This window comes from Hyla sarda, chromosome 7 (genome assembly GCF_029499605.1).
Source record: "Hyla sarda isolate aHylSar1 chromosome 7, aHylSar1.hap1, whole genome shotgun sequence".
NCBI classification, from domain to species: domain Eukaryota; kingdom Metazoa; phylum Chordata; class Amphibia; order Anura; family Hylidae; genus Hyla; species Hyla sarda.
This window is the reverse complement of record NC_079195.1, coordinates 142,279,734-142,401,629: the sequence shown is the minus strand read 5'-3', so window position 1 is coordinate 142,401,629 and position 121,896 is coordinate 142,279,734. Positions and strand designations below refer to the sequence as shown.

Below are 121,896 nucleotides of genomic sequence, written 5' to 3'. Positions count from 1 at the left end.
TCACTCCCGCAGGTCTGATTGACAGGCAGGGAGCGAGCGCAGCCTGACTGAATTCAGACCAATGCCCGGCCAGCATCGGTCCGAATTCAAGCGTGACGTCATGCCAGGCTGCAGCCGGCCAACTAGGAGGGAGACCCCTAGTGGCCAGTTTTTAAATGTAAATTAAACCATTCTAATTTAACCCCTTAGTTTACACCTACAGTATTCCGCGCTGATTTGATGCGTAGGATTTCATGCTGTGTTCAGTTTACATTGAAATCTGCAACAGAAGATCCTGCGAATCAAATCTGCACAAAATACTGTACATGTGAATAGACCATTAAGGACACAGACCATTTTGGCCTTAAGGACACAGCCAATTTTATTTTAGCATTTTCATTTTTTCCTCCTCACCTTCTAAAAATTATAACTTTTAGATTTCCATCCACAGACTAGTATGAGGGCTTGTTTTTTGCGTGACCAGTTGTCCATTGTAATGACATCACTCATTTTACCATAAAATGTATGGCGAAATAAAAAAAAAATATACTATTTGTGTGGGGAAATTGAAAAGAAAACCCAAATTTTGCAAGATTTCGTTTTCACGCTGTACAATTTAGGGTAAAAATGACATGTTTACTTTATTCTGTGGGTCAATACGATTGAAATAATACCCATGATAATATACTTTTCTATTATTGCACCGCTTTAAAAAAAATCTTACACTTTTTAACCAAATTATTGTGTTTAAAATCCCTCTATTTTGGCGACCTATAACTTTTTCATTTTTCCATATAAGCGGCAGTATGAGGGCTAATTGTTTGCCCTGTGATCTGTACTTTTTTATTGATACCACATTTGCATTTATGAAACAATTTATTAAAATTTTTTGGGGGAATATTTGACAAAAGCTGCAATTTTTTATTTTTTATTTTTTTACCTTTACGCCATTCACCGTACAGGATCACTAACATTATATTTTGATAGTTCGGACATTTACGCACGCAGCGATGCCAAATATGCATTTTGATTTTTACACTTTCTGGGGGTGAAATGAATTTTTATTGGGGGGGGGGGGGGGGGTTGAAGGATTTTTCACATTTTAAAATGTTTACTTATTTACACTTTAATAGTACCCAAAGGATATTATTTATAGCAATCATTTGATTGCTAATACTGTTCAGTGCTATGCATAGGGCATAGCACTGATCAGTATTATTGGTGATCTTCTGCTCGATCTCAGACCAGAGCAGAAAACCCTTGTAGACGGACGGAGGCAGGGCTTGGGGGACCCTGCGGGCGATCCTATCATTCATTTTACCGACCGTACTGCCGCATATGCCTTGATCTGTATTGATCATGGCATCTGAGGGGCTAATGGCGCACATCAGCGTGATCACTGTGTCGTTAAGATAGTGTAAAATTTTTCATCAATACTTGCATCATTTCTTGGTGAAAAATTCCAACATTTCATGAAAATTTTCTACATTTTGCATTTTTCTTACTTTGAAACTCTGTTTGTAAGGAAAATGGACATGGGAAATTAATTATATATTGATTCACATATACAATATGTCTACTTTATGTTGGCATCATAAAGTTGACATGTTTTAACTTTTTAAAGGCAGAGGGCTTCAAAGTATAGCAGCAATTTTAAAATTTTTCACAAAAAATTAAAATCTGAATTTTTCAGGGACCTGTTCAGTTTGAAGTGCCTTTCTGTAAGAAATCTCCTATAAATGAATCTATTATAGAATACTGCAAAGTATTCAAAATAACCCTTTAGGTGTTTCACAGGAATGGCAGCAAAGTGTAGGAAAAACTTTAGGGCTTTTTGAGAGAATATTTTGCTGTAATGGTTTTTTTAGGGGGCATTTCACATTGAGGAAACCCCCATGGTGCCAGAACAGCAAAAAATAAAATAAAAATAAAATAATTTAAAAAAAACCACACATTTCACAATATTTGGGAAACTACACCCCTCAAGGAATGTTACAAGGGGTATAGTGAGCCTTATAACCTCACAGGTGTTTGAGGACTTTTCATAAAATTTGGACATGAAAATAAAAAAAAATTGATTTTTAATACTAAAATGCTGGTATTTCCCGAAATTTTTCATTTTCACAAGGGTTAATGAGAAAATGCCCCTCAAAATAAAAAATAAAAATTTCTTCTGAGTATCAAAATACCCCATAAGTGGATGTAAAGTGCTCTACAGGCGCATTACAATGCTCAGAAGAGAAGGAACAAAATTTGGCTTTTGGAGAGTTAATTTTTCTATCCTTTTTTGGGGGGAATGTCGCATTTAGGAATCTCCCATGGTGCCAGAACAGCAAAAAAAAAAAAGGGGTATAGTGAGCCTTAACACCTCACAGGTGTTTGACGACTTTTCGCTAAAGTTGGAAGTAAAAATGAAAAATTGATTTTTAACAGTAAAATACTGGTGTTACCCCAAATTTTTCATTTTCACAAGGGGTAATCTGAGAAAAATCCCCCCAAATTTGTAAACCAATTTCTCCCGAATAAGGAAATAACCCATATGTGGACGTAAAGTGCTCTGCGGGCACACTACATGTCTCAGAATAGAAGGAGCGCCATCTCTCTTTTGGAGAGAAAATTTGGCTGGTATTGAAGTCGGGGGCCATGTGCATTTACAAAGTGCCCATGGTTCCAGGACAGTGTTTTGGAAACTACACCCCTCAAGGAATGTAACAAGGGGTACAGTGAGTATTTACACTTCACAGTTTTTTTTTTTGTTTTTTTTTTTTGAACAGTGGGCTGTAAAAATGAAAAAAATATATATATATATTTTTTCACTAAAATGCTGGTGTTTCCCAAAATTGTGCTATTTCATATGGGCTAATAGGAGAAAGTCCCAAATATTTTTAGATTAATTTCTACACACAGTGCAATACACACTGCATTTTTTCTGGGACCGTCCCTACTTTCCGCTCCCTTCCCCCCCCCCCTAATCGCCAAAGATCAGTGCCTTTATGAGCACCTCCTGGAACTGGAGAAATCTCCCTGTGTTGCCAGTGCTCTGGTATAGTACAAATGCGTTGTACATGGCAACCTGGACCATGTAGACCGCAAATTTTATGTACCATGCCAGGGTTTTGCGCATGGCGTTATAGGGCTTAAGGACTTGAGATCAACTACCCCCCCCCCCCCCGTATACTAATAGTCCACAATATAATCAGGCGGGAGGACCATTGCTGTGGCACTTTCACAGGGACGTGGGTGATGCCATTACCATGAATTGTGGTCAGCATAAGGACATCCCTCTTGTCCTTATACTTGACCAGCAACAGGTTTTCACTGGTAAGGGCACAGGACGCACCCCTGGGGATTGGCACCTGAAGGGGTAGATCGGGAGGCCTCTCTGATTTTTCCGCACTGTCCCACATCGAGAATATGGATGCGACAGCAAGGGATTTGAAAAGAGGGATACTGGTATAAAAGTTATCCACATAAAGGTGGATAATCCAGTAGTGGGTGCAAAAGATTCCACACGAGCTCCCTGCTGATTCCCCCAATGGGGGGACATTCTGGATGTTCAGTACGGGAATCTCGTCCCTTGTACACTCTAAACTTGTAAGTGTACCCAGTTTATAGAGTTTCACACCCTACATTTGTATTATGCTTTGTGGTAATATATTGGCGGAAAAGGAGTCTCCCTTTAAATTAATGAGACTCATCAATAAACACCTCCCTATGGCGGATGTAGGCCTCCAAAAATTTGGCCCTAAAATGATCTTTGACGGCCTGATTTTGTACAGCCGGTCATAGGCAGGATCACCTTGGGGGGGCTGGGTCACTTGTGGACTTGCCTGGTGAGCCAGCATACTAGTACGGGCGGCAGGGTCACTTGTACTAGTATGGGGTCACTTGCATGAGTGTGGGGGTTTCTGGCCTCGCATTGCTACGTCTAAACAGTCTTGGGGGTTTATCATCACTACTTAATGATTAGGAGAGTGAGGAAGATAACAGGAAAAAAGTGATTTTTGTCTTACCGTAAAATCTTTTTCTCAGAGGATCCATTGGGGGACACAGACCTTGGGTATATGCTGCTGTTGCTAGGAGACTTGACACTAAGGAAATAAAAAAAAAAGTCGGCTCCTCCCAGCAGGATATACCCGCCTACAGAGCCTGAGGTAATCAGTTTAGTCCCCAAGCAGTAGGAGAGGACCGAGAGGTAGAAAACCAAGACCAGTCCATGGTAACCAGAACATAAAATTAACTGAACACACCCTCGGACAGGTAACCAAAACCGGAACACCAAAGAAAGGGCGGGAGCTGTGTCCCCCAATGGATCCTCCGAGAAAAAGATTTTACCGTAAGACAAAAATCCCTTTTTCGCTATCGGCTCCATTGGGGGACACAGACCTTGGGACGTACCAAAACCGTCCCTAGGGTGGGCACAGAAAACAATCAAGGGGCAGGCTGGGTCACCGCCGCCTGCAACACCTTGAGGCCCAGACTAGCATCAGGGGATGCAAAGGTATGAACCTGATAGAATTTAGTAAAAGTGTGTAAGGACGACCAGGTAGCCACCTTACAGACTTGAGAGGCTGAAGCTCTGTTATGGAGAGTCCAGGAAGCTCCGACAGAACGTGTGGAGTAAGCTGAAACCCTGAAAGGAGGGGTCTTCCTCCTGCAACGGTAAGCCTCTGAAATGGCAGACTTGATCCACCACGAAATGGTTGCCTTGGAAGCAGGTAGACCCTTACGGTGACCATCCGTAAGAACAAAAAAGGAATTACATTGACGAAGAGGAGACGTAACAGAGAGGTAGGTACTCACCACCCGTACCACATCAAGTTTATGAAGCAAACGCTCCCCAGGATGAGATGGAGCGGGACAAAAGGACGGGAGGACGATATCCTCATTAAGGTGGAAGGCAGAAACCACCTTAGGTAAAAAAAAGAAGGTACCGCACGAAAAAAAACTTTGTCCTGATGGACAATTAGAAAGGGAGAGCGGCAAGAAAGAGCCGCCAACTCCGAAACCCGTCTGATGGAGGTAATTGCCATAAGGAACACCACCTTCCAGGAAAGGAGACGAAGGGAAACCTCCCTTAGGGGTTGAAAGGGCACGCCCTGTAGTGCGCCAAGGACCAAATTAAGATCCCAAGGAGGAGTAGGAGACCTGTAAGGAGGAGCCGCGTGGGCCACTCCTTGAAGGAAGGTCCGAACATGAGAATCAGATGCCAGAGGGCGTTGGAAAAGGCAGACACTTTAAAGAGCTGAGAGCTAATTGCGGTTCCAGCCCTGACTGCAAAAAATAAAGGAGTCGAGGAAGGGAGAACACCACTGGAGAAAGAGATTGAGATTTACACCAATGAAAATAAGACCACCAGGTACGGTGGTAAATCCTCGCAGAAGAGGGCTTGCATGCCTTGAGCATGGTGCAAATCACCTGTGTTGCGAAGCCACGGGCCCTTAGTACCGCGGTCTCAACCACCAAGCCGTCAAATGCAGCGACGGTAAATTGGGGTGGCACAGGGGACCCTGAGAGATAAGGTCTGTATGAAGCGGAAGGTCGTCCAGGAGCCGGACAACGTCGGCGTACCACGCCCTCCGAGGCCGATCTGGAGCCACGAGAATGGCGGGAATGCCCTCCGCTTTGAGCTTCCTCAGGACCCTGGGAAGGAGAGGTAGAGGAGGGAACAGATAAGGTAGGGAGAACCCCGACCAAGGAATCACCAGTATATCCGCTGCCAGAGCACGGGGGTCCCGTGACTTCGACACAAAGAGGGGAACCTTCTGGTTGTGGCGGGATGCAAAGAGGTCCACATCTGGAGTTCCCCAGAGGCCGCAGATCTCTGCAAATACCTCCGGATGAAGGGACCATTCGCCGGGGTCGGGAGAGGACCGGCTTAGGAAGTCCGCTTCCCAATTGTTTATGCCCAGGATGTGAATTGCCAAGATGGCCGGAACCCTGAGTTCCACCCAGCGAAGGATCTTGGAAACTTTGGCCAACTGCGGGTGCCGCCCTGGTGATTGATGTATGCCACCGCAGTGGAGTCGTCCGACTGGACACTAACTGGGCAGCCCTGGAGAAGGATCTCCCAATGTAAAAGGCAAAAGGTAGATTGCCCTCAGCTCCAAGATGTTGATCGGAAAGAGACCAAAAGCCCTGGACTGTCCGGTCTCGGAAGACACCCCCCCCCAACCCGAAAGGCTGGCATCTGACGTGACAACCAGCCAATGGAGGGGCAGGAAGGAACGCCCCTGAAGAAGGGGGGAGCGGAGCCACCACAGAAGGGAGCTGCGAGATGTCCGAGGAAGTACAATCTTGTGATCGAGGGACAATGGAGACCTATCCCACCGGGATAGAACTGCGAGTTGAAGGGGTCGAAAATGAACCTGAGCGAAGGGAACGGCCTCCATGGCCCCCACCATCCGACCCAGGACTTTCATGCAAAACCGAATGGACACTGGGGAGGGGTTCCTGAGTATACAAACCCCCGACAGAAGGGTCAACCGCTTGTCTGGCGGGAGGTGAACCCGGGCGGACCGGGTGTCGAACCGAAGTCCTAGAAAAACCAGGGACTGAGTGGGGGATAGGTTAGACTTGTCCCGATTGACCAACCAACTGAAGCGAGACAGGGCCTGAAGAGTGAGGGTGAGACTCTAGATTCTGGTCCCTGGACGGAGCCTTGATCCGAAGGTCGTCCAAGTAAGGGATCACTGAGACACCCCCCCCCCCTCGTCCGTAGAAGACCGATCACCGGCGCAAGGACCTTGGTGAATACCCTCGGAGCTGTGGCCAGTCCGAAGGGGAGAGCCACAAACTGGAAATGTCCCTCCGGAACAGCAAAGCGGAGGAACAGCTGGTGTCCCGGAAACATCGGAACATGGAGGCCTACCTCCCTGATGTCCACTGAGGAAAGAAACTCCCTCTGATCCATGGTTGCCACAACCGAACGGAGAGACTCCATGTGGAAGTGGCGCAGGAGGAGATGTCGATTGAGGAGCTTTAGATCTAAGATGGGGTGTACTGAACCCCCTTTTTGGGAGCTACAAAGAGGTTGGAATAAAAACCTCGAAAGTGTTCCCTGGGAGGAACCGGAACAATGACCCCCTGAATGAGGAGGGACTGAAGCGCACCCCGAAAGGCCTTTGCCAAAGAGGGAGATTGCGGAGCTCGGGAAAGGAAAAAACGATCCTTTGGAAGAGAGGCAGACTCGATCCGGTAACCTTTGGATACCACATCTCTGACCCAGGAGTCCTGCACATGTGTAGTCCAGACGTCCCGGAAGAGCAACAGACGACCTCGTACCTGAGAAAAATCCACGGGTGGGGGTGTCCCTTCAGGCAGAGGTGGGTTTGCGGGTACCCACCTTGGGTGCAAAGCGGCCCGAACAGTTATCCGATTTCCAGGATGAGTTTGGAAGAAGGGAGCTTTTTTGTCCCGAGAAGGTGCCTGCCTGGTCCCCTTCGTGACCCCGAAGGTCCAAAAGGACCGAAAGGAGGTAGATTTACGGCAGGAGGTAGTACCACTGGCCTTATTTTGAGGTAATAAGGAACTCTTCCCTCCCGTGGCTTCTGAGTTGATCTCATCTAGGCGCTTACCAAAAAGCCGAGAGCCAGTAAAAGGAAGCTCAGTGAGAGACTTTTTAGAGGCTGCGTCCGCATCCCAGGCTTTGAGCCACGTGGATCTACGGAGAGCCACAAGGTTACCCGTGGCAAAAGCAGCACAGCGGGCCGACTGCATGGAAGCAGAAGAAAATCTCCCGCTTTAGAAAGCAGGAAAATTAAGTCGGCCAGTTCTTCAGAGGAAGCCCCAGAAGAAATGCTCTGACTGTAAGGGCCCTGGAAACCCAGGCGGAGGCAAAGGCAGGGAGAAGAGATGAACCCGCAGCCTCAAAGGCAAATTTAGCCAAGGTCTCCACCCTTTTGTCCGCTGGATCTTTAAAAGATGCAGCATCGGACAAAAGGTAGGGTTGTAGTCTTAGATAGATGGGAGACTGGTGGGTCCACCGTAGGAGGTGAAGTCCACCGGGCAATGAGGTCCTTAGCAAAGGGATAACGCGCTTGAACCTTCTTTGTTTCTTGAAACCTCTTGTCAGGGTGCCTCCAGGCAGACTCCAGCAAGGATTCAAATTCAGCATAGGAGCTGAACATCTTGGGTGCAGGACGGGCACGATGAAAGGAAACTTTTGGGTCAGCGTCCGAAGTTCCTGGGTCCTCTAGGTGAAAGGTGTCTCATGGCCGAAACCAATGAGTCCACCGTATCGGCCATGTCTGCGTGGTCTTCTGAGTCAGAGACAGAAGCAGCCTTATCAACTAGTTCTCCCGGGGAGTGGGAACGGGTTGAGGCAGCCTTAGAAGAGGGAGACACTGACCTGGCGTGCCGTTCTGGGGACTCAGAACAGCGACTCGGGGAGTGTCTTCTAGAAGAGAGACGCTTGCTGGAAGACGTAGCAGAGGGACGATGCCCATGAGGGGAGCGCCTACGTCTGTACAAAGACTCTGGAGAGGAGTCAGAGGAATGACCCCTATTACGCTTGTGAGAGCGTTTAACATAGGGTGAGGGAGAGCGAGGAACGGTGTAAGGAGGACCTCTCCAAGGCAGTCACCACAGAACGGGAGACCTGCGCCTAGTCAGAAATAGACAGAGAGGGAAGACACCCATATTAGAGGGGCAGCAGAGCCCACTGGGGGAGCATCCTGAATAGGAATACCAGGGGGTGCAGCATTGCAGCCTTTACAAGTATAGTAGGTGACCAGGGCCCCAGGTACCTGCTTAGAGGGAGGAACAGTTCTGGTCTCGCACATGGAAAAAATAGGGTAATCTCACCAGCGTCCGTGTCCCCCACCAGGCAGCTGCTGTGAGGAGAAGAACGAGAAAAGAGAGAGAGAGAGAGAGAAAGGCAGGGGCAGCCGGACCAATCAGAAGAGAGGGGCCGGATTAGACTGGGGTGCCTCCGATAGGCTCATAGTCCCCTGCACAGCTCCCATTGGATGATGAGATTCGCGCTCTACCTAGGGTGCGAATCCCGCCGGGGAAAGAAGATGCCGGCTAATAATGGCGCCCGCTCCAATCCCCGAAGCATATGTGAGTGCAGGAGAATGGGAGCGGGTGAAGTGCCGGCGCAGCGAGCCGCTGCGAAAACAAAAGTAAACTGCTGCCCCGGCCGCGTCACACACAAAGCGGCCGGATCACAGAAGAAAAAACCCAGAGAGAGAAGGCAGCCGTGGCTGCTGAAAAAAGAAAGACTGACCAAGTGAATAAAAAAAAAGAACAGTCCTACACCACTGACTCTAGCCCCCTGAGTTCCCCCAATAGCGTTAGGGAGCCCTTGCCCAATAGGGACCCCAACTAGAAATAATAAAAAGGAGTTGGACCAAAACAGGGGGTTTCCAGAGGTTGCAAGCCCGACACCTGAAAGAAAAAAGAAAAAAAGGGGGGGGGGGGGGGGAGGGTGATACTCACCTCAATCTGAAGAACTCACCTAATGAAGTCTTCAGACAGCTTTTGTCACCTGCATCATGCCGGGCTTGAAAAGAGAGACGAGCAGGGAAAAGGTGGGGACCCGGACCCATAAGGTACAACCCCAGGTGCTGGCCGTTGGCGAGAGGGGGTTGACAGTACATCTACGATGTTTGTGCCCCCTCAATCGCAAATGGGGAAACAGTGAACACTATGTTCCTGAGACCTCCTCCTGAAAAAAGGAAAATAAAAGGGAATAAGAAAAACTAAACATTCCTATTCTGGAAAAATAAAAAATGTTAGACCAAGTCTGGGGAGAACCCCAAACTAGTGTCCATCTCCTGCGACACTAAGCTAAAACTTATTACCTCAGGCTCTGTAGGCGGGTATACCCTGCAGGGAGGAGCAGACTTTTATTTTATTTTTTTTATTTCCTTAGTGTCAAGTCTCCTAGCAACATCAGCATATACCCAAGGTCTGTGTCCCCCAATGGAGCAGATAGAGAAATGGGGTCTTCCTCGCCTTCACTGACGCTTTCGGAGGCAATTAAGGCATATGCCTCCTCTGCCGAAAATACCTTGCGGGCCATTTCCTAACTTTTTTTGTGTTTAACTTTATTCAAATGTGTGTATGTGCGGGGTGCTTTTTACTGTATACCTAACCTAACCCTCTTTTTAACAAAGAAAAACATAATAATTAAGGGTGTACTTCCAGCACAGAAAAACCCTGCGCCAAAGAGCGGACACTTTATCAGTCGTGTGTGCCACTGATTAAAGGGGTACTTCGGTGAAAACCTTTTTTCTTTTAAATCAACTGGCTCCGGAAAGTTAAACATATTTGTAAATTACTTCTATAAAAAAATCTTAATCCTTCCTGTACTTATTAGCTGCTGAATACTAGAGAGGAAATTCTTTTCTTTTTGGAATGCTCTCTGATGACATCACAAGCACAGTTCTCTCTGCTGATATTATTATAATAATAATAATAATAATAATGCTTTATTTATTGTTGTCCTTAGTGGGATATGAACCCAAGTCTGAAAGGCAGCAGTGCTAACCACTGAGCCACCATGCTGCCCTTAGCATACATCTGCTATGCATGGTTGCTAAAATGGACAGAGATGTCAGCAGAGAGCACTGTGATCGTGAGGTCAGTAGTGTTCCAAAAAGAAAGGAATTTCCTCTGTAGCATTCAGCAGCTAAGTAGTACTGGAAGGATTAAGATTTTTTAATAGAAGTAATTTACAAATATGTTTAACTTACTGCCAACAGTTGATTTAAAAGAAAAAAGGTTTTCACCGGAGTACCCCTTTAACTCCTTGGGGAAGGAGGGCATATGCATACGCCCTCGCGTCCCGTCACTTAAGGACAGAGGGCGTATCCATACGCCCTCCGTATTTCCGATCACTGCCGCTCGCCGGGCGTTGATTGGACCGGGATGACTGCTGATATCTATCAGCAGGCATCCCGTGGCAATGCCTAGGGGGGTCCTGAGACCCCCCCCCCATGTCGGCGATCGCAGGTCAATTCAGACCTGCGATTTGCCGCGATCCGGCCAAATCGGGTCACTGGTGACCCGATCTCCCGGAAAATAAGCGTGATCGGAGCTGTCAGAGAGCTCCGACCAGCCTAAAGGATAGGAGCGAGGTGACAGTTTTGCCACCCCCTCCTATCCCCTGCCATTGGTCGGTCAGGCTGACCACCAATGGCAGGAGGGGGGCGGGGGGTTAGAGTTAATTTACCGACTTCGATCGGTGGGCAGAGCAGGGGGGGGACATGGCCCGGCTTGGCCGGACCTGCGGCGGCAGAGGCGGCGGCATCCCGGAGCAGCGGCGTCATCATCTGAGCGGCGGCCGGAAAGTGTGTCGGAGAAGGCTGCAGTGAAGATAGCGATAAGTGATCTTCACTGTGGCCTTCGAAAAGCTGCAAAACTACAACTTCCAGCATGCCCACACAGCCAAAGGCTGTCTGGACATGCTGGGAGTTGTAGTTTTGAAACATCTGGAGGGTCACAGTTTGGAGACCACTATATGGTGGTCTCCAAACTGTAGCCCTCCAGATGTTGCAAAACTACAACTTTCAGCATGCACTGACTGACTGGGCATGCTGAGAGTTGTAGTTTTGCAACATCTGAAGTGGCACAGTTTGGAGACCACTATATGGTGGTCTCCAAACTGTAGCCCTCCAGATGTTGCAAAACTACAACTCCCAGCATGGCCAGACAGTCAGGGATGCTGGGCATGTAGTTCTGCAATATCTGGCCCTTCAGATGTTGCAGAACTACAACTCCCAGCATGCCTGGACAGTCTAGGCATGCTTGGAGTTGTAGTTTTGCAACATCTGGAGGGCTACAGTTTGGAGGCCACTAATTAGCGGTCTCCAAACTGTTCTTCCCCAGTTGTTGCATAACTACAACTCCTAGCATGCCCAGACTGTTCAGGCATGCTGGGAATTGTAGTTCTGCAACATCTGAAGGGCCAGATATTGCAGAACTACACGCCCAGCATCCCTGACTGTCTGGCCGTGCTGGGAATTGTAGTTTTGCAACAGCTGTAGGCACACTGGTTGGGAAACGCTGAGCTAGAGTCTGTTTCCTAACTCAGTGATTCCAACCTGTGTGCCTCCAGCTGTTGCAAAACTACAACTCCCAAAGTGATCTGACAGACCATACATGCTGGGAGTTGTAGTCTTGCAACAGCTGGAGGCACATGGGTTGGAATCACTGAGCTAGAGTCTGTTTTCTAACTCAGTGGTTCCTCACCAGTGTGCCTACAGCTGTTGTAAAACTACAGCCACCAGCATTTACAGTCTGTCAGTGCATTCTGGGAGTTGTAATTTTGCCACAGCAGAAGGTTTGGGGCGCCTCATACGGCAGTGTTTCCTAAACGGCGCCTCCAGCTGTTGCAAAACCACAACTCCCAGTGTTGCAGGACAGCCATAGACTGTCCTGGGAGGCTTGCAACAGCTGGTGGCACCCTGTTTGGGAAACACTGCTGTAGGGTTTTGGAGGAGACAAGCCCCACCCATATGGGGCCACATATGGGGTAGCTCCGTACTCGGGAGAAATTGCGTTACAAATTTTGGGGGGGATTTTTCTCCCATTACCCTTTGTAGAAATGGTAAATTTTGGAAAAAAAACTGCACTTTAGTGAAAAATTTCTCTTTTCATTTACACATCCGAATTTAACGAAAAGTCGTCAAACACCTGTGGGGTGTTAAGGCTCACCTGACCCCTTGTTAAGTGCCTTGAGGGGTGTAGTTTCTAAAATAGTATGCCATGGCGTTTTTTTTTTTGTTTTTTTTGCTGTTCTGGCACCATAGGGGCTTCCTAAATGTGACATTCCCCCAAAAACCATTTCAGCAAAATTCACTCTCCAAAATCCCATTGTCGCTCCTTGCCTTCTGAGCCCTCTACTGCGCCCGCCGAACAATTGACATACACATGAGGTATTTTCTTACTCGAGAGAAATTGGGTTACAAATTTTGGGGGGCTTTTTCTCCTATTACCCCTTGCAAAGTTTCAAAAACTGGGTCTACAAGAGCATGCGAGTGTAAAAAAATTAAGATTTTGAATTTTCTCCTTCACTTTGCTGCTATTCCTGTGAAACACCTAAAGGGTTAACAAACTTTGAATGTCATTTTGAATACTTCGAGGGGTGCAGTTTTTATAATGGGGTAATTTATGGGGTATTTCTAATATGAAGGCCCTTCAAATCCACTTCAGAACTGAACTGGTCCCTGAAAAATTCAGATTTTGGAAATTTTGTGAAAAATTGGAAAATTGCTTCTGAACTTTGAAGCTCTCTGGTGTCTTCCAAAAGTAAAAACATGTCAACTTTATGATGCAAACATAAAGTAGACATATTGTATTTGTGAATCACTATATCATTTATTTGGAATGTCTGTTTTCCTTACAAGCAGAGACCTACAAAGTTAGAAAAATGCAACATTTTCTATTTTTTCATCAAATTTAGGAATTTTTCACCAAGAAATGATGCAAGTATTAGGGATCGACCGATATCGTTTTTTTAGGGCCGATACCGATAATCGGTGGAGGTTAGGGCCGATAGCCGATAACTTATACCGATATTCCGGTATAAGTTATCGGTTATTTATCCCCCCTCGACACCGCTGCAGAGCATTGATTTAAAGCGGGCGCTTTAAATCAATGCACTGCAGTGGCTTTTGCGGGGCCATAGGCCGCCGCCGCCACCACCCGCTTCTCTCCTCTACCTGTCAGGGTGGTCCGGCCCATCCATCCATCGTTCCTGTAGTGTCCGGGGGCGTTCCGGGTGGAGGGTTAACCGGTCCGGGCTGTTCTTCTCCGGCGGTCATCTTCTCCACTCCGGGCGGGCTCCGGCCTAGTACGCTGCATAGACGCCCGTGCGCAGCGATGCACCTGACGTCACGGCGTAGCGGCGTCTATGCAGCGTACTAGGCCGGAGCCTGCCCGGAGTGGAGAAGAAGACCGTGGGAGAAGAAGGACAGCCCGGACCGGTTCACTCTTCAACCGGAATGCCCCCCGGACACTACAGGAACGATGGATGGCCCGGACCACCCCCATTACGGGCAAGTTAAAAAAAAAATTTATTGACTCGGAGGGTGGGGGAGGGGCCCGACCGGTATAGCGGTATGGGCAAAAATCCATACCGGTATACCGCCCAGCACTACAGTAGGGGGTGCGACGCGGTGCGGTGGGTCGGGGGGGGGCGGTCACGGTGCGGTGGGCGGTCGGGGGGGCGGGGCATTATCGGCAAGGTAATTGCCGATACCGATAATCCCCAAAATCGTGATTATGGGCCGATAATATCGGCCATACCGATAATCGGTCGATCCCTAGCAAGTATCAACAAAAATTTACCACTAACAAAGTAGAATATGTCACGAAAAAACATTCTCGGAATCAGAATGAAAATTAAAAGCAATACCAGAGTTATTAATGCTTAAAGTGACAGTGGCCAGAATTGCAAAAAATGCTCCCGTCCTTAGGGTTATAATGGGCTCCGTCCACAAGGAGTTAAGACTCGGTGGCGGCAGGGGGAAAGACACAAAAAGGGGAGGAAAAAAAAAAAGCACCTGCCTGATTACTGTCAGGGCTGGCGCACACAGGGGTACGGTCTGTTCTGCTGCTGGTGGCATGGACTGCAAATGCCCAAAAAAGGTGTTTTAAAGTGGAAAAAAAACAAAACATGCTTACCCCTGAAAAAGCACAGCACCCCAAAAAAACGCTGATCAGCAGTGGGGTGGGCGAATTGCCAAGAGTGGCGAACGCTCTTTATAGGGAAGAGGGTCCGGACACGGCACCCTCAGACCCCAGACAGTGAGAACACTGAACTTTTTTTTTTTTTGTCTTTGTTTTATTGAAATAACTGTCCCTGCCTACATTATTACTATCCCTGACAGGAAGACTGGTGGGAGGATAGCACAAGGGGCAAGGATGGCACAGGAGAGGGGGATCATCGCTGCCACCTCCCATCTACATTTGTATTATGCCACCCGTCACCCTCCACTTCCAGGTCATCGGAGACCCGGAATCATTGCGATTCGCCAGCCAATTGCAGCGATTGACAATGTTGATCCAAACAGGTTAATGGATTACTCCGCTCCCCAGCGTCCGGAACATTGAGTTCCTGAACGCTGTGTGCGGGCTTCCGTGTTCACGTTTGCCCCCTCGTGACATCACACCCCGTCAGGTGACATCACGTCCCGCCCCCTCAACTTTCATTGAGGGGGCAGGCTGTGACATCACAAGGGGGCGGGCATGAACACAGAAGCCCGCACACAGCATTAAGGAATGCAATGTTCCGGATGCTGGGGAGTGAAGTAACCCTTTAAGGAGTAGGAATAAAAAATTGTCAGAAACAGACCCATTCAGCCTTGGTATGGTTTTTTGCAAAAGGTTAAATAAAACAAGACAGAAAAACTCCCCATTCCCTGTCAGTTGGGTCAAACCCATTATTCAAACCAATACTGGTATATTATTTTTATAAGGCTTGTAGCTGGAGTAAAAGACGATATATAAATTAAAGCAGAGAACTACTTATATAGTATCATTTAATCCAAAAGGCCCAATATTTTCTCGCACTGTCAGGGGAATCTAGCCAAGGGCCCCAAACATTCTTAAATTTGGCCAGAGTCTTCCTCTTCAGATAGACATACTTTTCCAGATAAAGGTGTAGATTAAGGAACGTGCCTATGATTAGCAACAAAAGTTATAGTATTGCTAGTCTAACTCTATTACAAATATAGCAGAGGTGTATGTCAGCAGGCATATAAGAGAAGTACTATCTACTTGGGTTGCATATACACAATCAGATCAAGCACCATGGGGGAGATTTACCAAAACCTGTGCAGAGGAAAACTTGCCCAGTTGCCCATAGCAACCAATCAGCTTGCTTCTTTCATTTTCATGAAGGCCTGTGAAAAATGAAAGAAGTGATCTGATTGGTTGCTGTGGGCAACTGGACAGCTTTTCCTCTGCACAGGTTTTGATAAATCTCCCCCCCCCCATGTCCTAATATCTCCCCCCAGACACTCCCTGTTCAGCATATCAGTCTGGTCCATGGGAATTGGCATCAGGGACAATCAAATATGACATCAATTTTTTAAATAGTACAATAAACCCTATGAATGAGAAATCTCACTGTGTCTAGCTAACCTGAACATTTGGTATATTATCTAAAATCTTGCCTAAGAGACTAGATGACCCCTCTAGAAGCAGTAATAGAAAATTAAGTTTGCATCATTCCGTTTTCGGTAAACAGTCGAATGATGTGCTTTACCAAAAAGCTCTATCTTGGTCTCATCTGTCCAGACGTTTTCCCAGAAGGATTTTGGCTTACTCAAGTTCATTTTGGCAAAATGTAATCTTACTTTTTTATGTCTCTGTGTCAGCAGTGGGGTCCTCCTGGGTCTCCTGTCATAGCGTTTTATTTCATTTAAATGTTAACAGTTTGCGCTGATACTGATGCCCCCATAGCCTGCAGAACAGTTTGAACATCTTTGGAACTTGTTTGTTGCTGCTTGTCCACCCATCCAGACTATCCTGCGTTAACACCTTTCATCAATGTTTCTCTTCCGTCCACGCCCAGGGAGATTACCTACAGTGCCATGGGTTGCAAACTTCTCGATAATGCTGTGCACTGTGGACAAAGGCAAATGTAGATATCTGGAGATTGTCTTGTAACCTTGAGATTGTTGATATTTTTCCACAATTTCGATTCTCAAGTCCTCAGACAGTTCTCTTCTTTTTCTGTTGTCCTTGCTTAGTGTGGCATACACAGACACACAATGCAAAGACTACGTGAACTGCTCTCCTTTTTATCTGCTTTTAGGTGTTATTTTTATATTGCCCACACCTGTTACTTGCCCCAGGTGAGTTTAAAGGAGCATCACATGCTTGAAACATTCTTATTTTTCCACAACTTTGAAAGGGTGCCAATAATTTTGTCCAGACCACTTTTGGAGTTTGGTGTCACATGTCCAATTTGCTTTTTTTCCTCCCTTTTTTGGTTTAGTTCCAATACACACAAAGGGAATAAACATGTATATAGCAAAACATGTGTTACTGCAATCCTTTTCTGTGAGAAATACTTCATTTTCTAGAAACATTTCAGGGGTGCCAACATTTACGGCCATGACCGTAGTGCATTCAACTATATTAGGGTAAACACAATGTAGCCATGTATAATAGTTCTCTCGCACCTTCCACCATAATTTACTGCCAGCAGTGTGGGAAAGTTAGGGGAATACTGTTTAAAGGTAGGGTCACACGTATCACATCCGCAGCATATTTCACGTTGCGCTACATGTGACCCTACCCTAAACAGGCCAGCTCCAAGGCAGCCAACAGTCAGTTTCCTTCTTTAGATATTTTAAAAGTGTAGCTGAAGAGGATCCTCTACCATAACAAACATCTCTACCCCTTAAAAGGATTTTCCAACTCACAAAGTAATCCCTTGCAACTCTAAGAGAATGAATGGAGAGCTGGCACGTTGGTGTCTTCTAGGGATAGTTCAGTTAATAATTTTTATCTATTAGTTTCCTCCTTCATAGTTTTTTATTTTTTTAATAAACATCCATTAAAAATGTATAGTCCTTCCACCACTATTTCTATGGTGAAATGTCATCAAAACCCTTTTCTGCCTCCCTGTCCTGGCATCTCCATCTCTGCTACTGTCCCTCCTCCTACAGTCCCCACCTTCCGAGATGGAGATCACATGACTCAACTGCTGAGTTACTAATGATGAATTAACCCCTTCCCTAATAAAAGTAAGAATCCCCTTTTCCTATTTCCCCCCCAAAAAACTGTAAAAAATAAAAAGATACGTGGTATCGCCGCGTGCGAAAATGTCCAAACTATAAAAATAGTTAATTAAACCCCACAGTCAATGGCATTCACAAAAAAAAAATTACAAAGTCCAAAATAGCGTATTTTTGGTCACTTTTTATAGCACAAAAAATGAATAAAAAGCGATCAAGAAGTCCAATCAAAACAAAAATGGTACCTATAAGAACTTCAGATCACGGCACAAAAAATTAGCCCCGATACTGGCCCCGGTACACGGAAAAATAATAAAGTTATAGTGGTCAGAAGATGACAATTTTAAACATGTAAATTTTCCAGCATGTAGTTATGATTTTTTGCAGAAGTGCGACAAAATCAAACCTATATATAAGTAGGATATCATTTTAACTGTATGGCCCTACAGAAGATATGGTGTCATTTTTACCGAAAAATGCACTGCGTAGAAATGGAAGCCCCCAAAAGTTAAAATTCTTTTTCAATTTTGTCCCACAATGAATTTTTTTTCCGTTTCGCAGTGGCTTTTTTGGTAAAATTACTAATGTCACTGCAAAGTAGAATTGGTGGTGCAAAAAATAAGCCATAATATGGAATTTTAGGTGCAAAATTTAAAGCGTTCTGATTATTAGAAGGTGATGAGGAAAAAATGAAAATGCAAAAACCCTGCATCCTTAAGGGATTAAACAGTTTACATTAAACACAGACACGGGACCCCTCTGGAAAGATTTTGACTGCCTAACCACCAGAGAATAGAAATTCTGGATTAAAGATGGTTTTAAGATTTTTAAATAGAAGTAATTTACAAATCTGTTTAATGTTCTAACACTAGTTGATTTAAAAATGGTTTTTCACCAGAGTACCCCTTTAAACTAAAAAGAGAAGGTAGTAGCCAGCTTCTTTTTGAGAAGGGACTGGAACCAGAATTTATACTAGAAACAAATATATTGGTGACCCACCCTGTATTAGATTGTTGTGTGGAATGCATTGCATTATGGTTAATAAAAGAAGTGTTTTACAACTGTGTCAGAATTTTAGATTTTTAGGTCTTTTTAGAGCTCAAATTGTAACTTTTCTTTTTGTTAATAAAACACACACACACACACACACACACACACACACTCTACAATTAAACCATTGAATTCAAACACAAGCAGTCTATATTGCTATAACTCTTTAATGGAATATTAAACGGTAAAGTAAAATTTTACATTGAAGACTTTTATTTGGGCTAAGATGGATTAATAAGTCATTTAAAGTAAAACGTTAACTTTGAAGAAATCAAATCATGGCACCTTAACATTCCACATAATAAGTCGGCAAAAGAACACTTCAACTGATGAATTTCAAGCACCAGATAAGTATGGACCCACCTAATGAGAAGTCCTAGGGGGAGATTTATCAAAACCTGTCCAGAGGAAAAGTTGCTGAGTTGCCCATAGCAACCAATCAGATCACTTCTTTCATTTTTGAAAAGGCCTCTGAAGAATGAAAGAAGCGATCTGATTGGTTGCTATGAGCAAATCAGCAACTTTTTCTCTGGACAGGTCTTGATAAATCTCCCCCCTAGTTGCCAAATATATATATATATATATTTTAAAGCCTGGCAGTTATGCACTTAATATTCTCTTATTGATGGAAACAGAACAATGATACAGGCTTCAACTCGAGAAAAAAGGGTTAAACTGGAAAAGTGAAGAAATGCCTCCAAAACTAGTAAAACGTAATTATTAAAAATATATAGGTTACTTACTCTGTTAATGGACAGATATTTAGAAGCAGGGATGACACAAATTATTATATATGTATATAATATCTAAGAGGTAAGGACAAACATAAAAGAAATTGCCTTCTCCCACCATTCTGTGCAAAATGCTAAAATGAGAATGACTAGAGCATCTTTCCTGCTCGTGTCATTAAATGTAAAACAAATGTGGCTAGAAGTTACACAACTTCCAAACCAAATGTAAAATAAAAGTGGAGCATACTGCTACAACAATTTCACCCACAACTGCACAATTCAATAAAAATACTTGTTTTCTTCCTTCCTATTCATTACATCCCTCAGAGTTCCCTAAAGGAACTACCACGATCCGGTTGCAGTGATGTTTGTAACTGCATCACGTCAGTTCCCAATACTGCAATTCCATTTTCCCATTCCTTACTATTGGAAACGGACATGATGCAGTTACAAACTGCAATGCACCTGCAACACAACTTGATGCTGCGTTTTTTTTTTTTTTTATCTTAGATATGCTCTGCACTGAAATGGGTTTGCACACCTGCCCCACACAAGGAGATGATGTTGCTTGTTCAGCATGGTGGCTTTGCTAGTGTTACAGCCAGAGAAACCAAAATCTAAGAGAGATTGACAAACCTACATTTTGCCCATTTAAGGCCATAAAAAACAAAAAGTGCCCTGTGACATTAGTATGTATTGTATCTCAGTAGACCATGTCCTGAAAAGAGCTGTGGCTTGAAACATTACTGTCATTGGAAACAACTTTTCACATGTCGATCACACATGTTAAAAGTTGCTGATCGCACCAGGTCTTAATGCTTAGACCTGCCACGATAGCAAGTCATTGGCCTGGGAAGTGGGCGGCATTGCACTCTATTCCGGAACAGCTATGAGAGCCACCCATTTTTCTGCATAGACTTCTATGCAGAGAAAATGTATGGATCTCTCAGTTGGCCAAGAAGTGGAGCCCAATGCTGCCTCCTTCATTGGCTAATAAAGGGTCGCATGGGGTCTCAGGAGGAGCGATTAACAACTTTCAACATGTCTGACTGGGATGACAAAAGTAGTTTCTAATAATAGTAACTCTTTAAAGAGTGTGTGCGGTGTAGACAAAGGGTGTGTCTTAAATGCCGAAATAATGGAGGTAATTAAGCAAATTTAGAGGTGGCATAAAAGACAGAAGTGTTCAGTGTGTCTAGCAAGATGCACCCAACTGAGCCGCTGTGATACATTTGGTTCATAAGCATTAAGAAGCATTAATAAATCTGCTTATGTTCCACCATCAGGGTTAACAGTTGACATACTATGGATGCAGAAAATTGCACCACCAGTTAGGCAGACAACGTTCTCTGAAAACACATGATTTGTATCCAGGTTGGTACGCATATCTCCTGTAGTGGATTTAATGTACAAGGTGTACAAATCATCTAAAAAGTCACAGTTCAGTACATAATAACGATCGGCAGGAAAACACTTTTGATGACAAAAGAAAAGAGAACAATTGAAAATCACATAGATTTCTGTGTGCGCATTATTAGCGTGACGTGGCGCTGGAATCATGAGGACTTCACATCTACAAAAAGAGAAGAAATCACAGTCAAGTTATAACAGCAACATTCAACGTTCCCTATCTAGGTCTTCCATGCTTATAGGAGCCAGCTATAAAACCTAATTTAAAAAAAACAAAAACATGAGAATAAAAAAAATATATGAATAAAATTAATTGCCACACATATTCACATCATTAGTGATGAACTGCAATAGAATATACAACCCACGGACAGGTGATGTTTATTAAACTAAAAGCAAAAATGTTTTACTTGCCACAGAAATACCCTTTAAAATAAATATTTAAAAGCTATAAAGCCAACATAGGTGACCCATAAAGGAACAGTATGCCTAAGAGTACTATACACAGAATGGTGAACCTATGCGTTGACTGTATTGGCTCGTTTTGTATATTCAGGACTTGAGATCTCTACTGGATGTAAAGTTTCAGGCTGAGGATTCATATTTCTTGATATCTTGTAAGCAATTTATAATACTACAACGGGCCTCTCCTCAGCCTGAAAAAGCTGCTAACTAGATAGAAGGCTGGTAATAAGAGATGGACTGATTTGGAAGAAATCTAATTAGTCAAAGTTTTCAAAATAACTGGATTAGTCCAAATCCAAATTTTTTAGGGCTTCACTTCAGCAGATCATATAGAGGCAGTATATATTCTGTGCAGTGAGGAATAAGCTGTATGCCTAGCTGCTCAGCCCCCATTATTGTAATTGTGCGTATACTTACCAGGCTCCCCGCTGCAGCAACAGGTGCATCAAAAAAGTAACCGACCCCCCCATGGCCATGTCAGCATCCATTGATGCAACAGGCAGAACAAAGGAGGCCTAGGACCCCAGAAAGGGATCCTGCATCTATCAGACATTTATGGCAAGTTCTGTAAACATGCCATAGATTTCCAGATGGGAAACTCTGGGGAACTGAACTTATCAGAAACTTATCCCCTATAGACAGGATAGGTGTCTGATCATGGGGGTCCTACCGCTGGGGCCTCCAGTGATCTCCTGTAAGGGGCCTGTCCTACTTACCCGTCCTCGGCACGCTCTGGCCCCCACCTTCCTGGACGTCGGCAAGTGATAGCCTGCTAGCAATCACTGGCCTTAGCAATTTCCTGCTTCAGCCAATGATTAGCTGAGTAAAGAGTCCTTTGCCCACTTTCAGGAAGAAGACAGCTGAAGCGCACAGAGGATGGGTAAGTAGGATGAGCCCCAGCAGTCGGACCCTCCGCAATCAGACACTTCTTTCCTTTCCAGGTGATAGGGGATAAGGGTCTGATAAATTCAGTTCCCAGGAGAACCCCTTTATTTATACTTAAAAGGGATACATAGACCGTACAAAATTTTCTAATTGCACATTTCTAACAAACATCTAACCAAATCAATATACAGCTGAAGGTGTTCAAAAGGAACGGGCAAAGGAATCCTCCTGGTGGCACTCACTAGGCAGTTTTCTTAAGGTAGAAGCAGAAGGAAGGTATATCTCCGATGCTAAATAACCGATGCGGACATGCAAAGTATTAAAAACGAAGTGCGGTTTAATAAATTGAATGAAAGTAACAAACTACACGTTATTTATTAAACCGCACTTCGTTTTTATTACTTTGCTTGTCCGCATCGGTTATTTAGCATCGGAGATATACCTTCCTTCTGCTTCTACTTTAAGAACACTGAATAGTGAGCGCCACCATGAGGATTCCTTTCCCCGTTCCTTCAGAACACCTTCAGCTTCACATCACCGGTCAGAGATCATCTCCGACACAGGATTCTCCTCGGGCAGCTCCTGGCTCCTTACCCTGGATTTGGGTGATATGCACTACTAGATGTTGTACTCTGCATACAACATCCTCAGGTTAGCATAACCTTATTATTTCACTTGCACTGGTTTACACCGGAGTAACGGCACAAGTTACGCTCCCTATCTGTCTCTCCCTCTTCCCTTGTTAATCAGTATACAGAAAGACAAGGTTACCTGTATAGGTGTACGATGCAGCCATTGTTCTTTGTCAGCTGCAAGTTTCATACAGGCAAACAGGTCACTAACACTGGGAAGGCCATAAAATTCCTGAAAAAGATTAAATTATTTTATAACTATCAAAAGCAATACTGAAAAAAAACCTGTTAGAACTAATATTTTTAACAAGAAACAATTATAAATAGCCTCCGGTTATAATTTAGGCTGGGGCTACAAAGAAACCTTTGAGCTTACCAATTTACTTTCACCCTTTGACACCATATACATTGCTCTCATTGCTTAGTCACCAATCCAGAACTAAAAAATTCTTACTTCACAACTACATTTACAATTCCACTGTCTGCATAGTTTATAGTGTTACAGTAGATCTGTTGAGCGGTTAAGAAACAGCAGTCACATCTAACAGCAATCACCTGAAATATGAATGACTATAACAGACTAACTTATGTAAATGATGGCTACTGCATATATAAACAGTAAAAAGAACATACTATAGATTTAACATGCATTGCTTTCACAGACAGAGTGTCTTTCACTCCTCTAATCTGCAGAGCATGTTATCACGTTACTTACATGTGCTTTTTTACGCAGAAGCCACTTATCCTCCAGTGCAGGTTGCTCTGGTTTTGCTGTGTTATCTGTGTTCTTGGAGGACACCACCCAGCTGCTGGCATTTAGAGGCAAATGGAATGGAGATAGTGTTTCTACCAGGGGAGTCTGATATTTACTGTCAGTTGTTTCAGGTTCAAGCTTTCTCTCTGCTGTGCTGGTCTTGACAACCCAGCAGTTTAATGGAGTGTCAAGCAAAGCTTTAAAAAGCCTAAGGGTGGGTTCACATTCTTCTGTCTTGTTGGTGCAGTTATTGTCTTCAGAGTCTGCTTTGCAGGGACGTAGCCACATGTTAACTGAAGGCTTTGACTTTTCACATTCTTTGTCTTTAGACTTGCGCTCGTGACATAGAGGGACCCCATTCTTATCTTTTCCTTCTCTCTTTAAGAGCCACTTCCTAAGAGCCTCTTTTTCACAGCTTTCATCACAGACACATTCGGAAAAGGTAGAGCAGGGCTCATTTGCTTTACAGACCTCTTCCATCTTGAAATGAGGCTGAGACTGTTGTAGGAGCCACATTTCATTGGTAGAACCTGATGCCTTCTTTCCTCCAAGCTGTTCATGGAGGCACTTGAGGTTCCCTAGATTTTCTATTTCCAGAGAAGCTGTTTTTCCACCACAGCGATTACCACAGGGTTCCAGTTTATGGAGCCAATCACCAATACTGTAGTCCTCCACAAATGGTTGGAAGACAAACCTCCACTTGTCCACAACATCAGTCTCCAACTGTTCAGCTTGAGCAGGGGAGACTAACCAATCGGACAGATCCATCTCTTCATCATTCGGAAGATCCAAATCATCACAATCTAACTTTTCAAAGGAGAAAGAGGAGCTTGAAATTGAGCTTTCCCGAGTGCGGACTTCAGTCTTCTCAGGGGGATTGTCCTTGCTCTGTGACTGTAGCAGCCAATTGTGCAATTCTCCCAACTTCCCCCATACTTGCTCCATGTTAAATGTGGGAAGATTTGGGACATCTGAACTCTTTAAAATATAAATATATATGTATATTAAACACTAGTAAAAGAATGAGAATATTTTATCATCTTTGCTCCAATCTTGAAATGTCATCATCATGTATACAATAAACAGTTGAAAGGGCTTGTACAAGACTAGAGAAACAAGGCTGCTTTGTTTTAGAATCATTACCACTCTTGTCCATGGGTACTGCACACTTGCCCCATGTAAGAAAAAAAAATAGATAAACATAAAAAGATTACGAGGCAATATTACCAATAACTTAGGGAAAAGAGTGGCACTGCTTCTAAGGGGGGGGGGAACTTTATGTAATCTCATACAAACCCTTTAATAATAAAATCATACATCACAAGTTAAATATTCACAATTTGACTATATCTTACCATAATGGTCTCAGTGAGTTGTGTCTTTAACAGCCAGTCTTGAGGAGAAGTGCTAGGAATTTGCAGAGCAGGACACTGAGCAAGGTTATTTCCTTTGCCTTCTAGAAGCCAGTCTGACAGATGGGTGTTCCACAATGTAGAAAGAGGTTTCTGCTAAAATAAAATAGACAAAAAGTTTAATGTAGCACCTGAGCATCACCTCTCAGAGGTCATCACATGTTGAAGGCAGCATCAACATGGGATGTTTTGTATGTCGTGGCCATCGCATAAACGGCTATCCGGCAGCGCAGACTGTGAGGTCCGGTGAAGATCACTTACCTGTCCATGGCGCTCCGGACCGTCCTCTTCAGGATCCCCTGCATCGCTGTCGCTCTCCGTCGTCGTCATCACGTCGCAGCGCATGCCGTCCCATCTTCCAATAGGAGCGGCGTGCGTAATGACGTGATAACGGCGACGATCACGGGCAGCGGAGATGTTCCGGAGCGGCGGGGACAACCTGGGGAGGTGGCGACAACGATGGAGGGCGACATCCAGGGCAGTGATGACAGTCCGGAGCAGCGGGGACAGGAGAGTATAACTGCCTATACTTTACATTGCACGGATCCCTCAACTGTATGTATTTATTTTTTTTCTTTGCAATATATACACAAGAGTATCCAGAATCTCTCCTCTAGTTAATGAATATGCTAAGAACAGACAGATATTATTCTTACAACTTCAGAAGAAAAGAACTGAATGTACCTGTTCAGTTCCAGAAACGTAGCAATTGTCGAGAAGCCAAGGATTCTGGGAGACAAAACTGCATGGGGCAGTGCTTACATTTTCTGGCATTTCGTCACAGTTCTAGAAAATAAATGTATATACATTTTTTTTCAGTTTTTTCCAGTATTTCCTTAGTGATCTGTATTAAATAAACTTTCAACATAATCCAGTTCTAATCCACCCTATTTGCAGAGATGACAAATTATGCACTATCCACCTACCATTACTTTAATTGATCCAAATGTAGTAATAGCTTTTCTAAGAGAAGCAACATCTGCTTCAAACTGCATGGAACAAGATTCCTCTGGTTTCAAGCCAAGGCTGCCCAGTCTTAAAAAAAAAAAAAAAAAAAAAAAGGAAATTATAGTGAAAAACTAAAAAAATATTATATACGATATGAAGGCTCTCATATATACATTGCCTCATTGGTTGGAATAACTTCACTCAATCTTATAAACATTACCAAGTCACTAGGGGTAAAATTCAGTAAAGGTAAACAAACAAATGACAATCGTGTGTTACAGACACTTACCTCTCCAAGCAAACAGTAATTTGATTGGCAAGATCATTACTGTGAGGGGTTTCCAGTTGGTGAATCAGGCAATTGAACTGTCCCAACAACTACAAAAATAAGAAAAATATAGCAATAAAACAAACCAAAAAACTCCACGTACAAACAAGAATTAATAGTACTGTCTTTGTAAGGTAAGGGAAGAATTTCAAGACAAACACTGCAAGGCTAAAAAACCCATCCATCTGCAGCTTATTGGATTAGTATGCAGGTTGGTTGGATACACTATGGTATAGTACAGTGCCATGACAATACATAGCAGCCAAAGATTTTTTGCAGGAGATGCTATAAAGCAAAAGGAGGCTCTGGCCCCTTATTCCAGGTCCAAAAACAATTTAATCATCAAGCTTTAGATGATACAATTGTAGTGGACTCATATGTACTAATATAAACTGTAGAGGATTGATATGTACTAATATATACATACAGTCATGGCAGTAAATGTTGGCACTCGACATTTTTCTAGAAAATTAAGTATTTCTCACAGAAAAGGATTGCAGTAACACATGTTTTGCTATACACATGGTTATTTCCTTTGTGTGTATTGGAACTAAACCAAAAAAGGGAGGAAAAGAAGCAAAATTGTACAATTTCACACCAAACTCCAAAATTGGGCTGGACAAAATTATTGGCACCCTTTCAAAATTGTGGAAAAATAAGATTGTTTCAAGCATGTGATGCTCCTTTAAACTCCCCTGGGGCAAGAAAGGGCGCTTACACACTATAAAAATGCACCTGTTATGAATGTCTGTTATGAAAAGAGGGGAAATCGGCAATTATATGGCCGGTAAAAAATCACTAACGGCCATCAGAAAATCACATTATAGTCTATGGGATTTTTCAAATAGCCATTTTAACCCGCTATCGTCCGTTATTAATAACGACCATTATTTTGTGACGGGCGAATGAACGGGAGAAATAGTGCATGCACTAATTCTCCCATTACTATCGCCCGTCACAAAATAACGGGCATTATTAATAACGGGCGATAGCGGGTTAAAACGGCTGCATTTTTATAGTGTGAAAGCACACTAACAGGTGTGGGCAATATATAAAAATCACACCTAAAAGCAGATAAAAATGAGAGAAGTTCACTTAGTCTTTGCATTGTGTGTTTGTGTGTGCCACACTAAGCATGGACAACAGAAAGAGAATGGAATGAGGCCTACAAAGAAAAGAACACAGTACCTAAAACCTTAAAACTACATCCCTTCCCCTTATCCCCTTCACTTCAATTGCCTGGTTGGACTTGATGGACGTATGTCTTTTTTCAACCATACTAACTATGTAACTACCTACAATGACATATGGTGGAGGTTCAATGATGTTTTGGGGTTGTTTTGCTGCCTCTGGCACTGGGGGCCTTGAATGTGTGCAAGGCATCATGAAATCTGAGGATTACCAATGGATTTTGGGTCAAACTGTACAGCCCAGTGTCAGAAAGATGTGTTTGCGTCTGAGATCTTGGGGTTTCCAGCAGAACAATGACTCCAAACATATGTCAAAAAGCCTCCAGAAATGGATGGTAACAAAGCGATGGAGAGGTCTGAAAGGGCCAGCAATGAGTCCAGATCTAAATCCCATTGAACACCTGTGGAGAGATCTTAAATTTGCTGTTGGGAAAAGGAGTCTTCCAATAAGAGAGATTTGGAGCAGTTTGCAAAGGAAGAGTGGTCCCACATTCCGGCTGAGAGGTGTAAGAAGCTTATTGATGGTTATAGGAAGCAACCGATTTCAGTTCTTCTTCCAAAGGGTGTGCAACCAAATATTAAGTTAAGGGTGCCAATCATTTTGTCCAGCCCATTTTTTGGAGCTTGGTGTGACATTATGTCCAATTTGCTTTTTTTCCCTTTTCTGTGAGAAATACTTCATTTTCTTGAAAATTTTCAAGGGTGCCAACAATTACGGCCATGACTGTAATTAATATATATATATATATATATATATATATATATATATATATATATATATATATATATATATATATATGTATTCAGGGGTGTGGAAATAAAAAAACAACTACTTGTCCAAGGGACTAAAGCGGAGAACAATCTACTTGTCCCTCAAGAAAATCCACTTGTCCTGGTAGATAAAATAATTTCAACCAAAATAGTACGATCCACCCCACTAGACCACCAGGGGTGGTTATAAGATCCCTTTAGACATTGCTGTCAACTTTGACAGCGGTGATCTAATGGTTTAATAGCGGCCATGGTGATCGCAGCATGCCAGGATATTAGTGGCGGGAGAGCTGTAGATGGCTCCTTTTACGTCCGAGGCAAGCCCCCCCATCTGACCCCTATAACTCCAATTTTTCCATATAGAGGGATGTATGAGGGCAATCTTGTGAGCGGTGATCTGTAGTTTTTATCAGAACCATTTATGTTCAGAGGTAATTTTTTGATCACCTTATAAAAAAAAATTCTCATATGAAGTGACCAAAAACGAGCAATTTTGGACAATTTTTTTACATTTACACCGTTCACCATACGGTTTAATTAACATCATATTTTAATAGCCTGGATATTTCCACATGCAGCGATACCACTTATGTTTATTTTTATTTAAAGAAAATTGGAAACTTTTATTCATATATACGCACTTTTAAAAATATTTTAATCACTATTGTTTTAGTCTTCATTGGGACTTCATGGGAGTCTTTAGATTGGAAAACACTGAACAACGCTGTGTTACTGGGGGTGTTCTGCTTCTCCAGTTCATGTGGTGCATTTTACTTACTCTAATTTATGTGTCAGAAAATGCTAAATTTTGTTGCATTTAGTTACTAGATAACTACAACACCCAGCATGCCCTGATACAGTTTATGGTTCTCTGGGTGTTGCCGCATGTTGCACTGTATAGTAGTACAGTTAAGGTTATTGTCTAACATGCTGGGAGTTGTAGTTTTGGTTCGTGTCAGCTGCAGAGCCATAGGTTGTGTCAAGGAATACTGGGAATTACAGTTAGTAACTACAACACCCAGCATGCCCTGATGCAGCCTATGGCTCTGCAGCTGACCCGAACCAAAACTACAACTCCCAGCATGTTACACTTTATAGTTCTACAGTTTAGGTTATGGTGTAACATGCTGGAAGTTGTAGTTTTGGTTCGGGCGTGTTTGCGTGCATCCGTGGGGCTCTTGGTTGGCGGGCATGAAGGGGCGAGATTCTGGGGGTGCAATTTAGTGCGGGTGGCCAGAAGCTACTGAACATAAATTAAAAAAATTAGATAGCACAACTGCTGGCGTCAGTACATAACATACATACACTGGCCTCTGCCCCCATATCATACATTACATACACATATCATACATCCACCCGCCGCTGCCCCCCCCCCACATCATACATTACATACACACATCACACATACATCATACACACATTACACCATACATATGCCCACATCATACATCCACCCGCTGCTGCCCCCCCACATTATACATTACATACACTTCTGAGCAGTGGCCCCCGGCTACTGAAATCAGTTGGGGGCCGCCACCCCCTCCATATACCCTGAGTGCCGGTGTGAGGTGCAGACTTGCATCCCATGCAAGTCTGCATCTGCTCCTGCGCCTCACGCTGGCATTAACTAAAAATAAGAGGGAAGTCTGTCTGTCCCTGCTTGCCCGATACAGGGCTAACTAAATGTATGAAAAAGTGTGTCACATGCTCCTCCATGGAACGATATGATGCGATCGGGAGAACTGGACAGCGGAGCCGGGCCGCACAGCAGCAGGTATCGGACATGGTATCGGGGACATTAAATGAGACCCCGATACCATGCAGATGCCAAGTATCGGCCCCGATACCGATACTAGCATCAGTACATCCCTAATTAAAAAGTCTATTTTCCTAAATTGCATTGCTTATCCTCGTTGAAGCGGAACTGCTCGCTCCTCCTCTACCTGTTTGCTCCCTCCCTCCATCAAGCATGAAAGATAGCGTCCTGTATTGGAATGTGGCAAAGATAAAAAATACGTAGAAGGAGTTTTAACCAAGAAGCTGCTTTTCACACCCAATTCACCTCACTTCCTGCACACAGCATTGTATAACCGTATTCTATTCCTCTGTAATAAAAGAAAGCATCATCTCAGCTAACAGGTGTCTAGGTGGTCTTTCCTAGTGTGTACACCGCTTCTGATAAAACTAATCAGAAAGGGGGCAGATCTTCACTGGGTACAACCAGGATCTATTTCACAAGCAGCACCAAGCAGTAACTCTTCAAAGACACTCTTACCCAGTAAAGCTGCTGAGTTTGTTGTTGCAGGGATTCCTCTTTCAGCTGCTGTATTAGATCTGCCTGCTCCAAAAGCCAGATCTCACGGCTGCGCAGACATTCAAGGTGGCGACTAATGCATGACTGGATCTGGGCCTTCACCTGCCGACATCAAAAGGAAGTTTCCAAAATTGTTGTTTTTTAATCCATAAAAAATTCAGGAAAGCACAAGAGGATAAACAATACATCTTGGATACTAGGATACATCCAGGCTTGTAATTATGCAGCATATATGCTTTATTGTAACAGCTGAACACTTGCAGAGCTGGGCCTAGTATTAGATAGTATTTTGCATGCTCTGCATTAAGAAAGGAACATTAAACTATACAAACAGCTTATGCTTTTAAATACCAGACACTCAAAACATGTTACTTTGTGTATTTATCAGATTCTACAATTAAATATTGATGTTTGTGATATTGTTGAATCACGAGAACGGGATGAAATCACAAGCTTGTGGTATTAAAAGATCCTGGTAGGTGGCAAAGAAATCCAAGTAAACACACAGACAAGTTCAGACAAAATATATTTTCACAGTATACTCTTAGGCTGCAGTCACACGGCCGTCTAGACCCGTCCAGTTCTTCTCCCGTCAAAAACAAAAACAGACTTTAAATTTTTTTTTTTTTAAAAGACAATAACGGATGTTACCCATCTGTATCCATTATTGTTCATCTAATAAACCAAAAAAAAAAATTTCATTTTTTTGTTCTTAGCATGCTCAGAAGTAAAAACGGATAAAAAAAAAAACTGATTGAAAAAACGGATGCAAACAGATTGCATTAAAGGCTCATCTGTTTCCCATAGACTTCAATGTTAAATTTACTGTATATGTTTTTTTCTTCCATTTTTTTTTGGATGAGAGAAAAAATACTGCGTGCACCGTCTTTTCTCCCGTAAAAAATAAAAAAATAAAAAACACGGAAATGAGCACAGAGGGGTGCAAACTGATGTGAAAGGATTGTAAAAAAAATCCCATTGACATCAATGGGATTATTTTACAACCGTTTGTAATCTGTTTACAAGCAGCAACAACGGAACCTAAACGGGGGAAATAAATTAAAAAAAACAAGGACAGACGGCTGTGTGAACCTACCCTTACCCAAGATACCATCATATAAAGCCCCCAGGCCTTTAATTTAATCTATTATTTAAACATTTACAACCAATGCTAAATATGACCTGTATAGTATTCAATCAAAAACCAGCAGGACACCAGAACCAGGCAATACAACTACCCAAAATGTACATAATAGACAAATAGACAGCAAATAAAAGTCTTCAGTGCTTGCCTGCTATTGCTGAGAATAAAACAATTGAGAATTTTAGTTTATGAATATATTTTCCTGCAGAAACAATGCAACAAGAGTTGCACCTACAGGAAGAAAGAGCCTAAAGAGAGTTCCCGGCCAGTCAGGTGATGCCTCATGGCGAATCAAGAGGAACTTGTTGTCTGTTTAGTGGGGGCGACTGTATCCATGAACTTTGTGTTATTAGGGCATTTACATCTGGTGTTAAGACTGCAGACATATATCCCTATTACATAAAGGTGTTGCACTACAGCAGATGTAGGTGCTGACCTGGAGATATACCCTGAAGGACGCATCTGTCCAAATACTTTTACACAAACTCAGACTCCTTAATTTAAATAAAAAAAATGTTTCATGCATATACTGTATGATATTTCTAGAGATTGTTCCAGCATTTTCACACCATAACAAGAATGAGACAAAACAGCTCAAAAACAAAGCCGTGTACAAATGCGCACGCACAATCATAGAAACGACATGTAGCAGCCGCCATTGCTTGTATTATCCCACAAGTAAGTGAAGTACTCACCTCTCTGCCATTGTCTTTCACTTGTTGCTCTGCCTTTAACAGTGCCTGAATAGCAGTTTCCAGTTCCTTTTTGGCTTGGAGGCATTTAGATAGTGGATCTTGGCCACAGGAACGAAGGTCTTGGTCCACATCCATTTCCTTCGGCATTTCTGGAAGGACAAACAACGTTATATGTTTAATAGATTCCTACAAAGCTGCTCTAAGATGCTAATAAATAAACAGACATATGCACTTGGGAAATGCTGTCACAATATAAAATATTTCAGTGCAAGACACAGATGATACTGTATGCACTTAATACAATAATATACAGTGACCCCCCGACCTACGATGGCCCCGACATACATAGTTACATAGTTAATACGGTTGAAAAAAAGACATACGTCCATCAAGTTCAACCAGGGATTGAAATACCATAATTTCAACATGCAATGGCCTCTCAGAGGCCATCGCATGTTGAAGGCAGCATCAACATACGATGCTTTTGTATGTCAGGGCCATCGCATAAACTGCTATCCGGCAGCGCTGACTTCTTCAGCTGCCACCGGATAGCCGTTTATGATGCCCTGTGTGCTGCGGTGATGGTCACTTACCTGTCCTCCGGGACGTCCTCTTTTCAGGATCCTCTGCATCGTCGGCACTCTCCATCAATGTCATCATGTTGCTGCGCATGCCGTCCCGTCATCCAATAGGAGCGGCGTGCGTAGCGACGTGATGGCGGCGACGGAGAGCGCGGATGCCAGGGAAGCAGAGGCCTTGCCGGAGTGTCGGGGACACGGCGGCAGCAATGGACAGCGACATCCCGGGCAGCAGTGACAGGTGAGTACAACTTCCTCTAACAGTGCTCTACAACCTGCGGACCTCCAGATGTTGCAAAACTACAACACCCAGCATGCCCGGACAGCCAACGGCTGTCCGGGCATGCTGGGTGTTGTAGTTTTGCAACATCTGGAGGTCCGCAGGTTGTAGAGCACTGTCCTATGCTTTACATTGCACGGATCCCTCAACATACGATGGTTTCAACTAACGATGGTCCATTTGGAACGGATTACCATCGTATGTTGAGGGACCACTGTAGTTGTTAAACACTTTTATCCAGCAGGTCCTTTGTGCTGTTTCTGGGAAAGCTGGGTGACAGCTAATATGATCCCCTTATCTAGGCTTGAGAAACAAATCTCCTTAGTAATGTAATGCTAAAGAGGGATCAGGACATCCAACAGCTGGATCCTTGACAAAAGCAAAAAGCACAGAACATCACGTCAAGCTCCTAGAACTGGTATTACTAGGAAGTTCAAGCTTCTAGTTGAGCCGGCAGGGGTGAGGACAAGGAACACATTCCAGGCTGTTTTTAGGACGGCCAAGAGAAACGGAAACTTCTACAGCAGGGAAAGCACATTCATTTTCTGAACAACCCCCACAAGCAGACCTAGAAGGTCCCCTTCATCACATGCTGTAAAACAGAGATATATACCTGAAAAACGGGCCAAATATTAAGGGTTTGGAAAACTAAGAAAACTTCTAACATGTCATAGCGACACATCTGATGTTTAGATCGGTCAATCCTGATCTGATGACACAACAGAAGTTGTTTTTAGGACTAAAGGGTTAATGTTCTTCCATGGTGAGAGCATCATAAAATGTGCGTAGACTTATAGACCAATGATGCTTCACCAGGAATTTTGGGAAGAAAGGATACACAAAGCAGCTCCCATTCTACCGTTTCAAAGCAGTTTTCCCTTAAAGGGTAGCTCCCACCATCATGTTTTTTTTTCTGTCCCTGCCTATTGCCCTTCTATCCCTAACACCCCTCCCTGCCTTTATTATTTTATTTATTTATTTTTTACTATTTTTAAAATGGCATTTAGTCTGCCTGGCACTACCAGGCAGACTTCCCCAGCAGGCACCACGTCACTGATGCCTGCTGGGGCCGACACTTCCGCCCTTAGTTCTCCTAACAGGGTGCCTCCAGCTGTTTCACCACTACAACTCCCAGCATGCTCTGACATCAATTGGCTGTCAGGGCATGCTGGGAGTTGTAGTGGTAAAACAACTGGAGGCAAACAGGACAGGAGCTTCATGGGGGAAGGAGTGAGCCAGGAGCCGATGCGGGAGGGACGGGTGCGGGGGAGCCTCTTCCTGCCGCTCGGTGAGTAACACCCAAACATCCCTCCGTGCCCCCCGTACCTTGCAGCAGTGCCCCCCACCCCCCCCCCCGTACCTTGCAGCAGCACAGCCCCATCCCCCCCCCCTGCACCTTGCAGCAGCGTCCCCCGTACCTTGCAGGAGCAGCCAACCCCCGCGCCTTGCAGCAGGACCGTCGGCGAGTGCGGGAAGCCGATGCGCAGCCCTGGCTGTTACTGCGCCTGCGCAAAATTTCGACTGATGCCCTGCCGGAATCAGTCAGAATTTTGCAGTGACATCACTCCGCACTGCATTCGGCCACTAGGAGGGCGCCCCTAGTGGCCGAATTTCAAATTGCTTTTAAAATGTTTTAAAAGCATTTTTTTTAATAAAAGTATATTAGAGATATGTTGTAGTACTTTACTACAACATATGAAAACATTTTTCTCATGACAGTGCCCGTTTAAAGGGGTTATCCAGGATTTTTAAAAAAGGAGCCAATTTCTTCCAAAACCAGCACTGCACTTCATTTGTATCAGATATTGCAGCTTAGTTGCAGTTGTAATACCACACACAATCGACATAGGAGGACAGGTGTGGTGCTGTTTTTAGGAAAAATAATAGCTCTTTTATTCATAATCCCTTTTAGGAGCATGTACATGTGGGTGTATGAGAACATTCCTGGGGGGGGGTGTCTTTGAAGCAGGATTCTGATGTGATCCTACTTTGTACCAGGCAGAGCCCGGACGGTATCAGTATCCAGGGGACGCAGCCATTAGCCTGAAGTGGTGATTGCTGCTGTGAGCCTATAAACCCTTTAGATCCTGCAATCAAAGTTGATCATGGGGCCTTAATGCAGTAGAATAACGGACCACCCCAGTGTGATTGCAGGGTCTGGATCTACTGACATGACGGCCGGATCTACCTACCTGCCTCCATGCCACTCGATCTTCATTTTGCATCTCCTGACTGCTTTTGCAGCCTGGATATAAAGAGCCTCAATGACACTGACAAGTGTTCGCAATCTAACAAGTCCAGAATTTCTGGTTTTTGGTCACTTCATACACCAGAAAAAAAAGTTGATTGAAAAGAGTCTGATCATAACACAAATGGTACCAATAAAAACTATAGATCGCAGCGCAAAAAATAGGAGCCTTGATACAGTTACAGGGGTCAAAAGAGCATAAACAAACTCCTTTCCTTACAAAGTTATCATTCAAGTAAAAATAATACAAACCCTATATAATACTGTTGTAATCACATTGGCCTAGAGAATAAAGAATGTATTATAGCAGTAAAGTGCACTGTCTAAAATATAAATAAAAAAAAATTCTTTAAAATACACATTCTACAATATCACAAAAAAAAATTCTGAAATCCATGTATTTTTTCTTCTTACTCAGTGAGATCAAACCAAAAAGGGTTAATACCTTGTTTATCTTTGCAAACACAAAGCCATATAAATGATAAGATCTTATACTGTATACACTATATCATTACAGCCTGGACACAAGTCACACTAGAAGAGATGGTGAATGTCATGTCAGCCACCTCCAGGCAGCACTATAAGGGCCCAAGTTCATGACCTGTCAATAATGTGTCTGAGCTCCCAGCTGTTATGACACTACAACTCCCAGCATTGCAGCAGACCAGTGGATTACTCCACACTGTATGATGTACGCATAGAAGCTTGTAGATCTTTCTATGTAACAATGAGCCATTCTGCAAACCCTTACTAAATACAATGCACACAAAACGCATCTCCCCTGTCCACACGCAGCCCCGGCGGTGTATGCGGTACCTGACTCACTGCACAGCCTCATCTCCCGGTCACCGGCCCCGCAGGAAGAAGCTCGCTCCGGCCTACAGCGGTTTAAAGCGCCCCGGTGACGTCACACGTGGGCGGGGCGTGCGAGCCATCAGGCCGCCACTAGGAGAAGTCAGTCGCTCACGTACACAGCTGATGGGGAGCACAGAGGGGGGACAGTGACGGGCGGCAACAAGTCCCCTTACCGGGGCCCACACTGCACCAGTCATATCAATTACCGTACACAACTAGTCTACAGCAGGACTCACTTCTACCGTTCACACTTTACAAATATTTAAGCAAAACAGCAGATAGTAATGTTTGTGACCATTTTAGGTAGTCGTTAAAGACGTAAGGTTTGAACGTAGCCTTACGCACTGTAAGAAATACGGCTGCGCTTTACCATCCATATGGCGCCCACAACACCCAACCCCAGGTTGTAGCTCTAGTGATCCCATAGGATCCCATGGTTCTCCAGATGATGGGCAGAGGAGACAGCTGGGGGGCAGTTGTTTGACTGGATTTCTCAGGATGAAATACTGAACATTTTCTACTGAAAGCAATTGCAAAACCTATTGGATCTACCTGCTTTACAACATATCTGACAGTGCCCATTTAAGCGTGGTCTCCCTCTAGGCACTTCTGTATAAAACATGGCTGGACCATACAAAGCACTTGCCGCCTTTGTGTCACAAGCAGAGCCCTCACTCCTCCTATATGAATAATACTGGAATCATTTATTCCTTTTTGATCACTTTTTAACCCCTTGGGGGACTCAGGGCTTTTCCGTTTTTTTTTTCTGCACTTTCATGTTTTTTCCTCCTCACCTTTTAAAAATCATAACCCTTTTTATTTTGCACCTACAGACACATATGATGGCTTTTTTTGTGCGCCACCAATTCTACTTTGTAATGACATCAGTCATTTTACACAAAAATCAAAGCGAAACAAAAGAAAAAAAAAAAACACTCCATTTTGTAATTTTGGGGGCTTCAGTTTCTACGCAGTAAATTTATCGGTTAAAATGACACCTTATCATTATTCTGTAGGTCCATACGATTAAAATGATACCCTACTTATATAGGTTTGATTTTATCTTACTTCTGGAAAAAATCATAACTACATGCACAAACCTCAATAACGTTTTTTATTTTTCCGCATACAAGGATGTTTGAGGGCTCATTTTTTGCGCCGTGATCTTTTTATCAGTCCCATTTTGTTTTGATCTGACTTTTTAAATGCTATTTATGGTATAAAAAGTGACTAAAATACGCTATTTTGGACTTTGAAGTTTTTTTTTACGTGTATGCCATTGATCGTGCGGATTAATAATAGATTTCTTATAGTTAAGACATTTACTCACCTGGCGATACCACATATGTTTATATTTATTAACATAGTTTTTTTTTTATGGGAAAAGGTGATTTAAACTTTTATTAGGGAAGGGGTTAAATATTAACTTTATTTTTTATTTTTATACTCTTTTTCCCCATAGGGGACTATAACCTGCAGTACATTGATTGTCAGCACTGATCAATGCTATGCCATAGCATTGCATTGATCAGTGTCATCGGCAGCCAATTGCTCAAGCCTGAATCTCAGGTTTGGAGCAATCAATCACCAATTGGACGCCGGAAGCCTTTAGGATCTATTTACATGTACAATATCCTGCTCATATTTGATGAGCAGGATTTGCATCTGCACATTTGAAGCTGGGTTCAGCTATTTAGTGCATACAAACTGCAGCTTCAAATCCTGCGCATCAAATATGCGCAGGATACTCTACATGTAAATACAGTGACCCCCCGACCTATGATGGCCCCGACATATGATCAAATCAACATACGATGGCCTCTCAGAGGCCATCGCATGTCGATGTCAGCATCGACATACGATGCTTTTTTATGTCGGGGCCATCGCATTAAGTGCTATCCGGCAGCGCCAAAAGCTTAAGCTGCTGCCAGATAGCAGCTTAATGTTCCCCGTGTGGTGCGTTAAGTATTACTTACCCCTCCACGATGCTCCAGGGTGCCCTCCGGGTCCAGCGCTGGTCTTCCGGTGTCTTCTCGGCCCTCTCAGATGATGTCAATACGCTGCTGCGCACGTCATCCAATAGGAATGGCGTACGCAGCGGCGTAATGACATCGCTACGCAGGCCCAGTAAGGCCTTGCAGAAGACAGCAGAGGACCGGAGAAGACAGCAGAGGACCGGAGAAGATCAGGAGGGCCCAGCGGAGGCCCGGGGTCACCATCGGGAGCGGCGGGGACACCATCGCGAGCGGCGGGGACAGGTGAGTACAGCTTCCTATACTTTACATTGCACAAATCCCTCAACATACGATGGATTCGACAAAGGATGGCTCGTTTGGAACGAATTGCCATCGTATGTTGAGGGACCACTGTACATTCTTTAAACTATATTAACCTTCTGTTAGAAGGAAAGAAACAATAGGGAAATCCCATTTCCCTATAAAAGGAGCACTGTGATGCCATACAACTTATCCAAAGCATAGGGGATAAATGTATGATCACAGGGGTCCCCCCCCCTGTGATCTCCTGCACAGCACTCCGGTTATCCCCAGGAACAGAGAACGTCGGTACGAACCACTGGCCGACACCCCCCCCCCCCCCCTCTATGTATGTCTATGGGAGAGCCGGAGATACAGCATTCGGGTATCTCTGGTTTTCACATAGAGATGGAGAGAGGCAGGGTGCCGTGCAGGGTCCCAATGGTGGGATCACCCCCGATCAGACACTTACCCCCTATCCTTTGGGAAGGGGATAAGTTGTATTCCTTTGAAATAAAAAGTCTGAACAAGCCCGTTAGTTAATGCTTTGGAAACTTTATGCCCAGAGTGCCTTTTATACAGGGGTGGGGAACATTTTTCCTGCCAAGGGCCATTAAGATATTTATTAAAACATTCCAGGCCATAAAAATTATCAGCTTAAAAACTGAGCTGCTATATTTAGTCAAAACAAATAAATGAATTAACTCACTCCTAGGGTGATTGCTAGAACGGCTTCTCTTCGGTGAGGCATGCAGTCACATGACCACTTGTGCCTCTGATGTATAGATATGTTGTCAGAAGCTCAAAATGGGCTGTCCACATATCCATGGTCGCATTGGCAAGGACCCCATTTAATCCAATGACCCGATTGTAGTCACTTTGTGAGAAAGTTGGGGTCATTTCTGAAGTGTATCCGACTATTGATTTGGACTGAAAAGCGAGTCAGAGCACGATTGGTTCTAGCCAAAAGTCGGATTCGCTTAGAAAATGACCCGAACTAAGTCACTATGGGAGAGATTTATTAAAACATGGCCAGAGGAAAAAGATGCCCAGTTGCCCATAGCAATCTGATTGGTTGCTATGGGCAACTTTTCCTTTTGCACAGGTTTTGATAAATCTCGCCCTATGTGACTATATTCATGTTATTGGATTGAATGGGGCAGTGCCGATCAGTGCATCAGATCTTAATGCAACCTTAGCAGGTATTCATTATGTTGCTACTGACAACAGCTTTTCCAGGGTTGTGTTAGTTTGGAGGTAGCTTGCCCCTGTAGGAAGTCCCCCCCCCCCCTTCCAATATGTGGCTTGCCGGCTCAAGGTAGACCTCCAAAGATAACTTGCTCCCTGTATGTAGGACCTCTCTGTAGGCTGCTTACCTTCAGGTGGATCCTACATACACTGCTCAAAATAAAGGGAACACTTACACAACACAATGTAACTCCAAGTCAATCACACTTCTGTGAAATCACACTGTTGAATTGTTGTGCAAATGGAACAGACAACAGATGGAAATTATAGGCAATTAGCAAGACACCCCCTATAAAGGAGTAGTTCTGCAGGTAGTGACCACAGACCACATCTTAGTTCCTATGCTTCCTGGCTGATGTTTTGGTCACTTTTGAATGCTGGCGGTGCTTTCCCTCTAGTGGTAGCATGAGACAGAGTCTACAACCCACACAAGTGGCTCAGGTAGTGCAGCTCATCCAGGATGGCACATCAATGCGAGCTGTGGCAAGAGAGTTTGCCGTGTCTGTCAGTGTAGTGTCCAGAGCATGGAGGCACTACCAGGAGACAGGCCAGTACATCAGAAGATGGAGAGGAGGACGTAGGAAGTCAACAATCCGGCAGCAGGACCGCAACCTCTGCCTTTGTGCAAGGAGGAGCACTGCCAGAGCCCTGCAAAATGACCTCCAGCAGATCACAAATGTGCATGTGTCCACTCAAACGGTCAGAAACAGACTCAATGAGGGTGATATGAGGGGGCACGATGTCCACAGGTGGGGGTTGTGCTAACAGCCCAACACCGTGCAGGACGTTTAGCATTTGCCAGTGAACATCAGGATTGGCAAATTCGCCACTGGCGCCCTGTTCTCTTCAGAAATTAAAGCAGGTTCACACTGAGCCCATGCCACAGAGTCTGGAGATGCCGTGGAGAACGTTCTGCTGCCTTCAACATCCTCCAGCATGACCGGTTTGGAGGTGGGTCAGTAATGGTGCGGGATGGCATTTCTTTGTGGGGCTGCACACCCCTCCATGTGCTTGCCAGAGGTAGCCTGACTGCCCTTAGATACAGAGATGAGATACTCAGACCCCCTGTGAGCCCATATGCTGGTGTGGTTGGCCCTGGGTTCATCCTAATGCAAGACAATGGCCTAATGCAAGACAATGCTAGACCTCATGTGGCTGGAGTGTGTCAGCAGTTCCTACATGATGAAGGCATTGATGCTATAGACTGGCCTGCCAGTTCCCTAGACCTGAATCCGAGACATAATGTCTCGCCACATCCACCAAGGCCACGTTTCACCACAGACTGTCCAGGAGTTGGCGGATGTTTTAGTCCAGGTCTGGGAGAACATCCCTCAGGAGACCATCCACCACCTCATCAGGAGCATGCCCAGGCATTGTAGGGAGGTCATACGTGCACGTGGAGGCCACACACACTACTGAGCCTCATTTTGACTTGTTTTAAGGACATTACATCAAACTTGGATCAACCTGTAGTGTGGTTTTCCACTTTGATTTTGAGTGTGACTCCATATCCAGACCTCCATGGGTTGATACATTTCCATTGATAATTTTTGTGTGATTTTGTTGTCAGCACATTCAACTATGTAAAGATGAAAGTATTTCATACAATTAGTTATTTCATTCAGATCTAGGATGTGTTCTCTTAGTGTTCCCTTTATTTTTTTTAAACAGTGTATATGGGGCAAACAAAGGGGTCCTACATATGTCACTCATTGAGTGTAAGAGATGCACATGGCCACAAGGAACATCACTAGAGGCCAGATACCCCTAGACATTTCACATGCTAGGACACCTGTGGTGGTGCTAAGCCCTTTAGCATCTTTCCTGCTAAAATGGGGGGTCCAGAATGGATGAGGTTGCTGGCCTTATAAAGCCCACAGGCTGGAGGTTCCCCACCCCTGCTGTAAGAGCATATGGATGTCCCCCTCTGAAGGGAAGGATACATGTATTTCCATACAGCTATGAGAACCAGTAATCCGTTTGAAACACGTAAGGGTGTTCTTTCATCTTATTTTTAATTTACAAATGTGTTCAGCCAGATCATGGGGACCCAAGTGGCTGCAGTGGATGCAGAAATGATTAAAAGCAGGAGTATAGTATTTTTTGTTGTTGTATGTCATGTTTTAAATCCATTCTGCATGCAGTGCTGCGCTTGAGTCTTCCCGGCAGCTATGACATATCCAAATACACTGCAGCCACTGTCCTCAGGTGGTCTCGTACTAACTACTGTCGGGGCCAGCACTTGATCGGGGTAGTCAGGGTAGGCTTGTCATGAAGAACAATAAATAATGCAGCAGGGAGGACTGCAAAATTGGTTTCAGCAAGACAGATTATTATAGTGACTAGAGATGAGCGAACTTACAGTAAATTCCATTCGTCACGAACCTCTCGGCTCGGCAGATTACTTTTCCTGCATAAATTAGTTCAGCTTTCAGCTGAACTAATGCGGCATAGTGCGTTACTGATGGTAGCCTTTGTTACTTTGATCCCAGCTCTCTGCATGTCATTCACTAGGTCCCCCTGTGTGGTTCTGGGATTTTTGCTCACAGTTCTTTTTGGCACCATGGGGTGATCATTTTGAGAACTTGCGTGGAGCCACAGATCGAGGGAGATTATCAGTGGTCTTGTATGTCTTCCATTTTCTAATAATTGCTCCCATTGTTTATTTCTTCACACCAAGCTGCTTGCCCATTGCAGATTTAGTCTTCCAAGCCTGGTGCAGGTCTACAATTTTGTTTCTGGTGTCCTTCGACAGCTCTTTGGTCTTGGCCATAGTGGAGTTTGGAGTGTGACTGTTTGAGGTTGTGGACAGGTGTCTTTTATACTGATAAGTTCAAACAGGTGCCATTAATACAGGTAACGAGTGGCAGACAGAGGTAACTCTGAAAGTTACAGGTCTGTGAGAGCCAGAAATCTTGCTAGTTTTAAGGTGACCAAATACTTATTTTACCGAGGAATTTACCAATTAATTCATTAGAAATCCTACAATGTGATTTCCTGTATTCTTTCCCCCCCCCCCCCCCCCCATTCTGTCTTTCATAGTTGAGGTATACCTATGATGAAAATTAAAGGCCTCATCTTTAAAATGGGTGAACTTGATTAATTGGTGGCTGACTTAATACTTTTTCTTCCCCACTGTACACAGTTAGTGTGTCGTGTGTAGTCCATTTCTTTACAGTTCCATACCTACTACTTGTTCCATGTGCAGGGCCTTGTGAGTACAAAGATCATATGCAAACAAAACAAGAAGTATCCATTTTTGTGCATCAGCACTATTCTGGCACTTTCTTTTGGTTTACACAGTTCATGTGTGCTAAGCATGCAACTAAACCCATGTCAGCATATATTTATATAGGTAAGTGCTCCTGAAAGAGTAACTGAAACTTCATGGCTCAGAAGCACACTGTGCCAAGATAATAGTTTCTTAAAGGGATACTGTCAGCGAGTTCACTCACACTAAACCCAATATACTGGGTGATAGTGTGGGTGAACTGGAGTCCATTAAAGGGTTCACTTTTTTGTGTACCCTGGCCGATTAGTTCTCCCCCGCAAAAATTGTATTTTCGGTCTTCTCAGTGGCGCTTTGAAGGCGGGTCCCCCGTTTGCATATTAATTTTCTTGAACCTCATGTCCTAGTGACGTGGAGTCACATGCCCCCTGAGCACAGCGCTCTGTCTGCAGAGCGCATGGGTCGGAAGTTTTTAGGCAGCTCTCCTGTCCTGATAAAATGAGAACTGTCCGTCTGGAGTGCGCTCTGCTCAGTGCAACTCCGCATGCGCTGGGCGCATTTGCAGTTACAGTGCGCAGAGAGATCTCCGGTCACACAGCTCAAACCTCATCAGGACGTGAGAGTTGCGTAAAAACTTCAGGCGCATGCACTCTGCAGACAGAGAGGTGCGCTCAGGGGTCACGTGACTCCACTTCACTATTACGTGGGGTTGAAGAAAATTAATATGCAAACAGGGGCGGGCTTAGGCCCCTTCCACCGGGACCTAAAACGTGACGGACGGCAGGGTACCCGCCTTCAAATCGCCACTGAGAAGATAGAAAAAACAACTTTAGCAGGGGAGAACTCAGCAGCCAGGGCACACAAAAAAGTGAACCCTTTTTGGACTCCAGTTCACCCACACTATCACCAAGTATATTGGGTTTAGTGTGGGTGAACTGGCTGACAGTTTTCCTTTTAGACCTGCTAAGTGCTTTTTTCCAATATTGCTTTTGTAAACCTTTACCAATGTTATCTTTAAACTCCATAGATGGGAACTGCCCAAAAAATCTAATTTCTATAACTATTTTTTAGGAAAACACTGCTGACAAAACACTTAAGGGTAATGCTAGTTGCTACAAGGCAAATTTGGCCATGACACAGGTCACGCATTCAAAGATCATTGGGGGAGATTTATCAAAACCTGTGCAAAGGTTGTCCAGTTGCCCATAGCAACCAATCAGCTTGCTGCTTTCATTTTTAACAAGGCATCTGCAAAATGAAAGAAGTGATCTGATTGGTTGCTATGGGCAACTTTTCCTTTGCACAAGTTTTGATAAATCTCCCCCATTGTGTCCAGCTGCCTGAATTGTGCGGCTTCACATCCAGGATGAATGGTTGTGTCCCAGCACAACCACAATCCCTTTCATCAGCTCCAATGCAGTACAATTCAGAAAGCACAAGACAACGATCTTTGGCTGTATGACCAGTGTCATTGCTAGAGTCACCATGTAGACTTAGTCTTATTCCCATCCCATAGAGTGATATCATATTGCTAGAATGCCACTAATGGCTGAACGTGGGAGTCAGGTTGCTAAAGTGACCCTTTAAATGTGTGATTCTGGACTTGGTAATGGTGCAGATCTAAAACAGTGAAATATGTTTACATGAAAATATCCTAAATTGTAGACAATGGCATCTACATTTAAAAAATGTGCAATAAAAACTAACTTTAAAATTATTTCACTTTTGTTTTTTCTAAAAATTATTTACTTTCTAAGTTGTGTTCGCACACTGGTGCAGTCCTTGAGTCACTTAGAAGTCCAGACATATGGAGCTTCTTCAAAACTAAATACAACGAACAAAGAAATTATGAAATACAACCATAGAGTTCAAAAGGCAGAAGAACAATTGTTTCCAGGCAGACTACTACAGTCTCACTGCAAAAACATAAAGGATTGAAGATGTGCTCACAATATACACAGATTGTCCTTCATGGTATACGGCTGTAATTACGACTCACAACAAGCCCAGGAAGGTCAGCAGATAAACCAGCCTCTACAGCCTCCTGTCAAAAACAAAGTCAGCAACTTCAGAAAAACAAAAGCCTCAGATTACTGAAAATATTTAGAAACTGAAACATTACCAACCACTGTGCAAAACAAGGCCCGTATTTACTACAAATTTCCAGCCTTTACCACAGAGGAAAACCCTTTGCGAAAACGGTTCCCTCTTGGGGAACCCCTACAACTACCCCATACCTACTGTAAGGCTCATTTCAAGACAGATCTAAACCTTTGACTAAGTACCTTACAATCCTGCTTGGAAAATACATAGTACTATCTACTAGACTACTTCCACAAAAGGTGAGTATAGTGCAATAAGCCCCGATCCTCCACATATCTGTACATCAATCAGGAACAATCGCAGTCTCCATCATCCCAGCGCTTACTGTTGTGTGCAGCACAATGCTCATGTTCCTGACAACAATCACAATAAGGAAATTAATGGAGTTATGCGTTGTCATTGAAAGTATTGATTAGGAATGCCCTGATACCATTTTATTTTTTTAAGATCAAGTACTAGTACGGATACCTATTTATTTAATTATTTATTTTTTTAAACCTGTTCAGGACCCATGACGTATGCATACGTCTTCACACCCTGGGTCTTAAGGACCCATGACGTATGCATACGTCATGGCGTTTTCCGGTCTCTGCCGCACGCTGGGCAGAGATCGGAACTGGATGCCTGCTGAAATCCTTCAGCAGGCATCCAGGGCAAACGCCGAGGGGGGCCATGTCGGCCCCTCATGTCGGCGATCGCCGCAAATCGCAAGGGAAATCGCCCTTGCGATCTGCGGCGATACCGGGCTGATCGGGTCTCTGGGACCCGACCGCCCGGTAATTTCGCATGATCCCGGCTGTCGCAGACAGCCAGGACCATGCTGGAGTATCGGAGCGAGGTGGCAAGCCGGCCACCTCCTCCGATCCCCTGCGATCTGTCGGTTAGTTAACCGATCAATCGCAGGAGGGGGGGCGGTTACTTCCTCCCGTCCTGCCCGGCCCCTGAAAGTCCGGAGAGGACGGGAGGAAGACCGGAGGACGCGGCGGGGGACGGGGGAGTGCTGGGGACCGGCCCCGGTACTTACCTCGTCCCTTAAGACCCGGATCCAGACGATGAAGACGGCGGCGGCGGCGACAGGTGAGTAGATCTTCAGCCGCGGTCGGGCCCTTTACAGCAATGCACGTCGCCGTAAAGCGACATGCATTGCTGTAATAGGACCCTGTAAACTACAACACAGCCCTTGGCGTCTGGGCATGCTGGGAGTTGCAGTTTTGCAACATCTGGAGGTACACAGTTTGGAGACCACTGTGCCCTTCCAGATGTTGCAAAACTACACATCCTCAGCATGCCCTTACTGTCCAGGCATGCTGGGAGTTGTAGTTCTGTAACATCTGGCCCTTCAGATGTTGCAGAACTACAACTCCCAGCATGCCTGGACAGTTTTGGCATACTGGGAGTTGTAGTTTTGCAACATCTGGAAGGGCACAGATTGGGAACCACTGTATTAGTGGTCTGCAAACTGTAGTCCTCCAGATGTTGCAAAACTACAACTCCAAGCATGCTGGGAGTTGTAGTTCGGCAACATCTGGCTCTAAAGATGTTGCCGAACTACTACTCCCAGCATGCCTGAGAATGTTTGGGAGTTGTGGTTTTGCAACAGCTGGAGGCACACTGGTTGGGAAACATTGTTTCCTAACTCAGTGTTTCCCAACCCGTGTGCCTCCAGCTGTTGCAAAACCACAACTCCCAAACATTCTCAGGCATGCTGGGAGTTGTAGTTTTGCAACAGCTGGAGGTCCCCCCCTGTGAATGTACAGGGTACATTCACATGGGCAGGGGGCTTACAGTGAGTATCGGGCTGCAAGTTTGCGATGCAGCAAATTTTGCGCGGCAGCTCAAACTCGCTGTAATCCCCCCGCCCGTGTGACTGTACCCTAAAAACACTACACTACACTAACACAAAATAAAATAAAAAGTAAAAAACACTACATATACACATACCCCTACACAGCCCCCCTCCCTCCCCAATAAAAATGAAAAACGTCTGGTACGCCACTCTTTCCAAAATGGAGCCTCCAGCTGTTGCAAAACAACAACTCCCAGTATTGCCAGACAGCCGTTGACTGTCCAGGCATGCTGGGAGTTTTACAACAGCTGGAGGCACCCTGTTTGGGAATCACTGGCGTAGAATACCCCTATGTCCACCCCTATGCAAATCCCTAATTCAGGCCTCAAATGCACATGGCGCTCTCTCACTTTGGAGCCCTGTCGTATTTCAGGGCAACAGTTTAGGGCCACATATGGGGTATCGCCGTACTCAGGAGAAATTGCCTTACAAATCTTGGGGGTCTTTTTCTCCTTTCACCCCTTATGAAAAGGTGAAGTTGGGGTCTACACCAGCATGTTAGTGTAAAAAAAAATAAACTTTTTACACTGACATGCTGGTGTTGCCCTATACTTTTCATTTTGACAAGAGGTAAAGGGGAAAAAAGCCCCACAAAATTTGTAATGCAATTTCTCCCGACTACGGAGATACCCCATATGTGGGCACAAAGTGCTCTGGGGGCGCACAACAAGGCCCAGAAGGGAGAATGCACCATGTACATTTGAGGTGATTTGCACAGGGGTGGCTGATTGTTACAGCGGTTTTGACAAACGCAAAAAAAACAAAACCCCACATGTGACCCCATTTCGGAAACTAGACCCCTCACGGAATGTAATGAGGGGTGCAGTGAGAATTTACACCCCACTGGTGTCTGACAGATCTTTGGAACAGTGGGCTGTGCAAATTAAAAATGTTGTACAGCCCACTGTTCCAAAGATTTGACAGACACCAGTGGGGGGTAAATGCTCATTTTATGCCTTGTTACGTTCCTCAAGGGGTCTAGTTTCCAAAATGGTATGCCATGTGGGGGTTATTTTGCTGTCCTGGCACCATATGGGCTGCCTAAATGCGACATGCCCCCCGAGCAAAATTTGCTCTCAAAAAGCCAAATATGACTCCTCTTCTGAGCATTGTAGTTCGCCCGTAGTGCACTTCAGGTCAACTTATGGGGTACCTCCATACTCAGAAGAGATGTGGTTACAAATTTTGGGGGGTATTTTCTGCTATTAACCCTTGTAAAAATGTGAAATTTGGGGGGAAACACACATTTTAGTGATTTTTTTTTTACGTATGCAAAAGTCGTGAAACCCCTGTGGGGTATTAAGGCTCACTTTATTTCTTGTTACGTTCCACAAGGGGTCTAGTTTCCAAAATGGTATGCCATGTGTTTTTTTTTGCTGTCCTGCCACCATAGGGGCTTCCTAAATGCGACATGCCCCCGAGCAAAATTTGCTCTCAAAAAGCCAAATATGACTCCTTCTCTTCTGAGCATTGTAGTTCACTCATAGTACACCTCAGGTCAACTTATGGGATACCTCCATACTCAGAAGAGATGGGGTTACAATGTTTGTGGGGTATTTTCTGCTATTAACCCTTGCAAAAATGTGAAATTTGGGGGGAAACACACATTTTAGTGAAATTTTATTTTTATTTTTTTACATATGCAAAAGTCGTGAAACCCCTGTGGGGTATTAAGGCTCACTTTATTCCTTGTTACGTACCTCAAGGGGTCTAGTTTCCAAAATGGTATGCCATGTGGGGGATTTTTGCTGTTCTGGCACCCATAGGGGCTTCCTAAATGCAACATGCCTCCCAAAAACCATTTAAAAAAAACGTACTCTCCAAAATCCCCTTGTCGCTCCTTCGCTTCTGAGCCCTCTACTGCGTCCGCCGAACACTTTACATAGACATATGAGGTATGTGCTTACTCGAGAGAAATTGGGCTACAAAAATAAGTATACACTTTCTCCTTTTACCCCTTGTAAAAATTCAAAAATTGGGTCTACAAGAACATGCGAGTGTAAAAAATGGAGATTGTGAATTTTCTCCTTCACTTTGCTGTTATTCCTGTGAAACACCTAAAGGGTTAAAACGCAGACTGAATGTCATTTTGAATACTCTGGGGGGTGCAGTTTTTATAATGGGGTAATTTGTGGGGTATTTCTAATATGAAGACCCTTCAAATCCACTTCAAACCTGAACTGGTCCATGAAAAATTGTGAGTTTGGAAATTTTGTGAAAAATTGGAAAATTGCTGCTGAACTTTGAAGCCCTCTGGTGACTTCCAAAAGTAAAAACACATAAATTTTATGATGCAAACATAAAATAGACATATTGTATATGTGAATAAAAAAAAAAATTTTTGGGAATATCCATTTTCCTTACAAGCAGAGAGCTTCAAAGTTAAAAAAATGCAAAATTTTCAAATTTTTCATAAAATGTTGGGATTTTTCACCAAGAAAGGATGCAAGTTACCACAAAATTTTACCACTATGTTAAAGTAGAATATGTCACGAAAAAACAATCTCGGAATCAGAATGATAACTAAAAGCATTCCAGAGTTATTAATGTTTAAAGTGACAGTGGTCAGAATTGCAAAAAATGGCCGGGTCCTGAGGTGTAAAATGGCTGGGTCCTTAAGGGGTTAAAGTACTCGCCAATACTTTCCATTCTTTTTCCTAAGTTTTTTCTTTTTTACATGGGAAATTTTTTTTTTTTTTTTTTTTTTTTTTTAGAGGAAGGGCAAGATATCACTTCATGTTATTTTTTTTAACCCCTTAAGGACTGAGCCATTTTTCACCTTAAAGACTGAGCCCTTTTTTGCACATCTGACCACAGTTACTAAGCATTAATAACTCTGGGATGCTTTTACTGTTTATTCTGATTCCGAGATTGTTTTTTCGTGACATATTCTACTTTATATTAGTGGTAAATTTTCGTTGATACTTGCATAATTTCTTGGTAAAACACTCTAAAATTTTATGAAAAATCTAAAATTTTCGTAACTTTGAAGCTCTCTGCTTATAAGGAAAATGGACATCCTAAATAAATGATATATTGATTCACATATACAATATGTCTACTTTATGTTGGCATCATAAAGTTGATGTAACACCTGCGCTCCAGCCAGACACGCCGGCCGTGAGCGCTCTCTGCTTATGTCCCCGCTTCCTGCGTGGCTGGGATTCGCATCGCGGGAAGCGCCCACATGCGAATCACAGCCCGTCACTCACGTCCCTCATCTTCCGCCTCTCCGTGTACTCGCAAGGGTAAATAGAAGAAAATGCCCTCCTAAAATGTTTAACCCCATTTCTTCTGAGTATGGAAATACCTCATATGTGGATGTAAAGTGTTCTGCGGGCGAACTACAATGCTCAGAATAGAAGGAGCGCCATTGGGCTTTTGGAGAGAGAATTTGTTAGGAATGGAAGTCGGGGCCATGTGCGTTTACAAGCCCCCATGGTGCCAGAACAGTTGACACACACACACGTGCTACACACACACGTGACACCATTTTGGAAACTACACCACGAACAACAACAAAAAAAGACACCAGTAAGGTGTAAATGCTCAATGCACCCCTTGTTACATTCCTTGAGGGGTGTAGGTTCCAAAATGGGGTCACGTGTGTGTGTGTGGGGGGGGGGCACTGCTCTTGCACCACGGGGGTTTTGTAAACGAACATGGCCTTCAATTCCAGACACATTCTCTCTCCAAAAGCCCAATGGCGCTCCTCTTCTGAGCCCTGTAGTGCGCCCGCAGAGCACTCTACATCCACACATGGGGTATTTATATATTCAGAAGAAATGGGGTTACAAATTTCAGGGGGCTTTTTCCTATAACCCCTTATGAAAATGAAATATTTGGGATAACACCAGCATTTTAGTGAAAAATACAAATGTTTCATTTTTACTTCCAACTTTAACGAAAATTCTACAAACACCTGTGGGGTGTTAAGGCGTACTATACCCCTTAGTTACATTCTGTGAGGGGTGTAGTTTCCAAAAGGGGGTTACATGTGGGTTTTTTTTTTTTTTTTTTGCATCTGTCAGAACCGTTGTAACGATCAGCCACCCCTGTGGCTGATCACATCAAATGTGCATGGCACTCTCACTCATGAGCCTTGTTGTGCACCAGCAGAGCATTTTACAACCACATATGGGGTATTTCTGTACTCAGGAGAAATTGTGTTATAAATTTTGGGGGTCTTTTATCCTTTTACCTCTTGTGAAAATGAAAAGTATGGAGCAGCACCAGTATGTTAGTGAAAAAAATGTTATAACAACATGCTGGAGTAGACCCCAACTTTACCTTTTCATATAGGGTGAAAGGAGAAAAAGCCCCCCAAAATTTGTTGGGCAATTTCTCCATATGTGGCCCTAAACTGTTGCCTTGAAATGCGACGGGGCTCAGAAGTGAGAGAGCCCGATGCACATTTGAGGCCGAATTTAGGGATTTGCATAGGGGTGGACCCGGATGCAAGAATTACCCTACGATAGTTTTTCCCAAACAGGGTGCCTCCAGCTGTTGCAAAACTCCCAGCATGCCTGGACAGTAAATGGCTGTCTGGCAATACTGGGAGTTGTTTTGCAACAGCTGGAGGCTCAGTTTTTGGGTGAGGGGGGGGGTATATGTAGTGCTGGGCGTTATACCGGTTCATACTGAACACCAAAATTTTTGTCCTGCACGATATGAATTTTTCCCATAACGCAATACCGGTTGGGCCCCTCATCCTCGGGAAAGAATGAATTATCAACCCAGCGCTGCACTGTCCCCACATCGGGGAACTAATCATATGTGACCCGCGTGCGCTGTTCTGCTCACCCCCCCCCCCCCCCAAATTAATTATCAGCCCAGCGCTGCGCTTTCCCCATCGGGGAACAAATCACATGTCACCCGCAAGCGCTGCCCTCCTCGTCCTCCTGTTTGTTGCGGGCCGCTGGTACTGGAACACTGTACTGAACGCTGTATCTCTATGCCCGGGCTGCAAAAGATAAACAAAATAAACTTTAACTCACCTTCCCCCGTTGGTCTGGTACTGGCCTCACCTGCTTCCTGGGGACGGGAACGTCGGAGAGCCGTCAGCCTATCACCAGCTGCAGCAATGTTCTGCCTCGGCCGGTGATAGGTTGAGCGCACTGTCATGTAAGAAGCCGGTTTCTTACATTACAGTGTGCTCATCCTATCACAAGCCGAGGCAGGCTGATATTTAGGGGGGGAGAGAAGCAGAACAGCACTCACGGGTCACATGATTTGGGGGGGGGGGGGAAGAGAAATACCGTTACATACCGTGGAACCGCCATAAGTTACAAAAATACCGTGATACACATTTTTGGTCATACCGCCCAGCTCTAGGTATATGCATATGAAGTGTTTTACATTTTATTTTTTGTAGTGTAGTGTTTTAAGGGTACATTCACACGGCGGGGGTTTACAGCGAGTTTCCGGCTGGGAGTTTGAGCTGCAGCAGAAAATTTGCTGCATCTCAAACTGTAAACTCACTGTAAACCCGCCTGTGTGAATGTATCCTGTACATTCACATGGGGGATTAATCTCCAGCGGTTTTAGTTATGCAACAGCTGGAGGCCCACTGGTTGAAAAACAGTTTGTTAGTTACTTAACTCAGTGTTTCCCAACCAGTGTGCCTCCAGCTATCGCAAAACTACAACTCCCAGCGTGTACGTCTATCAGTGCATGCTGGGAGTTGTAGTTTGCAACAGCTGGAGGCACACCGGTTGCGAAACACTGAGTTAGGTAACAAACTGTGTTAAACTACAACTCTCAGCATGCACTTACAGCTGAAGGACATGCTGGGACTTGTAATTATGCAACAGCTGGAGGCACACTACTGCAACTACCAGCATGCCCTTTGGTAGTTTGTGCATGCTGGGGGTTGTAGTTATGCAATTGCTGGAGGCACACTTTAATTTAAAAAAATATGTGCCCCAGCTGTTGCATAACTACAACTCCCAGCATGCATAAACTACCAAAGGGCATGCTGGGAGTTGTAGTTGTGCCTTCTGCTGTTGCATAACAACAACTCCCAGCATGCCCTTTTGTGCAAGGAGGCCAGCCTTACCTCCTGCTGCTGCACACGCCGGATTCTATCTGCCGCCGCTGTCTCCACTGCGGGGCCCCGATCCTGCCACCAATGCAGGATCGGGGGGCCCCCACCTCATGTACATACTTATCATACTTCAGGACGATTGTGAGGTGCCACCTCACTCCTGCTGCTTAAGGGTCATAGGTGCCGTGTCGGATGGCACCTATCACCCTTTTTTCCAGGTCACCGGGGACCCTATTGACCCGGAATCGCCGCAAATAACCAATCTAAATTGATCGGTCACCGACATGAGGGAATGATTTCAGCAGGCATCCCGGTCCGGTCCCTTCCCGGCGTGGACCGAATTCCCCCGCCCTGGGCCAACTAATCATTTATGAATATAATTGTAAGCTGCATCCCTAATTTTTCCAAGTATGACAATGCAGCAGGAAACCAAATACGATACCTTCAAAAGGATGAAGAAAATGTGGTGAAGACCTAGCCTAATGAATGAGAGGGCCTTTTGACTACCCCATGGCAGCAGATAGGGGAAGAGAGCATTGGGCATGCTAATAATGGCTTATTCCACATTTATGTTGGAGTCAGAAGAAATTGCTGCAAGCTGAATTGGCTGACACCTCTAGTGTGTTTGGGTGGCTATGGTTTTCTTGAATATTAAAGGGGTACTCCGGTGAAAACCTTTTTTCTTTTAAATCAACTGGTGGCAGAAAGTTAAACATATTTGTAAATTACTTCTATTAAAAAATCTTAATCCTCCTTCCTGTACTTATTAGCTGCTGAATACTACAGAGGAAATTCTTTTCTTTTTGGAATGCTCACTGATGACATCACGACCACAGTTCTCTCTGCTGACGTTATTATAATAATAATGCTTTATTTATTGTTGTCCTTAGTGGGATTTGAACCCAAGTCCCCAGCACTGCAAGGCAGCAGTGCTAACCACTAAGCCACCATGCTGCCCTTAGCATACATCTGCTATGCATAGTTGCTAAAATGGACAGAAATGTCAGCAGAGAGCACTGTGTTCGTGATGTCATCAGTGTTCCAAAAAGAAAGGAATTTCCTCTGCAGCGTTCAGCAGCTAAGAAGTACAGGAAGGATTAAGATTTTTTAATAGAAGTAATTTACAAATATGTTTAACTTTCTGCCACCAGTTGATTTAAAAGAAAAAAGGTTTTCACTGGAGTACCCCTTTAAATGAAAAGTGATATAAGGTATAAACTGCAAGTTCAATCACCTAGCTATAAAACTTATGTAAACAAAAAGTAACCCAAATACACCTTTTAGGGGCACCAGCTATTTGTCTTCTTGAATTTGCCTAGTCTGGTTTATGAGTATGTATAAAACTATGTTTCCCTGACAAAGCATGCCACCAGCACGTACTACAAGGCCATATAAGCCATTTTATACCCAAAGCAAAAACTGAAAAGGGCTTTTTTCTTTATAAAAGTATAGGTAAATCTGAGTTTACTACAGGAATGTACGTTCTATGCATATTTTTATTTGGAGCGGCCCATGTTGTACTATGCAACAGAGGTCATAACACATTAGATTGCTGTTGAGTGAAACTGTTCCTCTGCCAGCTCGCTCCCGACATAGAACATCTATGATCATCTTTCCTCTCTGTAAAACATTCACCTATAATTCACAATAGTGAAAACATGGCATCTGACAGTAAGGCCAAAATGTACTGTATTTATATAAAGAACAACCAATGCTGATCTTCCATTTAACCATGTTAAAGCACAACTCTGATCACACTCCAACAGCAGAAAATCTGAATAAATCTCCCGGCAGCTTTGTAACCCAAGACTAAACCGATTAGAACACAGATTTGTCAGTAGTACAATAGACTTGCATGGAACTTCAGACAAATCCACATACTGATCACTGTAGTCTCTGCCTATGACAGAGTATATTTGGAGAGAAAAACGATGACTCTTAGATCTCCACCTTAAATGGGCACTGTCAGAAAAACTTTATATATGTTGCACATCTTGGCAAAACATTAACCTTTCTAATATATTTCATAAGAGAATGTTATTTCCTTTTTATTTTATTTTTTTATAGAAATCATGGCTTATAAAATCACAGCTTTCTCCAAGCTGAAGCACAGGCATGAACAAAGTCCAGTAAGTGAGGGTGGGCTAGTGCGCCTCTGTGCTCTCTCCTGTCTGACAGCACTCCTCTGTGCTCTCTCCTGTCTGACAGCACTCCTCTGTGCTCTCTCCTGTCTGACAGCACTCCTCTGTGCTCTCTCCTGTCTGACAGCACTCCTCTGTGCTCTCTCCTGTCTGACAGCACTCCTCTGTGCCCTCTCCTGTCTGACAGCACTCCTCTGTGCCCTCTCCTGTCTGACAGCACTCCTCTGTGCCCTCTCCTGTCTGACAGCACTCCTCTGTGCCCTCTCCTGTCTGACAGCACTCCTCTGTGCCCTCTCCTGTCTGACAGCACTCCTCTGTGCCCTCTCCTGTCTGACAGCACTCCTCAGTGCTCTCTCCTGTCTGATAGGAGAGAGCACTGAGGAGTCCTATCAGACAGGAGCGTTTTTCAGATATTTTGGGCTCAGAGGCCGTTTTTCAAAAACGTCCTCAAAATCCTAGTTTGGTGTTTTCTTGGTGTTTTCCTCCCATAGAAGTCTATGGGAGTGAAAAAACACCAAGAAAAATACCATGTGGGTTTTAAATTTGGCTTTTTTTGGGGGCGGTTTTTATTCTTTTTTTTGGACTTTAGTGATCCAAAAAAGAGATACCTTTTTTAATCCCTTATGGACATAGCGTTTTTCCACTTTCGTTTTTTCCTCCTTACATTTTAAAAATCATAACCCTTTCAATTTTGCACCTAAAAATCCATATTATGACTTATTTTTTTGCGCCACCAATTCTACTTTGTTGACATCAGTCATTTTACCCAAAAAACTATGGCAAAACGGAAAAATCATTGTGTGACTTTTGGAGCTTCTGTTTCTACACAGTACATTTTTCGGTAAAAATAACACCTCTTTATTCTGTAGGTCCATACAATTTAAATGATACCCTACTAATTTAGGTTTGATTTTGCATTACTTCTATAAAAAAAAAAATAATAATTTAAAAAAAATTACTACATGCAGGAAAAGTTATGTGTTTAAAATTGTCCTCTTCTGACCCCTATAACTTTTTTATTTTTCCACGTATGGGGGGGGGGCTCATTTTTTGCGCCGTGATCTGAAGTTTTTATCAGTATCATCTTTGTTTTGATCAGACTTTGGAATTTTATTGTGTGTACACCATTGACCGTGCGATTTAACTAACAATATATTTTTATAGTTCTGACATTTACGCATACAGCGATACCACATGTTTATTTTTAATTTACACAATTTAATTTTTATGGGAAAAGGGGGGTGATTCAAACTTTTATTAAGGAAGGGGTTAAATCATCATTATTACCTTTTTTTTTTTTGCAATGTTATAGCCCCCATAGGGGACTATACCATACAGTACAATGAATCAATACACTGAACAATGCATTTGAATTGCAATGCATTGATCAGTGTTATCGGCAGTTGATTGCTCCAAGCCTGGATTTCAGGCTTGGAGCAATCAATCATCGATCGGACGCACAGGAGGAAGGTAAGGCACCCTCCTGCTGCATCCTAGCTGATCGGGACATCGCGATCACTGTATAGAGCTGCTCCACAGCTCTGCTATATTATGGACGATTGCATTGGGTGTCAGGAGTGACACCCGGGACGATATGTCTATTCGTACAGGTACTACTACTCCCATCATGGAACAGTCCGTTCCATGCTGTGAGTAGTAGAACTACCTAAAAATTAAAAAAAAAATAGAGAGAAAAAAAAAAAGTGAAACACACACACTTTATTAAAAATGTAATTAAAATTTCTACCTTGCCTCTCCTACTCCACCCCTGCCCCCTGTGTGGCAACCTGTCCAGTCCACCCGGCCTGGATCTCAGAAGTCCCCTCCTTGTGACTCCAGGGCCCCCCCATTTGAGTCGTCCAAGACTACTCCCATCTATACTGATGGCTCGGGACTTTCTCCTGTTAACTGATCCAGTCCCGCACAGATTTTCTGCTGATGTTTTGATATTTACTCCCCTCTTTTTTGCATAGTTTTATACCAAGTATTCTGTATTTGCATTATTGGTCACCTGTGGTTTGATTTACATCCAGATTGTGTGATTATTGCTGTGGCTTCGGGGTGGGGTGCTTAGCCTTTGTTGTAGTTGTTCCTTGCTGGTGTTCTTCCATTTCCCCTCTCGAGGCTATAGCAATGGATCGTCCATGCCTTGGTTATTGATCCACCTTGGTGGTCTTGGCCTATGCATTGGATTTATTGTCAATGGTTTGTTTTAAATCACTGTTTTGTTTTCATAGTCTGTTGTGTTGTCCTGTTTGTGTGTGGGCCTTCTTGTTGTCCACTGTTCCCTTTCCCGTTTTCCCTCTTCCACAGGTTGCTTTTCCTCGTGCTCTCTTTGAGACCTCCCCAAGGTCTTTCGTGGGTATGACTCTTTATTGGCTTTCTTCCTCCTCTTGCTATCCACCATGGTTAAGTGTTTCTCCTTTAACGTTAAAGGGGTAGTCCAGTGGTGAAAAACTTATCCCCTATCCTAAGGATAGGGGATAAGTTTGAGATCGCGGGGGTCCGACCGCTGGGGCCCCCTGCGATCTCTCTGTACGGGGCCCCGGCTCTCCGCCGAGATAGCGGGTGTCGACCCCCGCACGAGGCGGCGGCCGACACGCCCCCTCAATACATCTCAATGGCAGAGCCGGAGATTGCCGAAGGCAGCACTTCGGCTCTGCCATAGAGTTGTATTGAGGGGGCGTGTCGACCGCCGCCTCGTGCGGAGGTCGACACGCCCCCTTCCCGCGGGCTGTCGGGGCCCCGTACAGGAGATCGCAGGGGGCCCCAGCGGTCGGACCCCCCGCGATCTGCAACTTATCCCCTATCCTTAGGATAGGGGATAAGTTGCTCACCACTGAGTCACCACTGGACTACTCCTTTAAGGGCCTTAACTCCCCTTCTAAGAGGCGGTTATTGCAAACCGAACTAATAGACTTAAGAGCTGATAGTGTCTTCCTTCAGGAGACAAACTTTGACCATTCTGCTTCTTTCCAATTTCTTCAACACTCCTACCCTCAAGCTTTTTCTGCAGTCTCTGATAGGAAGACTGCTGGGACAGCCATCTTGGTCTCTCACCCTTTATAGGTCTCCTCTTGCTCTCTCGACCCTCAGGGGCACTACGTTATAGTTGAGGGGGTCCTGGGTGGGTCCTTCTGCTCTGTAATATTTATGCCCCTAATACATCTCAAATCCCATTTCCCCGTAGGGTTCTCTCTAGGCTCCATAAATATCCCTCTTCTGGGAGACTTCAACCTTATTTTTTCTACAACTATGGATCGCCACTCTCTCTCTGGCTCCCCACCTTCTCCTGCCCAGTTGCGCTTGGCTTCCATTTTTCAGTGGACTATCTGGGCCTCTTTGTTTTATGAGTTATGGCGGGTAAACCATCCGACGGACCGTTCTTTTATAGTTTCTATTCACACCTGCATAGGTTGCACACCCGCATAGACTATTTTTTCGGTAACCTTCCCATGGTGCGCATGCTCTCTACTGCTTCCCTTGACCCCATTTCCTGGTCCGACCATTGCCCAGTCAGTCTCTCCTTTTCGCACTCTCCATCACTCAGGCATTGCCACTGGCGTCTAAATTACCCTCTCCTTAAAGCGCTACCTTCCTGATTCAGGCGTGTATCACCGATTACTTTCCTACCAATGAGTGCTCGGTATCTTCGCTGGCGGCCCTTTGGGAGGCCCATAAGTCGGTAGTGCTTGGTCACGGCATTGCCTTAGGGGCCCGACTCAAACGTGATGCCCTGGCTCGCTCCTGGGACCTTCGCGCCCTGATCAACGGCCTGAAGGCTCACTTACTCTCCTCTCCTTCTGTTTCTAACCTGAGGAGATTCGTGACTGCTCGCGCTCAACTGGGTGATCTGGCTCTTCATAGGGTGGAGCGGCAGCTGTTATACGCCAAGCAGCGTTTTTATGAGAAAGGTAATAAAGCCCACACTATGTTGGCCAGGCGCCTACGTGATCATGCTGTTGCCCAATCGCCTTCCGCCCTGAAGGACTCCTCAGGTGTTTGACGCTATCACCCTGCTGACATCTCACGACTCTTTGTCTATTACTACTCTAACCTTTATTCTCTCCCTTCCCAACTTCCATCTGACCCGTGGGAGCGTGCTGCCGCTCTTGATTCTTATCTGTCCCGATGCGGCCTGCCCACTCTGTCGGGGGCAGATCGTGAGGTACTAAATGCGCCTATTACTGGGGAGGAATTCCTTGAGGTCCTAAAGTCCCTCCCGGTGGGTCGCTCCCCGGGACCTGATGGCTTCTCTTACCTATACTACAAGATCTACTCTTCCTTACTTGTGAAAAATCTTGTCCCTCTTTTCATTCTTTTATGGGGGGGTGAGGAGATCCCGCAGTCTTTTCTACACTCGATTACCCAGATACCCAAACCTGGCAAGGATCCCTATGATTGCTCCAGTGACAGGCCTACTGCCCTCCTCAACTCTGACTTGAAGCTTTTTTCTAAAGTCTTAGCATTAAGGCTTAGCTCCTTTCTTCCCTCCCTTATCCATAAGGATCAGGTCAGGTTCATCCCCTGTTGTCAGGGGGGAGATAACACGAGGAGGGACTGCACAATGGTCTCTACTCCTCTCCTACTGCCTCTCTTAACCACCAAGGATGTATATTTACGTCCTTGGCCAGCTCCCGCGATATAACGAGAGGTGACCCCGTGTCATATCGGGTCGGTCCATCTTTGTATTGTTGGGACTTTTTGTTCGCTTTTTATATGATATAAAAAGTGACCATAAATACGCTATTTTGGAATTTGGAATTTTTTTGCGCGTACGCCATTGACCGTGCGGTTTAATTAACTATATATTTTTTAAGTTTGGACATGGGGTGATTCTAACTTTTATTAGGGAAGGGGTTAAATGACCTTTGTTTTTTTTTTTTTTTTTTTTTGCAGTGTTATAGCTCCCATAGGGGGCTATAGCACTGCACACACCGATTTTTTACCCTGATCCCATAGCTTTGCATGGATCAGCGAGATAGGGGCTTGATAAACATATAAAAATATATCATTAATTAAACCACACGGTCGATGGCGTATGCACAAAAAAAATTCCTAAGTCCAAAATAATGTATTTTTGGTCACTTTTTACATCATGAAAAAATTTATAAAAAGCGATCAAAAAGTCCAATACAAAAATGGTACCGCTAAAAACTTCAGATCACGGCACAGAAAATGAGCCCTCATACCGCCCCTATACGCGGTAAAATAAAAAACTTATAGGGGCCAGAAGATGACAATTTTAAACGTATACATGACCACAATGCTCTCTGCTGACCTCTGCTGTCCATTTTAGGAACTGTCCAGAGCAGAAGAAAATCCCCATAGCAAACATATGCTGCTCTGGACAGTTCCTAAAATGGACAGCAGAGGTCAGCAGAGAGCACTGTGGTCATGTCATCAGAGGAAATGCATTTCTTTTTCTGATTTCTCTTTAGTATACAGCCCCTAAAAAAGTACTGGAAGGATTAAGATTTTTTAATAGAAGGGATTTACAAATCTGTTTACCTTTCTGGCACCAGTTGATTTAAAAAAAAAAAAGTTTGCCATGGGAGTACCCCTTTAAGGGGTTAAACTCCCTCATGCTCCTTCTCCTACTTTTCCTCTCTTCAATGGAACCAGACAGGACTGTCTGCTGTCCCCCCCTGGTGTTTGCCTTGTGCATTGAACCTCTTGCGGCCATGATTAGGAGGGACCCAGACATCGCTGGCATCCCCATTCACGATAGACAGTTCAAAATCTGCCTTTTTGCTGATTATGTTCTCCTCACTCTCTCCCGTCCTTTACTTTCTCTTCCTAATCTTTATAGGGCCCTCAAGGACTACGGTGTTGTCTCTGGCTATAATGTCAACCTCTCTAAATCGGAGGCTCTTCCCCTAAACATCCCCTCTTCTGTCTCTACTCTGCTACGCTCTAACTACTCTTTCAAATGGTCCACTTCTGCTATCAAGTACTTGGGGGACCACATCACCTCCAAGTACACCACTCTTTACTAACTACCTCCCCCTTTTCTGGGAACTGAGGGCGCTGCACGAGAAATGAAGTCGCAGTATATTTCATTTTTCGGACTAATCGTGACTGTTAAAATTACGCTCCTACCCAAGTTATTGTATTTTTTCGAAACGCTGCCGACCCGAGTGCCCTTGTCTGCCCTTCGCTCCTTTCAAATCAGCCATCCTTCGCTTCATCTTGGATGGGAAGAGGCATCGCCTGCCGATGTCAGTCATGATGGCTAGTCGGGCCATGGGGGGGGGGGGGCCTGTCTGTACCCGATGTAGCTAAGTACTATTGGGCTGCTCACCTACGTCATCTTGCGGCTTAGTCCTCCTACCATGCCTATAGCCGCTGGATAGAGCAAGAGAAACTTTGGTTTGCTCCCATTCACCCGAACTCTCTCCTCTGGTCCCCTCTGATGTCCTCTGTCTCTCCCCCTCCCCTCCTGGGTCGTATGTCCTTCTTTAGATACGTTTGGGGTTACTGCTCTAGAAAATGTAGATTATATTCCCCCTTCTCCCCCTTACAATCTTTCCTTTACTGTCCTGCTTTTCCTGCGGGTATGTCCACCCTCATGGTGTGGGAATGGGGTTCTCGAGGCCTCTTTTGCTGGGCTGATGTAGTGGACCGCTTGTCTCACTCCCTTTTACCCTTTGAACGGCTGGTGTCCCCTCGTCTGAGCGCTTCCACTATCTGCAACTTCGGCATTTCTTGTCCTCTACAACTGGTCCTACTGTGGTCTCTCGACCTACTGGATTTGAAAGGTTATGCCGTGGTGAGCCTCAGGCGCGGGGTCTTCTCTCCGACATATACTTGCTATTCTTTCAGCCCCCTGATGGATATCCTCCATCTCACTGCTACATGGGCCGTTGGGATGCTGCCCTCAATACTTCTATCACCTTGCCTCAATGGCGTATTATTTGGGAGAGGGCATCCATCTGCACAGCTTATAAGGAAACCCAGTATAAGATGATCATGGGCTGGTATCATACCCCTGAGCTTTTAAATAGACTGAACCCTCCTATCCTATGCTGGCATTGTGGGGTGGGTTTGGGTACAGTATTCCACATTTTCTGGTCCTGTCCTCTTATAAGTGACTATTGGAAGCTGGTGCAGAGATTGGTCTTTGACTCCCTGGGTGTATTGGTCCCTCTGGAACCCTGTATTTATCTCCTCCATCTCTCCTATCCCGCCCTACCTAAAAAAAACGTTTAAACTTAAACTTTTCATGCGGCTTGCCCACCAAATCCCTTATAGCTAAATGTTGGAAACGAACTTTCCCTCCCTCTGAGTCAGACCTACTGGCCCGTGTCCGAGAGATTCGCTCCTTGGAACATCTCACAGCCATGTTGAATAACTCTGTCCCTTCCTATCTCTCGGTTTGGGAACCTTGGGATTGCTTCTATGAATGGCAGCCGCCTTGATCTGTTGAGCTCTATTTCCTTTTCCCCTTCTTTTCCTCTCCCTCCTGGCTCCATGTTTTAGGTTTTGTTTTGTGTTTGACTGCGTGGTCCCTTAGTGTTTTTTCTTTCTCTCTCTCCCCCCCTATTTATGTGTGTGTCGCCCTTTGGGCCTTATGGATTACTGGGTCCACATACAGAGATGTGCCTTAGCTTACTGCAAGCCTTTGTATACATTTTTGCATTCTTGTGGGCGTGGCCTGTATTGCTGTTATTTGCTTGTTGTTTCTCTTTGGATTTATATATTCGAAAATTTCAATGAAAATTACAGTTGAAAAAATTATTTAAAATTTCGTTATAAAAAAAATGTATATTTAGTTTAATACATTTTTTTCCATCCCTACTGCATCTTTTTTTTTTGGTACCCAACAAATAAAAAAAGGCCAGAAAAGGCAAATTCCATACAAACGTAAAAATGCCAGAAAAACCGCCAACACAGTGGCAGTTTTTCTGGCGTTTTTAAACCTAAAAAAATGCAAGGCAAAAACAGTGGAATCCTAGGCTAAAAAGGAAATAAAATTTTCTTATCAAGTATATTAGAAAATTAATGTTTTACCAAATGTACAACATTTTTAAATCTGACAGACAGTGCCCATTTAAAGGTCTATTCACACATACAGTACCCTGCGCATATTTAATGCAGAGGATTTGAAGCTGTATATCTGAAGTTGTGTCAGTCATTTAGTTTACATTGAACTCTGCAGCATCAAACCCTGAGCAGGATACTGTACATGTGATTACACCCTAAGAAGTGTCACACGTAACGGATCCGAAGCGTATTTAACACTGCTGATCCACTGGTGACGGGACCCTATAGTGTGCCTCCAGTTGTACCCCCTAACATATGAGACTGAGGGGAAGATTTGTCAAAAACTGTCAAGAAGAAAAATAGCTGAGTTGCCCATAGCAACCAATCAGATCGCTTCTTTCATTTTCCCAGGCTTTGTTAAAAATGAAAGAAGCCATCTGATTGGTTGCTATGGGCAACTTTTCCTCTGGACATGTTTTGATAAATCTCCCCCTGAGACTACCACAGCAGAATGATTGACAAGTGAGGAGCCTGCACAGGGCCCTGCTTGTCCACCCTCACTTCCTGTATTTGGTCTCATCACAGACACACACAGGAAATAGCTGCAGAGGCAGCATTTTTCTCACCCAAAAATACATTTTTTTTAACCAATATATATTACAAATATACATAAAATGGTATTATCTACATTATATAAAATGGGAATAACCTTTGGCTTTTCATTACAGATCCCACACAGGTAACTTCTTTTCAGCATGGATTGTCCTCTACAATGGTGCCAAACATCCACGCACATGTTCTTCAATGTGTATGGCTTGCAGAAACCCTATTACCATGCATCGGCGGCAGATTGTTATTATATGAGACTTGGATTTCAGCACTGAATCTGCCCTGAAATCAGTGTTTAATCTGACGTGTGAATGGAGCCTTAACAATTTAGTTCTCAATGTAGTCATTGATTTTTAGGCAGCACAGACCCCTGTCAAACAAGTGTGCCCCCCCCCCCCCAGCACCTTACAAGTACCTATGTGCATTCACGCCAAGTTTTTGAAATACAGTTCCCGTATCAGGTTTTTGATGAAAAAACTGATTCCTCAAAACCTGACTAAGGGTGCGTTCACACGGCCGTTTGCCCCCGTTTTTTTTTTTATCCCCATTTAATTTCCATTTTTGCAGATTGTAAACGGATTAAAAACTGTTTAAAAAAAATCCCATTCATGTCAATGGGATTTCTTTACACTCCGTTTACATCCGTGTGCACCCGTTTGCACTCATTTCTGTTTTTTTCATGGAAGAAAAAACGGCAAATGCAGTATTTTTTCTTCCGTAAAAAAAAAGAAAACACTGATATCATAATTTTAACATTGAAGTCTATGGCAAACGGATGAACCTTTAATGTCATCCGTTTGCCCCCGGGTTTAATATATCTCTAATTACATCTGAGCATGTTCAGAAGAGGTGACATCAGCAGACTCCTACAGTGTTGTGGGACTAGTAATACTCCTATCATGGAAACAAGTCTGTTCCATGATGTGAGTAGTAATTCCCCGGCTGCAGGAGTCTGCTGGTGTCTGGGGAGGCTACATTAGTGTTTGTACTACTATCCCCATCATGGATCAGACTCTGTTCCATGATGGGGGTTGTAGTACAGGGGCTGGGGGATTAATCGCACTGGGTCTCACTTCTGAGACCCGATCCGATCAGAAGTTTTTAAGCAGGGGAGCAGGCGGCATGGTCCGCAACCCTGCGATGTACACAATGTATTTTACTTTCATTTTTAAATTCCCCGCAGGGAGCTCTGAATGGCCCGTACTGAGGTCTCCCTGCGGGATTTTTAAACTGGACAATGTATATTAAAAGCGCTGTGGGGGGGGGGGCAAGATATATAGCGCAATATATCTAGCCCCCGAGCGCATTTATAAAGATATATCCCCCGCCAGCGCAAAAATATATACAGCTGCAGTGTGTGTATATATATATATATATATATATATATATATATATATATATATATATATGTGTGTGTGTGACTCCCCGCCAGCGCATTTATAATGTAACCCCCGCCTGCGCCTTTATAATTATATACCCCCCGCCAGCGTAATTATCATTATACACCTCCCGCCAGCGCATTTATGTGACCCCCTGCTGGCGCATATGTCATTAATGCAGTAGTACTAGTCCTGGCTGCGGGAGTCTGTAGGTGGCTGATTTTTTTCATTAAAAAAAAAAAAAAAAAAAAGAATTAAAAACGGTTACAAACGGTTCAAAACTGATACCCAGTTGATCAGCCGTTCCTATCCGTTTTTTTAAATCCGTTTTTTTTTTACGGAACGGGGCAAACGGCCGTGTGAACGCACCTTAAACTGTATCAAAACGTGCGTACAAAATTCAAACTGCACACAGTTAAAAACCATATAAGGTTTGAAAAATGATGTCCGGTTGCATCCGTTTTGTAAGAAAAAAAAAATGTACACTTTTTAACTTTTCACTCCATTTTGAATAAAGTTTCACTTGTTTGATTGAAATTCCAAGAAAAAAACCTGTGCAAAATCAAAAACTGGATGGTGAAAACCGTTTGGAACCGTATGCACATACAGTTCTGAACAGTTTCCATTGACTCCTGGACCAAAAAACGTGGTAGATGGTTTTGGGTTACGGGAAAAAAAAACTGACAAAACCGTACAGGATGCAAAACGGACACAACCGGATGCATCTTTTGGGGTACGGTTTTCAATGGAGAGTCAACGCATACGGTTTTCAATACGGTTCCATACGGTTTTCACATTGAAAACGTATACGGGAACTGCATTGCAAAAACATGGTGTGAATGCAGCCTAACACAACCCACACACTTATTTTGTCCATGTCTATACTAGTTCACTTATCCCATTATAAAAGGTATATAAAAATACACCAAGACTTTCAGGACTACAACAAAAAAGGAGAAAAAGAATAAATAGCTGACATATGAATATTATGTTGCGGTATTGTGTTGTGAAACCTAGGTTTGTTCCTTGCACTATACACCAGTGTTTTTCAACCAGGGTACCAAAACTACAATTCCCAGCATGCCCGGACAGCCTTCGGCTGTCCGGGCATGCTGTGAGTTGTAGTTTTTCTACTGCTGGAGGCACCCTAAACGTTATACAAAAAAAAAATGTAACATGGAATATATATATACCTTCAGTCGTTACACACAAACCCCTTGTAGGGTCCGTCCACCCCCCCTATCAGCTAAAGCTGCCACGCATGCGCAGACCAGAACTTCCGCAGAAGAGCAGACGATGACCCAAATAACGCGAGCACTAGGTCACGGTTCACGGTTATAGATAACAGAACTCTGTTAACGTATCACTCACCGCTCGGTTTCAGCCACCGACCTCCTAAATTCATAACAATCCGCCCTAGGACCCGAGACCCGGTATCTCAAGGCCCGCGTACAGTGCGGATGCACGACGGGTGGAGAAAAGAAAGAGAGGGCGGAAACCTCGCGAGAAGAGAGCAAGTCCTTGGACGTTTGTCAGTGATTCCGTGCTGCCTCCTAGTGGCCGGAAAAAGTTTTACAACAGGCCAAAAATTTTCACTAATGGAAACCAGCAAATGTTATTAATGCGTCTCTTCGTCATGTGGTTTGTTACTATGGATGAAAGATTTCCATTAAATGCCGCATGTAAAGAGTCGACGTTGTATGACTGTCATGTTTTAGGAAAATCTTCCTGATAATATAAAAGCTGCGGGGAAGGTCATACAGCCGTGAGAGAGACAGCCATGCACCCACAAAAGAAAGTAGATATTTCCTTTTTACCATTTCTGCCATTTCTTCTTAGTAACTGCTTTGCCAGTTATAGAGAAAATAAGGAATCATACAATAAGTAAAAACAAAAATAATACAACATTAACAAAAAAAGAGAATGATAAAAAACACTTTCAATTTGCCACCTTCAGACCCATTTGAGGGCTTGTTTTTTGCGTCACCAATTTTACTTTGTAATGAAATCAATCATTTCATCACAAAATCTACAGCCAAACCAGAAAAAAATATTTGTTGGGCAAAATAAAAATAACAAAACGCCATTTTGTAACTTTTGGGGGCTTCCGATTCTACAAAGTACAATTTTTGGTATAAACGATACCTTTTGTTTATTCTGTAGGTCCATATGGTTACAAGGATACCTAATTTAGATAGGTTTTATTTTATTTTAATACCTAAAAAAAAAGATATAACTATATGCACCAAAATTTGTATGCTAAAAATTGTCATATTCTGACCCCTATAACTATTTTATTTTTTTGTATGGGGGCTCATATCGGTACCATGATTGTTTTGATGGGACTTTTTGATCGCTTTTATACATTATTTTAACCCCTTAAGGACGCAGGACGTAAATGTACGTCCTGGTGAGGTGGTACTTAACGCACCAGGACGTACATATACGTCCTAAGCATAACCGCGGGCATCGGAGCGATGCCCGTGTCATGCGCGGCTGATCCCGGCTGCTGATCGCAGCCAGGGACCCGCCGGCAATGGCCGACGCCCGCGATCTCGCGGGCGTCCGCCATTAACCCCTCAGGTGCCGGGATCAATACAGATCCCGGCATCTGCGGCAGTTCGCGATTAAAATGAACGATCGGATCGCCCGCAGCGCTGCTGCGGGGATCCGATCATTCATAACGCCGGACGGAGGTCCCCTCACCTTCCTCCGTGCGGCTCCCGGCGTCTCCTGCTCTGGTCTGTGATCGAGCAGACCAGAGCAGAAGATGACCGATAATACTGATCTGTTCTATGTCCTATACATAGAACAGATCAGTATTAGCAATCATGGTATTGCTATGAATAGTCCCCTATGGGGACTATTCAAGTGTAAAAAAAAATGTAAAAAAATGTAAAAGTTAAAGTTAAAAAAAAGTGAAAAATCCCCTCCCCCAATAAAAAAGTAAAACGTCCGTTTTTTCCTATTTTACCCCCAAAAAGCGTAAAAAACATTTTTTATAGACATATTTGGTATCGCCGCGTGCGTAAATGTCCGAACTATTAAAATAAAATGTTAATGATCCCGTACGGTGAACGGCGTGAACGAAAAAAAAATTTAAAAGTCCAAAATTTCTACTTTTTTAATACATTTTATTAAAAAAAAATTATAAAAAATGTATTAAAAGTTTTTTATATGCAAATGTGGTATCAAAAAAAAGTACAGATCATGGCGCAAAAAATGAGCCCCCATACCGCCGCTTATACGGAAAAATAAAAAAGTTATAGGTCATCAAAATAAAGGGATTATAAACGTACTGTTACGCCGAGCGCTCCGGGTCCCCGCTCCTCCCCGGAGCGCTCGCTTCACTCTCCCCGCGGCAGCGCTCCGGTCACGTCCTCTGACCCGGGGCGCTGCGATTCCGCTGCCAGCCGGGATGCGATTCGCGATGCGGGTAGCGCCCGCTCGCGATGCGCACCCCGGCTCCCCTACCTGACTCGCTCTCCGTCTGTTCTGTCCCGGCGCGCGCGGCCCCGCTCCCTAGGGCGCGCGCGCGCCGGGTCTCTGCGATTTAAAGGGCCACTGCGCCGCTGATTGGCGCAGTGGTTCCAATTAGTGTGTTCACCTGTGCACTTCCCTATATCACCTCACTTCCCCTGCACTCCCTTGCCGGATCTTGTTGCCTTAGTGCCAGTGAAAGCGTTCCTTGTGTGTTCCTTGCCTGTGTTTCCAGACCTTCTGCCGTTGCCCTTGACTACGATCCTTGCTGCCTGCCCCGACCTTCTGCTACGTCCGACCTTGCTTCTGTCTACTCCCTTGTACCGCGCCTATCTTCAGCAGCCAGAGAGGTGAGCCGTTGCTAGTGGATACGACCTGGTCACTACCGCCGCAGCAAGACCATCCCGCTTTGCGGCGGGCTCTGGTGAAAACCAGTAGTGGCTTAGAACCGGTCCACTAGCACGGTCCACGCCAATCCCTCTCTGGCACAGAGGATCCACTACCTGCCAGCCGGCATCGTGACAGTAGATCCGGCCATGGATCCCGCTGAAGTTCCTCTGCCAGTTGTCGCTGACCTCACCACGGTGGTCGCCCAGCAGTCACAACAGATAGCGCAACAAGGCCAACAGCTGTCTCAACTGACCGTTATGCTACAACAGTTACTACCACAGCTTCAGCAGTCATCTCCTCCGCCAGCTCCTGCACCTCCTCCGCAGCGAGTGGCCGCTCCTGGGATACGCTTATCCTTGCCGGATAAATTTGATGGGGACTCTAAGTTTTGCCGTGGCTTTCTTTCCCAATGTTCCCTGCATCTGGAGATGATGTCGGACCTGTTTCCCACTGAAAGGTCTAAGGTGGCTTTCGTAGTCAGCCTTCTGTCCGGAAAAGCCCTGTCATGGGCCACACCGCTCTGGGACCGCAATGACCCCGTCACTGCCTCTGTACACTCCTTCTTCTCGGAAATCCGAAGTGTCTTTGAGGAACCTGCCCGAGCCTCTTCTGCTGAGACTGCCCTGTTGAACCTGGTCCAGGGTAATTCTTCCGTTGGCGAGTATGCCGTACAATTCCGTACTCTTGCTTCAGAATTGTCCTGGAATAATGAGGCCCTCTGCGCGACCTTCAAAAAAGGCCTATCCAGCAACATTAAAGATGTTCTGGCCGCACGAGAAATTCCTGCTAATCTACATGAACTTATTCACCTAGCCACTCGCATTGACATGCGTTTTTCCGAAAGGCGTCAGGAACTCCGCCAAGATATGGACTCTGTTCGCACGAGGCGTTTCTTCTCCTCGGCTCCTCTCTCCTCTGGTCCCCTGCAATCTGTTCCTGTGCCTCCCGCCGTGGAGGCTATGCAGGTCGACCGGTCTCGCCTGACACCTCAAGAGAGGACACGACGCCGTATGGAGAACCTCTGCCTGTACTGTGCCAGTACCGAACACTTCCTGAGAGATTGTCCTATCCGTCCTCCCCGCCTGGAAAGACGTACGCTGACTCCGCACAAAGGTGAGACAGTCCTTGATGTCTACTCTGCTTCTCCACGTCTTACTGTGCCTGTGCGGATGTCTGCCTCTGCCTTCTCCTTCTCTACAGTGGCCTTCTTGGACTCTGGATCTGCAGGAAATTTTATTTTGGCCTCTCTCGTCAACAAATTCAACATCCCGGTGACCAGTCTCGCCAGACCCCTCTACATCAATTGTGTAAATAATGAATGATTGGACTGTACCATACGTTTCCGCACGGAGCCCCTTCTTATGAGCATCGGATCTCATCATGAGAGGATTGAACTTTTGGTCCTCCCCAATTGCACCTCGGAAATTCTCCTTGGACTTCCCTGGCTTCAACTTCATTCCCCTACCCTGGATTGGTCCACTGGGGAGATCAAGTGTTGGGGGTCCTCTTGTTCCAAGAACTGTCTAAAACCGGTTCCCAGTAACCCTTGCCGTAACTCTGTGGTTCCTCCAGTAACCGGTCTTCCTAAGGCCTATATGGACTTCGCGGATGTTTTCTGCAAAAAACAAGCTGAGACTCTACCTCCTCACAGGCCTTATGATTGCCCTATCGACCTCCTCCCGGGTACTACTCCACCCCGGGGCAGAATTTATCCTCTCTCTGCCCCAGAGACTCTTGCCATGTCCGAATACGTCCAGGAGAATCTAAAAAAGGGCTTTATCCGTAAATCCTCCTCTCCTGCCGGAGCCGGATTTTTCTTTGTGTCCAAAAAAGATGGCTCCCTACGTCCGTGCATTGACTACCGCGGTCTTAATAAAATCACGGTTAAGAACCGCTACCCCTTACCCCTCATCTCTGAACTCTTTGATCGCCTCCAAGGTGCCCACATCTTCACTAAATTGGACTTAAGAGGCGCCTATAACCTCATCCGCATCAGAGAGGGGGACGAGTGGAAAACGGCATTTAACACCAGAGATGGACACTTTGAGTATCTGGTCATGCCCTTTGGACTGTGCAACGCCCCTGCCGTCTTCCAAGACTTTGTCAATGAAATTTTTCGTGATCTGTTATACTCCTGTGTTGTTGTATATCTGGACGATATCCTAATTTTTTCTGCCAATCTAGAAGAACACCGCCAGCATGTCCGTATGGTTCTTCAGAGACTTCGTGACAACCAACTCTATGCCAAAATTGAGAAATGTCTGTTTGAATGCCAATCTCTTCCTTTTCTAGGATATTTGGTCTCTGGCCAGGGACTACAGATGGATCCAGACAAACTCTCTGCCGTCTTAGATTGGCCACGCCCCTCCAGACTCCGTGCTATCCAACGCTTTTTGGGGTTCGCCAATTATTACAGGCAATTTATTCCACATTTTTCTACCATTGTGGCTCCTATCGTGGCTTTAACCAAAAAAAATGCTGATCCCAAGTCCTGGCCTCCTCAAGCAGAAGACGCCTTTAAACGACTCAAGTCTGCCTTTTCTTCGGCTCCCGTCCTCTCCAGACCTGACCCTTCCAAACCCTTCCTATTGGAGGTTGATGCCTCCTCAGTGGGAGCTGGAGCTGTTCTTCTACAAAAAAATTCTTCCGGGCATGCTGTCACTTGTGGTTTTTTCTCTAGGACCTTCTCTCCAGCGGAGAGGAACTACTCCATCGGGGATCGAGAGCTTCTAGCCATTAAATTAGCACTTGAGGAATGGAGGCATCTGCTGGAGGGATCAAGTTCTCCTGTTATTATCTACACCGACCACAAGAACCTCTCCTACCTCCAGTCTGCCCAACGGCTGAATCCTCGCCAGGCCCGGTGGTCTCTGTTCTTTGCCCGATTTAATTTTGAGATTCACTTTCGTCCTGCCGATAAGAACTTTAGGGCCGATGCTCTCTCTCGTTCCTCGGATGCCTCAGAAGTTGAACTCTCTCCGCAACACATCATTCCACCTGACTGCCTGATCTCCACTTCTCCTGCCTCCATCAGGCAGACTCCTCCAGGAAAGACCTTTGTTTCTCCTCGCCAACGCCTCGGAATCCTCAAATGGGGTCACTCCTCCCATCTCGCAGGTCATGCGGGTATCAAGAAATCTGTGCAACTCATCTCCCGCTTCTATTGGTGGCCGACTCTGGAGACGGATGTTGTGGACTTTGTGCGAGCCTGCACTATCTGTGCCCGGGATAAGACTCCTCGCCAGAAGCCCGCTGGTTTTCTTCATCCTCTGCCTGTCCCCGAACAGCCTTGGTCTCTGATTGGTATGGATTTTATTACTGATTTACCCCCTTCCCGTGGCAACACTGTTATTTGGGTGGTCGTTGATCGATTCTCCAAAATGGCACATTTCATCCCTCTTCCTGGTCTTCCTTCTGCGCCTCAGTTGGCTAAACAATTTTTTGTACACATTTTTCGTCTTCACGGGTTGCCTACGCAGATTGTCTCGGATAGAGGCGTCCAATTCGTGTCTAAATTCTGGAGGGCTCTCTGTAAACAACTCAAGATTAAATTAAATTTTTCTTCTGCATATCATCCCCAGTCCAATGGACAAGTAGAAAGGATTAACCAGATCTTGGGTGATTATTTGCGACATTTTGTTTCCTCCCGCCAGGATGACTGGGCAGATCTCCTCCCATGGGCCGAATTCTCGTATAACTTCAGGGTCTCTGAGTCTTCCTCCAAATCCCCATTTTTCGTGGTGTACGGCCGTCACCCTCTTCCCCCCCTCCCTACTCCCTTGCCCTCTGGTCTGCCCGCTGTGGATGAAATTTCTCGTGACCTTTCCATCATATGGAGAGAGACCCAAAATTCTCTCTTACAGGCTTCATCACGCATGAAGAAGTTCGCGGATAAGAAAAGAAGAGCTCCCCCTGTTTTTTCCCCTGGAGACAAGGTATGGCTCTCCGCTAAATATGTCCGCTTCCGTGTCCCTAGCTACAAGTTGGGACCACGCTATCTTGGTCCTTTCAAAATTTTGTGTCAAATTAATCCTGTCTCTTATAAACTTCTTCTTCCTCCCTCTCTTCGTATCCCTAATGCCTTTCACGTCTCTCTTCTCAAACCACTCATCCTCAACCGTTTTTCTCCCAAATCTGTTCCTCCCACTCCTGTTTCCGGCTCCTCGGACATCTTCTCGGTCAAAGAAATTTTAGCTGCCAAAAAGGTCAGAGGGAAAAATTTTTTTTTAGTGGACTGGGAGGGTTGTGGTCCTGAAGAGAGATCCTGGGAACCTGAGGACAACATCCTAGACAAAAGTCTGCTCCTCAGGTTCTCAGGCTCTAAGAAGAGGGGGAGACCCAAGGGGGGGGGTACTGTTACGCCGAGCGCTCCGGGTCCCCGCTCCTCCCCGGAGCGCTCGCTTCACTCTCCCCGCGGCAGCGCTCCGGTCACGTCCTCTGACCCGGGGCGCTGCGATTCCGCTGCCAGCCGGGATGCGATTCGCGATGCGGGTAGCGCCCGCTCGCGATGCGCACCCCGGCTCCCCTACCTGACTCGCTCTCCGTCTGTTCTGTCCCGGCGCGCGCGGCCCCGCTCCCTAGGGCGCGCGCGCGCCGGGTCTCTGCGATTTAAAGGGCCACTGCGCCGCTGATTGGCGCAGTGGTTCCAATTAGTGTGTTCACCTGTGCACTTCCCTATATCACCTCACTTCCCCTGCACTCCCTTGCCGGATCTTGTTGCCTTAGTGCCAGTGAAAGCGTTCCTTGTGTGTTCCTTGCCTGTGTTTCCAGACCTTCTGCCGTTGCCCCTGACTACGATCCTTGCTGCCTGCCCCGACCTTCTGCTACGTCCGACCTTGCTTCTGTCTACTCCCTTGTACCGCGCCTATCTTCAGCAGCCAGAGAGGTGAGCCGTTGCTAGTGGATACGACCTGGTCACTACCGCCGCAGCAAGACCATCCCGCTTTGCGGCGGGCTCTGGTGAAAACCAGTAGTGGCTTAGAACCGGTCCACTAGCACGGTCCACGCCAATCCCTCTCTGGCACAGAGGATCCACTACCTGCCAGCCGGCATCGTGACACGTACTAATTTGGTTAAAAAGTTTGTGATTTTTTTTAAGCGCAACAATAATATAAAAGTATATAATAATGGGTATCATTTTAATCGTATTGACCCTCAGAATAAAGAACACACGTCATTTTTACCATAAATTGTACGGCGTGAAAACGAAACCTTCCAAAATTAGCAAAATTGCGTTTTTTGTTTTAATTTCCCCACAAAAATAGTGTTTTTTGGTTGCGCCATACATTTTATGATATAATGAGTGATGTCATTACAAAGGACAACTGGTCGCGCAAAAAACAAGCCCTCATACTAGTCTGTGGATGAAAATATAAAAGAGTTATGATTTTTAGAAGGCGAGGAGGAAAAAATGAAAACGTAAAAATTAAATTGTCTGAGTCCTTAAGGCCAAAATGGGCTGAGTCCTTAAGGGGTTAAAGTGTACAAAGTGACCAAAATATGCCATTTTTGATTTTTGTTACATAAATGCTATTGACCGTGTGGTTTAATTAACATTATATTTTTTTTATAGTTTGGGCATGTGCACATGTGGCGATACCACATGTTTATTTTGTTTACATATTTTTTATATGGAATTTGGGAAAAGTGGGGTGATTCAAACTTTTAATATGGAAGGGGTTAATGTGTGTCTTTTTTTATTTTATTTTTAATTTATTTTTTATTTTTACACTTTATTAGTCCCTTAGGGGACTTTCAGGAAGAACCACTAGATTCCTTATACAGATCAATAGAGTTCCATAGAACCACATTGATCTGTGTGCTCTGCGCTCTGGTTTAGCCAGGCTCTATCAATAACAGCCGCAGCAGCCATAGGAGGAGAGGTAAGCCCCCTGTTCATCGCCCCCCTGCGATCGCACTGCTGGGGGGGCATCCACCCCACTGGACCACTAGGGACTGGTTAAAGGTCCCTTTAGAAGCTGCTGTCAGCTTTGACAGCGAAGATCTAAAGGGTTAATAGCTGGCTGTTGGCAGCATGTCGGCAATCGCGATGTCCCGATTAGCTAGGACGTAAGCGGATACCCCCTTACCTAGCTCCGTCGCGTCTGATCTGGGTTTGATTGCTCCAAGCCTGAGCTACAGGCTTGAGCAATCGAGCCCCTATCTCACTGATCCATGCAAAGCTATGGCTTTGCAGGGATCAGAGTAAAAGATTAGTGTGTGCAGTGTTATAGGTCCCTATGGGAGCTATAGCACTGCAAAAAAAAAGTGAAAAAAAAAGTTAACAAAGGTCATTTAACCCCTCCCCTAATAAAAGTTTGAATCACCCCCCTTTTCCCATAAAAAAAACCTGTAAATAAAAATAAACATATGTGGTATCGCCGCGTGCGTAAATGTCCGAACTATAAAAATATATTGTTAATTAAACTGCACGGTCAATGGCGTACGCGCAAAAAAATTCCAAAGTCCAACATAGCGTATTTTTGGTCACTTTTTATATCATAAAAAAATGAATAAAAAGCGATCAAAAAGTCCGATCAATACCAAAATGGAACCGATAAAAACTTCAGAACACGGCGCAAAAAATGAGTCCTCATACTGGTCCGTACGCGGAAAAATAAAAAAGTTATAGGGGTCAGAGGATGACAATTTTAAGCGTATACATTTTCCTGCATGTAGTTATGATTTTTTTCAGAAGTACGACAAAATCAAACCTATATAAGTAGGGTATCATTTACCGAAAAATGCACTGCGTTGAAACGGAAGCCCCCAAAAGTTACAAAATGGCATTTTTTCTTCAATTTTGCCGCACAATGAATTTTTTTTCCGTGGATTTTTTGGTAAAATGACTAATGTCACTGCAAAGTAGAATTGGCGGCGCAAAAAATAAGCCATCACATGGAATTTTATGTGCAAAATTGAAAGCGCTATGATTTTTAGAAGGTGATGAGGAAAAGATTTAAATGGAAAAACGCTGAGTCCTTAAGGGGTTAAATGTTGTACATCTTGGCAAAACAAAAGTTTTTCTAATATACTTCTTTAAGAAAATTTCACATTTTATTAACCCCTTAAGGACACATGACGTTCTCATACGTCTCCATTTCCGAGTCCTTAAGGACACATGACGTATGAGAACGTCATGTGTTTTACCGGCCCCCTGCAACCATCTGGAGCGGAGCCGGTGCCCGATGCCTGCTGAAATCGTTCAGCAGGCATCGGGGCATATCGCCCAGGGGGGTCATGATGACCCCCCATGTCGGCGATGGCCGCAGATCGCTGGACAATTCAGTCCAGCGATCTGCGGCTGATTCCGGGTCAATCGGGTCTCCAGTGACCCGGAACTATTGGCTGATCGGGGCCGTCTCTGACAGCCATAGCCAGCAGGGGTGAGGTGGCACTGGTGCCACCTCACGATCGCCCTGATTCGTCGGCCGGATTACCGGCCGACCAATCAGGGCGCCTGGTGCGGGTGTCACTCCCGCAACCCGCTCCGCCCCTCTTCCGGAGGACGTGAGCGGGTGCAGGACGTGCACCCCGGGTGCTGGGGACCCCGATCCCCGGCATCCCTGTTGGGATCGGGGCCCCAGGAGCAGCGGCGGCGGTGACGAGGGACTGACCTGATGCGGCTGGATCGTTGGAGGTGAGTGACAGCCTCCTGCTGTTGCTTAGCAACAGCTCCCAGCATGCAAAAAGGGCATGCTGGAAGCTGTAGTTATGCAACAGCAGGAGGCAGACCACCACAACTCCCAGCATGCCCTTATGGGCATGCTGGGACTTATGGGCATGCTGTATAACTACAACTCCCAGCTTGCACAATCAGCTAAAGTGCATGCTGGGAGTTGTAGTGGTGCATCTGGTGGTTGCATAACTACAACTCCCAGCATGCCCGTTGGCTGTCGGTGACTGCTGAGAGTTGTAGTTTTGCAACAGCTGAAGGCACACTGAGTTAAGTAGCAAACCAGTGTGTCTAACTACAATCCCCAGCATCCCCAACCAAAGTAGTATGCCTCCAGCTGTTGCATAACTACAAGACCCAGCATGCCCTTCCGCTGTCCGTACATGCTGGGGGTTGTAGCTTTTGCAACAGCTGAAGGCACACTGGTTGCAAAACACTGAGTTTGTTACCAAACTCGGCGTTTCACAACCAGTGTGCCTCCAGCTGTTGCAAAACTACAACTCCCAGCATGCATTGATAGACCGTACATGCTGGGAGTTGTAGTTTTGCAACAGCTGGATGTCCCCCCCCCCCAACGTGAATGTACAGGGTACACTCACATGGGCGGAGGATTACAGTAAGTATCCGGCTGCAAGTTTGAGGTGCGGCAAAATTTCTGCCGCAGCTTAAACTGCCAGCGAGAAACTACTGTGAACCCCCGCCCGTGCGACTGTACCCTAAAAACACTACACTACACTAACACACAATAAAATAAAAAAACACTACGTATACACATACCCCTATAAAAAAACCCTCCCCTCCCCAATAAAAATGAAAAACGTCTGGTACGCCACTGTTTCCAAAACGGAGCCTCCAGCTGTTGCAAAACAACTACTCCCAGTATTGCCAGATAGCCGTTGACTGTCTAGGCATGCTGGGTGTTTTACAACAGCTGGAGGCACCCTGTTTGGGAATCACTGGCGTAGAATACCCCTATGTCCACCCCTATGCAAGTCCCTAATTTAGGCCTCAAATGCGCATGGCGCTCTCTCACTTTGGAGCCCTGTCGTATTTCAAGGCAACAGTTTAGGGCCACATATGGGGTATCGCCGTACTCGGGAGAAGTTGCCTAACAAATTTTGGGGGGTATTTTCTGCTACTACCCTTTTTAAAAATGTAAAATTTTTGGGAAAACAAGCATTTTAGGTACGGTAAAAAAAATATATTTTTTTTTACATATGCAAAAGTGCGGCATGCCCCCAGAGCAAAATTTGCTCCCTCTCTTCTGAGACCTGTAGTGTGCCAGCAGAGCACTTTTCACCCCCATATGGGGTGTTTTCTGAATCGGGAGAAATTGGGCTTCAAATTTTGGGGGGTATTTTCTGCTATTACCCTTTTAAAAATTGTAAAAATTTTGGGAAACCAAGAATTTTAGGTAAAAAAAATATATATTTTTTTACATATGCAAAAGTCGTGAAACACCTGTAAGGTATTAAGGTTCACATTACCCCTTGTTACGTTCCCCGAGGGGTCTAGTTTCCAAAATGGTATGCCATGTGTTTTTTTTTTTGCTGTTCTGGCACCATAGGGGCTTCCTAAATGCGGCATGCCCCCAGAGCAAAGTTTGCTTTCAAAAAGCCAAATGTGACTCCTTCTCTTCTGAGACCTGTTGTGCGCCAGCAGAGCACTTTTCACCCCCATATAGGGTGTTTTCTTAATCGGGAGAAATTGGGCTTCAAATTTTGGGGGGTATTTTCTGCTATTACCCTTTTTAAAAATGTAAACATTTTGGGAAAACAAGCATTTTAGGTAAAAAAAATTTTTTTTTTTACATATGCAAAAGTCGTGAATCACCTGTGGGGTATTAAGGTTCACGTTACCCCTTGTTACGTTCCCCGAGGGGTCTAGTTTCCAAAATGGTATGCCATGTGGTTTTTTTTTGCTGTTCTGGCACCATAGGGGCTTCCTAAAGGTGACAGGCCCCCCAAAAACCATTTGTCGCTCCTTCCCTTCTGAGCCCTCTACTGCGCCCGCTGAACAATTAACATAGACATATGAGGTATATGCTTACTCGAGAGAAATTGGGTTTCAAATACAAGTAAAAATTTTCTCCTTTTTACCCCTTGCAAAAATTCTAAAATTGGGTCTACAAGAACATGGGGCATGGAACATCTTAGCTATGAGGAGCGATTAAAGGAGTTACAATTGTTTAGTCTTGAGAAGAGACGTTTAAGGGGGGATATGATAAACGTATATAAGTATATTAATGGCCCATACAAAAAATATGGAGAAAAACTGTTCCAGGTTAAACCCCCCCAAAGGACGAGGGGGCACTCCCTCTGTCTGGAGAAGAAAAAGTTTAGTCTCAAGGGGCGACACGCCTTCTTTACCGTGAGAACTGTGAATTTATGGAATGGTCTACCTCAGGAACTGGTCACAGCAGGAACAATTAACAGCTTTAAAACAGGATTAGATACATTCCTGGAACAAAATAACATTAATGCTTATGAAGAAATATAAAATCCCATCCCTTCCCCAATATCGCGCCACACCCCTACCCCTTAATTCCCTGGTTGAACTTGATGGACATATGTCTTTTTTCGACCGTACTAACTATGTAACATGCGAGTGTAAAAAATGAAGGTTTTGAATTTTCTCCTTCACTTTGCTCCTATTCCTAAAAAACACCTAAAGGGTTACTACACTTACTGAATGTCATTTTGAATACTTTGGGGGTGTAGTTTTTATAATGGGGTCTTTTATGGGGTATTTCTAATATGAAGACCCTTCAAATCCACTTCAAAACTGAACTGGTCCCTGAAAAATAGTGAGTTTTAAGTGACAGTGGTCAGAATTGCAAAAAACGCTCCGGTCCTTAAGGTGTAAAATGGCCTGGTCCTTAAGGGGTTAAAGAAAATTGCCTTTGAAAATCCCACCACTAGGGGTCCCCATACCTCCTGGGACACTGAGTTATCCAAACACTGTTCCTCCAACTATTCCAGAACTACAAGTCCCAGCATTACAGGACTGTCTAAGAATGATACACATGAATGACATAGAAACATATATAAAATGTATATGTAAATAAAAAAAAACACTGTAGTGCAGAGGAACTTCTGGGAACATATCTCAGGACCAACTGGACATATTTAAAGAGGTACTACGGTGGATTTTTTTTATTTTTTTTTAAATCAACTGGAACCAGAAAGTTAAACAGATTTGTAAATTAATTCTATTAACCCCTTAAGGACCCGGGGTTTTTCTGTTTTTGCATTTTCGTTTTTTCCTCCTTACCTTTAAAAAATCATAACTCTTTCAATTTTTCACATAAAAATCCATATGATGACTTATTTTTTGCGCCACCAATTCTACTTTGTAATGACATCAGTCATTTTACCCAAAAACCTATGGTGAAATGGAAAAAATAATCATTGCAAGACTTCTCTTTATTCTGTAGGTCCATACGATTAAAATGATACCCTACTTATATAGGTTTGATTTTGTCGTACTTCTGGCAAAAATCAAAACTACATGCAGGAAAATTAATACGTTTAAAATTGTCATATTCTGACCCCTATAACTTTTTTATTTTTCTGCGTATGGGGCGGTATGAGGGCAAATTTTTTGCACCGTGATCTGAAGTTTTTAGCGGTACCATTTTTGCATTGATAGGACTTATTGATCACTTTTTATTCATTTTTTCATGATATAAAAAGTGACCAAAAATACGCTATTTTGGACTTTTGAATTTTTTTGCAGCTATGCCATTGACCGTGTGGTTTAATTAATTATATATTTTTATAATTCAGACATTTCTGCACGCGACAATACCACATATGTTTTTTTTTTTTTACACTGTTTTTTTTATGGGAAAAGGGGGGTGATTCAAACTTTTAATAGGGGAGGGGTTAAATGATCTTTATTCACTTTTTTTTTTGCAGTGTTATAGCTCCCATAGGGACCTATAACACTGCACACACTGATCTTTCACATTGATCACTGGTTTCTCATAAGAAACCAGTGATCGATGATTCTGCCGCTTGACTGCTCATGCCTGGATCTCAGGCACTGAGCAGTCATTCGGCGATCGGACAGCAAGGAGGCAGGTAAAGGACCCTCCTGCTGTGTCACAGCTGTTCGGGATGCCGCGATTTTGCCGCGGACATCCCGAACAGCACCCTAAGCTAACCGGCATGGTTTCACTTTAATTTTAGACGCGGCGTTCAACTTTGAACGCCGCGTCTAAAGGGTTAATAGCGCGCGGCACCGCGATCAATGCCGCTCGCTATTAGCCACGGGTCCCGCCCGTTGTTAGAGGCTGGGCCCGACCCGCTATGACACGAGGCCACGCCGTGGCCCCTCGTTATAGATCAGGAGCGGACTCAGGACGTACAGGTACGCCCTGGGTCCTTAACAGGTTGAAAAACTTCATTCCTTCCAGTACTTATTAGCGGCTGAATACTACAGAGGAAATTCTTTTCTTTTTGGAACATAGAGCTCTCTGCTGAATCACGAGCACAGTGCTCTCTGTTGACATCTCTGTCCATTTTAAGAACTGTCCAGAGCAGGAGAAAATCCCCATAGCAAACATATGCTGCTCGGGACAGTTCCTTAAATGGACAGAGATGTCAGCAGAGAGCACTGTGCTCGTGATGTCAGCAGCGAGCACTGTGTTAAAATAATTTCCTCTGTAGTATTCAGTAGCTAATAAGTACTGGAAGGATTAAGGTTTTTTAATAGAACTAATTTACAAATCTGTTTACCTTTCTGGCACCAGTTGATTTAAAAAAAAAAGTTTTCCACCGGCGTACCCCTTTAAGTAAGTGACCTCTCTTTGGACTCCTGTCACCCACAATATAACCCAGTGTATTAGGTTTAGTGTGGCTAAACAGGATGACAGTTTTCCCTTCTGTATAAAAGTAGTATGCCTTCTTCTGACCCCCTATCATTTTTTTAACCCCTTAATGACGCAGGACGTATATTTACGTCCTGCGCTGGCTCCCGCGATATGAAGCGGGATCGCGCCGCGATCCCGCATCATATCGCGTCGGTCCCGGCGCTCATCAACGGCCGGGACCCGTGGCTAATACCACACATCGCCGATCAGGGCGATGTGCGGTATTAACCTTTTAGAAGCGGCGGTCAAAGCTGACCGCGCTTCTAAAGCGAAAGTTAAAGTGACCCGGCTGCTCAGTCGGGCTGTTCGGGACCGCCGCGGTGAAATCGCGGCATCCCGAACAGCTGGCAGGACACCGGGAGGGCCCTTACCTGCCTCCTCGGTGTCCGATCGGCGAATGACTGCTCCGTGCCTGAGATCCAGGCAGGAGCAGTCAAGCGCCGATATCACTGATCACAGGCGTCTTAATACACGCCTGTGATCTGTGTAAAAGATCAGTGTGTGCAGTGTTATAGATCCCTATGGGACCTATAACACTGCAAATTTTTTTTTTTTAAAGTGTTAATAAAGGTCATTTAACCCCTTCCCTAATAAAAGTTTGAATCACCCCCCTTTTCCCATAAAAAAAAATAAAACAGTGTAAAAAAAAATAAAAATAAACATATGTGGTATCACTGCGTGCGTAAATGTCCGAACTATAAAAATATATAATTAATTAAACCGTACGGTCAATGGCATACGCGCAAAAAAATTCCAAAGTCAAAAAAGCGCATTTTTGGTCACTTTTTATACCATTAAAAAATTTATAAAAAGTGATCAAAAAGTCCAATCAAAACAAAAAAAAATCATACCGATAAAAACTTCAGATCACGGTGCAAATAATGAGTCCTCATACCGCCCTGTATGTGGAAAAATAAAAAAGTTATAGGGGTCAGAAGATGACATTTTTAAACGTATAAATTTTCCTGCATATAGTTATGATTTTTTCCAGAAGTGCGACAAAATCAAACCTATATTCGTAGGGTATAATTTTAACCGTATGGACCTACAGAATAATGATAAGGTGTAATTTTTACCGAAATATGCACTGCGTAGAAAAGGAAGCCCCCAAAAGTTACAAAATGGCATTTTTTCTTCGATTTTGTCGCTCAATTATTTTTTTTTCCATTTCGCCGTGCATTTTTGGGTAAAATGACTAATGTCACTGCAAAGTAGAATTGGCGATGCAAAAAATCTGTACCATTTGTGTTTTGATGGGACTTTTTGATTTCTTTGTATTATTTTTTTTTATGGTTTATGAAGTGGCCTAAAATACGCAATTCTGGACTGGTATTTTTTATGCAAACACCATTGACTGTGCAGTCAAAGTCAACATTATAATTTAAAAGTTCGGACATTTGCGCAAGCGGCAATACCACATATGTTTATTTTTTTACATTATTTTATTTACAATATGGGGGGGTGATTCAAATGTTTAGTAGAAAAGGGGTTAAATGGGTACTCCGGTGGAAACTTTTTTTTTTTAAAATCAACATGTGCCAGAAAGTTAAACAGATTTGTAAATTACTTCTATTAAAAAATCTTAATCCTTCCAGTACTTATTAGTGGCTGTATATTACAGAGGAAATGCTTTTCTTTTTGGATCTCTCTTCTGTCACAACCACAGTGCTCTCTGCTGACCTCTGCTGTCCATTTTAGGAACTGTCCAGAGCAGGAGAAAATCCCCATAGCAAACATATGCTGCTCTGGACAGTTCCTAAAATGGACGGCAGAGGTCAGTAAAGGGCACTGTGGTCATGACAGAAGGGAATTCCAAAAAGAAAAGCATTTCCTCTGTAGTATACAGCCCTTAAAATGTACTGGAAGGATTAAGGTTTTTTAACCCCTTCCCGACCTATGACATACCTGTACGTCATGGGTGGCAAGGTGTTCCCGACCCATGACATACAGGTACGTCATGGACATTACTGCCGCTACTCGCGGCATCCCACAGCGCCCGGAAAGATGGTGGCTATCACTGATAGCCAGCCATCTTACCGTGTGACCACGGGGGGTTTCGTCCCCCACTCCCCCCAGCGATCGCTGCTATCAGCTGGTCAAATCTGACTAGCTGATAGCAGCGTTTCGCTATGAAAATACTTAGCAGCGCGGTGTGTGAGTCCGGATCACGGGGATCGGGACACACACCGCTCTGCTAAGTGTCCCTGACCCGTCCCCCGGCGTCACTTACCCGTCGGAGCGGTGTCCCGAGCGGTCCCGGCGTCCTCCGTGCGGTCCTGGCTGCGCTGCGTCCCGGAGGTGAGTTTCCGGCAGCAGTGCGGCATCTTCATTGGCAGCAGTGAGATCGCCGTAAAGCGATCTCACTGCTGCCTCTGAGAGTTTCAAAACTGCAACTCCCAGCATGCCCAGACAGCCTTTGGCTTTCTGGGCATGCTGGGAGTTGTAGTTTTGCAACATCTGGAGGTCCACAGTTTGGAGACCACTGTATAATGGTCTCCAATCTGTGCTCTTCCAGATGTAGCAAAACTACAAATCTCAGCATGCTCAGTCTGTCCAGGCATGCTGGGAGTTGTAGTTCTCTAACATCTGGAAGAGCACAGATTGGAGACCATTATACAGTGGTCTCCAAACTGTGGACCTCCAGATGTTGCAAAACTACAACTCCCAGCATGCCCAGACTGCCCAAGCATGCTGGAAGTTGTAGTTCGGCAACATCTGATCCTTCAGATATTGCCGAACTACAACTTCCAGCATGCCTTGGCAGTCTGGGCATGCTGGGAGTTGTAGTTTTGCAACAACTGGAGGCACACTAGTTGGGAAACATTGTCCGTTTCCTACCTCAGTGCCTCCAGCTGTTGCAATTGTTGCAAAACTATAACTCCCAGCATGCACTGACAGACCATGCATGCTGGGAGTTGTAGTTTTGCAACAGCTGGAGGCACACTGGTTTGGAAACACTAAGTTTGGTTGCTAAACACTTGAAAGTTTATTACTTAACTTAGTTTTTCCAAACCAGTGTTCCTCCAGCTGTTGCAAAACTACAACTCCCAGCATGCACGGACAGCCAAAGGGCATGCTCGGAGTTTGCAACAGCTGGATGTTTGCCCCCTCCCCCCAATGTGAATGTACAGGGTACACTCACATGGGCGGAGGTTTACAGTGAGTGCTGCAAGTTTGAGATGGCGCAAATTTTGCGCTGCAGCTCAAACTTCCAGCGGCAAACTTGCTGTGAACCTCTGCCCATGTGACTGTACCCTAAAAACACTTCACTACACTAACACTAACCTAAAATAAAAAGTAAAAAACACTACATATACACATACCCCTACACAGCCCCCCTCCCCCCAAAAAATGAAAAACGTCTGGTACGCTACTGTTTCCAAAACTGAGCCTCCAGCTGTTGCAAAATAATAACTCCCAGTATTGCCGGACAGCCATTGACTGTCCAGGCATGCTGGGAGTTTTGCAACAGCTGGAGGCACCCTGTTTGGGAATCAATGGCGTAGAATACCCCTATGTCCACCCCTATGCAAATCCCTAATTCAGGCCTCAAATGCGCATGGCGCTCTCTCACTTTGGAGCCCTGTCGTATTTCAGGGAAACAGTTTTGGGACACATATGGGGTATCGCCGTACTCGGGAGAAATTGCCTTACAAATTTTGGGGGGCTTTTTCTTCTTTAACCCCTTATGAAAAGGTGAAGTTGGGGTCTACACCAGCATGTTAGTGTAAAAAAATAAATTTTTTACACTGACATGCTGGTGTTGCCCTATACTTTTCATTTTCACAAGAGGTAAAAGGGAAAAAAGACCCTCTAAATTTGTAATGCAATTTCTCTGGAGTACGGAGATACCCCATATGTGGGCGCAAAGTGCTCTGGGGGCGCACAACAAGGCCCAGAAGGGAGAGTGCACCATGTACATTTGAGGCGATTTGCACAGGGGTGGCTGATTGTTACAGCAGTTCTGACAAACGCAAAACAATAAATATCCACATGTGACCCCATTTTGGAAACTACACCCCTCACGGAATGTAATAAGGGGTGCAGTGAGCATTTACACCCCACTGGTGTATGACAGATTTTTGGAACAGTGGTCTGTGAAAATGAAAAATAAAATTTTTGATTTGCACAGTCCACTGTTTCAAATATCTGTCAAACGCCAGTGGGGTGTAAATGCTCACTGCACCCCTTATTAAATTCCATGAGGGGTATAGTTTCCAAAATGGGGTCACATGTGGGGGGGGGGGGTCCACTGTTCTGGCACCATAGGGGCTTCCTAAATGGGACATGCCCCCCAAAAACCCTTTCAGAAAAACTCACTCTCCAAAATCTCATTGTCGCTCCTTCCCTTCTGAGCCCTCTACTGCGCCCGCCGAACACTTTACATACGCATATGAGGTATTTCCTTACTCAAGAGAAATTGGGTTACCAATTTTAGGGTGATTTCTCTCCTTTTACCCCTTGTAAAAATTCAAAAATTGGGTCTACAAGAAAATGCGAGTGTAAAAAATGAAGATTTAGAATTTTCTCCTTCACTTTGCTGCTATTCCTGTGAAACACCTAAAGGGTTAAAACACTTACTGAATGTCATTATGAATACTTTGGGGGTGCAGTTTTTATAATGGGGTCATTTATGGGGTATTTCTAATATGAAGATCCTTAAAATCCACTTCCAACCTGAACTGGGCCCTGAAAAATTACGATTTTGAAAATCTTGAGAAAAATTGGAAAATTGCTGCGGAACTTTGAAGCCCTCTGGTGTCTTCCAAAAGTAAAAACTTGTCAATTTTTTAATGCAAACACAAAGTAGACATATTGTATATGTGAATCAATATGTAATTTATTTGGAATATCCATTTTCCTTTCAAGCAGAGACTTTCAAAGTTAGAAAAATGCTAAATTTTCAAAATTTTCATGAAATTTTTAGATTTTTTTCCAAGAAAGGATACAAATATCAGTGAAATTTTACCGATAACATAAAGTAGAATATGTCACGAAAAAACAATCTCGGAATCAGAATGATAAGTAAAAGCATTCCAAAGTTATTAATGTTTAAAGTGACAGTGGTCAGATTTTCAAAAAATGCCCAGGTCATGAAGGTGAAAATGGGCTGGGTCATGAAGGGGTTAATAGAAGTAATTTACAAATCTAAAAAAAAAAAAAATGTAGCCAGCACCTAAACCCAATACACGGATGCACGCTGCTGTGGCAAGTACAAAACATTTAAAAAAAGAAAATGGCAGCAGCACACTTTTTGATCAACAAAATGGAGGCTCTTAGTGCACTTTTTGATCAAAACGTGTCCCCCCCATCCACCACGTGGAGGTGGCCTCATATCGGATGGGACCCTAAAATTCACTCACCTCAGGATGGGTGACATGCTGGATCCACTAACAACCCAAAACCACCTCCTGTGAAAATAAGGGAGGGGATGCACGGCTACAGAGGAAGCCACTCCCCCCAAATTGCACAGCAAAAACAAAAAACAAAACAAAAATGTAGACAGCACCTAAACCCAATACACGGGTGCACGCTGCTGTGGCCAGTACAAAACATGTAAAAAAAAAGAAAATTGCAGCAGCACACTTGGTCAACAAAATGGAGGCTCTTAGCGCACTTTTTGATCAAAACGTGCATCTCCTACCCTATTTCACAGGAGGTGGTTTTGGGTTGTTAGTGGATCCAGCATATCACCCAGCCTGATGTGAGTGAATGTTAGGGTCTAATCCAATATGAGGCCATCTCCGCGTGGTGGATGGGGGGACACGTTTTGATCAAAAAGTGCGCGAAGAGCCTCAATTTTGTTGACCAAGTGTGCTGCTGCCATTTTCTTTTTTTTTTGCATAATTTACAAATCTTTTTAACTTTCTGGCACCAGCTGATTTTAAAAAAAAAGTTTTCCACCGGAGAACCCCTTTAATTCACATTTATTAACTTTTTACACATTTTTCTCACAATTTTTCTGTCCCCATAGGGGACTGTTAGATGCAAATGAAAACACTGAACAAATCTATTCGACAAAACAGCGTTGATCAGTGTTATCGGCGAAGTGTTATTAAGTCAATGGGTAGGAAAATACACAGCAGCAAATACACATCAAAATACGGCATGTGTGACCCTACCCTTAACTCCTTAAGGATGTAGGGCGTACCTGTACGCCCCACGCCCGGTCCGTACACTGCATCACAGTGGGTCGGTCCCAGCTGCTAATGATAGCCGGGACCCTGGGCTAATATCGCGTGGCACCTATCGTTGTGCCTTGCGCTATTAACCCTTTCGACGCGTCGATTAAAGTTGACCGCCTCGTCTAAAAGTGAAAGTAAATGCTTCCCGGCAGCTCAGTCGGGCTGATCGGGACATTGCGATAAAATCGCAATGTCCCGATCAGCTAGGACGCGAGCGGAGACCCCCTTACCTTGCTCCGTTGCGTCCGATCGGCATTTGATTGCTCCAAGCCTGAGCTACAGGCTTGAGCAATCGAGCCCCTATCTTGCTGATCCATGCAAAGCTATGGCTTTGCAGGGATCAGAGTAAAAGATCAGTGTGTGTGCAGTGCTATAGCTCCCTATGGGAGCTATAACACTGCAAAAAAAAACTGACAATTATTTTTTAACAAAGGTCATTTAACTCCTTCCCTAATAAAAGTTTGAATCACCCCCCTTTTCCCATAAAAAAAAAAAACTGTGAAAAGTAAAATAAACATATGTGGTATCGCCGCGTGCGGAAATGTCCGAACTATAAAAATATATCGTCAATTAAACCACACGGTCAATGGCGTACGCGCAAAAAAATTCCAAAGTCCAAAATAGCGTATTTTTGGTCAATTTTATATAATGAAAAAATGAATAAAAAGCGATCAAAAAGTCTGATCAATACAAAAATGGTACCGATAAAAACTGCAGAATGCGGTGCAAAAAATGAGTCCTCATACTGGCCCCTACGCGGAAAAATGAGGTCATGATGTCACGGCGCCTGCCGCCCGTTCCAAGCGTTCGGAAAAATAAAATGTTCCGAACAATGGGACAGCAGAGTACCCCTTTAACCCCTTAACAACGCAGGATGTATATTTACATCATATCGGGTCGGTCCCCGTTGTTATCAATGGTCGGGACATGCGGCTAATACCGGACATCACCAATCGTGGTGATGACCGGTATTAACCCTTCAGACGCGGTGATCAAGTTGATCACTGAGTCTAAAGTCAAACTAAAAGCATTCCCGGCAGCTCAGTAGGGCTGATCGGGACCACCGTGGTGAAACCACGGTGTTCCGATCGGCTGTACAGACACGGGGACACCTGCCTCCTTGTTGTCTGATTGCCGAATGACTGCTCCGTGCCTGACATCCCCTAGAGGGGGCTATGACACTGCAAAAAAAGAAGAAAAAAAAACCTTATAAAGATTATTTAACCCCTTCCCTAATAAAAGTTTGAATCACCCCCCTTTTCCCAATAAAGAAAGAAACTGTGTAAATAAAAATAAAGATAAACTTATGTGGTATCGCTGCGTGCGTAAATGTCCAAACTATAAAAATATATAGTTTATTAAACTGCACGACCAATGGCGTACATGTAATAAAATTCCAAAGTCCAAAATTGCGTATTTTTATGTCACTTTTTATACCATAAAAAATGTATAAAAAGGGATCAAAAGTCCAATCAAAGAAAAAATGGTATCAAAAAAAACTTCAGATCACAGCGCAAAAAATGAGCCCTCATACATCCCCGTACATGGAAAATAGAAAAGTTATAGGGGTCAAAAAAAGGAAATTTCTTAATATATAAATTTTTGTGCATGTAGTTATGATTTTTTCCAGAAGTACAACAAAATCAAACTTATATAAGTAGGGTATCATTTTAATCGTATGGACCTACAGAATAAAGATAAGGTGTCATTTTTACTGAAAAATGCACTGCATAGAAACAGACGCCCCCAAAATGTACAAAATTGCTTTTTTTTTTTCAATGTTGTCACACAATGATTTAGATTTTTGGGTAAAATGACTGATGTCATTACAAAGTAGAATTGGTGGCGCAAAAACAAAAGCCATTATAGTCTGTAGGTGCAAAATTGAAAGGGTTTTGATTTTTTAAATGTGAGGGGGAAAAAAAATGAAAATCCAAAAACTGAAAAACCTTGAGTCCTTAAGGGGTTAAGGCTTTCGTCCGCACCCTAGTCTTCCTATTGGAGTGGTCCTCACATGACTGCTGCAGCCAATCAACAACCTTGGCAGTCACGGGCCTTACTCCGGGCATCATGGCTCCCATCAGTGATATTCCGGAGTATGGCCTGTGACCACAAAAGCCACTGATTTTTTTTTTTTTAAATACTAAAACATGGATAACCCCATTTAAAGTCTATGGTCATATTTTCCAATGATAGAAGTAAATTTTGCTGTGTGCATAGGCTTTATAATATTGATTTTTACACCTATTTTATAGCTGTTTTTGTTTTGATTTATCAGGGTGTGAACCCAGCCTTGAATGGGTAATCTGCCCCTAGGATAGGGGATAAGATGTCTGATCGCAGGGGTCCCGCCGCTGGGGACTCCCGTGATCTCGGCTGCGGTACGTCAGACATCTGGTGCATGGAGTGAACTTCGCTCCGTGACGAATGACTGGCGATGAGGGGACGGAGGCTCTCGACATCACGGTCACGCCCTGCTCATGATGTCACGGCCACACCCCCTCAATGCAAGCCTCCGGCGCTTTGGCACTACACCCGAGGCTCTAAACGAACGCTGGGTGCAGCAGGGAGATTGCGGGGGTCCCCAACGGCGGGACCTCCGCAATCAGAGTACCCCTTTAAAGAGTATCCCCACTGTATTATTTACTTTTATGGACAAATACTATAATGCAGCACTGTGCACTGAAACATCTACATAGCACCAGTCTCTAGCATGAGACCCATGCTGTATAATCACATTACACTGGGTCTAATACTGAAGGTATGTTTTATGGAGCTGAAGCCATAAGCTGGGAGGATGCATGCTCAGGAAAGGTGCTGCACTATAGTCATTTTCATATAAGTAAATAAAACAGTGAAGGTACACTATATGTTTAATAAGGTAAACCAAAAACCTTAAGTTCTATATGAGGAATTTTTTTTTTATTTGTCACATGATTTGCAGCCAATATTGCTTTTTTTTTTTTTTTTACAAAAATAAAATACAAAAGGGAACAGGAGTGCTTCCATGTGTAGGATCTCCAGGTGAATGGATAAAAAGGACGGTGAGTATTATGCTCACCTTGTATAGTTGTGCAATGAACGAGGCACAATGCTCAGAGGGTTTAACAAAGATCAGCTGCTGGCTTATCATGCCCGACTGGTGTGCATTGGATACTGAAGAGAGCACAATAGAATGGTTTGGAAGTACTCCCGCGCTGCCAAATCTCCCAGGAACAACGTAGGAACCACAATGGATAACTTGTAGAATTTTATTAAATACATACAATGCGTTTCAGGGCCGGGATGGCCCTTTCATCAGGCTTGCAGGTAAAGCTAAAAAGCCGGTTTATATTGGGGAGAGGCACAGATTGTAAAACACATGATTGGCAACGGAAATGACAACAGTGTGGAATGATTCCTAACCTGTTATTCCACACTGTCGTCATTTCCGTTGCCAGTCATGTGTTTTACAATCTGTGCCTCTCCCCTATATAAACCGGCTTTTTAGCTTTACCTGCATGTCTGATGAAAGGGCCATCCCGGCCCGGAAACGCGTTGTATGTATTTAATACAATTCTACAAGTTATTTATTGTGGTTCCTACCTTGTTCCTGGGAGATTTGGCAGCGCGGGAGTACTTCCAAACCATTCTATTGTTAAATCTCCCCTTTGAATCTACTACCCTTTTGTATACAGTTGAAGCTGTGTGGGATCCCAACATAACCTGATCAGATGCCAAAAAGACACCTTGCATATACACTTATGCACCACAGACTTGTAAGGAAATGAGTCATCAATTTAGCAAACCGTTATTGTGGGTATTTCAGCTTATATTTCATTTAGCTTCCTGCAACAGTATTTGCTTTCTAAATTGAATTGCACCATAATCTGTATTCCATATAGAGTAACGTATATATCTTTACTTCTTCTTTACATGCTTCTCTCTCACTTCTTGTAGACATATTTTTCTCAAAAAGAGGAAGGTGAATATTTGACTGTGCTGACCATGACTATATCAACAATCCATAAGTATACACAAACATGCTACAGTAAGAATTTAATAGTGTTAGCTGGGGATGGATGGACACAGTTCTGGACAGGATATTTTGGACATACAAATCCCCCACTGCAAACATGTATAACACTGGCTGTCTGTGAACACCTTTTACCCTGCAAAAACGTTTGCCCACTTTTTCTATTGCTTTTCAGCATGGCCATTAAGCCACCTCTAGGAACGATAAAAACTCTGAAATCAGAGGCATACAAATGGGTAATGGGAAGTCATAATAGCAGTCCTTGCTGACATTTTACTCTTTCTAGCTGGCCCTACTACTAACCTTCCAAACATTTTAAAATTGGTTCCCAATCAGGCTTCAAAAAGTGAAATACTGGATATGACTCCAGGGCAGAGGCGGCTCTCTAATTAGGCGATTTAGGCGGCAGCCTAAGGCCTCGGGCTAAAAGGGGCCTCGCGGCCACCTAAATCGTGTAATTCAGGGGTCTCAAACTTCCTTCCCGCACCAAGTATGTGTAATTTGTATTGCCCAACGCCCGGGACATGCAGTTCCGGGTGCCGGGCAGGTAACTTCTTCAGGCATTTAGCCCTGCTTTGGGCAAGTAGCGCTAAATGCCAGAAGGCTTGACTTACCCCGCCCTCTTCCTCCCGGTCTCCGGTTGACCGGCCGGCCCGAGTCTGATGAGGGACGTCACACATGTGACGTCCCTCCGCAGACCCGCACAGGAGGATGTCAGTGACGTCACTCATCATAGGAGAAGCGCAGCGCAGGACAGGTAAGTGTGTCTATGTGTGTGTGCATGTGTGGGTGTCTGTCTGTGTGTGTGTCTGTGTGTATGAGAGTCGGGGGGGGGGGGGGGGGGACAACAATGCTACCTAATGGGGGGAACTTGCTTCTACCTAATGTGGGGAACCTGCCACCACCTAATGTGGGGAACCTGCCTCTACCTAATGTGGGGAACCTGCTTCTACCTAATGTGGGGAACCTGCCACTACCTAATGTGGGGAACCTGCTTCTACCTAATGTGGGGAACCTGCTTCTACCTAATGTAGGGAACCTGCTTCTACCTAATGTGGGGAACCTGCTTCTACGTAATGTGGGGAACCTGCTACTACCTAATGTGGGGAACCTGCTTCTACCTAATGTGGGGAACCTGCTTCTACCTAATGTGGGGAACCTGCTACTACCTAATTTGGGGAACTTGCTTCTACGTAATGTGGGGAACCTGCCACTACCTAATGTGGGGAACCTGCCTCTACCTAATGTGGGAAACTTGCTACTACCTAGTGTGGGGAACCTGCTACTACCTAATGTGGAGAACCTGCTACTACCCAATGTGGGGAACCTGCTTCTACCTAATGTGTGGAACCTGCTACTACCTAATGTGGGGAACCTACTACTATCTAATGTGGGGAACCTGCTACTACCTAATATGGGGAACCTGCTTCTACCTAATGTGGGGAACATGCTACTACCTATTGGGGAGAACCTGCTACTACCGAATGTGGGGAACCTGCTACTACCTAATAAGGGGAACCTACTACTACCTATCTAATGTGGGTAAACTGCTACTACCTACCTAATGTGGGGAACCTGCTGCCTATCTAATGTGGGTAACCTGCTGCCTGCCTAATGTGGGGAACCCCCAGAAGTAGCACCCCCATTATCCATCAGCTCATGCTATTACCACATGGGGGTAGGGGGAATGGGGGGTTGCTGGTGGATGATGAGGGGCGCATGATGGCATTATATGTAAGGGACGCATGCGGCCAAGCATCACCGAGCTGCTACCTCCAGTGGCCCCCAGATAATTTGAGTTTGAGACCCCTGCTGTAATTAGAGAGCTGCAGGCTGCTGTAATAAAAAATATGTCAGCAGCCTTTCCCGGTCAAATTTTTTTATTATTTAGCCCAGGGGCGACTGACCGGCCAGTCGGCCATCGTCCGAAAGCCCGGCCGGGAAAAGGGCCCGCTGTCCGCCGCCTGTCACATTAAATAAAAAAAATATTATTTTTTAAATTCCCGCGACACCCGAGCTCGGAGAACGGTGCTGCTGGCTTGCATCTCCCACACAGCCATGGCAGCCCTGTAAGAGAACTGCAGTGGCTGCCTGGGAGAGGTGCATTAAACTCCAGCGTGGCGCTGCTGCGTGGGGGTGACGTGACCTCACGTCTAAGCGCAGCAGCGCCACGTCGGAGTTCACTGTGCCACCGATCAATGCATCCGCCGCCCTGCTCTCTCTCTCTCTCTCTCTCTCGTACAGGCCCTGCTTGTCCTCAGGTACAGAACCCAGCTTGTCATCAGTGTACAGGGCCCTGCTTGTCGACAGTGTACAGGGCCCTGCTTGTCCTCAGCGTACAGGGCCCTGCTTGTCCTCGGTGTACAGGGCCCTGCATGTCCTCAGTGTACAGGGTCCTGCTTGCCGTCAGTGTACAGGGCCCTGCTTGTCGTCAGGTACAGAACCCTGCTTGTCCTCAGTGTACAGGGCCCTGTTTATCCTCAGTGTACAGAGCACTGCTTGTCCTCAGTGTACAGAGCACTGCTTGTCTTCAGTGTACAGAGTCCTGCTTGTCCTCAGTGTACAGGGCCCTGCTTGTCCTCAGTGTACAGAGCACTGCTTGTCCTCAGTGTACAGGGCACTGCTTGTCTTCAGTGTACAGAGCCCTGCTTGTCCTCAGTGTACAGAGCCCTGCTTGTCCTCGGTGTACAGAGCCCTGCTTGTCCTCAGTTTACAGGGCCCTGCTTGTCCTCGGTGTACAGGGTCCTGCTTGCCATCAGTGTACAGGGCCCTGCTTGTCGTCAGGTACAGAACCCTGCTTGTCCTCAGTGTACAGGGCCCTGTTTATCCTCAGTGTACAGAGCACTGCTTGTCCTCAGTGTACAGAGCACTGCTTGTCTTCAGTGTACAGAGTCCTGCTTATCCTCAGTGTACAGGGCCCTGCTTGTCCTCAGTGTACAGAGCACTGCTTGTCCTCAGTGTACAGGGCACTGCTTGTCTTCAGTGTACAGAGCCCTGCTTGTCCTCAGTGTACAGAGCCCTGCTTGTCCTCGGTGTACAGAGCCCTGCTTGTCCTCAGTTTACAGGGCCCTGCTTGTCCTCGGTGTACAGAGCCCTCCCTAAGAAGTGCCCTGATATCTCTGCTTGCCTTCTCAGTCGACAGCTGCATGGACCCAAAACAGGGTAGCCTGTCCAGGTGGGTGGCTTATGGATTGTATAGTTAGTTGTATGTATCTTCTCCCACATGGAGAAGGAGAAAAGTCGGCACTGCCGCACTCACGATTCTGCCGGAGTATACTGGATCACTGCACCTACACGTCCAAATGCCACAAGTCCGGTGCTCAGTCCGCCATAAGCGTAGAAAACTTGAAAGAAGAGATCGCAGACGGCACTCACGGAAACAGCAAGAAGTTTTATTCGGGATCGCTGGTCCACGCAACAACAACGACAGGTAAGTCGACCGGTTTCGCGCTACACAGAGCGCTTACACGTGACCTCTGACATCAATTAACCCTTCCCCCTTAAATACATACACCAGATAATACAAAAATAGAAAACTAGACATTACAGGGTTAAAAGCACAAGTATGGTGTGTGGTATGGAGAGACTAGCATTAGTATTTACTAATAAGCTGCAACAGCGCCTAGAACTGTGTAATAATAACGGAGGTAATGCACCGCATTAAAAACGCTAGGTGTGAACATGGATCCTACATCCACCTGCACTATGGAAATACGTTAAAATCCTCCCGTAGGTTTAATCCTAGTGGTCCTATGGCGTCTGTAAGTATAATCATTTCTGATTCTTTTTGTAACAATAATTTGTGTCTATCTCCACCAAATTTTAAGGGTGCAACTGTTTTTAATCCTAGGAATTTTAAATCTTCAATTTTGTTGTTATGTTTATATTTCATATGTTCTATTACTTTTGGGCAGCCTTTTCCAGTAGTGAATGAACGAAAGTGTTCCCTAATTCTTTTATGCAAGGGTCTTATGGTCTTCCCAATATAGTAAAAACCGCATGTGCAAACTAATGCATAAACAATATAGGTAGATTTACATGTCACAAAATCATGGATATCAATATTCTGTGATCCTAAATGTATGCTTTTCGTTTGTATCATGTGCGAACATAAATTACACTGTCCACATTTAAAACATCCTTGTGGTTTTGATTTTTCTATCCAATTTTTGGACGTATCATCTTGTAATCTACCTCGTACAATATGATCTCTAATATTCTTAGTTCTACGAAAAGAAATAAGTGGTTTATTCAACTGTGTTTTGCTTAGAATATCATCCTGTTGGAGAATATGCCAATTTTTATGTATCGCTGACCTAATTTTATTTTCCATAGGGCTGTACATGAAGGAAAACGTAAAATTTTTTGTTTGATTTTCTATATTTACTTTAGCACGGTCTTTATCATGTGTTTTATGTTTTTTATGCAACAATTGACTGCGAGGTATTTTCCTGACCTTAAATAGTGCCTCACTCAGGATGGATATAGGGTAGCCCCTCTCTTTTAGTCTGTCCCATAATTGTTTCGCCTGTATTTCAAATGTTTCAGTAGTGGTATTTATCCGTTTCAATCGGACAAATTGTCCGAAAGGAAGGGATTTTTTGACATGTTGAGAATGAAAGCTGTCATATCTAAGTAAGGAATTGGTAGCTGTAGTTTTTCTAAATCCCTCAATCTCCAAATAATCATTTTTAGCAACAAGTTTAGTGTCAAGAAATTCTATACTATTGATGCCCACCACACTAGTAAAATGCATATTATAATTATTATCGTTCATGTAGGCGACGAACTGGTGGAACTGGGCCGTATTACCCGACCAAATGACCAGCACGTCGTCGACATATCTCACATAGAGGGCCAGATATTTAAGGAAAGGATTATTAGAAGAGAAGACCTTATCTTCCTCTAGAACCCCCAAAAAAATATTTGCGAAAGTAGGTGCCACGGGGGTCCCCATCGCAGTCCCAGATCGCTGGTTAAACCAGCGGTTATTGAACTGGAAAGCATTATGGGATAATACAAACTGTAACATCTCACAAATGTAATTAATGTAAACAGGGCTATGGTTTTCCGTTTGGTCCAGTCGACGTCGGACAGCCTCCACACCCGCACCCTGAGGGATGCGAGTGTAGAGGCTCTCCACGTCGATACTGGCCAAAATAAAATGCTCCTGCCACCCAAAATTTTCCAAAATTTGCAATAAATGTTGAGTATCTTTTAAGTAAGCTGGTATAGTAAGTAGTAATGGGCGTAAGGCCCAATCTAGGTATTGGGACAGGGGCTCAGTAACAGAGCCTCTGCCCGCAACAATCGGTCGACCTGGCGGTAATTGTGCATTTTTGTGAATTTTGGGTGTCCAGTACCAGTATGGCTTTTTTGGGTGAGTAATAAAAAGTTTGTTAGCAAATCTCTCCGAAAAAATATTATTTTCCACTCCCCTCCTAAGTAGTGATCTAGCACTCTCCTGGTAATGTGTGGTGGGGTCTTTTAATAATGCTGTATAAGTATTTAGATCACTTAACTGACGATTTGCCTCTTGTAGGTAATAATCTTTGGTCAAAAGTACAACATTGCCTCCCTTATCCGCAGGCTTCACTACTATTTCTGTGTTTTCAGATAGCCATTTTAAAGCACTCCTTTCTCCCCCCGTAAGGTTCGGGGTAGATTTAGGGTAAATAAGTGCTTTCACGTCTTGAATGACGCTTTCCATAAAATTCTGGATATTGGAGCCTGCGGGCAAGGGCGGGTTAAATGTGGATGGAACACCTCCTGTAAAAGGTGTGTAAGTTGTAACTTTATCAGGATCGTGAATATTTTCATCATCTGCAATTTCCATTAACAACGATACAACATCTCTATCTTGTTCTGACCAGGATGGGTTAACCATAAAGCCCAATGGGCTAATAGATGTTGGGACTTCCCCTTCTAACTGATTAGACTCTTTACCAGGGGTATGGCCACTAAGGAAAAACCTATGTAAGTTAATTTTCCTAATAGATTTATACAAATCTATGGTAAAATCCGTAAAATTGAATTCGTTATTAATACAATAGTTTAACCCCTTCCTTAACAAAGATAGACAATCTTCAGAAAGAACATGCTGTGTCAAATTAATAATGTTGGACTGACCTGTAGGATCTGGAGAGGCAAGATCACCTATTGTTGCCAGGTGACTTGCTTTCTCTTCATCCCACCTCTTTTTGAAAATCTTTTTGCACCTGCCCCGCCGTATCCTCCTCTTGCGGGTAGGTGCAGTTGTTGGTCCCCCAAAGCCACAAGGTTAGAGGGGTCTTTAGGTAGGGTGGTATCACCAGTCCCACTAGAGTCGGACCCTGAATCTGTAGTCCAGTAATCCTGAGGTGGTCTCCGCAGTCGTCTTTTTCTTCTCATCTTATTAAGATTCCAATCAAAGACATGGCCTCCGTCATAGTCCTGTTTGTCTCTCAGATATTTATTCTTTTTACGCTCCTTAATATCAGCCTGGATCGGTAATATCTTTTTTTCCACCTTCTTTTCGAATGCTTCATATTGCTCCTTGTTCACACGGGTTTTCAGCTCCAATTTGGCTTTAAGCAGTTGTGCAGTAATTTGGGCATATTCTTTTTCTGTCCGTTTCAACATCAATTTAGTAAGTTTTAAACTGTGTTCTTGATGTAATAATGCCCATTCATCCGTAAATTCATTATCATCTTGAAATTGAGACAGCTCTTTAAAAACTCGTAATCCACGTGGAACACGGCCACTCTCACAATAGGACTGTAACGAATTGACTGTCCAGAACAATTTCACTTCTTTTTCAGAAAGAGTCGTGACTTTATATTCCAAGGATTTGGTACCTAGTACCTGCAGTTCATCCCTTAAATTACATTGTGCAAAAAATTCAGTTGCGTCTTCTCTACCAGCTAGTAAAGTCCCGGGACTAATGTGCAGTGTGCTATCCAGTGCAGCACTCGCCTCTGAGGCTGCTTGTTCCATAGACTCCATAATCTGTGAGTGGGATACACCTGCGACGTGCTCAAACTAGGATATTCAGCATAGCACTATCAAACACATGGAGAAGGAGAAAAGTCGGCACTGCCGCACTCACGATTCTGCCGGAGTATACTGGATCACTGCACCTACACGTCCAAATGCCACAAGTCCGGTGCTCAGTCCGCCATAAGCATAAGCGTAGAAAACTTGAAAGAAGAGATCGCAGACGGCACTCACGGAAACAGCAAGAAGTTTTATTCGGGATCGCTGGTCCACGCAACAACAACGACAGGTAAGTCGACCGGTTTCGCGCTACACAGAGCGCTTACACGTGACCTCTGACATCAATTAACCCTTCCCCCTTAAATACATACACCAGATAATACAAAAATAGAAAACTAGACATTACAGGGTTAAAAGCACAAGTATGGTGTGTGGTATGGAGAGACTAGCATTAGTATTTACTAATAAGCTGCAACAGCGCCTAGAACTGTGTAATAATAACGGAGGTAATGCACCGCATTAAAAACGCTAGGTGTGAACATGGATCCTACATCCACCTGCACTATGGAAATACGTTAAAATCCTCCCGTAGGTTTAATCCTAGTGGTCCTATGGCGTCTGTAAGTATAATCATTTCTGATTCTTTTTGTAACAATAATTTGTGTCTATCTCCACCAAATTTTAAGGGTGCAACTGTTTTTAATCCTAGGAATTTTAAATCTTCAATTTTGTTGTTATGTTTATATTTCATATGTTCCATTATTTTTGGGCAGCCTTTTCCAGTAGTGAATGAACGAAAGTGTTCCCTAATTCTTTTATGCAAGGGTCTTATGGTCTTCCCAATATAGTAAAAACCGCATGTGCAAACTAATGCATAAACAATATAGCCCTGTTTACATTAATTACATTTGTGAGATGTTACAGTTTGTATTATCCCATAATGCTTTCCAGTTCAATAACCGCTGGTTTAACCAGCGATCTGGGACTGCGATGGGGACCCCCGTGGCACCTACTTTCGCAAATATTTTTTTGGGGGTTCTAGAGGAAGATAAGGTCTTCTCTTCTAATAATCCTTTCCTTAAATATCTGGCCCTCTATGTGAGATATGTCGACGACGTGCTGGTCATTTGGTCGGGTAATACGGCCCAGTTCCACCAGTTCGTCGCCTACATGAACGATAATAATTATAATATGCATTTTACTAGTGTGGTGGGCATCAATAGTATAGAATTTCTTGACACTAAACTTGTTGCTAAAAATGATTATTTGGAGATTGAGGGATTTAGAAAAACTACAGCTACCAATTCCTTACTTAGATATGACAGCTTTCATTCTCAACATGTCAAAAAATCCCTTCCTTTCGGACAATTTGTCCGATTGAAACGGATAAATACCACTACTGAAACATTTGAAATACAGGCGAAACAATTATGGGACAGACTAAAAGAGAGGGGCTACCCTATATCCATCCTGAGTGAGGCACTATTTAAGGTCAGGAAAATACCTCGCAGTCAATTGTTGCATAAAAAACATAAAACACATGATAAAGACCGTGCTAAAGTAAATATAGAAAATCAAACAAAAAATTTTACGTTTTCCTTCATGTACAGCCCTATGGAAAATAAAATTAGGTCAGCGATACATAAAAATTGGCATATTCTCCAACAGGATGATATTCTAAGCAAAACACAGTTGAATAAACCACTTATTTCTTTTAGTAGAACTAAGAATATTAGAGATCATATTGTACGAGGTAGATTACAAGATGATACGTCCAAAAATTGGATAGAAAAATCAAAACCACAAGGATGTTTTAAATGTGGACAGTGTAATTTATGTTCGCACATGATACAAACGAAAAGCATACATTTAGGATCACAGAATATTGATATCCATGATTTTGTGACATGTAAATCTACCTATATTGTTTATGCATTAGTTTGCACATGCGGTTTTTACTATATTGGGAAGACCATAAGACCCTTGCATAAAAGAATTAGGGAACACTTTCGTTCATTCACTACTGGAAAAGGGTGCCCAAAAATAATGGAACATATGAAATATAAACATAACAACAAAATTGAAGATTTAAAATTCCTAGGATTAAAAACAGTTGCACCCTTAAAATTTGGTGGAGATAGACACAAATTATTGTTACAAAAAGAATCAGAAATGATTATACTTACAGACGCCATAGGACCACTAGGATTAAACCTACGGGAGGATTTTAACGTATTTCCATAGTGCAGGTGGATGTAGGATCCATGTTCACACCTAGCGTTTTTAATGCGGTGCATTACCTCCGTTATTATTACACAGTTCTAGGCGCTGTTGCAGCTTATTAGTAAATACTAATGCTAGTCTCTCCATACCACACACCATACTTGTGCTTTTAACCCTGTAATGTCTAGTTTTCTATTTTTGTATTATCTGGTGTATGTATTTAAGGGGGAAGGGTTAATTGATGTCAGAGGTCACGTGTAAGCGCTCTGTGTAGCGCGAAACCGGTCAACTTACCTGTCGTTGTTGTTGCGTGGACCAGCGATCCCGAATAAAACTTCTTGCTGTTTCCGTGAGTGCCGTCTGCGATCTCTTCTTTCAAGTTTTCTACGCTTATGCTTATGGCGGACTGAGCACCGGACTTGTGGCATTTGGACGTGTAGGTGCAGTGATCCAGTATACTCCGGCAGAATCGTGAGTGCGGCAGTGCCGACTTTTCTCCTTCTCCATGTGTTTGATAGTGCTATGCTGAATATCCTAGTTTGAGCACGTCGCAGGTGTATCCCACTCACAGATTATGGAGTCTATGGAACAAGCAGCCTCAGAGGCGAGTGCTGCACTGGATAGCACACTGCACATTAGTCCCGGGACTTTACTAGCTGGTAGAGAAGACGCAACTGAATTTTTTGCACAATGTAATTGAAGGGATGAACTGCAGGTACTAGGTACCAAATCCTTGGAATATAAAGTCACGACTCTTTCTGAAAAAGAAGTGAAATTGTTCTGGACAGTCAATTCGTTACAGTCCTATTGTGAGAGTGGCCGTGTTCCACGTGGATTACGAGTTTTTAAAGAGCTGTCTCAATTTCAAGATGATAATGAATTTACGGATGAATGGGCATTATTACATCAAGAACACAGTTTAAAACTTACTAAATTGATGTTGAAACGGACAGAAAAAGAATATGCCCAAATTACTGCACAACTGCTTAAAGCCAAATTGGAGCTGAAAACCCGTGTGAACAAGGAGCAATATGAAGCATTCGAAAAGAAGGTGGAAAAAAAGATATTACCGATCCAGGCTGATATTAAGGAGCGTAAAAAGAATAAATATCTGAGAGACAAACAGGACTATGACGGAGGCCATGTCTTTGATTGGAATCTTAATAAGATGAGAAGAAAAAGACGACTACGGAGACCACCTCAGGATTACTGGACTACAGATTCAGGGTCCGACTCTAGTGGGACTGGTGATACCACCCTACCTAAAGACCCCTCTAACCTTGTGGCTTTGGGGGACCAACAACTGCACCTACCCGCAAGAGGAGGATACGGCGGGGCAGGTGCAAAAAGATTTTCAAAAAGAGGTGGGATGAAGAGAAAGCAAGTCACCTGGCAACAATAGGTGTTCTTGCCTCTCCAGATCCTACAGGTCAGTCCAACATTATTAATTTGACACAGCATGTTCTTTCTGAAGATTGTCTATCTTTGTTAAGGAAGGGGTTAAACTATTGTATTAATAACGAATTAAATTTTACGGATTTTACCATAGATTTGTATAAATCTATTAGGAAAATTAACTTACATAGGTTTTTCCTTAGTGGCCATACCCCTGGTAAAGAGTCTAATCAGTTAGAAGGGGAAGTCCCAACATCTATTAGCCCGTTGGGCTTTATGGTTAACCCATCCTGGTCAGAACAAGATAGAGATGTTGTATCGTTGTTAATGGAAATTGCAGATGATGAAAATATTCACGATCCTGATAAAGTTACAACTTACACACCTTTTACAGGAGGTGTTCCATCCACATTTAACCCGCCCTTGCCCGCAGGCTCCAATATCCAGAATTTTATGGAAAGCGTCATTCAAGACGTGAAAGCACTTATTTACCCTAAATCTACCCCGAACCTTACGGGGGGAGAAAGGAGTGCTTTAAAATGGCTATCTGAAAACACAGAAATAGTAGTGAAGCCTGCGGATAAGGGAGGCAATGTTGTACTTTTGACCAAAGATTATTACCTACAAGAGGCAAATCGTCAGTTAAGTGATCTAAATACTTATACAGCATTATTAAAAGACCCCACCACACATTACCAGGAGAGTGCTAGATCACTACTTAGGAGGGGAGTGGAAAATAATATTTTTTCGGAGAGATTTGCTAACAAACTTTTTATTACTCACCCAAAAAAGCCATACTGGTACTGGACACCCAAAATTCACAAAAATGCACAATTACCGCCAGGTCGACCGATTGTTGCGGGCAGAGGCTCTGTTACTGAGCCCCTGTCCCAATACCTAGATTGGGCCTTACGCCCATTACTACTTACTATACCAGCTTACTTAAAAGATACTCAACATTTATTGCAAATTTTGGAAAATTTTGGGTGGCAGGAGCATTTTATTTTGGCCAGTATCGACGTGGAGAGCCTCTACACTCGCATCCCTCAGGGTGCGGGTGTGGAGGCTGTCCGACGTCGACTGGACCAAACGGAAAACCATAGCCCTGTTTACATTAATTACATTTGTGAGATGTTACAGTTTGTATTATCCCATAATGCTTTCCAGTTCAATAACCGCTGGTTTAACCAGCGATCTGGGACTGCGATGGGGACCCCCGTGGCACCTACTTTCGCAAATATTTTTTTGGGGGTTCTAGAGGAAGATAAGGTCTTCTCTTCTAATAATCCTTTCCTTAAATATCTGGCCCTCTATGTGAGATATGTCGACGACGTGCTGGTCATTTGGTCGGGTAATACGGCCCAGTTCCACCAGTTCGTCGCCTACATGAACGATAATAATTATAATATGCATTTTACTAGTGTGGTGGGCATCAATAGTATAGAATTTCTTGACACTAAACTTGTTGCTAAAAATGATTATTTGGAGATTGAGGGATTTAGAAAAACTACAGCTACCAATTCCTTACTTAGATATGACAGCTTTCATTCTCAACATGTCAAAAAATCCCTTCCTTTCGGACAATTTGTCCGATTGAAACGGATAAATACCACTACTGAAACATTTGAAATACAGGCGAAACAATTATGGGACAGACTAAAAGAGAGGGGCTACCCTATATCCATCCTGAGTGAGGCACTATTTAAGGTCAGGAAAATACCTCGCAGTCAATTGTTGCATAAAAAACATAAAACACATGATAAAGACCGTGCTAAAGTAAATATAGAAAATCAAACAAAAAATTTTACGTTTTCCTTCATGTACAGCCCTATGGAAAATAAAATTAGGTCAGCGATACATAAAAATTGGCATATTCTCCAACAGGATGATATTCTAAGCAAAACACAGTTGAATAAACCACTTATTTCTTTTAGTAGAACTAAGAATATTAGAGATCATATTGTACGAGGTAGATTACAAGATGATACGTCCAAAAATTGGATAGAAAAATCAAAACCACAAGGATGTTTTAAATGTGGACAGTGTAATTTATGTTCGCACATGATACAAACGAAAAGCATACATTTAGGATCACAGAATATTGATATCCATGATTTTGTGACATGTAAATCTACCTATATTGTTTATGCATTAGTTTGCACATGCGGTTTTTACTATATTGGGAAGACCATAAGACCCTTGCATAAAAGAATTAGGGAACACTTTCGTTCATTCACTACTGGAAAAGGGTGCCCAAAAATAATGGAACATATGAAATATAAACATAACAACAAAATTGAAGATTTAAAATTCCTAGGATTAAAAACAGTTGCACCCTTAAAATTTGGTGGAGATAGACATAAATTATTGTTACAAAAAGAATCAGAAATGATTATACTTACAGACGCCATAGGACCACTAGGATTAAACCTACGGGAGGATTTTAACGTATTTCCATAGTGCAGGTGGATGTAGGATCCATGTTCACACCTAGCGTTTTTAATGCGGTGCATTACCTCCGTTATTATTACACAGTTCTAGGCGCTGTTGCAGCTTATTAGTAAATACTAATGCTAGTCTCTCCATACCACACACCATACTTGTGCTTTTAACCCTGTAATGTCTAGTTTTCTATTTTTGTATTATCTGGTGTATGTATTTAAGGGGGAAGGGTTAATTGATGTCAGAGGTCACGTGTAAGCGCTCTGTGTAGCGCGAAACCGGTCAACTTACCTGTCGTTGTTGTTGCGTGGACCAGCGATCCCGAATAAAACTTCTTGCTGTTTCCGTGAGTGCCGTCTGCGATCTCTTCTTTCAAGTTTTCTACGCTTATGCTTATGGCGGACTGAGCACCGGACTTGTGGCATTTGGACGTGTAGGTGCAGTGATCCAGTATACTCCGGCAGAATCGTGAGTGCGGCAGTGCCGACTTTTCTCCTTCTCCATGTGTTTGATAGTGCTATGCTGAATATCCTAGTTTGAGCACGTCGCAGGTGTATCCCACTCACAGATTATGGAGTCTATGGAACAAGCAGCCTCAGAGGCGAGTGCTGCACTGGATAGCACACTGCACATTAGTCCCGGGACTTTACTAGCTGGTAGAGAAGACGCAACTGAATTTTTTGCACAATGTAATTGAAGGGATGAACTGCAGGTACTAGGTACCAAATCCTTGGAATATAAAGTCACGACTCTTTCTGAAAAAGAAGTGAAATTGTTCTGGACAGTCAATTCGTTACAGTCCTATTGTGAGAGTGGCCGTGTTCCACGTGGATTACGAGTTTTTAAAGAGCTGTCTCAATTTCAAGATGATAATGAATTTACGGATGAATGGGCATTATTACATCAAGAACACAGTTTAAAACTTACTAAATTGATGTTGAAACGGACAGAAAAAGAATATGCCCAAATTACTGCACAACTGCTTAAAGCCAAATTGGAGCTGAAAACCCGTGTGAACAAGGAGCAATATGAAGCATTCGAAAAGAAGGTGGAAAAAAAGATATTACCGATCCAGGCTGATATTAAGGAGCGTAAAAAGAATAAATATCTGAGAGACAAACAGGACTATGACGGAGGCCATGTCTTTGATTGGAATCTTAATAAGATGAGAAGAAAAAGACGACTACGGAGACCACCTCAGGATTACTGGACTACAGATTCAGGGTCCGACTCTAGTGGGACTGGTGATACCACCCTACCTAAAGACCCCTCTAACCTTGTGGCTTTGGGGGACCAACAACTGCACCTACCCGCAAGAGGAGGATACGGCGGGGCAGGTGCAAAAAGATTTTCAAAAAGAGGTGGGATGAAGAGAAAGCAAGTCACCTGGCAACAATAGGTGTTCTTGCCTCTCCAGATCCTACAGGTCAGTCCAACATTATTAATTTGACACAGCATGTTCTTTCTGAAGATTGTCTATCTTTGTTAAGGAAGGGGTTAAACTATTGTATTAATAACGAATTAAATTTTACGGATTTTACCATAGATTTGTATAAATCTATTAGGAAAATTAACTTACATAGGTTTTTCCTTAGTGGCCATACCCCTGGTAAAGAGTCTAATCAGTTAGAAGGGGAAGTCCCAACATCTATTAGCCCGTTGGGCTTTATGGTTAACCCATCCTGGTCAGAACAAGATAGAGATGTTGTATCGTTGTTAATGGAAATTGCAGATGATGAAAATATTCACGATCCTGATAAAGTTACAACTTACACACCTTTTACAGGAGGTGTTCCATCCACATTTAACCCGCCCTTGCCCGCAGGCTCCAATATCCAGAATTTTATGGAAAGCGTCATTCAAGACGTGAAAGCACTTATTTACCCTAAATCTACCCCGAACCTTACGGGGGGAGAAAGGAGTGCTTTAAAATGGCTATCTGAAAACACAGAAATAGTAGTGAAGCCTGCGGATAAGGGAGGCAATGTTGTACTTTTGACCAAAGATTATTACCTACAAGAGGCAAATCGTCAGTTAAGTGATCTAAATACTTATACAGCATTATTAAAAGACCCCACCACACATTACCAGGAGAGTGCTAGATCACTACTTAGGAGGGGAGTGGAAAATAATATTTTTTCGGAGAGATTTGCTAACAAACTTTTTATTACTCACCCAAAAAAGCCATACTGGTACTGGACACCCAAAATTCACAAAAATGCACAATTACCGCCAGGTCGACCGATTGTTGCGGGCAGAGGCTCTGTTACTGAGCCCCTGTCCCAATACCTAGATTGGGCCTTACGCCCATTACTACTTACTATACCAGCTTACTTAAAAGATACTCAACATTTATTGCAAATTTTGGAAAATTTTGGGTGGCAGGAGCATTTTATTTTGGCCAGTATCGACGTGGAGAGCCTCTACACTCGCATCCCTCAGGGTGCGGGTGTGGAGGCTGTCCGACGTCGACTGGACCAAACGGAAAACCATAGCCCTGTTTACATTAATTACATTTGTGAGATGTTACAGTTTGTATTATCCCATAATGCTTTCCAGTTCAATAACCGCTGGTTTAACCAGCGATCTGGGACTGCGATGGGGACCCCCGTGGCACCTACTTTCGCAAATATTTTTTTGGGGGTTCTAGAGGAAGATAAGGTCTTCTCTTCTAATAATCCTTTCCTTAAATATCTGGCCCTCTATGTGAGATATGTCGACGACGTGCTGGTCATTTGGTCGGGTAATACGGCCCAGTTCCACCAGTTCGTCGCCTACATGAACGATAATAATTATAATATGCATTTTACTAGTGTGGTGGGCATCAATAGTATAGAATTTCTTGACACTAAACTTGTTGCTAAAAATGATTATTTGGAGATTGAGGGATTTAGAAAAACTACAGCTACCAATTCCTTACTTAGATATGACAGCTTTCATTCTCAACATGTCAAAAAATCCCTTCCTTTCGGACAATTTGTCCGATTGAAACGGATAAATACCACTACTGAAACATTTGAAATACAGGCGAAACAATTATGGGACAGACTAAAAGAGAGGGGCTACCCTATATCCATCCTGAGTGAGGCACTATTTAAGGTCAGGAAAATACCTCGCAGTCAATTGTTGCATAAAAAACATAAAACACATGATAAAGACCGTGCTAAAGTAAATATAGAAAATCAAACAAAAAATTTTACGTTTTCCTTCATGTACAGCCCTATGGAAAATAAAATTAGGTCAGCGATACATAAAAATTGGCATATTCTCCAACAGGATGATATTCTAAGCAAAACACAGTTGAATAAACCACTTATTTCTTTTCGTAGAACTAAGAATATTAGAGATCATATTGTACGAGGTAGATTACAAGATGATACGTCCAAAAATTGGATAGAAAAATCAAAACCACAAGGATGTTTTAAATGTGGACAGTGTAATTTATGTTCGCACATGATACAAACGAAAAGCATACATTTAGGATCACAGAATATTGATATCCATGATTTTGTGACATGTAAATCTACCTATATTGTTTATGCATTAGTTTGCACATGCGGTTTTTACTATATTGGGAAGACCATAAGACCCTTGCATAAAAGAATTAGGGAACACTTTCGTTCATTCACTACTGGAAAAGGCTGCCCAAAAATAATGGAACATATGAAATATAAACATAACAACAAAATTGAAGATTTAAAATTCCTAGGATTAAAAACAGTTGCACCCTTAAAATTTGGTGGAGATAGACACAAATTATTGTTACAAAAAGAATCAGAAATGATTATACTTACAGACGCCATAGGACCACTAGGATTAAACCTACGGGAGGATTTTAACGTATTTCCATAGTGCAGGTGGATGTAGGATCCATGTTCACACCTAGCGTTTTTAATGCGGTGCATTACCTCCGTTATTATTACACAGTTCTAGGCGCTGTTGCAGCTTATTAGTAAATACTAATGCTAGTCTCTCCATACCACACACCATACTTGTGCTTTTAACCCTGTAATGTCTAGTTTTCTATTTTTGTATTATCTGGTGTATGTATTTAAGGGGGAAGGGTTAATTGATGTCAGAGGTCACGTGTAAGCGCTCTGTGTAGCGCGAAACCGGTCGACTTACCTGTCGTTGTTGTTGCGTGGACCAGCGATCCCGAATAAAACTTCTTGCTGTTTCCGTGAGTGCCGTCTGCGATCTCTTCTTTCAAGTTGTATGTATCTTCTACCTGCCTTTCACCACTCCCTACTTGACGGCACAGTCTGACTTATAAGTTAAATGTGAAATATAACTTACCGTATTTATCGGGGTATACCACACACCGGCCTATAACACGCACGCTCATTTTACCAAGGATATTTGGGTAAAAAAAGGTTTTTACCCAAATATCCTTGGTAAAATGAGGGTGCGTGTGTGTGCATGTGTATACCCCGATACACTGTTTCTGACCCCGCAGAAGCCCCCAGGAAAGGCAGGGGGAGAGAGGCCGTCGCTGCCCGCTTCTCTCTCCCTGCCTTTCCTGTGGTCTAGCTCCCTGCTGCCGCCGCTTCTCTCCCCCTGGCTATCGCAGCCCTTTAATGGGGAAGATCTACCTACATACTTAATGGGGGAACCTTCCTGTCTACTTAATAAGGGGACAACCGATGTATCTAGTGGAGTGATCTATCTACACGATTACTGTATGAGGCTCAAAAGGGTGTACTTCTATTTTGTGTGGGACATCACCCTGAACATAATCATTTTGGGCTTTATGTATGGGAAATTTGTGTAAGTTGTGAAAAGGTTGGGAAGATACAGGAAAAATGGGGAGCCTAAATGTTTGTCTTGCAGGTTCTGTGGAGGTGAGTTGTAGCTGGAAGAAATCGTCATGACGGTTGGTGCTGCATGGAGAAGAAAAAGGAAAGTTAATGATTCCAATTAGAGAAGATAGCTAAACAGTGAATGAAATCCAGCTCACTACCAGGGTTGTGCGTGCATAGAAAACATGTGAACTACATGTGTAACTGTAGAATAGACAAAGATGGAGTCCAGCACCGCAGTCACGGATAAGAACACTGTTTATTGGAACATCAAAACATGCACGCTCACAGATCACATGGACCAGAGAGTGACACGTTTCCCAAGTGCAAACTCTCATAGTGTGATATATAAAATATGGTGCGAGTTCTTATTATATATCACACTATGAGAGTTTGCACTTGGGTTATTTTTAGTATTATTGTTTTTCACTTGTTACATATATTTTTGGTGTGGAAAGAAGTTGTGAGTCTGTGTCTGTGTGGGGGTGGACTCTGCCCAACTTACACAGGTTTTTACACCTGGCGGTGTCACTCTCTGGTCCGTGTGATCTGTGAACTGTGCCTGTTTCGATGTTCCAATAAACAGCGTTCTTATCTGTGACTGCGGTGCTGGACTCCATCCTTGTCTATTCTATAATTAAAGAAGATGTCACCTAATGTAACTGTATATAATCACTTATATAGTATACAGATCCTGGGTTGAGCTGGTATATACAACGTTATAGCCACTGTTTGGTTGTGATGTTGATCTTGTTATAGTGGTTTTATTCAGTAACATGAAAACATTACTCACAGTTTATTGGTAATGGTAGTGTTCCTGGTTTGGCGGTATTATTTGGGCCTTATATGATGGTATGATTGATAATGTTAGTCTTTGTTTAATGACTGACTATAGCATATAGCATATCGTATGTGCCTGTGTTGTTGGTGTAAATATTATAGCATTTGGGCCCAACTTTAAATTTTGCCCAGGGCAAAAATCGGCCTTGAGTCAAGGTTCTGAACCAACTCTTACTAGTATAAGACTATCTTACAGCTAACCAAGGTGACATGAATCAAGTAGTGGATACACCCTGGTTTTATGGCATTCTGTGACTATAAAAATATTGGGTAATTGAAGTGATAGCACAGATTACACATTGGCAGCACTTTACAAAAAACATGTACAGTTTTTGTTTTAACAGTCATGTTTTAGTGCATTGGTAAACACAAATGCTACATCCCAGATTTTTTTTTCAGCTTGTTAAATGGTTAGGTTGAGTAATGCAGGTTTTCACCTGTGTCAACATTTGCAAAAAGCAAATTCTCCTAAATTGGCCAAGGGACATAGGTCACTAATGATAAATAAGAATGTCCTAGGCCGAGCACAGGAACTTCATTTTCTATTAATGCACAATGTGCATTTATGTTTGAGTACATTGAGGCATGATTGCTCTGTCAATAGACTGCCAACTGTTTACTGAAAGGGATTTGCATAGGTGGCTTGTCTAGAGATCAACTTTTTGTGATAAATTATAGGCTGTTATAAGGGGAATATTTTTTGCCTTTGGACTTCACTTCTACAAATGCAGCCAGCACTTACTTCATGTGGTCTTCTTCACTATTAAAATAGGGAACCATGTAAGCAGGACCAGGGATGCTATTTAGAGATGAGTGAAGTTACAGTAATTTGATTCGTCACGAACTTCTCGGCTCGGCAGTTGCTGACTTTAGACTGCATAAATTAGTTCAGCTTTCAGGTGCTCCGGTGGGCTGGAAAAGGTGGATACAGTCCACAGTCCTAGGAGACTCTCCTAGGACTGTATCCACCTTTTCCAGCCCACCGGAGCACCTGAAAGCTGAACTAATTTATGCAGGATAAGTCAGCAACTGACGAGCCAAGAAGTTCGTAACAAATCAAATTACTGTAACTTTGCTCATCTCTAATGCTATTAGTAGATTCACTTGGCAGGGCACTCTGCGTCTGACCTAGGGAGTCTGTGTTGCCAGTTATGATTTCTAATGGCTTCTAAACACTAGCTGGGCCTGTGGCAGTGGGTTTCCTTTTAAGAAGTAGAGGGTGCACAATATCATGTATTGTTTGCTTACTTTTTAGCAGTGGCACAGATTTCCTAGGTCAGGCACAGAGAATAATCTGATGATGCATAAAGAGTTAGATTTTTGACAGGAGTCCTTGCTCCGCATAAGGAGTTTCAATGACGTGCTATGCTGTTTGCATGGGAAACCATAGAAACCATTACTGTATGTAAGTGATAGGCAATGTGTATGGGTCGGTGGCCATGTACACAGTTCTCTGTAAAGTGAAGTGCAAGTGATGGTGTGCTATTACTATAGCATTGGCGCTGTCTACACCTGTATATACTACTAATCTTTAAGGGCTTCCTAAATTCAAGGCTGCTTTTTATAGAAACATGCGGTACATGCAGGAAGAGACTGCTAAGGATATTGACTAGTGCAACATCACGTGCACAATGTTATTTTAGTGTTTTCAGCAGAGAACACTGGACAGATGGAAGCACTGTAGTTGGGGAAAATGCAGTTTTTTACCTGTCTGGACCTCAGACTGGGCCAAAGATTCACCTTCCAAAAAAACAATGATCCTAAATAAACAGCTAAGACAACACAGGAGTGGCCTAAAGACAACTCTTTGAATGTCCTTAACCCATTCAAGATGCAGGGTGTACAGATTGTTGAGACTTAAGGCACCAGGGCGTACCTGTACACCCTGGAGCGTTAAGTAACTTTAAAGCAAGGGAAGTAGCTGCGCTCACTTCATCGTGGTGTGTGTCATCTACTATCAGTAGCCAGACACTCACAGCTAATGATAGGGAGTGGCGATCACGCCGCTGCCTGTCATTAACCCCTTAGACACCGTGATCAACGCTGATCACAGCAGCTAAAGTCAAAGTAAATCATCTGCGGTAGCTCAGAGGAGTTTATGGGATCTCTGTAACATGATCACGGGGGTCCCATAAGCTAAGATGGAGGAGGAGAGTCCTCTTACCTGCCTCCTGCTGCCAATCGCCGACACATTGATGCAGCCCGGCTCAGTGTATTATTGCATGTAAAAATCCCCTATGGGGATTTAAAAAGTATAAAACATTCTCTAATATTATATAAAAGCCCCTCCCATAATAAAAAAATAAAATGACCCTTATTTTCCCATTTTCCAAAAAGTAAACCCGAATTACATAAAAATAATAAACAAATTTGGTATCGGCACGTGTGTAATTGTCCGAGCTATTAAAATATAATGTTTATAATCCCGCATGGTAAACAGCATAAACATAAAGAAATTCCAAACCCCAAAAATACAGATTTTTAATCACATTATGTCAGAAAAAAAATAAAAAAAATGTCCCATCAAAACAAAAATGGCATCAATAAAAAGTACAGATCACATAGGAAAAAAATGTGAACCCTCATACATCCCGTATACAGAAAAATAAAAGTTATAGAGGTTGGTCCCAGCTCTGCGCTACTAGAACACATGTGTACCCAGCAGGTCAGCTGTTACAAAAATGCCCAAAGGATGCAGGGTGTACACTAATGTCCTGCACCAGCTCCAAGTGTATGAAGCTCGCTATCAGCAGCCGGGACCCATGAATAATGCCTAACATCACCAAACATGGTATCCATCCTTAACCCTTTAGGCTTCAATTTAGATTGCAGCAGCTTAAAATTGTAAAAATTTATGTCCAGGACATTTAGGAAAGCTGATTGGGACCACCGTGGTTAGGATGTGTCTGTGCAGTGTTGGCTTCTCCCTCTAATTCCCTGTCTTTCAGCTCAGTAACTAGGGGTTGGAAACTGAGCCTGACAAGTTGTTCTGGGTTCTCTGGCTGCATGGGACTTAAATAGGCACTGTCAGATACAAAAACTTTTGATATTTTGTAAAGCATGCAAAACCAATAGGTTTTGCAATTGCTTTCATTAGATCATTTTCAGTATTTCATACTGGAAAAGCCAGTCAAACAACTCCCCCCCCCCCCTGCCTGCTTGGACACATACTAGTCCTCCTGTGTCCATGCGTCATCACCTATGTCATGGACAAACTTCCTTGATTGACAGCTGTGAGTGCAGGACTCATAGCTGGAGGAAAAATCCTCCCACTGTCAGCTTGTGTCCCGCTACTGTCAGTGAGGACAAGCTGGGAGTTGTAGTTTTGCTAATGCTAGGGGAGATGTGAGCAGACAGCATACTGAGGGAGGGGGCGGAGACATGCACAGTGAGGACACGCCACCTCCCTTTGAGAGGAATTCAGACTAGTGAGTAAAATTAAAAGTGTAATAAAAAATAAAAGTGCTAGACACATAAAAAAAATTAGATGTACATGGTCAAGATTAGGTACTGAGTGATATATTTAAAAAAAATTTTTTTTGTTGGATCTGACGGGTACGCTTTAAGCAGAGCAAAGCAGAGTCTCAGATAAAGGAATTAGAACGTAATGAGTGCAAAACTGCAACATTAATCTGGGGATATGAATGTATTTAGGGGTCTGGTGATATGAATGTATTAGGGGTCTGGGAATATGAATGTATTTCAGGTGCTAGGATATGAATGTATTTTTGTATCTGGGGGTATAAATTTGTTTCAGGGTCTAGTGGAGGGATTTATTCGTGTTGCTATAGAGCAGTGATTCCCAACCTGGGTGCCCCGGGGTGCCGTGGGATTTTGCCGTCAATTTTTCTTTTTTCTTTTTTTATTTCCCGGCCTGCGCGCCTGGGACTACGTGCCACAGAGGGGAAGGAAAGCTTGTGCGTGCACACTGCGCACACAGTATCCACCAGTGTCTTCCTCTCCCCTGCGGCGCAGTGAGTGAGTCGCTGGCCGAAAATGGTGCCCTGCCGGAGAGGGAAAGAACTCGCTGAGGAAGCTGCGCTGGATTTCCGTGCTGGCTTGCTGAACCCTCTCAACCCTGTCCACCCCCCAGTCTACATCTCTGTCACCCATGTCCACCCCCCCCTATTCACCCCTCTGTCACTTTGTCATCCCAGTCCACCCATCTCCCATGTCCCTCCTGTCATCCATGTCCACCTTGGTCACCCCTCTGTCCATCCCTGTCACCCATGTTTACCCCCCACTGTCTATCCCTCTGACCACATTCTTGTCAACCATGTCCATTCCCTATTCATCCCTCTTTCTCTTTGTCACCCCTCTGTCACCCCATACGCCCCCGTCACCCATGTACACTCTTCTACACCCATCTGTCACCCATGTACACCCCTCTACACCCATCTGTCATCCCCTACACCCATGTACACTCTATTATATCCCTCTGTCACCCATGTACACTCCTCTACACCCATGTACACCCCTCTGTCACCAATATACATTCCTCTGTCACCCATATACACTCCTCTACCCATGCATACCCCCATCACCCATGTACACTTCTCTACACCCGTCACTCATGTACACTCCTCTGTCACCCATGTCCATCTTCTACACCCCTCTGCAACCCATGTACAAGCCTCTACACCCCTCTGTCACCCATGTACACTCCTCTACACCTCTCTGCCACCCATGTACACACTTCTACACCCCTCTGTTACCCATGTACACTCCTCTACACCCCAATACCCTTCTGTCACCCATGTACACCCCTCTGGTACCCCCCTATGCCCCCCCGTCACCCATGTACACTCTTCTACACCCCTCTGTCACCCCCTACACCACCCTGTCACCCATGTACACTCTTCTACAACCCTCTGTTACCCATGTACACTCCTCTACACCCCAATACCCTTCTGTCACCCATGTACACCCCTCTGGTACCCCCCTATGCCCCCCCGTCACCCATGTACACTCTTCTACACCCCTCTGTCACCCCCTACACCACCCTGTCACCCATGTACACTCCTCTACACCACTCTATCACCCATGTACACCTTTCTATACCCCCCAAGGTCTCCCGATCTGACCCCCTTAGACTTTTATCTTTGGGGTCATCTGAAGGCAATTGTCTATGCTGTGAAGATACGAGATGTGCAGCACCTGAATCTACGGATTCTGGAAGCCTGTGCTAGCATTTCTCCTGCGGTGTTGTTATCAGAGTATGAAGAGTGGGAGAAGAGGGTTGCATTGGCAATCCAATACAATGGGCAGCACATTGAACACATTTTATAAGTGGTCAGAAACTTGTAAATAACTCATGAAAGAATAAAGTTACGTTAAAACCAAGCACATTATTGTTTTTCTTGTGAAATTGATGTGTCACATGACCCTCTTCCTATTCAAAAAACAAAAGTTGGATTCAAAATGGCCACTTTTAAAATGGCTGCCATGGTCACCACCCATCTTGAAAAGTTTCCCCCCTCACATATACTAATGTGCCACAAACGGGAAGTTAATATCACCAACCATTCCCATTTTATTAAGGTGTATCCATATAAATGGCCCACCCTGTATATATATATATATATAAATAAAATGCTGTTAATTCGGTCCTGATGTTCGCCAGTGGTGATGTGGCCTCATAGTGCGCAGATGAGGATGAAGCCTGAGCTTGCTGTGCTGTGTCTTGTTGAGGTGATTCCTTTACCGTTTCCCGCCATCATCACCCTCCTCATTCAGACTCTTATGTTTCCAGAGTCCACTCCAGACAAAAGTTCTGGACTGTTTATTTCCAAGTTTCTTTCTCCTTGCACCTATAATACATTTTTTTTGCTAATTCTTGAAACTCTTGTATATTCTAGCATATATTTGTGCAGTGCCCATTTCTTCAGTGTAAAAACTAGGGCTGTGTGTGTGTGGAGATTCCTGCATGTAGTGGGTGCTGGGCGATTGGTACTGGGTGAGGCAGAGTACAGTGCAAGTTCTGTCATATAGAGGTCAGGCCAGGGCATACAGGGGGAGATTTATCAATTTGCCAAGGAAAAGCCCTCTGAGAAATAACAGAAGCAATCTGATTGGTTGGACAACTGCATCACTCTTACTCTGCACAGGTTTTAATAAATCTCCTCTATAATTCAGTATATTAACCCCTTAAGAATAATAGATGTAAATGTACGTCCTGGTGCCCTGGTACTTAACGCAGCAGGATGTACATTTAGGTCCTGAGTGGCAGTACCTACAGTGGGGATCAAAAATTTGGGCACCCCAGGTAAAAATGTGTCTTAATGTGCATAAAGAAGCCAAGGAAAGATGGAAAAATCTCCAAAAGGCATCAAATTACAGATTAGACATTCTTATAATATGTCAAAAGTTTAATTTTATTTCCATCATTTACACTTTCAAAATAACAGAAAACAAAAAAATGGTGTCTGCAAAAGTTTGGGCACCCTGCAGAATTTATAGCATGCACTGCCGCCTTTGCAAAGCTGAGACCTGCCAGTGTCATGGATTGTTCTCAATCATCATCTGGGAAGACCAGGTGATGTCAATCTCAAAGGTTTTAAATGCCCAGACTCAGCTGACCTTGCCCCAACAATCAGCACCATGGGTTCTTCTAAGCAGTTGTCTAGAAATCTGAAACTGAAAATAGTTGATGCTCACAAAGCTGGAGAAGGATATAAGAAGATAGCAAAACGTTTTCAGATGTCAATATCCTCTGTTCGGAATGTAATTAAGAAATGGCAGTCATCAGGAACAGTGGAAGTTAAAGCAAGATCTGGAAGACCAAGAAAAATATGAGACAGAACAGCTCGCAGGATTGTGAGAAAAACAATTCAAAACAACCGTTTGACTGCACTATCCCCCCAGAAAGATCTGGCAGACACTGGAGTTGTGGTACACTATTCAACTATAAAGAGATACTTGTACAAATATGGTCTTCATGGAAGAGTCATCAGAAGAAAACATCTTCTACGTCCTCACCACAAAAATCAGCGTTTGAACTTTGCAAATGAACATGTAGACAAGCCTGATGCATTTTGGAAACAAGTTCTGTGGACCGATGAGGTTAAAATTGAACTTTTTGGCCGGAATGAGCAACGGTACGTTTGGAGAAGAAGGGGAACAGAATTTAATTAAAAGAACATCTGTTCATCATGCTTTTGGGTTGTATTGCAGCCAGTGGCACAGGGAACATCTCAGCAAATTTTGGATGCTAACGTGATGCCATCTGTGAAAAAGCTGAAGTTAAAGAGAGGATGGCTTCTACAAATGGATAATGATCCTAAACACACCTCGAAATCCATGGGGGATTACATCAAGAGGCATAAACTGAAGGTTTTTCCATGGCATTCACAATCTCCTGACCTCAACATAATTGAAAATCTATGGATAGACCTTAAAAGAGCAGTGCGTGACAGACAGTCCAGAAATCTCATAGAACTGGAAGACTTTTGTAAGGAAGAATGGGCAAAGATACCTCAAACAAGAATTGAAAGACAATGTGGAGTACTTTTTGTTTGGTCCCCAGATAACCCTTTTAAATATTCCCTTGGTATGATCCTCATGTGAAATACACCCTGTAAATCACTCTGTGAATTGTGGTGCATATTTTTTTTGTCCTTACAGAGTTGAATACATGCAAATAAGTTACATGCTACTTCAAGGAAGCCACACAGAGACAGAATTACTTGGTATTAACTTGGTATTTACCAAGTATTTAAGAGAAATTGGTGAAATTTCGGCAGTTTTATAAAGTGTAAATGCAAGTTAGGCAAAGTAATAAAGTTTATTCCCAAATTCAAACTCAAAATGTAACCCTTGGCACTACATAAACATTCGACCAACCTCCAGACCAGCAGGTCTGAGTAACAAAACCCCTTCTAGTAAAACAACTGCGACAAAAGGAGTATGGAGATGGTCCCAGATTTACTTCCTACAAAGCTGTACTTCTTTCAGGGGGGTGCACTGTATGGATGGACAAATCTGTGTGTTTTTCACATTTGATCAATCTCATCAGTAAAATGAAAAATGTTGACTTCAAGGGGAAAAAATGGACATGTAGAAAGGGGACGCCATGCTGATTTTCTAATCCAATTGAAGTATATGTGAGACTATTTTCCATGCAAAATCTGTGTGGATTTTTTCATCAAGATTTTAGCTCTCTGTCTCAGGGATATGGGGCAGCTGCAGTCATTCATGGGGGCCCAAGTACCTGCCCTTTGAGCCTGCTGCACTGCCCATGTCCTACACGTTTGTCACATGTAGGATATTTATCCTGACCAATGTGGGCCCTGCCATCTGTTTAAGGGTATGTTCACACTGAGGAATTGGAGAGGAATTTCCACGAGTAATTCTGCTCGCTTTTTCCTCTCCAAATCATTCAGCAGTGAAAACTCCATAGAGTTGTACAGAATTTCTGCCCCTCAGTTCACAATGAGGAATTTCCTCAAGCAGAATTCTGACGAGGAAGTCTGTTCCGCTTGAAAAAAGAACATGTTCTTTCTTTCAGGCGGAATCAGCGTCGTTCTCCCATAGAGATCAATGTTATTTTTTTTTTGAGTCAGAAGCATTTCCACGTGTAATTCGAGTGGAATTCGCGTGGAATTTCCGCATGAAAAAAAATAAAAAAAATTTATGAATAGAAATACTTGATACTCCTCCTCCGCATGAAACCTGCATTTCCGCACGGAATTCCGCGCGATTTCTGTGCCAATTCCGCGCCAATTCCACGTGAAATCTCTGTGAGTTCTTGTGGAAAAGTAGCAATATTTTGAGGCAGAAAATTTCTGCTTGATCTCCGCCCCAATTCTTCAGTGTGAACATACCCTAAGTGTCCCCTGTCTTGCAACCAAAATGTAAGGAAAAATAGGACATTTACATTTAAAGAGGACCTTAAAAATCCAGCCAGCACAATTTGGTTCTTGTCAAGGTCACTTAGATCTGTAAACCTGCACCTTTTTGACTGTCCACTATATACCACCCCATGACAAGCACCACTGTCCAAGATAATCAATGTTATCCCCTTCTATAATGTTATGGCTGACCGATGTATACTGTGCAGGCCTTTCTCTGGCTGCACCAATCTCTGATTTACATGACTACATATGATATATAATTTACTTTAAAAAATTTCCACATTCAGTTTTTCCTTACATTGTGTTTTAGCGATTTCAGTGGTCAGGACACATAGGACAGATTTACCAATCAATGAATTCAATACGAGATACGTACCTGCTTGTGCTCTGGTATTCTTTTTGTCCGTCTAATTTTATTTTCTTTGGAGCGAGTACATGGTAGTCCCAAAGAAGGATTCCACTTTTCTATAGTTGAACCTATACATTTAATATTTGCGGACCTATAATTTATTATGACAATGGTGGCATCAAATCTCGACATTTTGTCGTGCTGAGGGTTATTAGCTTGTAGACAGTAATTTTGGCCCGGACTACACCCAGCCTAATAATTTCCCTGATGAACTATGGAGTCGTGCGCACACAACATAGAAAAATACGTTGGATTTGGAATGGTTGTTTTTTTTGTATCACTTGGGGTGATTGCATTGTTTGATTTGGTGTTAAGATTTTTGTGGAACCAATATATGCAGTCTAGTACAATTCTGCAACTATTAGTATCATATTGTAATAGGTTGTTATTTTTTGTACAGCTAGTGTAGTGTAGGCCCCTGAAATGTCCCCCTAATTAGGGTTCCTGTGTGATTGCCCTTGTTATGGCGGCTATCTTGCAGTATTAGTTAACCAAACAACTCCAACTTCCTCCTCAGGGAAAAAACAAGGGCGCTGCCCTTCAAGATTACTCACAGTAGGAGATAAAGTAAAAAAAAATATTTATTTAAAAGCACAACGCATTTCAAAGCCACTTGGCTTCTTTTTCAAGTGCATAACAGAATACAAAGAATACAATTTAAAATACTGATCATAGGATCACATGACGCACCAATTAGTGATGTAATCGCAGCACATATTGATAGGACATCCCATGACACACAAGGTAAAACAACATATACCATTAACACATTACATACATTAGTATTACATGATTACATTTATAATATATAAACCCATAGCACATAAAAAAATATATACATTAACATGACATGTCAATCAGCTATACCGTAGTTCTTTCTATGGTCTCATTTAGACTGTCTAGGACAAGCTTGACCAGCCTTTGAAATCGGTCTGAAAACAACACCAGGATGGATTTAGTAATGGATAAACTGAGAACTTCTAAATTGCCCCCATTACTCAGTCACACATGACGAGAAATACTGTGCTTCATGAATTTAACCTGAATGTTGTGGCGGTGTTTATTCATACATTGGACAGAGAGTTGTATATGAATGAAGCCCTTAGGATTCTTTCTGATAAGAATTACTATGAGATACTTCCTGTTAATCCATTGTCTGATTACTACAGTATAAAGAATATTTGGATTTGATATTGTTTGCTACGAATAACAACCTTCTAAATAAACATGAAAAAGATTTTTATATGTAAAGAATTATCAGTTATCTAATTTTTATTATCTACCCCAAATTCATAAATCAGAAACAAATCCTCCCAGTCGTCCTATTATTTCATGTGTTAATTAATTCTTCTCCCATTATGTTTATTTATTTTTTCAAGAATATGTATGCTTTCTCCCAACATTTTTGAAAGACTCCACTCACCTCATTAGTGAATTAAATATTATTTCTTTTTTTTTAAACCCTTGACGTAAGCTTTCTGTTTTCCAATATTTTGGAGGATAAGGGACTCCTTGCTTTTACTCACTTACTTGATGGTGACTCTTCACTTGGTGATACACAAAAAATGTTTTTGTTAGATAGTATTAAATATATTTTAAATCACAATATTTTTTTTGTTTGAGGGTGTTATTTATCGGCAGACCTGTGGCTGTGTGATGGAGACTTGAGTTGCTTGAGTTGCTCCTAGCTCAAAGCTGTACATGGGGCTTTTTGAGTCCCAATATGTCGCACAGTCTGGGTTGTCTGACCGATATATTTTATAAGCGATTTATCAATGATTCTTTATTGGACGGGGAGCAATAGTGAAGGACTTGATTTTGTTAATTATTTCAATTGTAACGATTGGGGTTTGGATCTGGAAATTTTTCGAGGTGAGGGTGAAGGTGTCTGCACTAGAACGCACTTTAAAGGGGTACTCCGATGGTTAATTTTTTTGACTATATGGCATCTTCTTTGTAAGTTTAGTTTTTTTGCAATATACATGTGTTATATGTTTTGGCAGCATGTGTGTGTTTTTCTTACCTGTTTGTTGGGCAGGAAGTTCTGTAGTTCAGAGGGTTTTCTTTTACTGTTGTCCACAGTTCTGAGCCTGTTGTGGACAAGATGTCACAGCTTTTTTTTTTCTCTGT

The 121,896-nt window shown here is 43.7% G+C and overlaps 1 protein-coding gene across 4 annotated transcripts; it reads right to left on the bottom strand.

Moving 5' to 3' along the window:
* Positions 1 to 18,879: 18,879 nt before the first annotated feature.
* On the bottom strand, positions 18,880 to 66,839 carry NCOA4 (nuclear receptor coactivator 4). 4 transcript variants are annotated; one of them, XM_056530909.1, is made up of 10 exons: positions 66,582 to 66,839; positions 32,408 to 32,556; positions 30,530 to 30,670; positions 26,255 to 26,343; positions 25,944 to 26,052; positions 25,702 to 25,803; positions 24,961 to 25,113; positions 23,567 to 24,583; positions 22,991 to 23,083; positions 18,880 to 21,032 (listed from the first exon to the last, which is right to left on the bottom strand). In XM_056530909.1, the coding sequence occupies exons 1-10, from the start codon at positions 66,613 to 66,615 to the stop codon at positions 21,027 to 21,029; spliced, it is 1,893 nt and encodes a 630-aa protein (XP_056386884.1). In that variant the 5' UTR covers positions 66,616 to 66,839; the 3' UTR covers positions 18,880 to 21,026. The 4 variants fall into 4 exon arrangements, with proteins under 4 accessions (XP_056386884.1, XP_056386885.1, XP_056386888.1 ...); XM_056530910.1 differs by having other exon boundaries at positions 24,961 to 25,110; XM_056530913.1 differs by lacking the exon at positions 66,582 to 66,839 and adding an exon at positions 66,404 to 66,556.
* Between the last annotated feature and the right edge of the window lie 55,057 nt (positions 66,840 to 121,896).

Coding starts and splice junctions, on each gene's coding strand:
- NCOA4 (XM_056530909.1), bottom strand. CDS start 66,615: ATGAATTTAGGAGGTCGGTGGCTGAAACCGAGCG. Junction 32,557..66,581: donor TCGGTGGCTGAAACCGAGCG/GTGAGTGATACG, acceptor TTGTCCTTCCAG/AAATGCCGAAGGAAATGGAT. Junction 26,344..30,529: donor AAACTCAGCAGCTTTACTGG/GTAAGAGTGTCT, acceptor TTATTTTTGTAG/TTGTTGGGACAGTTCAATTG.